Source organism: Trachurus japonicus, chromosome 7 (genome assembly GCF_045865225.1).
Source record: "Trachurus japonicus isolate A0001 chromosome 7, Traja_1.0".
Lineage (NCBI taxonomy): Eukaryota > Metazoa > Chordata > Actinopteri > Carangiformes > Carangidae > Trachurus > Trachurus japonicus.
Window position 1 is genome coordinate 7,983,609 of NC_140913.1, and position 118,980 is coordinate 8,102,588.

The 118,980-nt window shown below is 42.3% G+C and overlaps 5 protein-coding genes across 17 annotated transcripts in view; 3 read left to right on the forward strand and 2 right to left on the reverse strand.

Moving 5' to 3' along the window:
* myt1b (myelin transcription factor 1b) overlaps positions 1–21,708 on the forward strand; it is a 118,949-nt gene extending 97,241 nt beyond the window's left edge. For 5 of the 8 annotated variants that reach the window (XM_085781047.1, XM_085781048.1, XM_085781050.1 and 2 more), the window contains 18 exons: positions 869–1,275; positions 2,255–3,421; positions 5,611–5,745; positions 6,900–6,990; positions 7,234–7,350; positions 9,687–9,901; positions 11,114–11,301; positions 13,708–13,965; positions 14,621–14,772; positions 14,947–15,009; positions 15,448–15,516; positions 16,009–16,071; positions 16,385–16,465; positions 17,096–17,317; positions 18,367–18,458; positions 18,558–18,661; positions 19,235–19,378; positions 19,551–21,708. In XM_085781047.1, the coding sequence (XP_085637173.1) occupies positions 869–1,275; positions 2,255–3,421; positions 5,611–5,745; positions 6,900–6,990; positions 7,234–7,350; positions 9,687–9,901; positions 11,114–11,301; positions 13,708–13,965; positions 14,621–14,772; positions 14,947–15,009; positions 15,448–15,516; positions 16,009–16,071; positions 16,385–16,465; positions 17,096–17,317; positions 18,367–18,458; positions 18,558–18,661; positions 19,235–19,378; positions 19,551–19,694 (3,712 nt within the window). In that variant the 3' untranslated portion in view covers positions 19,695–21,708. The remainder of the gene's footprint in view (positions 1–868; positions 1,276–2,254; positions 3,422–5,610; positions 5,746–6,899; positions 6,991–7,233; positions 7,351–9,686; positions 9,902–11,113; positions 11,302–13,707; positions 13,966–14,620; positions 14,773–14,946; positions 15,010–15,447; positions 15,517–16,008; positions 16,072–16,384; positions 16,466–17,095; positions 17,318–18,366; positions 18,459–18,557; positions 18,662–19,234; positions 19,379–19,550) is intronic. The other 3 variants (XM_085781053.1, XM_085781054.1, XM_085781049.1) reach the window with 2 other exon arrangements.
* Positions 21,709–28,720: 7,012 nt separating this feature from the next.
* pcmtd2b (protein-L-isoaspartate (D-aspartate) O-methyltransferase domain containing 2b) lies at positions 28,721–38,853 on the forward strand. The gene is made up of 7 exons (XM_085781044.1): positions 28,721–28,849; positions 30,782–30,942; positions 31,585–31,735; positions 32,935–33,037; positions 33,116–33,287; positions 34,460–34,583; positions 36,219–38,853. The coding sequence occupies exons 2-7, from the start codon at positions 30,787–30,789 to the stop codon at positions 36,791–36,793; spliced, it is 1,281 nt and encodes a 426-aa protein (XP_085637170.1). The 5' UTR covers positions 28,721–28,849; positions 30,782–30,786; the 3' UTR covers positions 36,794–38,853.
* A 767-nt stretch (positions 38,854–39,620) lies between these two features.
* kif3b (kinesin family member 3B) lies at positions 39,621–50,911 on the reverse strand. Of its 6 annotated transcripts, none has more exons than XM_085781043.1 (9): positions 50,801–50,911; positions 48,565–50,072; positions 48,280–48,381; positions 45,644–45,766; positions 45,209–45,327; positions 44,799–44,915; positions 44,318–44,423; positions 43,849–44,060; positions 39,621–42,459 (listed from the first exon to the last, which is right to left on the reverse strand). In XM_085781043.1, the coding sequence occupies exons 2-9, from the start codon at positions 49,966–49,968 to the stop codon at positions 42,354–42,356; spliced, it is 2,289 nt and encodes a 762-aa protein (XP_085637169.1). In that variant the 5' UTR covers positions 49,969–50,072; positions 50,801–50,911; the 3' UTR covers positions 39,621–42,353. The 6 variants fall into 6 exon arrangements, with proteins under 6 accessions (XP_085637169.1, XP_085637165.1, XP_085637167.1 ...); XM_085781039.1 differs by having other exon boundaries at positions 48,565–50,075; positions 50,683–50,911; XM_085781041.1 differs by having other exon boundaries at positions 50,317–50,911.
* A 301-nt stretch (positions 50,912–51,212) lies between these two features.
* On the reverse strand, positions 51,213–55,403 carry pofut1 (protein O-fucosyltransferase 1). Its single transcript, XM_085781046.1, has 7 exons — positions 55,250–55,403; positions 54,668–54,789; positions 53,791–53,973; positions 53,382–53,494; positions 53,031–53,223; positions 52,458–52,700; positions 51,213–52,293 (listed from the first exon to the last, which is right to left on the reverse strand). Exons 1-7 carry the CDS (start codon positions 55,386–55,388, stop codon positions 52,099–52,101), a joined length of 1,188 nt encoding a protein of 395 aa, XP_085637172.1. The 5' UTR covers positions 55,389–55,403; the 3' UTR covers positions 51,213–52,098.
* Positions 55,404–65,467: 10,064 nt separating this feature from the next.
* plagl2 (pleiomorphic adenoma gene-like 2) lies at positions 65,468–110,304 on the forward strand. The gene is made up of 4 exons (XM_085781056.1): positions 65,468–65,696; positions 105,388–105,564; positions 105,660–106,163; positions 107,020–110,304. Exons 3-4 carry the CDS (start codon positions 105,823–105,825, stop codon positions 108,488–108,490), a joined length of 1,812 nt encoding a protein of 603 aa, XP_085637182.1. The 5' UTR covers positions 65,468–65,696; positions 105,388–105,564; positions 105,660–105,822; the 3' UTR covers positions 108,491–110,304.
* Positions 110,305–118,980: the final 8,676 nt, after the last annotated feature.

Consider the following 118,980-nt stretch of genomic DNA (forward strand, 5'->3'; position numbering starts at 1 on the left):
CTGACCTTGCAAACCCTCCAGTAGATCTTACTCTTTATAGGAGTCTTTTATGTTATTGAATGAAATAAACAGGACATTAGATAAAGAAATACTGCTCAATATGAACCTTTATCCATAATGTAAATATCCTGTGAATAGTTTCAAGGACACAGACCGACCCTAAAGGCTAATCATTTCGAATGCTGGTCAGAGAAGGTGTTTTTGCGATTACACTTAACTCTAAACCTGAACCTTAGAAATAAAGTTTTCAGTGGACAACAGTGAAATGTGATTTCTCCAGGTTGTTATTCCAGCTTCATTCCCTCTCCCTCCCTCGCTCCCTCCCTCCCTTCATTCCTCGTCTGTGTCGCTTGCCCTCAGAGACCCTGTGGGACTCGGGGCAGCTCACTGGTTTGTGACTCCGCTTTTATTGAGGGGCAGATATTAGCTATCTGTTTACATGTGTATTCGTTCAGCAGGCAATTTCAGATGCACTTTGTTTATAGATCGTCCCTCAATCTCCCTCGGCATCTCCCAGGTGAGAGTAAGAGGGAGTTTATTGGATTTCACCCTCCACTGCCTTGCCTGCCCGCCTCTCCATACAAGTTGTTCATTAAACGTTCCAGTCAATTGGCTGAAATTGGTTGTGATGTCTGAGCGAGCGAGCATTGCGCCACCCTCAGGCCACACGTGTTGCTGAAAGAGCAGTGCCATTCTTCGCCACGTCTAAACACAAACACACGCTCTCCGTCATGCTGCTTAAACTCGCTCATGGATGTGATCTGGTGCATGAGGTTTTATTGGACGTGTTTGTGTGTTTGTGATTTCTGATCACAGCTCTGATTGGTATTCATTAATCTGCTCCTTCTTATTTACTTCTCCCCATCAGCGTTCTGGGTTGTCCCGTAGCCAGAAAGCGCCGTCTAGAGGAAGCGGAGGCCGAGCAGGAGCAAGAGCAGGAATCGGAGCGGCCCGCCTCCAAGAGGAAGTCCCACCCCCTGAAACTGGCCATGGACGAGGGCTTCAGCGCAGACAGCGACGCCAGCAGCGAGGCCGAGGGCGAGGCAGAGAAGGATGGAGAAAAAGCAGGAGAGACCAAGGAGGAGGAGGAGGAGGAGAAGGAGAACGAGGCAGCTGTAGAGGAGGAGAAGGAGGAGATGACAGAAGAACTGACGCAGGACGGACTGACAAATGGACAGGAGGTGGAAACGCAGAGTCAACAGAAGGAAGAGGAGGAGAAGACGGAAGAGGAAGACACATATCAGAACGAGGAGAACAAGTTTGCAGCCGATGAAGGTGATTAATAGTCTGACTTACACCACCAGTTAACTCACCCTGGTTCCTAAATGCCCACTCATTTAAAATTCCCATCCACTTTTAAATCCCAACTTTTAAAATAAAAGACGCAAACTTGTTTAAATTAAAGGTATAGTTCAACATTTTGGCAAATTGGCCCATTGCCATAATCCCTATAGTTTTAGGAGTAGGTTTGTTACCTTTAATTGTCGGTGCAAGCTATTTTTAGAACTGCGGAGCAGAGCCGCGAGCTGCTCAGAGCTTTGCTACGGAGGTTAATGGGATTTCTTGGTTTCTAACAACTCCAAAACGCTCTGGTGGACAAGTTGTGACCTGCACATTCACCACGCTATGAGATAATAACGAAACGTGTCCACCAGAGCGTTTTGGAGTTGTGTGTATCCCATTAGCCTCCATAGTAAAGCTCTGAGCAGCTGGCGGCTCTGCTCTGCCGTTCTAAAAACAGCTTGCACGGACAATTAAAGGTAACAAACCTACTGCTAAAACGATAGGGATTATGGCAATGGGCCATTTTGCCCAAATGTTGAACTATCCCTTTAATCTTAATTTAACTTAATTTAACCCTTTTCACTGCCTGAAAAGGCTTCACCTAGGGCACAAAAGAAATCCCTCAATCACACCATTTAATATACAGTTAACAGTTGAGGAGTGTGCAGTACCATAGGCAGTGATTGGCAATGTGAAGTCCACAGAGTTAGAATGATATTGCAGGAAGTGAGTAACCACGCCTCCTAATGGCCACTAAGAGCATTTGGCCTCGTCCTGCACGTACAAGCTGCTTTTCCGGGCGACCCTGTCACAGCAGGTGTTTTTATGTCATTATGAGTTCACTGTGAATGAGTTGGCGGGTTGAAAGTCAGTGATGATAAAGATATTGCTGACAACAGCTTTAGCTCACTGCATGACTCACTCTTGTTTCTGTGTCATCGCTCTGACCTCTTCATCTTCGTCTCCACAGAGGAGGAGTGTGTGATCATCGAGCCCGAGCTGCGAGCAGCGCCGCCTGCTCCCGAGGAGCGCCGGTCTCCCTCTCGGTGCGCCGAGGAGGCGGGCGACTCTCTCCTCCACCTGGGCCCAGTTTCCGACAACAATGATGTGACGGTGGCCGTTCAGCAGCCTGTTGCTATGGAGACTGGGGAGGGTGTCAGCGTGGCAGCCGAATGGGGTGAAGAAGTAAAGGACAAGCAGGAGGGGGACGTGAATGAGGGGGGAGAGGAAGAGGAGAAGGCGGCACACAGAGATCAAGTATCAGAAGAGTCATCTGCTCTGCAGAAGGAGGCAGCTGAAGTGGAGGAAGTGGAGTTGGAGGATGAGCAACAGGAGTGCGAAGACAGGAGCAATTACGTGAGCCAGGAGACCCACCAGTACCTGACCACGGACGTCCACCGCGAACAAATCAAAGATGAAGGGGAGGAGGAAGTGATGGCAGTGCCAGCACAGCAGAGGCAGGACACTTCAGCAGCGCTAGAGGAGGATGAGGAGGACGAGGAGGGAGATGAAGAGGACCACAGGGACCACGTTCTGCCCATTTCTGATGTGCCAACTGCCATCCGCACTATCACCAGCACCGCAGCAGCTCAGGGAACACACATCAAGACTGAAGACCACAGGGCCGCGGCTCTGGAGGACTACAGCTCACACAGGGCAAGTCCCCTTGACAAATGTGACTCTCATAAACCTAGCCCACTTCAGAACTACAAGGCCAGCCCGCCTTTAAGCTACAGCTCCCACAGGGCCAGTCCGCTGGAGGACTACTTCCCCATCCCCAGAGGCGAGAACTATAAAATCCACAAAGCCTCGTCCTCGGCCTCTCCCGACATCATCGAGGTTCGATCGGACAGGTCGGAGGACAAAGACTTCGACGATGTGGACGGGGACGACGAGCGCGACGACGAAGACAGCCTGTCGCAGCGCTCCACGGTGACGGACGAGTCGGAGATGTTCGACATGACCCGAGGGAATCTGGGCCTGCTGGAGCAAGCCATCGCCCTGAAGGCAGAGCAGGTGAAGCCGGCCGGGCCCAGAGAGCTGCTCCGCGCCCCAGATATCCACCACCAGCGATACTTCACCATGGACGACAGGCCCAAGCACCTGGACATCATCCGCAAGAGCTACTTCAGCAAAGGTAAGACAGAATGAGGAAGCAGAGAGCAGAAGGCTGAGCCAACACCTACTCAGATGTGGACGTTGCTCGAAGTAGGCAACATTAATCTACTTTATTTTTAAAGCCACGTTACTATCACATGGGTAGAGCTGCTAAAGGCTGAGTTGTCACCTTGGTGGTCAGTTCAAGGACACTCCAACAACCTCTCATAGTGGAATTATTTCACTTTGTGTTGTGGAAATACCAGAAGACAACAGTTATAAACACAACAGTTATGTTGTCATAAGGATGGGTTGGGGAATTGGCTTGCCTGGCCTTGTACAGAGGTATTTAGTCATTTTCACTCTTTTCAAGAGATACTGTGACAGATACTGTTAATTTGTTAGCTTTAAAAGTATGTAAGAGTAAATGAAATTAGCTGTTTTTTCTTCTTTATAAATTAAGCTAACTGTCTTCTGTATTTAAAGTCACATTTAGCATGAAGATTAATGGATCATTCCCCTTTTTAGCTAAGGTTAAGATGTGAGGAGAGATGCCTGTCTTATATCTATAAATCAATTATCTTAGCTTAGTTTAAAGATTCAGCATTATGTCATTGTACAGTGCAAGTGCAACGAGAATTACAATAACCCTCCATTTGTTAGCTTTAAAAGTGCTCATCAAGCTAGGTGTTTCTCTGTGGCTCCTAAATGAAGCTGGTTACTATAACGGGTGTTTTTGTCTTATGAGCAAACTTCTGGTGAGAAAGCCAATTAAAAAAATGTTGAATTCTTTATTCAGAAATTTCACTGGCAAAGTGAACTCACTAACACAGATTGTTCAAAGCCACAACATGTCAATACTTTGTTTACATGCTATGAAGGTGTCGTATTATGAGAAGTAAAGGTCCAAAATGGCCCCAAACATGCAAAACCACCTGTATTGTATGAAATGATTGGACTGCAAATGTGGTCACGTGTAGGTGGACGTACAGAAAATGTATTATCAAACCAGCACAAAGTGTCATGTGCTTAACTTAATGCCGGAGTGTGCAAATAAACACAGCGTACCAAATAAACAGCAATGAGTCACAGAGCTCGGCGTAGATCCTCCCTCCTCCATTGTAGAGGATGAAGTGGTTCCAGCTGAATAGACTTCCATGAAGAGCAGAGAGGAAGTGCTTGAAGGGAGAGCGAGGAGGGACAACAGGGAGAGAGGGAACACAAGAGAGATGACAACAAGTTGGAGTGACAGGAAAAAAAAAAAACAGAGAGGGAGGGAGAGCAGAGGAGTGCAGGTTGTTCCACCGTCAGCCGTGGAGTGTTTGTTTACCTGCTGCATGTGTTGGGCCTTGTATTTCACAGCTGGCACACTGCCCACTTGTCATGCTCCTCACAGTATAGCAGTAGTGTGATTACATGCCTGGTAGTGCTGCCCTCTCCTTGGCCTCAACTCCCTCCTGTGGTGACGTTCCTGTTCTGCTCAACACTAATTAGGAGATGCATGTCTCGTTAACATTCAATTTGAAGGCCAATAGAGCATCACACCATCCTCTTGCTCCTTTTCCCTCTCTCCAGTGCCACTGATACTGGCTGGCCTACCTCCAATAAGCAGTAGGGAGCAGTAGGTACCTTTAATTATGTGTAAATTATAGTGCTGCGATTTCTTCCTTCCTGATGCGTTTGCAGGTGTTGTTTTGTCCGAGATCTGAATGAGATCCCTAAAAATATCAGACAAGTGTAGCGCTGGGGTGGAAATGATGAAACCATGTGGGATAAGTAGGTCGTTTTTTTTTGTCTGGGTTAACTTTGAAAAAGCTGTAACATTTCGTACATTTGATAGTATTTCATCCTTGAAAGCATTTACAGAAACACACAAATCACATTTAGAGTGATGCATAAAACACCTTGTGCATTTACAGAGATACATAAGACATGAGGAGCAGATACAGATGGTGTTGCCTTTGTACAGTTGTCTGAAATATGTCTGGATTTCATGCTCAGCCAAGCAGACTGTCTGATGGCATTAACCACTTGCTTTTGTCCTCCTTTTCCATCCCACATTCCCCTCTCCTCTGATCTCTCCTTCCTTCTCTCTGTCCCTCATCACTTTGTACCTCCTCTCCTCTCCCCTCCTCTCCTCTCCTCTCCTCTCCTCTCCTCTCCTCTCCTCTCATCCTCTCCTCATCCTCATCCTCCTCTCCTGCTACTGTCCTCTCCTCCTTCATCCAGAGAGCAGCAGGCCAGAGAAGAGGGAGATCAAGTGTCCCACTCCAGGGTGTGATGGGACAGGTCACGTGACCGGCCTTTACCCCCACCACCGCAGCCTGTCAGGCTGTCCGCACAAGGACAGGATTCCCCCGGAGAGTGAGTTTCTTTTCTTTTTTTCCAGCTGCTTAGAAGATGAAAATAAGAAAAATGACAACAAAGGGCACTCTGAAATTGACAGAAGCCCACCACCTCTCCTGGCTGCAGAGTCTCACATCATTTAAGTGCCGTAATGCCAGTTTAGTCAGGGTTTCTTAAGGGTTATCCGGTCTTACCGAGTCAAGGTCACTTTGGCCTCTTATGCATCAGATGCTCCGATCAGCCATGCACTAACAGCTCTGACTCTAGCTTCTCTGCTGAAAGAGGATGCATTCAAACATTTACAGGTCAGAAAAGTCAAAATGACTGGGTTCGGTCCCCGGTTGTGTTAAAAATATGCGGAGAGGAATCTGCGGTGGTCGTATGTTTTTCCTGCTTGACCCCGTAGCTCCATGTGATTGTAGAGATGCTTGCTACATATATATCAGAGCCCATCTTTCTGTAGCCATGACTACAGGTCCATTAAATGTAGTCCAGTTCCCTGCTATTCTCTCATTAAGATTCACTTCATAGTCCTGCTGGTATTTATACTTAGAGTCTGTCCTAAAACTATTAGGAGGAGCAGGGGAGGTCAGAAATGATTGTATTTTTTCTTTTCGCTAATGGCAGGGTAGACTAATTTCATGTGAGTAGGGGATGCTCTTTATATTTGCTCTCGTCTATGCTCATTTAAATTTATTGCAAACAAAAAACAAAGAGAAGCATATCAACAACATAAGTGTATCCGGCATACTCCTCTGTTTCTGTTTCCTCTGGACTTTAACCCTTTACCATAGCTGTGTTTTTAACATTTCACACTGTGTTGTTGTTTGACATGGCTGTGTGGAGGAAACAGTCTCTGTCTGCTTAGGCAGTAATAACCGTTTATTTAGCAGCTCTTTGTTCAAAAATAGAAATGAGCTGAAATATTCAACATTTTATTATGCTGTCATACAGTCAAGAGGAGGAAAGGGTCCAAAGAAAATATGTATAATTTTGGAGATGAGCTAGCTTTTTCTTTTTTTTTAAAAATAAAAAGAAATATAAGATTCAGCACCACATCCACAGCCGTTGTGTTTATACATTATATATGTATGAAACAAGAATGTTGAGTTGTTGAATTTAGTGTATTTTCTCTGATTGTTGTTTCCTGTGTGTGTATTTTGTCTTCTCAGTTCTGGCCATGCATGAGAATGTGCTGAAGTGTCCAACTCCTGGCTGCACCGGTCAGGGCCACGTTAACAGCAACCGCAACACACACCGCAGGTATTCACACATGACTGTAATATAGAACCTGTGTGGATCTGTATTTGTGTTTGGGTGTGTGTATTTCTTGCACTTGAGTGTCATACAGGGTGTACATTTCCCTTTGTGCGTCTGCCAGCTCAGATATTCATGTATGCAAGACAGTGAAGATGTCAGTCGAGATCAGCGTGATGCAGATCTACGTGGTCAGCAACATGCTCTCCGTTTAATATTTATCTTTTCTCTCCTCCTCTGCTCCTCCAGTCTTTCTGGGTGCCCCATCGCTGCCGCAGAGAAGCTGTCCAAGGGCCACGATAAGCCGCATCTCTCTCAGCCAGGCGTAGAGCACCTGAAAGGAAGTCCCAACGACAGAGTGTTAAGGTGGGTGACGAATAAGCGTCATGTGCTTACAGGAAGCTCAAACCTAAACACTCACTTTTCCACCTGGTGACATTAGACATGTACAGTATGGAGTTACAATTCTGTCAAAAGTCAATACAAATTCATCTATGTCAAACATGTAAATATAAGAGTGAGTTGTAATAGAAATAAAGTTTTATAATCAAATGATTTTAAAATTCCCTTTTCCCTTAAAATAAAATCTCCACTATGCTAAATAGCTGTTAACAACCACTACTTTATAGACCGCCTTCCCTATGTGTTAGTCCCATTAACAACCCAGCTTAATGCTGCATGAACAGATGAGGACTCAAATTTTTATATGATATTTTATATTATATTTAATGCCTCCTTGCTCATAATGACAAATGATTTAAAAATATCTCATTTGCATTAGTTAGCTATCTTGGTTAACGTAATTTTTTACGTCTGAAAAACTTTGTACATTACAATGTAGAGCAGTACATTAGACTATATATGGATATTAACATCACAAGTGATAATGTACCTAAATGCTAAGTTAACTTCAGCTAGACAATTGCCAGTTGTAGCCTACTTGAGCTTGCTAACCACCCTGTCATTATTTCGCCCAAAACACAAACAAGCTGAAGATTGTAAATATTTGATGGGAAAATAGGGAATAAAATGAATAAATAAAAACACTTAATTTTAATTATGTAAATGGTAGTATAAATAAATGATATATTATAGTTATGTTTTTGACTTGTGATTCCTGGTTAGTGCTTTTTGTCAGCCGTGGCACTCCATAGATAAAAATGGTGAATGACAACAACTAATAGGCACAGGTGAACCTTTCACCTATATAAAAGCTGTGTCCTCCGGTCCAAGCCACACACAGCTGAGTCCTCCTCAAGGTTAGCTACTTTACCACTGAGCCACATAGAAACGGCACAGACAATCCTGACCTTGGTTACAGCGGCCCCCTCGCGAAGGCACCGTGCCGACCCCCGTGAATGGCTCAATATAACGCCAAAGTCTTGAAGCATTCAGTCTGGCAGTCTAATCATTACTGTCACCTCAAACACTGAGATCTCTCCATCTCTCCATTCATCTCCCCAACAGCCCAGGCATCGTGATCACAGCCAAAAGAATGATAATTAACAAAAACCAGACGCTGGTATTATGCTAAGTCTGTGCTCTTCGACATTGGTATTTTAATTAGTAATGCAGCCGATAAGCTAATTATGCAAGTTATAGGGGCAATGCGGGGGATAGAAAAAAATAATTGCTTTCCTTGAGGAAAACCTCATCAGTGGTCAGACAAAGCATCGTGGATTAAAACACAATAAGGCCTGCTTTGTTTTCCCTCTCACATTGTTATTAAAATTAACTTGGTTGTCTGTTATGTATGGGAGAGAAGAATTCCTCATGCAGTCTGCGGTCTCATGGATTCCACGTTGAATTAATAAAAAATCTGCTGTGATCAGTGGTAGAAAGTTTTTTTTTTTTCTTTTTTTCTACTGTTGTGAAAAAAAGATCCTCCTCTACAAGCGGCTCTGTTGTGAACATGTATTATTAGTGTGCCAGTGTGTGAAGGCCGCCCCACAGCACAGTGGCTACAGGCCGGGTCATGTAGCTTATTAATGAGCGTATGGTTTGGATACCAGAGACTGTGATATGAGCTCCACTGGTACCGGATGCAAAGGAGGTGGGGGTGGTGGTGGTGGGAGGGGGTGCTTGGCCAAAGGGGGCGGAGGGCTCGGAGATAAGGAGTGGCGGCGGCGGCGGCGGTGGTGGTGGTGGTGGGTGAGGAAGGTGACTCCCCACCCCAATCCCTCCTCCCTTCCTATCTCTTTCACCACTCCCTTCTCTGTCTTTCCTCCACTCTTCTCTCCGCCCCCCCCCCTCCCTCCTCTTTCTATTTCTCTCTTGTCCCCCCACCTTTCCGCCTCTCCCCGTTCTATCAGTGGATTTACGCCAACAGGTCTGACAAAAGCCCAGGCTCTCCAGGAAAACGAGAGGGCTTAAAGCTCATAAATTCCATGCTGTACATCATGCAAATGTGCCCTCTGCTGATAAGAGAGCTTTTAATCCTGCCGCACTCCTGCTAAGTACACCGTTGCCCCTATCTTTACTCTTTCTGTGTCACTCTACCTCTCTCTCTCTTTCTCTTATCCTCCTTTTCTCCTCTCTGTTTTTCCCTTTTCGATTGTGTGACTCTTTATTGCATCAATCCTTTTATTTCCCCGTCTCTCCTCGTCTGTTCTGTTTCATTCTCTTCTTTTCTTCCTCCTTTTGTCCTTAACCTCCGGCCTCGCTGTGACACCCTGTCGCCCCTTTTCTCTCCCACCCCGCAGGCCCATGTGCTTCGTGAAGCAGCTGGAGGTGCCCCAGTACGGCAGCTACAGGCCCAACATGGGACCTGCCACTCCCCGCGCCAACCTGGCCAAGGAGCTGGAGAAGTACTCCAAGGTGTCCTTTGATTACGCAAGCTTCGACGCTCAAGTGTTTGGGAATCGCATGCTCGCTCCAAAGATGCTCACCAGTGAAACCTCACCCAAAGCCTTCAAAAGTAAGAGAGGTTTCTGCTTCATCAGTTTTATATCAGGAATATTTTTTTTTTTATTCTTACAGCATACTCTATCGATGGTGTTTTAATAAAGAATAGCTTTTGGGAAAACTTTGGTGTATTCCTGTTTAGCTTGGAGTCATATGAGAAGATTAGCCAGTTAGCTTAGCTTAGCACAAAGGGTAACACTTTACTTGAATAGGTATTCATAAGATTGACATAACACTGTCATAACCATGACATAACAGCTGTCATAAACATCAATGAATACTTATGACAGCTGTCGTTAAGTGTCATTCGGTAAGTTATGTCACTTTTGATGCAAAGTTGACATTGTTTGAGATGTTTTTGTTCTGACAATTTGACATAAAGACAATTTAAACTGTCATAGCAGACCTAATTGCCAAACTTAAAAAAATTATGTCAAATTCTCATAACAAGGAACATCTCAAATAATGTCAACTTTGCATCAAAAGTGACATAACTTACCGAATGACACTTAACGACAGCTGTCATAAGTATTCACTGATGTTTATGACAGCTGTTATGTCATGGTTATGACAGTGTTATGTCAATCTTATGAATACCTATTCAAGTAAAGTGTTACCGCACAAAGACTGGAGACAGAGGGAATCAATAACAAAAAAGATAACAAAACTCACCAACCAGCACCTCTAAAACTCACATATTAACATCTCAGTTATTTTATCTGTTTGAACAACAAGTTGTGGGTTTGTAGCGGGTCATACACTGGATTATTTCTTACCTGGTTGCAGTTCTCCCAGAATAAATGAAGCAGGATGCGACTTGTTAATTACTGACCTTTAGAGGTGCTGGTGCTGGATTTTGTTATCTCTGTTCAGAGTCGGGCCAGTTGTTTTCCCTCGTTTCCAGTCTTTATGCTGAGCTAAATTAATCAGTTGCCGGCTGTAGTTTCATATTTACCGTATAGCCATGAGCGTGTTGTCTACGCTCCTCTCATCTAACTCCAAGCAAGAAAGCAAATAAGTATATTATCCAAAATGTCAAATGATTCCTTCAGAGTTCAGCGAAGCTCTTTTACACCAAATATCACCTCCACCTCTTTGCCTCAGTATTTTCTAGACCTTTTCTTTTAAATCTTAGTATTAACTATTGAACATAGCAAACAGATGTAGGAAACATGCATTAATTCATCCTGTTTCTCCACTCTGTATCCTCTCTGTCCTCCTGCAGCAAAGCCCTCGTTCCCCAAGTCACCATCGCCCAGCCTCAGTCTCCACGGTTACGGAAAGAGCTCCACCTTGGCCTATGACTACTCCCACGACGCCGAGGCTGCTCACATGGCCGCCACTGCCATCCTCAACCTGTCCACACGTTGCTGGGAGAAACCAGAGAACCTCAGCACCAAACCCCAGACCAAGGTAAAAACAGCCACACAAATCCACATACTGTATATATGTATATGTTTGTCATATTAATTCGGCTTTATGAAGGATTGTAATTAAAGATTAACAGTGCAGGAAATAAATCCATCACCACCCAAAAAATCTGCTTGCGGATGATATGAATCAGTCATATGTATCTGCAATTTTATTAAGGTAAAGTGATGCTCTGCTCTTCTCTCCGTAGCACTCAGAGAAAGAGATTATTAGCTGATTGTAGTGCAGATTGAAACATTGCAGGCCACAGCTGGTGAGATGAGAGGGGAAAAGCAGTGGGTGTGCCTCTCCTCCTTTCTCCTCTCTTCTCTTCTCCTCTCCCCTCTTGTCTTTGCTCTTCTCTCTCTCTCTCTCTCCCTCTCCCCATCAACTCTGCATGAATATATCATCAGGAGGCATTGGCTTACAGCAACAGGATGGTGTTGAGATGCAGTTGCATCACCTCTCCCTTCCTCCTTTCATCCTTTCATCCCTCCATCCCACACACTTTTCATGTTGTTATTGAATTTGGCTAGCTGCCAGTTCCCTGGATTACTTTTCCACCAGGTAGCCCTTTTTCATTATCTGCCGGACGGATCTCTCACTCTCTTCCTCCGCCCCCACCACTCTTTCTTTCATTTTCTTTTCACATCTCTCCTTATTTTCTTTTATCTTCCACTCTTCCTCCCCATGCAAGTGTCACTGTGTCTCTCTGCTTCTCTGTCTATACCTCTCTATCTCTCACTCACTCGCTCTTTTCCCTCTCTGTGCACAGGAGGTGTAATTGGAGCACCACTTTCCCCCATATTGTGATTTTTAAAAGCCTTTTTGCCTCACAGAGGAGAGAAAGTGACTGCTTCATCATTTTTCGATTTCCTGACATGGTTTTAGGGAGATAAAAAGTGAAGATTAATGTCTCTGGCAGCACAGCAGAGCAAGGTGTTGTTCAGCAAGGCACCGATCCAAGAGCAGGCCTTAGCAGCACAGTATTACAGTGCAGCGCAACTGGGGACTGATCTGGAATCAGAATCAGAGCCAGTTGAAATCCAATATTGAAACATTGGAACACTGAGCTCATCAACCAGGGACATTTCTGGGAACTGTTCCCGTCTCCTCTCCTCCTCTTCTAACCCTTTGATTTTTCTGGCCCTTGACCAGCCCATACGAGTGCCATTTTAAATGAATGCTGAAAACATGGCTCATCTCACCCCTCTGTTTCTGTTCATCTGCCAGCACTATCACAGAACGCGGAGAGATCAACCGTGGCGCTGGTGCCGCTGGCAAAGTTTTACCGGAGTACATTAGATATCATTACTAACATGCTTAAGCTGTGAAGGTGGTGCTGAACTCAAACATGTAGCACGCCGGAAACAGTGCCTCACACTGCTCTGTAGCTCTCGGTTCAGAACAAGCTTGAGGGCAGGTGAAGGTATGCGAGTCGAAACAGGAGGAAATCAGTCATTTCATCGAACAAAACTTTAGTTTAATCTGAATCTAAATCCATCTCTGAGTACAGCAGTGAAGTTATTATTCAGAAGAAAAGTGTAGCTATGTTAATACATGTATAGCACTGCAACAGAAGCTCAAGAGCTTCTGTTGCAGTGTGATTAAATTAATCACACTCATCATCATCACCATCGTCAACATCATCAGTGATGATATAGGCTACAGCGTACAGAGTTCTTCAGAAGTGTACCAGAGGAATCTGCATTAGTTATTTATATGTGAGAATAGTTGATTACATGCACATGCATTTATTAGTTGTATGTCTGTGTATCATCTTCCTCCTTTTTTTTTCTGTCATAGCCTATATGTTTGGAGACCTACAGTAATGTAAAAATACATTGTCTACATTTACAATTATAATTGTGTATCCTACAGTAAAAACATAAAAACAAAAAATAAAAATAAGTTATTATATTAAATATGGTAAGTTTTAGTTTGGATTGGCACAAGTCTAAATTCTTCAACCTCTCAGCCAACCCTCACCTGACTCTCGTAGCATAATGCTAACAAGTTTAGCAAGCAGACTTGTTTAGCTGGCTACCTAGCGTTAGCAGCAAGCTGGTTCATTGAGTGATACTTCAGATCTTCTTTAGAAAGTGACACAAATCTAAAAAGAAAATAAGACTCTCATGATCTTTGACTTCCTGTCCTTAGCTGCATGAGCTGGTTAATTAGCAATAGCCTGTCAGCCTATCAGGACTCGGGTGAGGACCTTATTATGAAGAAAAATCTGATATCCTAATATAAACCTTTATAATAGATTTTATATACATTTTTTTTTCTTCTTAATTCCATAATGCCTTTCTTAACATAGAGCACTCTCTTTCAGCCCAAGGAGATTAGTTGTATGAGAAGTTGTGGTGTTGTTGCTTCAGTCACAAACTCCCTGCGTTTTCTCTCCAGGAAATGGACATCGAAGTGGATGAGAACGGCACCCTGGACCTGAGCATGAAGAAGCCTTGTAAACGGGAGGGCAGTCTCTCCGCCACCAGTCCCGGAGTCCGCTCCCCAGACCCTTCCTCCTCCTCCTCTTCCTCGCTGCATCACGGCGGAAGTAGCGGGATGACGTCACCCAACCTGCCGGCCTACAAGCAGGAGGACCTGGAGGGACCGCTGGACTACACCAAACCCAACCGCCAAAGGGAGGAGGACATGGACGAGGTCAGTACAACCACACTGAGCAAAAGTAGCAGCTCCAAGAAGGCAGTGTTTCCTGTGATACCAGCCAGAGAGGAAGTATTGCAACATAAATAACAACACACTTAATTCCCCTTGAGCTTTTTGAATAAAAAAAAACTCTTAATTGTTTACCTCACTTTGTCTTTGTCTAATACCCTTGCCTTATTTCCTGTCCCCCTTTCCTCTTTCTATTATTCATTTATTTCACCGAAATGTGAGAGTTACTGTACAGTTAAAACATTGCACTGTGTAACAGAGGTGGTGTGTCAGGTGCATTGCACCATCCGGGCTTTGGCATATGCTAATTTTGTACTCCTTTGAACTTTTTCAAAAGAAATATAAAGGGCCTTGAATGTAAATTTTTTATGAGGACATTCTGCATTTGGAAACATCACTTGTCTACAAAAGAAGAAAAGGGGATCAGATCAGAGACTCGTGTGCACATTGTGGTTTTATAAAGTTTCCATGCTTGTAAACAAATTTGCAAACTGTTGCGAGAGAGCCATCACCCGAAAGAGAAAAAAAAAGTAAATACAACCCAGACAACAACACAGCGACACATGACACATGAACAGTATTTAGATAAGAAAACTGGTGGATTCATATTTTTGGACATGTTTTTCTCTGCGTTGTCCAGATGGAGCACACCGGCCAGTCGTTTGTCTCGTCCGACATGGAGGACTGTGACATGATGCAGGATGTGGAGGACAGGAAGTACCCAGGAGAGGTCACAACCCCGAGCTTCAAGGTCAAGTTTCAACCCAAGGACGCCAAGAAAGAGCTGCTCTCGTAAGTAACAAGACCACAGAGCCACAGCAACTCCTGAAGTTAATCAGGTTTAATGTTAACTTAACAGTAGCTAATTAGTGGCTTAATAGATTTTGCTGGGAATTTGGGCAATTATGTCTAACACCCTCTGACCTTTGTAACTCAAACTCTGTGTCTCTCTCTCACCACCACCAGATGCCCAACACCTGGCTGCGACGGCAGCGGCCACATCACCGGAAACTACGCCTCCCATCGCAGGTATGCACCGCTGCCCACTCATTCGGGGTGATGCACTCTCTCTGTATAAACTCTAATATGAAATGTTAGCTGTGCCCGAGACTCCCGGGTCCACCTGCGTCCCACCACGACTAATTCAAATATTTTTTTTTGATCCTGACATGCCAGAGGCAATAACGTAGCGTGAGCCCGGGAAGCAAAGACGGTCATTGACTTTGATATGCATCAGTAATTTACTTCTTGCCGTCTGTCCTCTTCTTCCTAAATGACCTTGGTATGCCTTGCATTCTTGATTTCCCTTCACTCATGTCCTTTTTTTCCCTCTCTCCTTTTCAATCTGCTCACACTGGCTTTCCTCGCCCCCCCTCCCCGATTTTCATCCTTCTCTCTCTCTCTGCCCGTTCTCCTCCGCTCCTCCTCTTCTTCTTCTTCTTCTTCTTCTTCCTCTCTTTCTCTCAGTCTGTCTGGGTGTCCTCTCGCTGATAAGAGCCTTCGGTCCCTCATGGCGGCCCACACCCCTGAACTCAAGTATGTCTGCTCTTACACCTTCACTGCCTTTTCACTGCCACTTCACTGCACTGCTACTGACACCGTCCAACGCCACAATGCTCCATTCTGCTGACGTTAACTTATCTTTTGTCGCTTGCTGCTGCCTCTGCTGCTGCCGCTGCATCTGTCATGGTGTGTTTTCCTGCAGCTGGCTCGGACTATGCTCGCTCTCACTTCAATCAGTTCATGTAAATGTGAAATGGAACCGTAATTCCATAGTAGATATAGCTCTTTATACCAGAAACGAGGCCCTTTTTTCACGGCTCACTGTAGACAGTCACAATAAACTGCAGAAGAGCCTTTAAAAAGATTGGAAACAAACTTGCAGGAGAGTGAATGAAAAATAAGCAGAATAAAGAAGCGGGCCATTGCTCTCATCTGCATATCGCCATGTCAACAAGACACTCCGCTATGAAATATCTGATTATTTTTCCTATTAAATGCTTAACGTGCACTGTTCTCTTTCCCCAGATGCCCCACTCCGGGATGTGACGGCTCAGGTCACATCACAGGAAACTACGCCTCCCACAGAAGGTAACAAGCAGAAAACACACATGCACAGTGCACACGCACCAAAAACACACACGCACACACAGACACACATGCACACATGTCAGTCAGAGAGGCCTAGTGACAGTTCATGGTAGATTTAGACAGGGACTCACACATTTCCACACACATTTCCATGATCCTACTTTCGGCCATACTAGGCGTTTTTGAGTTGATTTGGTTTGTAATTTGGTGAAATTATTCTTCCTTTTATAATGTTCTCTCCCTTTATCAAGCAATCACTTCACCAGACCTTTTTTCAGCCCTATGTTATCAACTCCATACTTTCTGTTTTCAGTCTCTCTGGGTGCCCGCGTGCCAAGAAAAGTGGAATTAAAACTCCTACCAAGGACAACCAGGAGGACTCCGAGCTTTTAAAGTTCGTACCGCTCAGAAAGCCATAATGTCTGCTTTTAGTGAGACTGACGGTAAAACGTAAAATGCAATAAAAAAAAAAAGGAAAAAGAGAGAGAGAGAAGAAAGTCACTATGAATCATATGCACAGGTAGTGACCTGCCCCCATAACTGAATCAAACAATCAGGCCCTTACTGATGGGAAAATACACTTATTGCAGATACTGACTCTAAATGTAGTTCATGGTAGAGTATCGTAGAAGACATGAACAATACATGAGAAATACAGTACATGGGCTTCATTTTGCATTTGCACACAAAACAGTTAATTGTTGTTAACACTATGTGCTAAATCTGAATAGCTTTTGCATTAGTAATATTATTTTTTTGCATAAATAATATGTCAAACGTAGATGTGAGAAAATGAATTTGGCCCAGTAGAGAAAGTGTATAACTTTGATCTTTACTATAATATTCTGAACTTTCTCTACAGTTTACATTTTTGGATTCTCCTTCGTCTAACCCTCGTGCCTTCTCGCTCTCTTTCTTTCCTCACTGCCTGGCTTCAACACTTCCTCTCTCCTTCTTCCGCTGCACGACTCTCCTCCCTCTGGTCTTTTTCCTTTGTTTCCCTCCTTTCCTCTGCTCCCTGCAGATGCCCCGTGCCCGGCTGCGACAGCCTGGGCCACATCAGCGGGAAGTACGCCACGCACCGCAGCGCCTACGGCTGTCCGCTGGCGGCCCGCAGACAGAAAGAGGGTCTCCTGAACGGCACGCCCTTCAACTGGAAGGCCTTCAAGACAGAGGGGCCGACCTGCCCCACCCCCGGCTGCGACGGCTCGGGACACGCCAACGGGAGCTTCCTCACACACCGCAGGTAAGTCACCGACTGAGGTCACACAGGTTCAGGACGAGTCAGAAAATGGGCGGAGTCAGACACTGCTAGAGTGACAAAGGTGGAGCAGCCCACTCCGAACTTTAAAACCACTCTTCAGAAAACTTTCTAGCTCTCTGGTTTTGATCTTTCTAGTTTCTAACCGTGGCTCCATTGTTAACTGTAAAACAGTTGTTGTCATAGTGGGGGCCGGGGCTCTGTGTTGCCTGTGGACACTAGGGAGTCCTCAACAAACTGCAAGGACGATTAAGAAAAATATGATGCAAAACATGAAATTATTTTTGTTTCATGTACATTTTCTTTTTATTGAGAACAACGTACGGAAAGACAGTAATATAAAAAGACAATACTTTTTGATTTTTCACCGAACATATATACAAATACACCCCAACCATATCCATCCCCCCACCCTACAACATCAGTGCATACCAATCTAAGGAGATTAAATAAGTAAATAAATAAAGGTCATGATCTTAATAGGTAAAGGTATCATTCTACAGGCATGAAGAATTAAACAAAGAGAAAAAAAAAATTAAATAAAAAAGTGGAAGTGTTTTATGTACATTTTTACAAGATATATTTCATATCATGTTAAAATCTTATCATCTTATCCACCATTCTCATCTGCCTTCAGTCAAACATAATTTAATGTTATAAACTAGTGTTGGCCTGGTGGTCTGTGGCTCCAACGAGCTGATCTGTATCTCAAATAACTTGCTTGCTAGCATGTAGCATGCTACTGCACTTTTGCATTAGATTTGCTTTAGATATTGTCAGGAAGTACTGAAAAGAGGTCCCTTACCAGAAGCTAATGCTATACAGGGGGCCTTGCCATTGAAAAGTTTAGTACCCCCTTGTATAAACATAGAAAGCATCTTCAGTCCGACTGTGCCTGAACGCCTCCTGAGTTGAGCATCAGAGCTGCAGCTGCTCACACTGATCCTACATGTAATCAGATGTAATGTCAAAGCCGATAGTTCAGGCCTCAGCGTAATCAATGCAGTGACACCCCCTCCCCCCCATGTCTGCAGCCTTTCAGGATGCCCCAGAGCCTTGTTTGCGAAGAAGAAGGCCAAGTTCCCCACAGAGGACTACCTGAGCACCAAGTTCAGAGCCAGTGATGGTGAGATGAACAAGTCAATATGTATAAGAATCACAACCAGACCAGATGCTGTTGTTTTCTTTTCTTTTCTTATTTTAACTGTTACGACTTCTCCTTTAGTTTTGGACAATGATGAGGACATCAAGCAACTCAACAAAGAGATTAACGACCTCAACGAGTCCAACAATGAAATGGAAGCTGACATGGTCAACCTGCAGACTCAGGTGAGTGTCTCCACTTGTGTAGTAAAAACCAATGTAAAATGAGAATTGAAGTCACTGTGAAGGGAGGTTTGATTGTTCATATACGGTATTATGAAGACAAAGCATTAAAATATTCTGAATTTAAAGATACAAAAGGCAAAATAACTTTGAAATGGCAAGTTTCTCATAAGGATAAGTATCAGTAATGCTTGTAATTTGTGTGTGTATGTGTTCACCATTGGTAGTTATCACTGATAAGACCCAATCAGGGACTGGACAGGGATGTCCAAGTCATTGTTTACAAAAGTCTCACCCTACAAGTTTTCAACTTAAAGCAGGACCTGCAGCGTCTCCAAAAATCTCAACCACAGCAAAAGAAATGTGTTTAAAACATGTAGTAGTGTGTCTGTAGGAACAAGTTGTCAACTTCACTTTACATGAAGGAAACATTTGTAGAAAACATTCATAATTGATTCTTTTCTTTTCATGGAAGCTGAACCAGAACTGTCTTCAAACTTTAATTTGTAGTTAGAGATGAAATCTTTATGCCTAAAGTTGTAGCGCTGGTAGAAACCATGTGGCTGTGTGTTGTAGATCTCCTCCATGGAGAAGAACCTGAAGAGCATCGAGCACGAGAACAAGATGATCGAGGAGCAGAACGAGGCTCTCTTCATGGAGCTGTCTGGTCTCAGCCGCGCCTTGATCCGCAGCCTGGCCAACATCCGCCTACCACACATGGTGAGTTGCTCTAACACACACACACACAGACGCAACACAGACAGACACCGGACCCCCTTTGACACACACACGCACAGCTTCTTTAATGTATTTGTTTTTGAGGTGAATCTCGCGTGTAGGCGTTTGTTTCCCTGCTCTTCTCAGTTGCGATTGGTTGTCGTTTGCACCACAGCAGGAGCCAATCACCGAGCAGAACTTCGACAGCTACGTGAGCACCCTGACCGACATGTACACCAACAAGGACTGCTTCCAGAGCCCCGAGAACAAGGCTCTGCTGGAGAGCATCAACAAAGCTGTGAAGGGCATCAAAGTCTGAGGCTCCACGCGCACGTACACACATACGTACACGCACGCACACACATACATACACACACACACACACACACACACACACATACACACGGAGAAAACGAAACCTGTCCTGAAGCGCAGGAGTGTGAAGGAGGTGAAGTCAGAGGGACGGAGTGATGAAAGAGATGTTGAAATACTCTACAATATATTGAAATATGATTCAAAAACAAAAAGGGAATTCAGGTTATTTAAATAAACGGCAACTTAAAAAAAAAAAATCAACCCAGGGAGCACTCTGTGAGAAGAAAAGTGACGCGGACCAAAATCCACACCATGCTGCTGCTGGGACGAGGAGGAGGAAACGGATCCTTCAGTCAGGATGGATGGAAAAGAAGAATAAATGTTTCCAGAAACTGTATCTGGAGTCGGGGGGGGAGGGGTTAATATGCTGTATGTTTACCTGTTGTCTCTTTTGTGTCCTTAACTGGTTTTGGAGGTGTTTCGCTGTTGCGCGGTTTGATCGTTTTTTTTATTTTATTTTATTTTTTTCCAACACTTTCGACTGAAACGTGCTCGCTCACAGGAGCTTTGGCGACTTGGAAGAGAAGGACACGGATGAGCCAAACATGAAGACTCTCAGTTCTTGTCCCACGTTAAGCCCTCACTGTGGCGAGTGTGTGTGTGTGCGTGCGTTTGCCCCGCTCCCCACCCCGTCCTATTACACACACACACACACACACACACCCCCCAGCAATATGAAGCATGCACTAAACTGAATCTGTGTTTGCTTTATGGCAAAGACGTCAACGACGCAAGGTTGACTCTGTTTAGCGGGAAAATACTTTTTCTTCAAGTTAAGGTCATGAGACAGATCCAGGAAGCGGATATCATGTTTTAAAAAGCAGCAGATGAATCCTTTTTCTTTATTGTTCTGTTTTTTGGTTTTTTTTGTAAACTGAAATAATAGTAATAGTGTGCACACATTTCAAATTCAGTTAGTCATATCAATAGTATTTATCAACATAGGAATTGCACTTCATTTGAATTAATAGTTTTGTGGTACAATAATTATTGTTATATATGAATTATTTAAATTTGAGCATTTAAATTGTAACTTATTGCCATTTATGTTATTGAGGTTTATTTATTTGAAGCAATCTATTTATTATTAACTTGGTTTTGTAACACAAAAAAAATGCATCTTTACTGATTATCATGGTCAAAGCGATTTGCAGATGTCTTACGTCAATATTTTAAGAATCTATATAGATGAGTGACAAGGCATATTTTGTTTTGAGTACTTTTTAAAAAACCTTTTTAAGTGCAGATGTTTTATAACTGATACAATTTTTTGATAATTTTACAAAAGCAAAAGTTATTTTTTTGGGTTGTTCTTGTTTTTTCTCCCTTTTTGTTTCGTTTATGTTCCTTCTGTTACTGCTACGTTCTGAAAACTCACTGCTGAGAAAAAAATGAAAGTATGTATTTATTATTTATTTAAAATGAAAGAAATTGACTGATATGGCTGTATATTTATTTTGTTATTTATGTGCGTGATGATGTGACGGTTGAGTCCGAGTAGTCTTAAAGATCCACTGCTAATATTTAAATAAAGAAGCAAAATCAATACAAATACTGTTTGATTACTTAGGCTTATACCTAGACATACCAGCAGCTGATTGTAAAGACAAAAAATACCCCAACAAAAGCAATCACTGTTCTGTCGCTATCTGGTCTCTGTGTGTTTGCTTTTGTCAGGTGAATGAAAACCAAGAAATGTTAAAAAAAAAAAAAACGACGACAAAAAGAACAAAATCGAAAACAACAAAAAAAAAACCATAGAGTTCAGAAATGTTACCTCTCCCAAGCGCTTTGTAGCGGCCACCACTGGCTCACCCAAAACCTCTGTGATGTACCAGAGATGCTTAAGTAATGCTTTGTTTTATTATTTATTATTTTCATCAGAACAATGGTACATATATAGAGCTCTCTTCCAGCAGTGTTTTAGGCTGGATGTATGAGTCTAAAACACACACACACACACACACACATACACACACACACACAGAGCAACATATCCAACCCTAGAGGATACTTTAGGATGGCCTCCTTTGACAAACTTCTATCAGATAAACATACACACCCTTGTAGCCTTACTCTAGATTTTAATTTTTTGATGCACAAAGTGCCACTGAGACAAAAAGAAAAAAAAAAAGAAGAGAACTCACTTTCTTTCCTGATTCTTCGCATTTCTGCAATGTAACAATGTCTGGTCCCGGGAAGACCACGGCATCAAGAGAGTGGTGATTGTTTCAGATGCCTTTATTTCTCTGCCAAGATGGCCATAAGTACACTATATATACATTCTGTATAAATAGATTTTAAAGATGCTATATATATGAATATAAACATACATATATTTTTCCAGTGTAATTGTTGACTTGCTCTTCTTCTCTCTTTACCTTATCGGAGGATCACTAGCTGTCTAGAAGAGATGCGAGGGGCGTTATCAATGGGAGGCAGTTACACCTTATTTAATATCACTAAGACCTGCTCAACTGTGGCTTTAAACATAACCATTCAGTCAAGCTGAAGGCAAAGTAGGCGTTGTTGATGAAACAGTACAATACTTTGGAAGTGTTTTCATAGGTTTCCTTTGTTTTTCCTTTCCTATATTCGTCTGTCCTTGATCCAGAAGTGTCAGAAACATCTACTGTATGTTGTACTACTGAATCTGAGAAATGACTGTCAAATTTGAAACTTTAGATGGTTGGCTCTTTGTTCCTAAGTGTCATGTGAGTTCATGTATATTAAAAAAAAAAAAGATGACGATGCCTCTGAATAATGTTCTGCACATAGTGTTTGACCACATTGTGCAGTTATTGTATTGTTAATGGTTAAGGCCTGCTCGCCATGAGCCCATTCTCTCTGATGTTAAAACAAGCAAGTAGGAGACTGTAGTGTAACCTGCCTTTGAGTGACCCGTCGCAGCTACTGTGGTGTACAGTATGATACCCTTGTGTAACGCTGATGTCAAAGGCATGTTGTAAATGTGCTTTTAGCCAATGTAGAATGAAAACTCCTTTTGTGCACTTTCTAACTGTTGAAAATGCCAGCATTTGAGTCTTGACTTTGGGAGAACCCCAGTAGATCACAGGCAATAGCAAGTACTCACCCCCCCACCAGCCGGAGGGGGCGCATTACAAAGCATTGTCACACCTGTTTGTTGCTGTTCATATAGAGAAACAACCTGTATGTTATGTCAGATAGAGACATGTCTTTGATGATTCAGGGGGTTCAAAAAAAAAATGTATTTAAAAAAAGAAAAAAGGAAGTGGTACTTTCTTTTCTTTTTTTCCAAACAAAAACCAAAAGAGACTGACAGGAAGCAGAGTTTGGTTCTCAGGTGACCGGGGGAGAGCTGCTAAAGCAGAACAGAACAATGCCATAGGTCAGCCAGTCAGCTGAGGCTAGAGGCGATAGCAGCGGCTGGATCAAGGCCACGTGTGAAATGAGATGAGTGTGTGGGAGTGGGAAATTGATTTGCCAGGCTACACAATCTCCCCCCCCCTCCTCCTCTTCCCCCCTCCCTTGTTTTTCGGGAGGAGGTTGTTTGTTGCATAAATATGTGTCTATCACTCAAAAAGAATGTCAAAGCTTTTTAGGACTTTTAAACCTTCCATCCAACCCCAACCCCCCCCCCCATCCCAACACCCCCCTTCTTCATGTCTTGTGTAACCTTTCCTCAGGAAAGATAGTTTTGACGCATTTGGTTAACAAAGTAGCGTATCCTTCCTCTCTTGAAATGCACGAGAATCCTACCAGAGAGTGTTAAGACTGAATATTCTCCTAAGTTATTTGATATGGCATGACCCCTTTTAAACTGCTTGATGAAATTGTCTACTGAGGTATGTAAATGAATAACACTGAGGCCATGAAAGCATAGCGTTTTCACAAAAAAAAAAAGGAAAAAATGTCAGCTGAGAAAGCAAATGCAGCCTACGGTTGGTTCTGCGCCCACACACTGTATGTTTTCTTATTTACATAAAAGTACCGAGTGATGGATTGAGGAGCTTTATTATTCTAAATAGCAAAGAAAATTAAAAAAAAAAAAAAAAAAAAAGAGAGAGAGGGAGAGAGACAGAAAGAAAGAAAGAAGCAGGGCCCAGTTTCCCTGAAGCACCTGGAATGAAAAAAAAAAAAAGAATTTAACATGATGACACTTTTCAGGGAAACAAGTCCAGACCAAAATCCAGCTGTGCATTTAAAGAGGGGCAGGGGGAGGCACACCTCTGCATCTACGGCTTTCACTTTAGGTTCAGATGTGAGGAGCAGAAAGCGGGCCGCGCGTCAAACTCGCCAGAAAGAAATGTCAAGTTGAGTGGCACTTTTCATCAAGCTGAACAAAACCAAAAGCCCCCCTCCCCTCCCACAACCCCCACCCCCCCACCACCACCACCACCACCACCTCTCCTCCTTCTCCCTGCTGTAGTTATGAGCTGTGTGGTCTTATCATGTGTGCCTTTCTCACTCCACTCATTTCAAGATACGGTATGTTTACACTTGGCAAACCTGGTTCAAATACTGCTGAAAACATTTGGTCTGGATCTAGATCTCTTAGCCAATCCTTTTTTTTTTTTTTGTGGGAACGGGGGGGTTATTATGTATAGGGGAGGGGTATTATTATGTATAGGGAAATGAAATAAATGTGTCTTTTACATGCAGGTAGAGGCCATTTCTTTTTGACAGAGATACAAAACAACAAGCTTCTGTTAGGCTACAGAAAAAACTGTGATCTCGCTCTGTCGATTCAGGTGCCAAACTGCATGGACTGTTTCTGTGAAGGAATCTGAAGAACACCATCACCATCACCCCTAGATAATGCATCAGTGTGCAGGGCATTATTTTGAAACAAGTGGAAGTCTCTGTACATATTTGTATTAAGAAGAAACAGTGTTATTGTTGTTGTATTGAAGACAAGTTAAAAATGGTTTTAAAATAAAAAAGAAGAAAAAAAAAAGAATAGTTTGTGACAAAGAAAAAAAAAATCCACAGCCAAGGGTTGTCCTGCTAGCACATTTTTACAGAGATGAGCTATTTTTACTGGTGATTTTCTAGGCATTGATATTGATATCCTTTTAAGAAAGTACAAAACTTCCAAAATTACAAGCACTTCCACAAGGATAGATTGTAAGGTAATTTTTGTTACTTTTGTAGATGTGGCTGTTCCTTTGCTACTGCACCATTTTGTAAAGTGGGACAGGCCTTGGCTGTGTGTCCTCGGGGTCTCATGTTTTTGTTTTGTTTTTTGTTTTGTTATGGGTTTGTTTTTTTTTATCACAATTATAATTTTTTTTTGTTGGGAAAGTAAAACACTGTAGATGGGCTGAATTTGTGACTGTGTGTTTGTGTACTTGTGTACATGTTCCCCTGTTCCTGTGTCAGTGTTATAAACCAGAGAAGTGATGTCAGTTATTGTGGGGGTATGAACCATTTTAAATGTTCTCTATGAAAAACACAAATAAAGAATCCTAGACAAGATCCACTCTCATGTATCTGCCTGTGTATGTGTGTGTGTGTGTTTGTGTATTAACAATTATGCCCATTTTTGTAAAGTGGGGATATTTTTTTAATAGTCCCCACTTTGCCTATTTATAGGTTTTAGCGTAAGGGTAAGATTAGGTTGGCGTTAGAATTCATCGTGATGCGTAAGGTTAAGGCAAGAGACTAGGGAATGCATTATTTTATACAAGGTCCCCACAAGTACAGCCAGACAAACGTGTGTGTGAAAGAGGGAGAAATTATTAATGAGCACTGGTGTAACACCAGGGCCTGTGAATAAGTGAGGTATAGGTTATATGATATGCACTGACACACCGTATGCATGGCTGGGCAGTCTGATCACACACACACTGCTCTCATGACTGCTGAACAAAATGGGGGACTCCACTGTTTTGTTAATACATAGTTACATGTAGCCTAGTTGTTAGGCTGAGCTGCACTGACATCTGGTGGACCATGTGGTGAACATACATGTTTGTGTGGTTGTGACCCCTGTGACCCAGCAGGCAGGTGTCCTATGGGATTTACATGCTGTTTTTCATTTGTTCCTATTTTTGCATGAGTTCACTGTGTCGTTTTTACTCCCCCTTCATTTCTGAATAGTCTGCAGCTGTAATCAGTGATATTTGTTGTGACTTTTGACTTTTCTCAGTTTTCTGTAATAGCGGGTTCAGTGAGAAATTACATTTAGTTAAACACATCCTCAGTGTCCTCTGTCAAACTGACACAGTTATACATCTGACTGTCCCAACAAGGGAAGACTTTGCAGGATAAATGACGAGTTGATGAGAACAAACTGAGTTTTATAACATTCTTACAAATACAATGTACTACCATTGTTTCCATGCTTTTGATGAGAGGTGTGTTTACTCCTTGCCTCAAAAGAGACACTGTCATCTTCACCCTGAGGCCACATGTCAAAATCTACTTTTCTACCTTTTTTTTCTAGACCTTTGATTTAATTTTGCTCTTTAATGTAACATATCCCTATATCCATGTGTTTCGGTGAGTGAAGTGCACAGTAAACCAATGCCAGGTGTTCACAAGGAAGCTCAGCCCTGCCCCCACATGGTGTCTCTGCAGGTAAATCCAGCCCTGCTAAGCAAGGCCATATCTCTTGTGACCCCTTTGTCACCAGTCACATACAGTATGTCTACGAATCGTGACCAGTTCAGATAAAGGCCCCAAACCATAGACTGTATATAAAAAAGCCCCAAACACTAAAACTTAAAGCAGAAGTAAGCGATCCGGTCGTTTTGGCTATCTTCTTGTCAGCCGATGGAGTTAGCAGCCCCCGCCCTCGTCATGGATCTATTGGTCCTCGTCCCTCCTCCTCATTGGATAAAGCTTGTAGGATACAAGGGAGTATACAAGATGTTTTCTCCTCGGCTTACAGCAGAGCAGAGTGACTGACAGACCCGTGTTTCAGACCAAACACTCTATATAAGTGATTGCCGTCGGAAGATATAACTATTTATTTTATTTATATTAACACAAATATTCCGCTTACTTCTGCTTTAATTACCTGACAAAATATTTAAATCTGATTATTTATTCTAGTTAATAATTCATATAACTTCCACTCATTAATTAACAGTATATAAAGTTAAATAAACATACAAACCAATCAGTGTACTGTGGCATCTTTGTCTACTTGGCAGGTAAGTTCTAAACATCTTGGAGAACCTAACACTGTTCTTCTGTAGTGTCTTTTGTCTCTTCATGTGACCCCAGATCCACAGGGCTCAGTGAGAACAAGACCATCTGCTGTGGGACTGTTCTTCTTGTCTCTGAGGACAGTTCTTTATGAGCCTGGCTGTGTGTCTGGGCTCCTGCGCCTGCTTTAGAGTAAAAACTGGACCAATCAGATGCCTCTCTGGTGTTTAATGTGTGATTTATTCATTAAGAGTCCCACAATGGGCTTTATGCACAGCTCCACTACTTCCTGAAATAAGCCAGCTCCTTTATTTCCTGTCTTACATTATTGGACCAACTGATTAATCCAGGTGTGTCTGACCTCACAACAATGGTCAGGCACACCTGGATTAATCAGTTGGTCCAATAATGTAAGACAGGAAATAAAGGAGCTGGCTTATTTCAGGAAGTAGTGGAGCTGTGCATAAAGCCCATTAAATTAAACATTATAGTTACAAGTGAAAAACAATAATATAAATTCAAAATCCATAGCAAACAAGAAAACAACAGAAACCAACAACAGTAAAAAAAAAGAAAAAGAAAAAGAAAAGAAATACTATAACAACAATAACAAATACTCAGTGGTCCAACAGCAACTTCAAAAACACTAATGCAAAGCACAAACTCTCTAACTAACTCCATCAATTTGACACTGCAAAAACTCACAACACAGAAGTGTTCACAGGGAGGGAAACAAAAAATTGACAGATGGTGGGGCACATTCTTGACTTATATGCTTCAGACTATCTACCTGCTGGTAGTGCTTGAAAATGAGTTACTTTGGTCTAATTATAGGGTTAACTAGACCTATTAGGTCTTTGGCTAGGTCAGTCAGTTTTTTGTCATGTTTTTCTTTTTCTTTCTTTCTATTATTTTGAAAGTAAAATGCTGTAGATGGGCTGAATTTGTGACTGTGTGTTTGTGTTCCCCTGTTTCCTGTGTCAGTGTTATAAACCAGAGGGGAAAAGTTTTTGCAGTGTTCACCTTGTCAATTGATCAAGTTGTTGCAGTGTTTTAGGTTTTTGTGTGCACTGCGCTCCGGAGCCAACTGTCTAAAGACCCACCGGTGCAACACACACAAGCTTATTCAATTACATTATTACATAAAGACCGTTTAAAGGTCCAGTTAGTTTCTTAAGCTACTTAGAGCAGAGGCTGAGCTGACTCGGTGAGGTCACGTGGCCCAGATAACTCCATAACCTGACTCCAGACGTCAGTAACGTGTTGTTGGTGAAGCTTCAGTCAAACTTTTTTTTTTTTTTTTTAATTGACGTGGGATAAGCATAACAGAAATATCCAAGCACATAATGTTGATATTATGCATTATACAAAGAGATAGAGGTGGACAAAGCAGACAGGGGGATAATGAGAAAAGGAAACAAAAATGACAATGACAGTACAAATAATGACATTAAAAATAACTAAAAGAAAAAGAAATAAAATGAAAAATAAACATTGCCAGATTTGGAGGAATCCATTTACCTAGTGAAAAGTTCTTAAAGAGGGGCTATGTTGAATCTTTCAAAAATACAGTTCGTTTTCATAGCTTTTTTATTTTTAATGTCTTTTATTGTAGTTGCATATTGGAGAACTTCTTGTGTGAAATGATCCAGGCTGGGTTTTGATTCTGTCCATCAGTCTTCAGTCAAACGCTGAGCACGTCGCTCTTTCTCCCTACGTGTTCGTTCGGGGCCACATGTGGACCATAGACTGTACCGACCCCGCTCCACAGCTGCCGAATGTAGGCCATCCTCCTCCCCCGGCCGTTACTTTGCGTGCATTACGTCTGACGTCAGCGCGTCAGCTGGCCGAATGTTTACATCCAGCAGTGGAGCCCCGTAACAACAAACGGCGGAGCGCGAGGAGGGAAAAGCCCCGATAAACCGGAGAGAAACCCCGTCACCCCGTCGTGGTTTACACCAGGTAGCTACAGCAATGGCGGCTCGGCCCGGGCTCGGTGCTAGGCTGCTAAGGCTTGTCTGTCTGTTGTTATTGTTGTTGTCTCAGTTCTTCTCCTCCCCCAGGCGAAGACAGACGACCAATGCGGGTTTTATTTCTTTCTGCTCGTGTTGACCTTGCCGCCGCCGCGGGACAGCGTATTAACGGTGGAATGTATTTGTTTCTCGTGTTTACGTGAAGCGTCGGTCGGTCGGTTTCACGAGTGTCGGTTGCGGTGTTTGTGTGTTCACTCGGAGAAAAGTGGAGCACCTGAGTGGCGCAAACAGCGACCGCAGCCAGCAGCCAGCCAGCCCAAAGCCAGCCAGCCCAAAGCCAGCACGCAGGCTGCGGTGAAACGAGTTAACGGGTTAGAGTCACTGCTGCTTAGGAACCGTGCGGATTAAAAACACAAAAAAACAGGAGCACCCTTGTGGGTTTACTCCGTGAATCAGCAGATGAACCGTGAAGCTCAAACGGTGCTGTGTTTTTGCAGGAAGTGTGTACCCTACTAGCCTACTAAACCACTTAGTGTGCGACAGAGTGGCTCACAGCGCCCCCCCCAGGTCACTGGTCTCCCTCCCCACTTGGAGGGTGAAACTAGGGGAATCATTTGATCCCACTACCTACCTGTCAAATTCCTCTTCAGCTCACGTAGGTGCCATCACAAGCAGGAGGTCCATCCAGCGGGTATTGACATGCAACACACCTCTTTGTTCTTTAATGGCCCCCATGGCTGCGGACAGCATTTGGCAGCCAGTGCTTCCCTGTGATCTCTGTCCTCTGGCTTTTGTGTCCCCTGGTGTTGTTTTCGGCACTGCTCTGAAGCTCAGCCACGGTTCACACCTACAGCTGCACTCTGCTGCCAAAACCTTCACTCAGTTTGTTTTCATGTGTGTAGCTACACAACAACATCGCTGGGTATATTTTGAATCAGCAACCACTGACCGGTGCTGTCAGATTGCACAAAAGCTGCACAAGTCACTTTTCGGAGCATGATGTATCCCCTTTTTTATCTCATTGCTTTTATTCATTCTTAACTTGGAGGAAATTTTGCTCTCGGTGTTTTTAATTCTTTTTTAGTTTCATGTTTTTTACTTCTTGTATTTATTTCATGAACTGCAGCACTTTCTGTCGAGCCGAAGCTGTCTCTTGTTTTATGTGTATGTGTTCTTTTTAAATGTCCTGTTTCTGATTTGATTGTTCGTTTTCTGTTGCTTGTTTAACTCTCGACTGCAAAACTAGTTTACCCTTGGGTATCAATAAAGTAACCTGAACCTGAGATTCACAGGCTCTGACTGTCCAGGTTCATCTGAGGTGTTCACAAAGGAAGTTATTACTATAGTTCAGCAGGAATTTGACAGTTGAAGGAGTTACATATAATATAGAGATGTTAGTTGATGATCACTTTTTCAAAGAACTGATTCACTGCTTTTGTCTTGATGTAAAAAATACAATTACAATTTCTCTGCCCAAGGCGACATTGCATGTTTTGTAGAGTCAAAAAATGAATGTTTTCTAGAGGAACTAAAGCCTTGAAACTTGAGACAGCACAACCAATGTCTAGTTAATTAAATGGATGATTGAACAAAAATATAACATGGCAACATTTTTTGTTTGTATGATAGGATACTCTGACATCAGTGAAAACTGTCTACATAACAGCAGCACCTGCTTTTCAGAGAATGATTTTTTTTTTTTAATTGATGAATCGTTTCAAATCTTTTTCTTGGCAGTTGCAATACTGACATGAGGATTCAACTTTTTTCAGACCTTCATTCTTAAGTCTTGTACAGAGTTGGCCTCTTAACCCTGAAATCTAGCATTAATTAAAATGTGTGAGATTCTCTCCCATCTCACAAAGGCACAGAAATACACAAACATACGTTTAACCTGTGGATGGTTTGTGTCTTGCTTCAGTCAGGATGGGTGGAGCTGTGAGTGCCGGTGAGGACAATGATGACCTGATTGACAACCTGAAGGAGGCTTACTACATCCGCTCTGACCTAGTGGAGCGAGCTTTTCGAGCCATTGACCGGGCTGATTATTACCTGGATGAATACCGGGATAACGCCTACAAGGTGAGCAGCATACAACTGGGTCCAGACTGGTAAAACACTGGTTAGTGACAAGTAAGGGTAGGCAAGATGAGCACTTTCGAAATATCTTTAAAAATTGTTGTAAAGCATGAATCAGATTTGTTAAAATGTACATTTTGTATTCATGTTGGTTTTATGCCATTTGAAACGACATTTACTGCCCCAGAAAATGTCAAATGGTGAAACCACAAAAGAATGATAAGTATTAAATATTGTATCCACCTACAGTAGATTTGAGTGTTCTTATAAAGAATATACTTTCTTCTGAAAACAGATTTTTTTTTGCTGTATTTCTTTACTTAAATTTTAATGCATTTTGGCAACACTGAGCAGGACATACCCTAAAATTACCTCTTATTTCTAAATAATGTGACAGATTAAGTAAAATGTGTCAAGAAACACAGTGTTGCATTGCAAAAGTGAATAACATTTATTCCACATTTGAGTCCAGCTTTATTTTCCTGTATATGGTCCAATTCTTATGAAAGAAAAACCTAAACAATCACACCACTTGACACTGGTTTGCTTCACGTCATTGACCCATCAGTTATGTACTCGGTTTTAAAGAACAAAGCCGTAGCAAGTTTAAATTGAAAGATGCTTAAATACTATCTGTCTTGTTAGGACTTGGCTTGGCGGCATGGAAACATCCACCTGTCTGCGCCGTGCATCTACTCAGAGGTGATGGAGGCTCTGGACCTCCACCCCGGCCTCTCCTTCCTCAACCTCGGCAGTGGGACCGGCTACCTCAGCACCATGGTCGGCCTTATACTGGGTACGTTGGCTGAATACGCGCCACATGGTTATTTACTGAGATAAGTGCATCCATACTGGTCGGTATGCTCAGCTAATCAACATTTTAAATTCAATCTTAAATCACTAGTCGGTGTGAGTCCATCTTGCTTCAGTCCAGGGTCGTTACTGCACGTGAATAAATAATCACTGTAATTCACACTTGTGATGTTTTCCCCTCTTATGACAACCTGAAGGGTAGCTCCGCCTCATCCCTCGTCACATTCGTAAACACTGACACCCACTTTGACATGAGGGGGAGGAAGGGTCCTTGCATCATTTGCAGAGCTCTACCTAAATTCCGTAAGCATACAGGCTCACCAAGCTATGAAAGAAAATTATGGCCTCAAGTTTGTATAGCCCATTTTTACAAACAGTTTGTCTCAAAGGGCTTTACACAGCATCATAACAACATCCTCTGACCTCTGACCATCACATCGACTGATGAAAAACTCCTAAGAAAACCCTTAACAGGGAAAAAGCGGAAAGAAACCTCAGGGTTAGGATGGGCAGACGACATGTAATAGATGTTGTCGGACAAGAAAACAGATTACAACATGGAATATGGAAAAACATGGAAATGGGATTGGTCAGTTAACAAGAGCTGATGAAGGCGGCTTCTGGTGGGCAGGCTGGGCCGTATACAGGAACAGCAGGGCAGGGGGAACAGGCCATCTTAATGGGAGTACTGGATGGCAGACTGGTTCGTCAGAAGGGAGTGCAGGCCAATTTTAACAGCGGGAGAAAGGAGGCGATGTTGGTGCAGACTGCAGAGGGATGGAGCTCTGGAGAGATCTGTGGAAACACAGAGAGAGTGTGAGACACCAAGGCCAAACTACAAGAGAGGAATTTATAACCTGGGGGGAGAATGATTGCGATGGATCAGACAATTTAGAGCATTCAGAGCTATTGATAGCCTTGGTTATGCTTGTCAGTAATACATAGTGCTAAATAAGATAAATGAAAGGAAAAAACTTACCAAGTCATGTTTCCTTTGAGCATTAAGTTAACTGACAGGGATGCAGAGCTGTTCCCAGAGCTGGGCCCTTTAACGCAGTAACTCTTTTTCTTAACTCTGCTTTCTGTGCCTACCCGTTCACATCTGTTGAGAGACGAAGAGCACAATGATGCTCTGATCTCACTCTATGTCCATGTCACTGTGCGTCATGTTGTGTGGAACAGGACCATTCGGGGTGAATCACGGCATAGAGCTGCATGCCGACGTGATCGAGTACGCCTACCAGAAGCTCGACTCCTTCATCAAAACCAGCGACAGCTTCGACAAGTAGGTCTCCAGACGTCTCATGTTTTTCTGTTGCTTCCTTGTGGGCACGGCGTGTCAACCCCTGTGTTTCCTGCTCAGGTTTGAGTTCTGTGAGCCGTCCTTCGTTGTGGGCAACTGCCTGGAGATTCCTCCAGAGAGCCGCCAGTACGACAGGGTTTACTGTGGGGCCGGGGTGCAGAAGGAGCATGAGGATTACATGAAGAACCTGCTCAAGGTGGGGGGCATCTTGGTGATGCCTCTCGAGGAAAAGGTTGGTGTTTTCAATATATATTTATCACTTCAATCACCGCATTTGGCATTAATAACTTGGCTCTGTGGTGCAGTGGTTTGGTGTGGCGTTTGCCTGTTGTCCTCGTACCTGTAACCTGTGTGGGTCTGAGATTCAGAGTCTTCTCTCTTCTGATTGGCTCACAGACCTTTTGTTTCCAGGGCTCAGTAAAATCACAAATACAGCTCATTAATTCACACTTCATATAAGACACCAGTAGTGATGTCACAATTACAGATTTTCTTGGTACGATTACTGTCAGAAATAATCACGGTATTACGATTATTATGCAATTCATTTCCCAACACTATGAATGTGTAAGATCAAATACATTCAAAATATATAAATATGAAATATCCAAGTCATAAATTGTCATCCACAACAAATGTTTAAGTTTATTTTAATCATTTTTTGTTTTTTTAAATTACAAATGACACACTAACATTTAAATTCCTACCAATTCAGTGTTACATTAGGTAAATGGACCAGTATCTGTGCATTTACCTTTACTTGGGCGCACATCTGTCCATATGGTTCTGACATAATCTTTTTTGGAAAGTGATGGTATTTAGGAATCTTTACGATAAATTATTGTGGTGTTTAACACCGCGATTGTGAAAACAAGTAATCGTGACAACCCTAGACTGGAAAACTTTCATATATGGGACAGTAAAGGTGTGTGTAGGATCTACTCCTCTTGTAGCTGTGTTTTTATTGGCTTTGTGGTTGTTTTTAGCTCATCAGCTCATTATTATTAGCTTTCATAGTCCATGTTAAATAAATAGTATCAAAAAAATCAAACTACTTTATTGGAAGCTGACTTGCTTCCCAGGATTTCTGAAGCACAGCTCAAGGCTGGACAAGAACGGAAAGACCATGCAAGAGTTATGATTTAAAATATTTTAATTGTACATAACTGAAACAGAAATTAATCTAAAGACAAACACAACAAAACTGTCCGACAGCAGATGAGCTGCAACTCTCTGACAGCCGAACTCCACCCATCAGGCTCCTGCTTAGAGAGACATCCTCTTGTCATGGTCAGAAAAAGCTTTTCCACTGCTGAATATCTCAAAGCAGCTCCTGTGCTATTGATTGACATAACACTGGGCACTGTACACATGCTGATAATATAAATTACGCATTTTCTTTAGTTGACCAAGATCACCCGCACGGGGATGAACAGCTGGGAGACCAAGAAGATCATCTCTGTGTCTTTTGCTCCTCTGGTGCTGCCCAAACACAGCACCAACGGAAAACCCAAGACTGTTCCACTACGTGAGTCTGATGTCAAGCTCAATTCAGATTCAAACCTCCATCTGAACATGAATATTAAAGGAATAGTTCAACATTTTGGCAAATTCGCCTATTGCTGTAATCCCTATAGTCATAGGAGTAGGTTCATTACCTTTAATTATCGGTGCATGTTGTTTTGAAATCAGCGGGGCAGAGACGCTAGCTGCTCAGCGCAACACAATGGAGATTAACGGTACAGGTCCCCTGTCCCTCATCAAACTCATCAAATAGATAACAATCCAACAACTCTGAAACGCCAGAGGTGGTACCTAAGTAGATTTTTCAGGTATCTGTACTTTACTAGTTGAGTATTTATTTTTCTGACGACTTTTTACTTTTACTCCCTACATTTATACGCAAAAATATGTACTTTCTACTCCTTACATTGTAAAAACAGGCTCGTTACTTTTTTTTTTTGACACGACGTAAAAGCACCGGTAAAAGACGAACTAGAGAGGGAAAGAGGGAGAAGAAGAGGGAGGGAAGAGGGGGGGGGGGTAGAGGAAGTTACCAACTTGTACTGTAGCAGCGACATGGAGACAGCTTGCATGCAGGAAGGAAGCGATGGTGGTCGGATATCTATCGCTCTGGGTCGGACTATCCGACGGGGGGGGGGGGGGGGGGGGGGGGTTTGAACACCGTACAATCAGCGTAATACAGCGCATTTACCGTTTACGAGCGGCAAAGCGCAACCACACAGACACGGGCACGCGAGAGAGACGGCAGGTGGACTGACTGGCAGAGATGAGAGGTGATGAAACGCTGTTTAAAAATTATTCTTCTTATTATTATTTTGTGAGAGTCTGTGGCGGCCCAAACGTTGGGAAACACTGTCTCTGGTCAGTTCAATCTTGATTATTCTGTCTGAACTTTTTTTGTTAAACAAAACTATCAAATGATGTAGGTTTCATTAACGGCAAAAATTCATTTTTACTTTTTACTTTTACTTTGAAAGTACATTTCAGAGCCTGTACTTTCTTACTTTTACTTGAGTAAAGGAGTTAAATCAGTACTTCTACTTTTACCAGAGTATTTTTTACACGTGTATCTGTACTTCTACTTAAGTAGGCTACAGAATATGAGTACTTTTGCCACCTCTGTGAAACGCTCTCATGGACAAGCTGTGACCTGCACATTCACCACACTATGAAATAATTCTGTATAATTCACGGAGGGAGAAGTTGAAATATAGGTGATTCCTCTACATTCATTTAGGAGTGGCGGGCCGTTTTTTTTTTTTTTTTCTCAATTGTCGCAAATAGGCTACACCACCGCCGCATGCTCATCCGTCCATTCATCTTCGCATAGTGCTGTTTCTTTTTCAAAAATAATAATACATAATAATAAGAAAAATATTATAAATAAATATTCGAATATTAATGTTAATAAACAAATAATGGGCAAATGTCAAAGTCCTAGTATTTGATGAGTTTGAGGGACAGGAGATCTGTACCATTCACCTCCATTGTGTTCACCTACCCTTATGACTATAGGGATTATGGCAATAGGTGAACTTGTCAAAATGTTGAACTATCCCTTTAATGTGTGTTGTTTTTAATGTCTATGTATTTACAACTCTGTTTTTGTGTGTGTGTTTTTTTTTTTTCAATTTTGCAGCCAAGTACGAGGTGCGGACGTTACAGGAACTGGCTCGTATCTGCATCCGCCACACCCTCAGAGTGACCACAGACGGGGGGGACAGCCAGTCGCGCGGCCGAGGGTCTTCCTTCAGCGTGGGCCGAGGTCTGGCGGTGGCCGGGCTGCACAAGTACGGCCCTCGCTTCAAGCGCCGGCGCGTCCACCGCCGCCACTGCAACGCCCTGGTCCTGGCCACCCACCAGGTGGTGGCCAGCAGCGGCATCGGCTCGGCCTCTCTGGACAGCAACAACAACCAGGGAGGCAGAATGGGGGACGAGGAGGAGGGGGGGGCCGCGGACCGGGAGGTGAGGCGGCAGATGAGGGGGAACAGGCGGTCGGTGAGAGGAGGAGGAGGAGGAGGCGGAGTGGTGGAGGAGGAGGAGACCGTGGAGGAAGAGGATGAAGAGGAGGAGCAGGAGGAGGAGGAGGAGGAGAAGGAGACCGGGGAGCTGCTGCGACCCCAGCCGGCCGTCAACATCCTCAGAGAGAGGATACTGGGCCTGCCGCTGCCCGAGCCCCTCAAGATGTACCTGCTGTTCTACAGGGAGAAATGAGCCTGACGGAGCAGGAGCTGAAGCCTCCGCTACAGCCCCCACCTCCACCTGCACAAGGCAGGACTACATGCCCCTGACTCCCAACCCCCCACCCACCCCCATCCCCCACCCAGCTCCACCATTGGTCTCTTTCTCTCTCTCTCTCACCTCTCTGCATCTTCCTCTCTGTTTCCTTCTCCCTGCCTCTGCTCTGCCTCCACATCGTTCTTTACTTGATTTGTTTCTGACACTGTGAAGTCAGCTCAGTTCAGAGGAAGAAGGGAGTGAGGGAGGAGGAGGAGGAGGGGGGCAGTTCACACCAATGTTTCAAAACAACCAAACAGCCACTGATGTAAACTCTGTGTCTCCTTCGAGGTGCAGAGAAGTAGAAATCGATTTTTAAAAAACCACACAGGTTATTATTGTGCTCCGCGGATCTAACTTACTAATCGAACATTTGCCTAACGAGCAGCTTAAACGGCCCTGCGGCGTCCATGTTTAGCGGACCAGACACCAACAACATAGTTCAAACACTGTAGCAACAAATAGAGACCAGGAGACACGGGGCTCCACCAGCTCCGTCCTCTGTTTACAGCGGGGGGGGCCACAGGTTAGAGAGCATGTGTTCCACCGTGAGGAGCTGCTTTGTCCGCGCGAGGTGAAGGCAGCTGATATCACCCAGACGACGGGAGCGGAAGACACAGAGTCGGCTCAGAGTGTGTGAATTCAAACGTTCAGTGACGTGAGGAGGAGTTTTTGTTTTCCTATGTGATGATTTCATGATATCGTAGCTGCAGGTAGTGAGCGAGGTGGCGCGGCGGTCGTGATTCTTTCCACTGATTTTCCAAATGAAAAGGAGGAGCTCTGCCCCGAGCCCTCAGTCTATTAGATAATTATACACTTTAATTATCTGCTTTCCCGAGGCCGTTGTTTCGCAGAAGGTTGAGTTTTTCCCTTTTTCTATGCATACGTTTCATTTGTAAAAGTCGACATCTCGGAGGTGAAGCCGCTTCACTGTTTCTCTCTACATCCCATCGTGTTCTCTGCTCCAACAGAGAGCGACCGTAAACTATTTCATACTTACTAATATTCCAACTTACATAAATAAACCAGCATGATTAAGACACAATAACTGTTTTTTTTGATGATTTGATAGTGTGGAGGTTTTCTCTCACCTTTTTTTCTTGTAATATCTTGACTTTATTTTGAATTTTCTGAGACTTGAAGTGGTGTGTACATATGAAAAGTGTTGTATGTTTTGTTCTGTGAATCACAAAAAACATGAAGATACTTTGATAAGTAAGTGGAGTATCTCGGAATAGATTTTTCTCTTGTAGTTTCCGGTTTGATGGGGCGTTCTTCTTCATCCTCGTCTTCTTTTTCTATTTTTTTTGCTTTTGTACCAAACTCCCTCCTGCTCCCCTCTGTGCCAAACTTAAGTTGCATGGACTAAATTCTCGAGGAAGCAGCAGATCGACAGACAATTCAGAAGCCTACAGATTTGCTTTATTGTTTCTAAAACAGCTCCACTACCACTGAAATGACGCTTGTGGTTGTTTATGTATCAGTTTTCATCATGTAAAGCCTTAGATTTCTCCCTTTTGAAAGTTTGTATCAGGAGAATGTGTGTGATCTTTGCACAAGGCGATGCAGAAGCACGCTGAATCAGTGAACACGGTTGATTAGATAAATCGTGACTAAGCAGATATTGGCAGCATATCGGTTATATATCCAACACCGAATGGGAGGACCGAGTCCAAAAAGCAGGACCTGATCAGACCAGCAGCCTCAGGTCCGTCTCCGATTTCCTGCAGTGTAACGTCTGGCTTCACTACTGTTCTACTATTTCCACTGCTGCTGGATCTGCCTTCGAGTCCTGTGTAGGTCATTCCTTTGTTCAACATGGGTACCATTCACGTTTGGTTGTTGTGCAGTTGTGATTCTTTGCTGAATGTAAATGATCATGTTTTTTTTTTTCATCTTTTTTTTGCACTTAACATGAAGTTTTGGTGAGAATGACTTGTTTTTAAACTTGAGCTGTATTATTGATGCTGTTAATAAAGTCCATTATATAAAAGAAATGTCAGGTAGTAATGAAATCATTTCAGGAGAATACTTTAACCCTTATGGCCTCTGCGGATTTAAAGGCCCCAAACTGTATCAAGTGATGTCACCTGATGTGACCTGATAAACCTGAGCGGTATGGCTGATGAATGACAATCACATTTAAGATGCTTTTTAAAGGTCTCACAATGTAATAAGACGTACGTCTTTTTTCAATGCCAAGCAGGTCTAGGTTCTATATTAATACTGTGGCCTCAGTCAATTACAAAACTGAGCCTTACAACAAGCCATTACCACTGAAATTAACTATATTTTTATACACTCAGATAACTCTCGACCAATCAGATGAAAGATTCAGTACACCAAGTTCCTAAAACCACAACTAATATCTTTCAGTCAACACTTTGGATGAAACACCAGCAGTAGAATAAGACATGGGACCTTTAGAGCTCTTCTTGCATCTTCCAGTCCAGTTAACTCTCTCACTGGGATTCATATGAAGCGTAATCAATGAGCACTCAAAACTAATAAGCCCTCTCCTCTGGGGCATGGGAATGGAGAGGATGTCTTCCTCGGGACGTAGCTGCTTGAGCCTGAGCACATGACCTGAGTTTGAATTGGCCATCACCCATTACCCAGAGGCCTCAGGGAACATTCTGAGCTCCTATAGCTTGAGACCAAGAGTCAAAGGCACTGACCCTGGGAGTTTTCTGCCTAAAACTAAGGGTTAAATGTGATCCCACATCATTCTTACATACCAGGAAAGAGACGGGACTTGCCAGCATCTTTGTTATCGTTCATATCATGAATTGTCTTTAATAATCAAAAGAAACTAAAAAGACTCAGCCAGCCACAGACAGAAGTGCACCAGCATAATCGTCATTTGGCTATCAAAACAATACCAGCACATAGAAGTTGGTCACAAAGTCTTAAGATAAGGAGTTTGGATCCAGTGATGTAGCTGTGGGATGCAGATGCAAAGTTATTCAATTAAATTAAGACATTCACATTTTGCTTACCAAAGTCCTATGACTGATGAATACTCACAAACGTGTTTACTTGAGCGTGCTAAGATCATGCGGCAGGTATACAGCATTGCAGTGTTAAGATACAACAATCAGGCCTTATTCTAAACGATTAATGTTCTGTGTTTATGTAGATAACTCAACAGCTAATGTGTAAAATACTCAACAGTGATGTGAACCAACAGGCGACTCATCTGTGACATCGACTGACCAACAGAGAGAGAGAGAAAAAAGCCTGTACCTTGCTGAATACAAAAAGGACACAAAGTACGTGTAGCACGCAAAAAAAATAAAATCTCAACGTTAAATTACAAAGCTCAAAAAATAAAACAAGAATCTATTTTAAAGAAAAAACTGAATAAAAAATTATATCTACATCTGTATAAAAAAATGAAAGATTATAAGTTAGATTTTTTTCAATATGGAAACCCATGTTGTAATTATCTTTTTTTTTTTTTACAGCTGCAAAAAGTGACTGAAGATTGCCTATCAACAAGTCTATATTCACTGTTACATATCTAACTACATCATATTACAGGCCCGGGCCAAACAGCAACAGAGCGCCTTTAGGTGTAAGCACTTAGAACGACTGACGATGACGACATATCAAGTATCAAGTGAGGATTTAAATTTGCCCTTTGACCCGGGCCCGTGGAAAAGTCACAGTGGGCTGTAAAAACCCTACACAGTAGCAGCGAGTCGACAGCACCCCCACCCCACCCTCCCCTCACAGTTAGAGCGTGGGGAACAGAGAGCAGCAGAGAGGCCGGCTGAACCATGGAGGTTAAAAACTGCATATTATTCATCCGCAGGCGTTCACATGGAATGGTTTAGTTTGTTCAAGATCCGTCGGGGTCCGTAGTGTATCGACCGAGGTCTGTGAGGAGCTCCACACTCCCTGGGGTTAAAGTGTCCTGTTAAACCGATCAGTTGTTTTCCGCTCAGAACGAAAAGAAGATGAGGTAAAGAATAAGAAATAGACAGGGGTAAAAAAAACAAAAAACAAAAAAAACAGAAGCTAACATGTTGCCTTTCCTTCCTGTGGCCTCACCATTCAATTCAATGAGTGCAGCACCCTGCTTTGACAGGAACGGCAGGAGCATGCTAGAAATGATTCCCTGATGCTGGGATGAATGTGTAGACGATGCTTTAGAAGCATCCCAGAGCAGTGTGACGTGAGCACACTTCCAAATGAGGGCGCAGAGATTAAGGGCACAGGTTAAGGCACCTTGGAACCCTGATGAATCTGAGGCACAGAATCAGAGGACAGTAACTTTGAAGTGACCCAGGGTGTGCAAAGTAATTGATCTCCTGCCAGGAGGACGTCTGGTGGCCGCCTGCTGTGCCGTTCGGCCTGGAGCGTTTCCATGGCAGGTGTTCCGTAGCGTGTCAATGTGTTGAGCTCTCTCTCGTCGTTCCCCACCTCCGCCTCATGTGCCCCAGGAAGAACAGCATCTACTGATTACAGCAACGTGTAGGCCAGTCTGTCGTGTGCTTTACCTTCTGGCCTGTACATTTACAATCATACACAGTTAAAGGAATAGTTTGACATTTTGGGAAATACCCTTTTTTTTGTGTTTCCTTACTGTGTCAGCAGGTGATTGGCTTAGCTTAGCATAAAGGCTTCGTGAAGGAGCCTAACCGGCACAATGACGTCACCAGGAAACCAGTATCACCTCTAGCTTCATGTTTAGTGTAAAGACGAGTGGTACTGATGTCAGCTACCTCTCTGAAACAAAGTATATTTCCCAAAATGCACCTTTAAGACACAAACAACCATGCACAGGAGGTTACAGCTTCGCGCCAACGTTATCAAAAGTCCAACCGTGAAAGAAGACAGCGCAGTTTGACATTAACTGAAAAATTCGACATACGTTAATAGACAATAAGACACATAAACAGATATGTGTCCAGACATACAACACACTGACACACAGTCTGTTAGCGGGAAGTACAGCGGGTCCACCCAACCATACCCCCACTACACCCACAGTTATATATGTAGTAAGAGAGAGGACGACAACACCCAACAGACAACACACATCTGGAAGATATGAAGAATTAGTGCATTGAAGATGCTGTGGTCCATTAAGGTGGGGGCTCTGAGCCCACCTTTCTTGTTTTACCCCCTGTACATTAAGAACATTGTGATGTGAATATAAGACATTGACTGGCATTCTGCCAAATACAGGGTCAGAGAATAGCAGAGCAGAGTGACGTGAGGCTTCATGCGTGGCTGCTGCGCCTGGTGTCAGGATGAGGGGGCCTTAAATCTCCGAATGAAAAGCTCGTGACAACAATTATTAGTGGTGTGGTTACAGTTAAAACCTACAAAGCAGCATTAGTATAAAAGTTTCTCTATCATTTCTGTAGTTTGGACAAAAAAAACAAACAACTTTGACAAAAGCAAACCCATTCTCTCAAAGTTGGGTCCCAAAGTGGAAAAGGTGCACAAGAGAGGTTGGTGGTGGTGGGACTGGAGGCTGGGGCTGTCACTTCGGCACCAGGCCGCGGGATTGTGGATAAAGAGGAGATCCTGGACTGGAGGGGCTGAACGGAGACGTTGGGGTGCTCGATTTCTTTCCTGTTCTTGGTCGACTGAGGGACAGATAGAAATGACAGAGGGTTAAACACACATTTCACAGGTCATAAATGTACACTTTCTGAGCTCAATTAAAGGGATAGTTCAACATTATAGCAAATTCGCCTATTAGCATAATTCCTATAGTAGGTTCATTACCTTCAATTATCAGTGCATGTTGTTTTTAGATCCGCGGGGCAGAGACACGAGCTGCTCAGCTAACACAATGGAGGTGAACGGTACAGGTCCCCTGTCCCTCATCAAACTCATCAAATACACGATCCAACAACTTCAAAATGCTCTTGTGGACCAGTTTGTGACCTGCACATTCACCACGCTATGAGATAATCATGTATAATCATGTAACATTACAACACATGAAACAAATACTCGAACTACTTGCGCTTTTGAAATCACTCCACCAGCAGCCATGTCTGGAATGTAGTCCTGGCTCCATTTGCCTCGAAAACAACTCTGTCTTGTAATGTTACATTATTATTTCATAGCGTGGTGAATGTGCAGGTCACAACTTGTCCACCAGAGTGTTTTGGAGTGTGCTGTATCACTCCGCCTATCAGTTGTTTGGATCAGCAGCGTGTGGAAGAGGTGGAGTGATAAGCGGCTTTTTTCCGACCAGTTGATGAACTGAAAATAATGTGTATAACGTACACGTTTAAAGAGGAACTAAGCAGGATTTTTCCCGTGGCTATGCTACATTTAAAAAAAAAATGTTTTATTAATTAAAAGGCTCCAGAGTAATTGTGATAGTTAACTACATGACTTGTGATTTGTTACGAGTGAGAACCAAGGCTCTCTGCCTTCCACCGGGCGTCTCATGGCTGAAAGCCAACCTTGCAACATCAGTGTAGTGGTGTAGTGTTTGTCTCTGTGCACCGCGACACAAATGCGCTGCGTAACACGCAATCTTTTGTTTATGACAGTTAGGTCATCCACTGCTCCATGTATTGATTTTTCGCCGGCTTCGTTGTAAACAAATGCACATGGCCAGGTGGAGGGTTAGCAACACAGAGGAAAAGCCACCAGACTTACATACAGTAGTTCCTGTCTAAACAGGTGTATTATTTTCTGATGGTACTTCTTGAGTCAAGTAACACTGAGTAACGGCGCATCTTATTGTCAGTAATGGTAACAGCGTTGTAACAGGGGAAACACTTTAATTACCCGTTACTGAAAAAAGTAGCGCCGTTATTCCCATCACTGCCGATAATTAAAGGTAATGAACCTACTCCATGACTATAGGGATTACGTTGAAATATATATGTATATATACAGTATATGTGTGTCAAACTATTGAACTATCCCTTTAACATTTCTGTGGTTTGTTTGCCTAAATGCAGGATTAGCCATTTCAAAATGTATGATCTACAGGTGACAGGGGGTTTTACCCAGACTTTGGTTTCTTGAGACTGCCACTGGCGCTGGTTGGTGGGGTCGGACCAAAACTGCTGTGAAAGCCTGAGGCGTCCACCTGGATCTCATCCTCATCCCGAAGAGCGTCCTCCAGAGCTGCCGCCACCTTTGGGGCGATAACTGGCTCTTGATACTCTTTAGTGGTCCGTGCTGGCATGTCCATGTCGAGTATCAGGATGTTTTCAGCCTGGAGGGGCCGGACAGAGGGACACTCAGGTGAGACAAACAAATCAATCCAGGCACATCTTCACAATCTTACACAGGATTAAATCAAGTACTTAAATCTCCTAAACTGCAGCTTTTGGTTTCGTAATTGTCAGTTCCTTTAAGCTTGAAGCTTTGTGAAACAGGAAGTCTGGTGTTTGGTGCTCAGAGCACTAACTCCCTGGTGTTCACATGTACACACATGTAAACACAAAAAGGTGAAGAGAAAGTGCGGCTTACTTTGTATCTCATGTCGTGCTTCATGATCATGGCCCTGCGAGCGTGTTGGGACAGAGGCCTCCTGTAGCCGACCGCAGACAGAGGCCTGGTCATCATCTGGTGCTCGCTGCAGCAGACACAGAGTGAGACGGTGGATAGAGCATCATGTGTCCGCACAGACACTGAGATTATTGTTCTAAAAACCTGGCACTCAAGTTAAAAGCTTTCTTCTGGCCTCAAAATGTAATGTAGCTGGAACAAAACTGTTGAAATTTTGAACTAAAAAAAAACAAAAACCAACAGTCCCTATCTAGCATTTATATGCTTATTATCATCTACCGTGATTATATTATCGTATAGCACGTGTGAAGACAGATTTTTTCATTACTATTGTAATATTTTGTTGTGCAGTATATACACAAACTTCAGGTTTCACACTGAACTGTGCTTAGCACTTTGCTAAGAAGGAAGTATGCTATGCTCTGAATATTGCGTCACTTACTCCTCTATGCGCGTGATGGGTTTCATTTTCCAGTACTCGTCCTCCTCATCCAAGAAAGCTCTGTTGACTATTTTGTTCTTCTCCTCTAAGGGAATGAAGTTCTCAATGATCAGATGCCTGAAAGACAAACAGACAGTTAGACAGAAGGGAAAATATAGCAACAACCAAATTATATAATACATACAATAAATGAGGTCTGGCTACTTGAAAATGGTTTCTCCCTCCGATCAAATAATTAAGCATCATTATGTCAGTTTGGAGATGTTACAGTATTGTGTTTGTTCCCTCCTCAACAAGGACAGATGTGTTTACAGGTATGTAGTTAACAAAAATTTCACACAGTATCACAACAACATTTATTTATTTACCCACCACCCCACCCCACCCCTTCTTTCCCCCAAACTCCATACTTGAGTTTGAGGTCTCTGGTGAGCTCATTCTGGGTCTGTTCCAGCTCCTGGCGCTCCTTGATGTGGGCCTCCTGGAGGTCTTGGATTTCTGCCTTTACTGCCTGCAGCTTGGCAAAGAGCTGGAGGACAGAGGGGGAGAGAGGAAACCAGGGTTACTGGGATGAAAAGCCTTCCAAGTTGGGCTTTCACACCTTGACTGTCATGATGAGTAAAAGGAATAAACACATCCACCAACGGAGCCAGTGGCAGATTCTTACCTGGTCTAAAATAGTATCTGACCTACTTACTTAAAAAGGCTTTCTATTACCAGGTACATAAATTCTTACGAGAAGAGAACATCGGACTTCCAAAATTAAACAGCCGCAGCCGACCTGAATAGATATGTCAACTGTGGATAGCTGCAAGCAGCAGACCAGTCAGGTTTGGGCCTGCTACCTTTTTCAGCTTCTTGGTTTTGATGTCGACCTCCTGCTGCAGGGAGGTGTAGGTCTCCTTCAGCTCCAGGGTCTCCTCGTCACGACACTCCATCTGCTGCTGCATCTCTCGCTCTCGCCGTTTCTGGGGACAGTCACACAGACAGACGTGACCACGCGTAAACCACAGTGCTGGGTGTATGTGTGAGATCAGGCTGCACAGAGGTCACTGATGGAAAGGGGTGACTGTCATGTAGTGTAATCTCACAGACAATCAAATTAGGGACAGTAAACATGGAGACTAATGGGTTTCTCTCCATAATATTGTAATGCCTTGACTCTGTACAGTGTGTAGTGTTTGTTATCACTCCACTGATAAAATGTAACTTAATCGACCTAAACAGCAAAATAGACAAAACCACAATCACTTTAAAGAAGACAACCAGGGGCCTCATTTATCAAAGAGCGTGTAAAAGTCCTCTTAAATTTTCAGTACGACGGAAAGGCAAAATGTGCGTACGACCAAAAAATATACACTCTTTTCAGATCTATCAAACTCCGCGTACACACGGCTGCACGGTATTTCCCTTGATAGATCACACCGGACCTGAGAAAAGCGTGGATGAGAACACGCCTCATACCCAGCCCCCTAAACGGCCCCACGCAACCATATGTGGTCAATGCAAATCAGTTACGTGCATATTAAGTAGCCATGTGCACTCTGGAAACGTGTGGAATGACGTCAGTGGAAGACGGTGAAGACAACAGACGGACGGAGAGCGGAGAAAGAAGCGGAATTTCTCTGAAAGCGAGATACACGGTAACACAGCAATATTAGTCAGAAACATCATCTTGCATTGAAAGGCTACAATAAAAACAAAAAACTCCCAAATCTAAATGAAACAGAACAGAAAGAAGAAGAATCATATTTATTCTGCCCCTTATTTTAGATTATGTCATAATAATTTAAAGCAGGGTTTCCACTGCCAGTCAGTACTACTTTGCACCCCTTTCCACTAACCCCCAACTTCCGTTCACTGGAAGACTTTGATTTTCATTTGTGCATAGCTATATATTTAAAAAAAAACAAAAAAAACATTTAAGTCCACCAGTCTGTGACTTTTCCTAAAATGATGTTGGGCAGCACCCAGTTTTGTTAAATACAATAAATATTATTCACACAAAAAATATCGATCATGTTTTCTCATTTGCTTTGATTTGCTCCGACATTATTGGGCTTGCTGCTTGCTTGTGTGTGTCCAGTCTGGCTACGTAACACACGCACGTCGCAGAAATTATTTTCCAGACTGGACAGACTGGTTGTGGAAGAGGTGTAGCCTACATGCAGGGGGAAATATCAATATGATATCAAAAGAAAACGAAATTCGTTTTATAAAGCCAGTATTTAGGAGCAAACTAGTGTAAATGCACAGGGGAAAAATCTGAGTCGCTGTGCTTTTCATGTAAAGTGCCGACGTCAACACGTGTGCGGTGGTGGTGGTGGTGGGGGGGGGGGGGGTCATCATCACCACCACTTGCTACTTCAAACAGTGTCCGCGCTCCTCTCTCCCTCGCATACTGCAGTTCTCTGACTCTGCAGCGGTGTCGCCAATTCCTCTTGTTCTTCAAAAAGCGTGTAAATGCCGGTACGCCATGGTCGGACTGGTCGTAAATTTTTGCTCTTACTCCCGACAAGTTTTGGTTTGATAGATCCCAAATTAGGCGGAGAAAAGTGCGTACGCACAAAATGGGGGAAAGAGCGTGTAAAAAAGCGTGTATCCACAATGATAAATGAGGCCCCAGGGCAGTGAGTGAATGATCTGTTACAGTGGCTAATAATTCATATTATTAAGGATCTGGATTAGAGCAAATATAAAATCCCAATTTTCTTCTCTCAAAAAACGATTTTTTTGTGAAATGACAACCTATTTTATGTGTGTGCTGTTAAATGGACCTGGAGTCTAATAATAAAGTCTATCTATCCATCTATTCATCTATCTATCTATACTAAAACATGACATCAATCGACTGCCTTCCACTGATTGGCCAGAGTGGTGTCACCGGAAGACTCGCAAGCACGACGTCCGACACAAGAATCAAACCGCTATTTTTAAAAACACACTGACAGCAGCGACCACTGATCTGTTCGGAGGCTGTTGTTATTCTGTCATCTGAGTTAAATGGCTGCTGTGTGGAAAACCACACTGTGGTCCGTAATCGAGGTACAGACAAGTGAGGATCGAAAAAAGAGAGCGAGACGACGTGGCCCTAGCCGCCGTGATATGACGACCTCGCCCCCGCTGAAGAACTAAGCTGTAAAGGAAAAAAACCTAAACCGAGTCGAGCAGAGCTGTAGTTGTGTAGTGGAGAAGGGCCGTTGGTCTTTTTGGCAACAAAATCCTCGCAACAGTAAAATATCCATTTTACGATTTTACGATTTTAACATCATTCTCACTAAATAATTGCAATTACGATTTTAAAACGATTAATCCAACAGGCCTAATCTGGATAAACAATCAAAATGCCACTAAAGTCAAACACATCTGAAGACTCTGAAACTTCAACTGGTTGAACCTGATGAAATGACATTTTTGTTGACATCTGACCCTCAATTTGTGTAACTGAGAGACATGTCCGTTTTTCTGAGGTTTGGTTTACCTGCTCGGCTATTTCCTGCCTCCTCAGCTCCAGCATTCTCTGTTGCTCGTTGGTGTGGTCCACTATGTTTTTCCCCCCGACCAAAAGCTTACTCTCCATTTCCTGGGAGAAGAAGAGGGAAAAACAGGATGAAAACACATGTCAAATCACATGAGTCGGACAATCCTCTGAGTTGTGTGCACATTTTAGGGATGACAAATCATTTAGTTGAATCTAACAGTCAGAGTCGTGGAGTTCGGACGGTAGCAGATACCATATGGGTGTTACCAAAACAGGGTTGCCTACCTTAACTTTAGCTGAAAGCATCTCTCCGGCCTCCTGCTCTCTCCTCAAGTCCACCATTTTCTTCTCCTTCTCTTTAAGCAGCCGCACTTTGTCGTCGGCCACCAGACTGTGATCCTCCATGATTGCTCTCCTCTCTCTCTCCAGCTTCTCCTGCTGCTCCCGCCAGTAATCCCCTTTGTCTTCTCCATCTTCCTCGTCGTCCTCCGTTTCTCCGTCTTCCAGGTCCTCGCCGTCGCTCCCTTCTCCAGCTCTCCTCCTCTGCCTCCTCTTCTTTTTCTTCCCGGAGCGCTTCTGCAGCTGTTCCTTCAGCCTCGCTATCTCCTCCTGAAACTCCCTGAGCAGGGCGTCCTTCGGGTCCTCGTTGATGCGCGGTTTGTTCTTGATGTTCTTTGCCCTGTTGGAGTAGCGCAGCGTCGTCAAGGTCTCCTCCACGTTGTAGGACGCTGGGCCGATGTTGGCGACCATGACGGTGCGGGCGTTGCCCCCCAGAGAGTCCTGCAGCAGACGGGTGAGCTTTGAATCTCTGTATGGGATGTGGCTGCTCCGACCATCCACCAGAGCCGATATGACATTCCCCAAAGCAGAAAGCGACAGATTGATTTTTGTGGCTTCTTTGAGCCTCTCCCCCTGAGCACCAGTCTTGGCCTGCCTTTCGCTGCCCGCTAAATCCACCAGGTTCAGTTTGCCGACTCTGATGTGGTTCTCCTCATCCACACCCATCTCGCTGCACTCCACAGTGATGACGAAGATGGCGTGAGATCGGGAGCTGTGCTCGTTCATGTTAGTGGAACCCACCGAACGGTTCTGGTTGCCAAAGTTCATGACCTGCTCGATCTCCCGCACGCTCTTGGTGACAAACGACGAAAGGTCTTTGACGTACACACCGGTGTCGCGCCTTTCCCTGAGCTCAAGACGACGTGATTGGTCCTTGGACAGCAAGTCTCTGATCTCCTCTTGGTAAATTTCAAGATACGACGCCCTCACCAGGTACTGCTGATTCTGGGAGCGTGAAATGTGTGTGAAAATGTGTTCGAACGAGTTGGGTATGACCCCTCTCCTCTCCGGATCGTTTCTCACTCCCTCCATTGTGTACGTCTTCCCTGTGCCCGTCTGCCCGTAGGCAAATATGGTCCCGTTGAAACCGAGAAGGACCGAATCCACCAGCGGCCTGAAGGTTTCATCGTACAGATCTATCTGTTTGGAGTTCCAGTCGTACACCGAATCAAAAGTGAAGACTTTGGGGAGCTCGCTGGCCGAAGCTTCCCTGGGGTTCCTGACCATAATTTGGCCCAGTTTCACGTCGACAGAGACCATCCTTTCAAACTTGGCAGCCCGTTCTTTTTCGTTCATGGGGCGACAACGCACCACCACCTTGACCGACTCAGAGCTCTTGCTCTTGGACATGGTGAGGAGCAGCTGCCGGCCCACACTGCTTGGCACTATTTATCCTCTGCCTTCCAAGTGCAGTGTCAGGGAGAGTCCACCAGCAGAGAAGCCCACATCAGAACCTGCTGGAGAAGTATTCAATGATCAATACCATCCTGCAAATGGAGACCTGGACAATACATTTAACACTTGTACAGCTCAATAACACACAGCTATAGACTTATGCAATGACAAATGTATCCTGATGGGAACACCTGTGCTGCAGTTCAGCGTTTACTAAAAGACATCTCCAATTACAAACCTCAAAATGCATTAGACCTGATGAGGTTAAATTTAGTCGGGTCGAAATAATTTATCTCCACGTACTTGTCAGCGGCGAGCAGCATCATTTGCAACCCTGCTCTGATGGTTAGGTAACAACACCGGTGCCTCTACCCCAATTTAGCTAACTAAATTTAGCCCGTTCACCGGCACATTATAAGACCGGTCGATACATCAGGATTATCAGGTAGTAAAGTGACAGCCGTGGGGAGCACTCTGTCAGTCAAAACAGGTCGGTAAACCCCCTCACAGCTGACCGTACCTGCTCAAAAGTGATGATTCGGCAAAGTAGCGGATCGAGCTAATCAACGCTGGGCGATACAAAACGCACCCCGAGAGGAGGAGCGCGACACCGGCCTAGCGATAGCCAAACACACTGGTAACCTTAGCTACAAGTCCGGTTAGCATTACCTGGCTAAAGCTGGCACAGAGCTGACATGTACGTGAATTCCACGGGTCGCCACGCAAAACAAACAAAACAAAAAGCACATTGGACTCACGGAACGAAGGCAACACAAACACAGCTCACCGCCCACACACGCAGAAAATGTAGTTTAACATTTACAAGTGGCGAACGCTAGCTAATCCATAACTCCCAGTCAGCCATTAGCAACTGCTCATCCCCGCAACGAACCCGTGTTGAAGGTTGCCAGGTTGTCTCACTACATCCCCCAAATGAGCAAATGTGAACACACGATATGGCGTACAAATATTGTGTTTATGAAACAAAGCAGTAAGTACGATAAGGTTATAAATATACGACATTAACTTATTTAACTGTGTTTTCAAACCCTCACACGTGCGTCCAGAGGAATAGATTTTCAAGTATTCTGACATATCTGGCAACCAAGCTTTTCCAACATAGCTTAGTATATCAGCTGATTCAACTGTACTCACAGCTAAGCTTCCAGTAAAAGAGGGGAACAGACTGAGACTGTGGGTTCTTTGAAAACTAGTGTGCATACTTTATTGGTGAAAATTACTGTAGAAAATGTGACCTCGACATCGTCTCCTTCACATGAATACCTTGCGACACATCCCCAGTTCCATTTAATCAATTCAACCAGTGCAAATAAACCTCAAAACATTTGTTCCCATTCAACAACCATGTTCAAGCAGCATTCAGACATTTCATCAGTTTTTTGGTCCTGGTAAAGTGAGAGGTGGAAAGACTTGTCTCCCTTTTCCCTCCCTATAATTAGTATGTACAGGAGGATCAGTTACTGTGCTCTCCTTGGAATGGAGGGCAGAGCGGAAAGGAAAGAGTGAGCTGCAAAGAGATGGAGGGGACGGGAAGGTGGTAAAAAAGAGAAGAGGAAGAGGGCAAAAGAGAGAGGGATGACTGCTGACGCTGCAATCAGTCTTTCCCAGGGTTCACTGAGGTCATCAGAGGTCCTGTTAGCATGTCGGGATTGCAAAACATGATTGCAGCAAAAGAATACAGCTGTAGCTAAAGGAAACGTTGGGGAAACCGTGTGTTTCCCTGATGGAGAGGAAAGCTGGCTTTACTGTAGTGAACAACAGCAGGTAGAAGCCAAATCTTGAGGAGGAACATACAAATACTGAATTCTCGAGCAGGGAACAGACACAAAATAGTTTTTTGGTAGCAGCAGCATGTCAAAACATTTCACAAACTTTAATACGAACCGCAGGCTACATCCTGTTTTTAAAACCCCCAGGTCTCTGCCTTCATGTCTTATTTTGCTTTACCTATTAAGAACCACCCCCAAAAATGTAAATATTCTCTGCTTTTCTCATGGGTTCTAGCCCCCTTACAGCAGTCATCCAGCATTAGCATCCAGAAGGCAACCACATGACACTTGGTACTCAGAGTTCCTCTCTCTGATTTGATTTTCCAGGCTTGTCCATGCCAAAGAAGGAGGACGGAAGGCCACGCACGTCCCGCTCCCTCTTTACGAAGGCGGAAAAGGAGGAGACGCAGTTGCCGATGAAGTGGTCAGCCTGGCCTAAAATGTATAGGTCCACCTGGGCCGAGTCTGGCTGGAGATTGACCACTTTCACCTGTACAGGCGAGAATAAAAAAAGCACCAATTAAGAGCCAGATGGGCAAAACGAATACACCAAACGAGAATATGCAAAAGATGATGTAAAAAGTAAAAGAAACACAAGTCCAATTTGCAATGGAGTTGCTTATGACACATTCAAGAGAGGCTTTATACACCCACCTTGCCTTTGAAGAGCTTTTCAATGTCCCTGCTGTGGGATTCAGAGTCAGTGGCAATGAAGATAGAGCGGGCGGAGGTCTTCTTCACCCACAGCTTCACAGCCCTGCGAATCTCTGCCAGGTCAGGAAGGCACATGGTCATGGTGAGAGGTAGGGCTGTCTGGCGGTTGTAGCCGACACACTGAGGAGAGGCCATGAAGTGAGGCCCTGTATCGCCGTCCTTCAGCATCTTGCATGCATTTTGCTGTCAAAGGTAGATGAAGAGAAACATTTAGATGTGACTAAGTTCTGACAGGGTAAGAACCAATTTTAAAGAATAAAAATCAGGTTATCAATGTCAATAAATCCCATTCAAAGACTAAAAATAACAACAAATCTATTACTATCCTAGTAACAAGTATTGCAGATATATCCAAATCCTGGCACTTGCTAAGACAAAGAGATTAATAACTTTCTAAAAGTTGCTCAACACAAAAATAAGTCACAATAGCTGTGAACAGGTGTGGTATGTGAGTGAGACAATTAAAAATACGTGCCTTAAACCCAAGCTCATATGTCGGGAAACTCAGCTTACCCAGTCGATACCTATCCTCAGGTGAATGCCAACATATGGCCTGGTCAGCAAGTTGCTAATGTGCTCCTCTCCATCTTTCACCATGCTGTCTGACCACACTACATATCGCTGCAGGCCCACATGCTCTTCTACCACTGGGAACTGGGCAGGAGCTCCAGGCAGCGCCAGGACAGGATGCTCCGAGGGGGGGAACCTATTCCAGCACAGGAAGCAGGGAGAGAATCTGCCTTTACACAACTTTAATTCAAACTTAATAGAAAATGGAAACTGGTGTTTGAGGCTTTTCCATATTGAGATGTGGTATTTTAAATGTTTTATCAGCTTTAATAATAGTCCTAAACATGTACTCACTTTTTCATCCACTGAGGTTGGTGGTAGGCACTAAAAGAAATCCCACCGAACAATACTGACTTGTCAAATTCCACCCCGACGTACTCCCAGAATGGACCAAATGGGTTCCCGTCCTGAAAATGAATTGGACCCAATGGTCCATGTCAGTGCAATGAAAGAGTATCACTAGCTTCATAAGTGGTGGTGTATCGGCCTCCAGAGGGCAGCATTTCCCCCTCATGGACGCCATCAAATGATTGTGACTGCAACTGAAAAGAAGTGAAATTACTCTCACTCTCTCCTTCTTTACTTTCACCTTCACTTACTGTTTCAAATCTCTCCAGTGAGAAAATCACAAACAATATGAAACAGTATCATCAGATGATAACTTACTAGCTGGCAGTCATCAACGACTCATCTGGACTCTTACCTTCATAGGGCAGCTTTTCTTGTCTGCACTACGCTGTGCAGCACTCTCAAAGCAGTAGGCATTCCTCTGCCCTAAAGGCCAGTATTTGGGGGCCAGCTTCTCCATGAAGTCCTCCAAACTGACAACTCGGTGGTACGCGGATAAGGCCTCTAACTGGAAGAACTCACTATAGGGAACATGGACCTGAGAAGAATGGATAGGAATGGGATTATCCTCAGGACAGCACTGTCCTTGGAGTTTAAAGTAAATGGGCATGATATTGTAAATGTTGTTATTGTAACAGTCTACCTCTTAATAAAAAGTTTTAAAAAAAACCCCAAAACAAACTACTAGTATCAGCTACACTCGCACATTGCCAGTTGCTTCACTCAGTTTAGGTTCACCCGGGTCTTGGTACTGTCAGAGACGTTCTATATTGTACTGTGCATGCAGGCTCACTAGTGTTATTATTGCTGATAACTTCAATTATTCCAGTAGTTAAAACGGAAGTTAGAGGAAGTCATTTCTGACATCTGGACTGTTTGTATGAATAACAATGTCCAGAGACTTCTCTGACCACCTATGTTTATATATTTCATAATAACATGAATTCATCTGTAGCACAATCTCTCAAATACTATCTGGTGCACTATAGATACACAGCATCAATGAATCATACATGCAATGTAGTACAGACTGCACCATTTCTAGTCTATATCCACACTTTCTATTTCATATTTGAATATTAAGTTTATTGATTATTTATTTTTGTTTTTGACCTGTCCACTTTGTTTCTGTTATTTCCCCCATGAGATTCATCAAAGTTTGCACCTATCCATCTATGTCCTCACATTATAAACAGAGTTGTGTGACAATGGCTCATACCAGATGTACTTACGTTGGTGTAGGGGGGTGTGTGGTGGCGGTACACTATCCAGGGAGGGACTGCCAGTGTTCGGTTCAACATCTTTGCAAAGGCCAGAGATCCCAGGAAGTGGTCTGCCTGGTTCCCAAAGCGACCTGAACGACAGGATAGACCACCTGAGTTTAAAGGTCTCACTTCCCGCTGTTACAGTCTTAATGACAAGAGGAAACTTCAAGAACTGAAAGAAAACGTGGGTTATCACGGTTTGTTATGCGATGCATTATAGGTAGTTAGTTGAATAGCTGTCCTAGTATATTAACAACCGTTGTTTTTCTACCTGTTAAAGTTTGTACTAAGATTAGCCAAGTTAGCTGCTAGCTAGCTACTGTAGCGTCTCCACTAGCTTTGTTGTTACATGTTCCCGCCGTTGGTTTCATTTTAACCTTAACAGTATTTCGAGCTGGAAACTGACTCCCGACAGAGTTTAACACAGGTATGGGTTCATATTTAGGGCACTTGCTATGTGTACACTTTGAACTTATGAATGAGTGAAGTTTTGGGGTCGCTAACTCTGCTGCTACAGATCTACGTCAGGAGCCACAGGAGGAGAGTTACCCATGCAGGGGCAGTACAACACGTAGCCTTTCTCATCCCACTTCAGTTCCTCGGCGAAAGTCCGATAGCTTTGGAATAGCAGTGATGAAAGTATAGTAGTCAGTGTGAGAGCATGAACTGCTTGTTGCTTAACCGCCATTGTGCTTCATTTCATATCCCGGCATGCACCGGCTTCTCGTCAGCTGCTACCCAATGACAAAATCATCATACACGGCGTCGCCGCACGGCCGCCATCTTGCGTCGGTCCGTCGCTCCCTCAGAGCACCTATGCATGTTCTAATCATTCAGTTTTTGACCGATTTGCAAACGGTTTGGTTTATTATGAACGTCAGAAATTAAGTTATGATGCCGCATACTTAAAATTACAAATTATTTTAATTAGGTAGCCTATTTTTCTATGAACGAAACACTAAAGTAGCTTAACGTTATGCAAATACCGTAGCTAAAGTAGGCCTAACAGCTACGGTATACACGGACAAAATTTCACAGAGTTATAAATGTTTTTTTTTATTGCAGATGACTGGATCACCCATCTACTGCGGCCAGAGTCAGACGGAGTGGACCGACGCAATATGGCCGCCTGTGAGTTGCGTTTGCGCGCAGTCCAATCCACGCCCTTGTGCTGCGCCGTCGTCTTCTTCTTCTTCCTCTTCAGGTTTGGAAAAGCATTCACACGCCCGCGTGTACATCCACCTGCTGCATCGGGGGTGCTTTGCCCATATTTTACTCAACAGTATTGGTCTCTCACCAGACAGAAACGCACAGCCTAGTCTAAGTAGAGTGGAGTTATGTGAGGCATTTGGTGGGGACATGCTTTTCTAGTTGTTTCTCATCTGTTGCTGTTGTTACTTGTTTCTGAGAGCAAGGTACGCGTGAGTGTGGACTACTATATAGGTAAACATGAAGCAAACATATAAGAAGTTATGAAATTGATCACCTGCTGTAGGCGTGGCTCAGTCTGATTTTACTGCCCCCCCCCCCCAATAAATTCTTTTTCAGTCTGTAATGGATGCAACCCTGCACCTCAATCAATCACTGACAAATCCGAGAAACTGGAGTGAATCAATAGAAACAGAGCAGGCTGATTTTGCAAGACTGATTTTGAATTTAACTAAATTCATTTTTTTGTGCTGAAATTTGTGATAACACATTTTTCTCTCTCTTTAAAGCATAATACAGGAAGTTTCAAATACCCAGAAAAAAGAAAAAAAAAAAATTTTTTAAGGATGTCTAAACTTTCAGTTACTCTGCTGTAAATAACTCAAAATATGACGAAATTTTTTACAGTTAGGGATGCCAAGGAAACATTGCAGCTAAATCCTGAACCTGCTAGAATAAAACTAATAAAAACAATGAAAAATACTAATTACTACAAAAAATCTTCTACAATCGTAACAGTATGTGAGTATTTTTGTGATTTTTCATGAGGGTGGATGAAATGTGAAAAGCTTGACTCCAAACCGAGACATGAACTGTTGAAAACTCGACACAACTCTTGCAGAATGAGGATCTGAGAGCACACGTCAGTTTTTACTGACATAAAGTGTTAATCTATTTTCTGCTACCAGACAGAAGAAAAACAACACTTTACTTTTCGTCTTATTAGCATTCCTTACAACTGAGACATCTGAAAGCATTTAATTAAAGCATTGAAAGCCATGTGTCTACTTTAATACTCATTCACTGGACTTGACAGCTCAAAGTGTAGAAAAAAATGTGCCAATGCCACCCCAAACATAGTTGAAGCTCAGGTTACAGGAGGAGCATTCACTTGAAATGTTGAGCTAACTCAGAGACTTTAAAGGTCCCATGTTGTAAAAAAGTAAGATATGCTTGTCCTTTTTGATTATATAAAAGGTAAAAGTTCTATATTCATACTGTTAGAGGGCCACAGATGAAGTCCTGAACAGAACTGAGCCTTAAAATGAGCCGTCAGGACTGTTGTATCATTGTGACATCACAGTCACGTGCCATGCCCTAAGCCCCGCCCATCAGGACCCACCATCCTACCTGGCAGGATTTGATTTCTCTTAGTGTTTTACCTAAAATCTGCTGTATATTCTTTAGTTCACTCGGAACACAGTCAACCAATCAGAAGAGAGACGTTTATCCTCCTCTCTTCTGATTGGCTTGCTTGGCTGTTGTCAATGGAGCAAAGGGGAGGAGCCAAAGAGAGGAGATGTAAAAATACATTAAGATGGTTTTTGGTTCTTAAAACCACAAATATCTTGGATGGATCACCATTTCAAAATAAACTAACACAAAAGTATTGAACGTAGCAACTTTAAAAAACAAATAACAGTCGCCACCAGCACATGGTGCCGACATACTTAAAGTTTAGGAATTGCATTATCTGACTGACAACCAAAGCGGTCACACAAAGTTCACATTGCAAAGAGAAAAAAAAATCAGAGTGTCCCACTTTGCCTCGGATTCCCTGCTGGAAATCAGATGGAGCCAATCAGTGCTACATCCAATGATAAAGACTCTCGGCGTTTCCAGAGCTCTGTCATTATAGTTTCTGCATAAGATGTTCACATGTGCGCTCAACATGCCCAAAGCCAGTGTGCTGGGTAGGCATGGCAACATGTGGCCTGGGTGCGGTCTCAAACCTTTTGTTACTTTTGTTGAAATGTGCAGAGTCTCTGCCAGCCTGCCCTGTTTGACTGAATCTGCTGATAATTGCTTAAATATGTTGCATTAAAGGGTTCATTATCTGCTGTTGAGAGGCTGAAGTGACACCGCTGATATGATCTGTATGCACGAGATAACTGCATGTGTGCAAATCAATCGTGGTAACAGGTTATTAGGATCTAACAAACACCATAAAGACATTTTATTCATGCAGCCTAACACCAACCCAAAAATACACGTCTTCTTTTTTTTTCTTTTCCAAATTCTTTACAATGAAGAGTTTTGAAAAGTTTTCTGGTCGGGCCTTTGCTTTGAAAGATACTTAATCCCTCCACATCCTCCAGCTCAGCCAACCCAGTCCAACGTATTCTCTCTTTGTGATCACTCTCGTTTTTCTTTTCTCTGATGCTCGACAGCTGGCTGTTCTTTCCCTCTTTTCCTGTGTCGTTCTCTGTGTCTGCTCCTCCCCCATCCCTTGAACACACACTGTTTTTCATTGTTAGAGATGACAGCAATGATAACAATGCAAAGAACCACAACTCACAGCCAGAGCATGAGAGAGAGAGAGCGAGAGAGAGAGCGAAAGAGAGAGAGAGAGAGACTTCCCTCAGGTGAATAACTGATATTCATCACAACAACAACAGCAGCACACCTCACTCTTATTAAATGTTTTTATCAGATATGTACTGAGTCTGACCTGGTATTCATAAATCATTGTGTATGGTTACCATACAGACTGTGGTTGCACATCTTGTTTTTTTTTTTATGTATCTCTGACTCACTGCCCTGTGTTCTCGCAATTTCAATTCCCCATTTGAATCTATAAGTTCCTCTGAAATGTAACGCTTCACGTTGCATTTCATACAAACATGTAAAGATGCATGACACCCCCCACCCCCCCCTGTCTATGTCTTCACTTTTCCGCCTGTCTCTTACTCAGTGCAACAGGCCTACAGCTCTCTGCCAGTGGCCTTTTTAGAGGAGGGAAATGAGGTAGTCAGCCTCAAACAACCCACCTCCTGTTGACCTTTCTGCGTTGTTACTGACAACCTGGCTTTCAGTTCAGCTGGAGGCTGTGACTGTAGCAAGTGTGGTGTGATTTCCCAATTTTTTAGAAGGCAAAAACCAAATACATAAACATCTTGGTTAATGTTAAATATTCTCAATCTACAGCTTTTCTACCAAAAAGACAGAAAAAAAACATCACAACACAAATCTTAAGTTGAAAAAAACCAAACTAACAATGAAAAGTTGTAGACAATTTATTAAAAAACATCCCAAAACTAACCAAACTCTGTTCAGAAAAAAAATTCACTTTAAGGTTTCCCAGGAGTTGTTTGTGTGATTTGGATATTTCCATCTAACAAAAAGTGAATAAAAAACAAACAACAAAATTAACTTTGCTTGTGAAGTTATTTATTTGCATTTGAGTTTTTCCAAAAAGCTAGCCAAAACTCTGTTAACAAAATACCTGTTTTTTGTTTTAGTTTGTCTCTGCAGTGACTTGCTGAAGATTACATCTGCTATTGGAAATGGAAAATTTAGCCTATTTGGATCTAGAAGTTTAAAAAACGAACTAAAATGCCTTCTTTTTTATTTTTTATTTTTCTCTCACCTTTATGATCTAGTACGTGAATAAAGAACAAATCCAACATTAAAGCAACATAATTCGTTTTGTCTCCAAAGATTTATGTCGATTTAAATCTGCTAACACAGATGCAAAACTGTCCGTGAGTTGACAAAAACTTTCTTTTTTAGTTTGAGTTTTCTTCACAGTTGCAATCCCCAGCGATACTGGTGTGTTTTTGTGGTGTGCATACAAATTAAATCTACCAAAAAATTGTTTTACAAAGCAACTAAATTCATTTGGGCTTCGTTTAAAAGCAGCAAAACTCTGTTGACAAAATGCGTGTTTGTTTTCAGTTTCACTTTTCTTTTCAGCAAGGATCCTCTGTCTGACAGCACAGTTCCTTCCTGATGCAGCCTTTATATTAAACCAAGAAGCTGCAACTAAAAGGCCACAAAACTAGTTTGGGCAGGGATCATTTATTGAAGTTAAAAAAAAAAAGAACAGAAAAGAAACAATCTATTAACAAAATGTTTGTTTCATTTTTTAAATTTCTACTCAGCTCTAACTTTGACAGTGACCTGGTTGGAAATTGAATTTGACACAAAACTAAGACACACATTTTCAGCCTTAAACATTTATTTAAATTTAGTCATACCGAGAAAACTGGCAGAACCGTAACTGACAAACGGAAATGGGAAATTCAAAATAAATGTTTTTATTTCTCGTTTTCATGTCCCTCTTTTTCAAAACATGCTTTCATGATTCATAAAAACTGTCAATAACATAAAAGACAAAACAAATGTAAAAACCTTATTATGAACATTTGGTTTTAGTTAAATTCGGAAGTTTTCAGAAAAAAACTAGGCCTATACAAAACTAACTAAACTATGTTTACAAAATAGCTGTTTTAATGTTTAGTCCCCACCTGTCTGCAGTGGGCCTTAGTGATGTGATTAAACAAAATGTAACATGAAGTTAAACTGATATGAGTTGTTATGAAAACCAGCTAAAACAATACAAAACTATTACTAATACTGCTGCTTTCGAAAACTAAAAAAAATGAATGCAAGTAAAGAAACTTGGGCTGTAAAGGTTTAATTAGATTTAGTGTAACTGTATCAAATGAACAAAAGTTTGTTGAGGGGGGAAAAAGGAGCCTCTTTTGTGTTTGGCCTGACCTCTCAGCTCAGATCATGTGTGTGAATAAACTTAAACATATTTTGGCTAGAAAAACTCCTCTACTTCAGCTTTTATTTGTCAGGATCCACTTTCAGCCTTAACATGAATAAACACACAGCAAACATACAAAAAAGCAACTCATTTTTGTTTCTAAAGATTTATTGAGATGAACACTCATTAAGAAGGTTTGCCAAAACTCTGCTGACAGATGTGTATTTCTACAGGGTCCTGCCTTAGTGACTACTGTATAAATAACCAATTTTATTTGTTTCATGTTAAGAAAATGAACCCGAACCCTTCATCATTATTTTTAGGTCTCTCTCAGCTCAGATCTCCTTTGGCCTTGGTGACGTGGACAGTGGATGTGGACAGGACACTCCACCCATCCACCTTATCAACCTGCTGCAGGCCAGCGCTGCGGGCCGCCTGCGACCCGATACCCCCCCATCTCGTGGCAGAGGAGCCGGACCCAGCTGAGATAGACTTCCCCACCTCTTTCGCTGCATGTGCCCGAAGTTATCACGCAGCAGATGCTCAACCGGTTACGTAACGCACACAGGATGTGATCGTGGTGCTATCTCTGAGTGCAGCACCGTCATCTTTGAACAGGTATTACAGGCTGTTGTGTAACAGTTTGTCAATAATAACCCCAAAATATATCCTCACCCCCTCTCAGCCTGTGAACCGAACAGAATGAATTTAGTCTCAACCAGCCTCATTAAAATACACTTTAGACCTAAAGACCTATTTTTACACTGCTGTAATTAAGGAAAAGCCGACAGCCAAAAAAAACTGAGTGAGAAAATAATGTCATGTCCACAACACACGCCTCAGTGCTGTGTGTATGTGTGTGTCTCTCTCCTCTCCTCTCCAGACCCCCCCCCCCCTCCATCCTTTCTAAGCTGTTTATCGCCCATCTCCACTAATGTAAACCGCCCATCTGTTTTAAACAAAACACATAAAAAGACACACATAGTCATTTCCCACCACGCCAGAGCCTGAAAGAAAGGATTGCTGGGTATTTCTGGTGGCAAGGAAATCCACTCCAGATGTGAACAAATTGTCCCTCTTACTAATTGCCATTGTGTTTCGCCGATGCTGATTTTGGATCTCTTGTAGGTTTTGTGTGGATGGGGCCGAGAGCGCTTGCCAGAATTTAATAATTGCATGTGTGTGTATACGGAGGTTCGGGTGTGTGTGATGTGATTATGAGGCTGGCGGTGTTCGGAGAAGAGCTGCGGAGGGCGTTAAGGGGATAGGGAGGTAAATTTGGGATGACACCAGAGGAATAAGTCGGGAGATGTGACTACTGTTATACCCAGCAGGCATAAACACACACAGATGTTTCTGCTCAATGCGCTGATGAAGGCTTTATTTAAGGGAGCCCATTTGCTTTTTCTTCTGTCCTGTCATCATAACTTCTGAAAAGCCTGGCGTCCTCGTCCCCCTTACAGTGCATCTAATCAGGACTGATTAGGTGTGTGGTAGCCAGAGACATGCAGGGGAGTGGTCGCCAGGCGGGTTTTTATGGCACGTGAGAGACGGTCTGGAGAAAGGCAGGCAGAGGAGGGAGGGGGGTATCGGGGTGGGGATGGGGGGGGGTATGGGGTATAGGAGGGGGTAAATCAGAGTCAGTCCGAGCCGCGGCACGACGTGGCGTTTCATAAGACAGTTAAAAATCACTCCACAGCCTCGAAATAACAGACCACCATGCAGACTGCAATCAACCTGACTGTGGTCGCACCAACCACACTCCCATCCAAATAAACAAACAGTGGCATAATGAAGGAAGTCTCTCCCTCTTCGTGCTGGGAAATGGCATCACCTCATCCATCTTCAACATCCCCTGCTTCCTCGCTCGTCTGCTCTGTGGTCCACGTCTCATCTTTAACACGAGGAGCTGCTGCAGCTGCATCAGACTGAGGATCTCCCTGTAAAACTTTGCTCCTGCATTCTTTACGTGGCGTTAAAGCATCATTGACACTGTAACAACCCAGGCTGCAGACCAAAGCCTCTAACTGACTTAACACAGGTGGATCCTCTTTTATTTGCAGTTATTTCATAAAATTCCTCCTATGCGAGTCACCTCCTCCACCATGTGTCCAGGTTACTGTGAAAAGTACATCAAACAAATGCAAACTATTGTTATCCACTGCATTTCTCAATTAATTCCAGCTCTCATCGTTTTTGTTTTTTATAAAACACTGTGTGACACTTTCAACCTGTTAATTTGCTCACCTCTATGTCAGAGCCACAGGAGTTTAAATATGTTAAATAAAAATAGATTCTTAACAGGGAAGATAACTTACAGTTATAATAAACTGTACATTAAAGAATAACCTTCAGCCTAAAGCTGAAAGAGTTGCATCAAATTCATCACATTTGAGTTTGTTCATGTAATTTATATTAAGTCTCATATCTGGATGTAAATGATTTAAATGTGCTGCATTATTTTAATATTTCCACTTCATAATTTAGTTTGAAGTTTTGATATGTTATTTTTTTCAAAATGTTATTTAATCTTTAATTGTTTTAATGATACATGATAAACCTTAAGAATGTGCCTTTAAGATTCACTATACTATTTGCAAATCTGTGATTTCATACAGAGGTTTCACTTCTTTTAAAGATCTATGTATTTGAGAAAGAAAAACCTGCTTAGAGCTTTTATATAAGTTAAATGTACAATGTTAAATGTTTTATATATGTATGTGTGTGTGAATATATATATAATTTTTCACTCAGGATGCTTTAAAAAAAAAAAAAGAATGACATTTTATCTGTGTCCCAACATGGATCTGCTGTGATTTTGATTTCATGCACCTTTAATTCCCCAGAGCCGCAGCTCTTGCAGGGTGTCAGCAGCAGGATGACAGCCGCTCCTCCTCACATTAACTAATTCACATAATTCATTCACAGCTCCGACCTCTGGAGGATCAGAGGAGTCCAGTCTGGAGCTGCGGACTGAAGCTGCAGCCTCTCATCATGTCCTCACATCACAACGTCCATCCTCCTCTGCAGCTGCAGCTCCTCTGAGGGGAAAACATCTCCACACCATGTTGCAGCTACAGGTAGGCCTGCTGTGGCTCTGTAGGCAGCCCCCCCTCCAACACACACGCATACCCTCCGCCCCCCCTCCCTCCTCTGAACAACAGGCATTTTCTACCCCGCTCCTCTGTATTGAACACGCCAAAAGGCTTTTGGTGCATTCAAGTTCAGTCGGAAATGTGGCCACTATGAGAGCGCGATTAATTACCAAATACAAATTATGAATACATGGGCCTTTGAGTAAAGTTGTACAGTTTTGATTATTTTGTGGATAAGCAGAAGCTCATACAGGGTAATAGCCTACAGTTTTTTTTGTTTAAACTTTATCAAATCATCAGCACTGACACAACTAACAAAAAGTAGCCATCATATAGCCTAATCATGTAGCCATGGGTAATTCATTTTATATTATTTTCACTATAAAGATGTATTTTTTATGAGTGTTTATTAAAGTGTTATCTCCATCATGTGCGGATAAATACACAGACAAAAAAAGTTTATTTTTTATTTATTTTTTTAATGTTAAATATGAGCCGACGGGTTGCACTTGAAGGCAGCATTATTGAAGACTCTTGCTCCCCCACCCCCCATACTCACTCTGCACAAACACATTCACCCTGCGGGCTTGGTGGGGCTGTTGGGAGCCTGTGTAGGGGCTGGGAAGAGGTGCTGGGGGGTGAGGAGGGGAGTGGAGGGGAGGGGAGGGGAGAGGGGTGGTTAGGGTGATGAGGAAACGAGTTGATGTGCCCTGGAAGTAATTCTTCCACCCCCCACGGGGAGGAAAAAAACCAAAAACAAGGTGGGAGTAAAGGGACCACCACCACCACCTTTTACACGTGGGGACCGGCGTCGCCCATCCACTTTCCTGCTGATGGATTCAAAGTCCGACTCGTTTTATTCCCGTGTGTTGACACTAAGAAATAAATATATAAATGAATGGCATGAAATTACAGAAGTCACGATTCAATCATTATGTTGTCTGATTATTATTTTAAAGAAGTTTATCATATTTTTTGTTCATTTTGCTTCCATGAAAATAACTTTATGATTAATGGAAACATGTCTTAAATAATCTTAAATAAATGAGAAATCTGAATATTTAGCTAATTATAGTGATGAGGGATGTAAGTGTGTAAAGATGACGTGATTCATTACTGGTGTTTTTTTTTTCCCATTGTTGGATTCAAAATGAGTGAAGTTAAAGTAGTTAAAACACTATAATATTTTTTCCCCCTACATAGCCTGTTTGCTTCATATTGCCGGAATGGGCGATATGAATTAATTATCTCTCATTTCCTATTCGGTTTTATAAGGTGACAAACCAAACAAATAAATATGATCCAATTTTATCATTATTACGTATTTTTTAATGTTTTTCTTACATTAAACTAATGAAATAACCCCCCAAAAATCATCAATAACATTGAAAATATTAAAAAATATTAAACACAACTGCAGGTTACATATAGCCTACCGTATTATAATGTAGACTAATATATTGTGAGTTCATATCCTCTGTCATGTATCAAGCTTTGGCTCCGTTAGAGGCAAATTTATCATATTTGTTTTTACAATATCTTTTTAAATGGCCGAAAAATGTTTATCGATGAGTTGAAAATAGCTGCAGGTGTATGAGCAGAATCTACTGCTGGGGGGGGGGGACTGGGAGAACTGGGTGCAGGCTGCTGAAAAACCAGTAGGCTGCTGCTGTCCCTGCTTGAAAAAAAAAAAAAAAAAAAAAAGTTTGTGAAAGTGGCCTGACGTCACACTCCCACAATGCTTACCGCCCCATAACTCCGCTGCAGCCTGAGGAGAGCCAGACACACTCTCAGGCCCCGAATATAGAAAAAAATATTGAAAAAAATCGGAAAAAATAATAAAAGGACAGATCGAGCGGAGAAAGCAGCGGGGAGCGACGGCGTGGGTTCTCCCACGGCGAGTTTCTGGTCCAGTCCGGGATGGAAGGTTACCGGGGCTCCATGTGAAATTGACTAATGCGGTGCTGGAAACTTTTAGGTGGGTTAACTGCTCGTTTTTTTTCTCTCTCTCTCTCTCCTGCAAGAGCTCATAATGTGGCTGCACGTCCTGATGTGTGCATGTGTGTCCTTTAAACTACTTTTAAACAACTTTACAGCAACTCTCGGCTCGCGCTCACTGACAGATCGATGTGCGCGACACTTGAATTGTTGTGAATGTGTCGTTACCGTCGCGCGATCGGGACTTTTTTTTTTGCGTTCGTTTTTTTTCTTCTCTTTTTTTTTGCCCATTTTCTGCGGCAGCGTGGAGCGACCCGGGTATTTAATTTTTAATTACGCGGTCGCCCTCCTCGGATCCTCGAGGCTGTTTTTTCTGCGGTAAATAATGTTGCAAACGCGGATGAGTGAGGCTGCGAACCGCGGCGCACTCCGTCCAGCGGCCCAGCGCTGTTGACGTTTGATGTTCTTTGCAAGTTTTCGGCCGATGCGGTGAGTTTTCAGCAATTTCCGAAATATTTATCAAGTGTGGCATGAAGCTGCAAGAGGAGAGTAGCCTAGGAGAGGAGGGGGAGAAAGGGAGAAGAGGGGGGTGGGGGGGAGCAGAGGGAGCAGAGGGGTCGTCCCACGGTGTGTGTTTGTTTGCGGGAGGAGAAAACTCCGGTGAAAGTTGCTGTAATGTGGAGGCTGTTTTCTGTTTGTGCATCACACACGGTTTCCTTATTGAAATGATGAGGTTTTTTTTCGGGGGGAATGGGAGGGGGGAGGCAGGAGGGGAAGGGGTTTGATATCCAGGCGACCGTGAAGCCGTCGCTGTTGGCTCCATGTGTGTTGTTTGGCCTCTTCACTGAGTTATCTACAAGGCTTATGTCATGTTGGTCGCTGATCGGATGTTGTGTGTCTGCATAAAAGAGGGATAGAGTGTGTGTGTGTAAGAGAAAGAGAGAGAAAGTGTGTGTGTGTGTGTGTGTGTGTGTCCTTTTCTTTGGAAGCGGGCAAATAACAACCAAGACCCCCACCAACAGAAGAAGGAGAAGGAGGAGGAGGAGGAGGAGGAGGGGTAGTGGTGGTGGTGGTGGTGGTGGTTGGGGTCAGAATGTGGGGGTTCAGTTTATGCACTTGTTATTGATAGCTGACTTGGCTGAAGGTTTCCACTCTTCACACATTTGTTCTCAATCAGGTTTGTGGAGAAGGAGCGAAAACAAAAACAGTGGGGCTGACTGACTAACACCGTGCAGCAGAGGAGCTGTTCACCCCGACACTGCTCCTCTGTGCTCCCAACACAAAGTTCATTACTGTAAAAAAAAAAAACTGCAGTAACGACACACGGAGTACTAATTTACTACAGGGTGGCTGTGCTTTGTGTTCCTGTCGAACGTGGAGGCTGCTCTCTCACAACAGCAGCTTGTGATATTTAGATGTTTTTATTACAGCGGCTGTGACCTATAAGCTACTAGACTGACATCCTGTGCTCTGTAGGAGTTTACATCCATCGCTAAAACAGAGAGTTCACCAAGGCTGGAGGAGCTTTTACTTTTACCTTACTATCAGTTCTCCTCTGCGTTACTGTAATCCTCGTCTCGTGGTCTTTGAACCAAAGTTGACAACTTCAGATCATTAGTTTTGGTCCAATCCAAAACACACAAACTCACAGTGTCAAACAAGTTCTCAAACCTGACAAGTTGACTTTTTATTCCCAAAGATACATCAGCTGGTTTATTTCTTTGTTGATTACCTCATCGATCAATCAAATCAACTGTTTCAGCTCTAACTAGCTGTAAGAGTTTTATAGGTTCCATATCGAAAGCAACTGGACTTAGTTATTGTAACAGTTAGTTACAATAACTAAGTCCAGTTGCTTTCGATTTAACCTCCTTTGAAATACTATGACCTGCATGGGCAAATGAGAATATGCACTGGCTTATAGGTTCCATACCTTTCTGTAATAGTGAATTTATCATTAGCATTACTGTTATTTCTCTGATAGATAGATAGATAGATAGATAGATAGATAGATAGATAGATAGATAGATAGATAGATACTTTATTTGATTTATCTCCGTAGGAAAATTGTTGTATCCAGCAGCTCATACATATGAGGTCATTTTAAGAGATATTAGGTAAGATGTTCTGTAATTAAACAGATATTTGTGTAGAGAAGGAGGTTAATAATCATAAAAGCTAATGAAGAACTAACTAATGACATATCTGAGTACTGACAGGTCTAAATAACCTTAAACATTCCCCAATACCTGCAAAAGATCAGTGATCAGGCTGCAGATGTGTACGTCCAGTTGAAGTGGGAGTTTTCACCCCTGCACATTTTCTGCCGCAGCATTTTCTCATACGAGCGCGCTCCATCCAGGCCTCCAGCTACATAATAAGGAAATGGAAGTGAGTTTGTCACGAGACAATGCCTTTGTTGCTGCCAGTCGAAGTGCAAGTGGAGACCCATGTGTTGATGTTTGCCACCCGCTCGCTACAACAGCGCTGTTGGCGACGCAGTTTGCGGCTTTAGGCCTCAGAAGACTTGATTTCTTCCAGAGAGTTTTCTCACTTGTTATTGCAGTGCACCTGTTTTCAGACGCAGCAACAGATGTGACGCAGTCGGTTGGAAGTGGCACCGATAGTTTTTTAAAGATCAGAGGAGGGATTTCTGAAAATAAAATATCAGTGAAGAAAAATTAAAGGAGTCGGGATTTAGCTCACAACCTTGTTTATGCTACATAGTAAAAAAATCAGAAAGAGTCCCTCCCACTTTTAGTATCCCCCCCTTTTTTTCTCCTCTAAGTCATAAAGTCCTGATGATTCGTGTTATTCTGGTGCTTGAGCATTCTTAGCTGCTCTGCTCTCCAGAATATTTTTTGCGCCAGCGTCCTTGCGCCAGCTTCTTCTCATTAACTTCCATGCATTTCCTTACATTACTTCCATGCCCCTGTGGTTGGAGGCAGCACGTTTCATGTTTGCCTTTGTGATTGAGTGAATGTGTCTGCCTGTGAGAGCTCGCACACATGCCTGTTTCTGAGACGGTGGATGTGTGTGTGTGTGTGTGTGTGTGTGTGTGTGTGTGCGTGCATGTGTGTTTTCGAGGCTAGAAAGAGAGTATAGGGAGAGAGAGAGAGAGAGAGAGTTGTTTTTGAGCTGGAGGGAGGTCTTCTCCACTGAAAATCCCCCACAATTCCTTGCACCTCTGCGGGCAGCGGCAGCGGTGGTGGTAGTGGCAGCAGAGACGGTGGCGGCGGCAGCAACAGCAGGCTGATTTCCATGAGAAAAGAGCATCAGTTGGGTTAATGGGAGGGACAGCCCCTCTGAGGGGACAAATGGTAGTTAATAACCAGGGAAGAATCGGAAAAGCTCTGATCCCTTTCTTTGTACTTCTTCACCTTCTAGAGGCAGGGATGGAGTGGGGTGGGTGGGGGTGCAGAGGAGATGAGTGAGGGAACAAGGGACATTGGGTTCATGCTAGAATGGATGTTGTTCACTAAAGGGCTGCAAGAAGATTGTACTATTTGTTATTTTCTCAAGACGGCAGGAGGAAAAAAAAAGAAAGAAAGAAAAAGAAAAACGGGCAAGCCGAGAGCCTGAGAACCTGAATGAAAAAAAAAAAGGGGGGGGGTGATGCTGAAATTGTGAGCTTTACGTGCGTGTGCATATGCGGAAGGGTTGCAGTTTGTGTATTTGAACTCTTTGTGTACTCACATGGACACTGGAGTGTTTACATGTATGTGTGTGTCCAGTGTCATGGGACAAGAGCGAGGGGAAGGATTTATTTATTTATTTGCGATATGTGAGGTTTCACACACAGTGGCTGCCGGTCATTCAGGTCACTGAGAGGAGGATGGAGTGATGGATGGGAGGAGAGATGCAGGAGATACAGGCTACTGTAGAAGAGTGGGAGTCAGGATTATAGCAACAGCTGGAAGAAATTTCAGCATCTCACATTCATTGAAAATGAGCATCACCTAAGAAGTGATGTGTCTGAATGCTCAGTCAGGTTCATTGTCTATCTCCTGTTTCAACTTTATTTCATATTTTGTAGGGATTTACTATTGTTAATATAGCAGTTTCAGGGTTTATTTCATTATGGCAAGTTGTTGCATAGCTGCTTGTTTGATATTTAAGAATGTGTATATTTCAAAAAGGAGAATATCAACAAAATCTAAAAGGATTTTGATATCGGCGCTGAACCTAAGGTATTGAATATAGGCGAAATAAATTCATGTTATATTTCAAGCTACAGATCTGCAACTTGTTTTGCTTGAGATATTAAAACAGTAATATCTGAAAAACACGTCAGTTCAGTTCACACAGGGAATCTGTCACCACTGACTTACATGATCTGAACAGTTGCTGACGGTGACTCATATATGTTAGGCTAATGTCAGCAAACCTCATATAGGCCTAGATGTTGTCATGTAACTGACATTACAGTCGGTTAGCCCACAGTGCTTTTGGAGGCTAGCCTACTTTGTTTAGATTGAACTCTGTCCCAATATGGACAAACCAAAAGTTGAAATTGATTTATATTAGGCCTACATCTGCTGGTTTATTAATTCATCTTATAGTGTTTGTTACACCACGTTTTATCATCGTACCAACATTGAGATTTGTTGCGGTGGTCAGGTAGGCCTATGGTCTGCTACCATGCAGGCTAAATGCTAACTAATGTGGTCCTGAAGAAAGTCCTGGTTGACTGGTTGTTGTCAGCTTAAGCTGCTATCGACTAGTCGTCACACACTTATGATTTAGGTTTAATATGCGAAATATATGTTGTTGTTTTCAGGAAACGGTGTGAGTCCAGGGCTGAGGCAGAAGGTTCAAAAATGGCATTGCTAACATTGCGCAACAGTGAAATGCAAAACTCAATTATTTAGCCGTTCCTATACATTTTACAAGCATGGCGGTCAAAGCTGTGGTGATTCAAGGTGTTGGAACAAGTAGCAGGGAGAATGTTAGCTAAATGGCTAACGTTAGACTGTGTGCATGTTTCGTATCAACCATGTTGGAGGTAGATGAATGAGAAGTTAAAGGGAATGTCCCTTTTTCTCATAATGCTCCCACACTTTAGATTTCCTGCCTGACACATAGACGCTTTAACTACTGTAGCACACTGTCCTGTGTTTACAAGTTGTTCGATATTTCAGGTAGTGTGTCCCTTCAGAGCCGCCGTACAAGAAGGAATTGTTGTGTTTTGCCTTTTTTTTTAAATTAAAGTTGTTGCTGCGTTCACAGCCCTGTGTCTCTAAGTCCTGTTTATTTTTTCATTACTAAATATGCCCAGTCAGTTGAACCCAAGACGCCTGGTTACATCTCTGTCTCATAACCACAGGGACTGAGCGTGTAAATGATGAATGTCTGTGACTGAGTAACTGAGTCTCGCCACTTCCTGTGGAGTTTGATTTTCTTCCCCCGTGACCAACCGACCAATCAAAACATGGCCGACTGAGACTCTTCTCATCAACTAGCTACGTTCTGGTCGCCTGTTTTGGGGGCAGCCATAGTTTAGTTACCGAATGAGTCGCTGAGTTTATGACTGAGTGTGAAAGCTCATTCATGAGCATTGAAGGTGAGGTTTGACTGAACTCAAGGTCCACTTACAGGTGGAGCTTTTCGTACTGCAAGTCATGGTCTTCATCAGCGCATTGTATATATGGAGTATGGAGGGAATTTGCCGAATTGTTACTTATAGAGGCAAAACGGCTTTTAGTTACATGAAAGTCAGTCCTTGTTCTGATTCATGAGATAAACTTCTAATAATAAACATTTCTCATGTCTCTCATTTACATCAACGTTTTTAAAAAAAAATTATTTCTTTAATTTGAGATAAAATGTGCAGTGTTCACGAAAACATCTGAACCTCCTTTATTGTAAATATACAGCACTCTATACATTTACTACATTCAGTTGGCAACCGTGACAGAGAGAAGAATGATGCTTTGCTGTGTAATAGACTGATTGAAAACAGACATACGAGTGTGTAGCGCAGCACCATGCGCACACACACACACACACACACGCAGATATTTACAAGGCTAATTAAAGTCAAAACGAACCCTCACATTTTCATTTTTATTATTCGTTAATAATACAGACCCACATTCTCGCATTTACCCGCGCTCTGGCTGAGGCTTTTTGGACCCGCGCACATTCTGACGGGTCCTGCAGTATGCTGGTCAGAAATAGTAAGAGGATGCTAGATGCTTGAACCACATACTGCCACTTTTCCTTGTGGATCTTTTTCTAGGAAGAGCGGGGCAGCTGTGGCTTTTCAGAACCTAGATCCATCCATCAACCAGCACCCATGGTTTACACCACACAACATACACACATACACACACACACACACCCTCTTTCCTCTCCCTCTTTTCCCTTCCCTCCTCCCTCCTTTCTCCATTTCCATGTATCTTCATTTCTTGCCGTCCCGTCTTTTCTTTCTCTCTCTCGCGCACTCGCTCTATTCATCCATCCCCTCTCTGTTTTGCCCTTCGTCCATCGTTCTCTCCCAGACTGAGTTTACAGCCCCCAGGCCACTTCCGCCAGGCTGTCTGCTACAGATTTATTAATAGGCTTTTCTCTCTCTGCAGTAAACACAGCGTTGGTTTAGGGAGCTGTCTCTCAGACACTGATAGACTTGTACTTAACCTTAGGCACTGACTGACTTGCGAATAGAGGACAGTCTGTTGGTTTCAAAGATGATCTGCTGCAGATTGAGTCCAAGAGGGGCGGCTGGAAATAAACACAAGCTGGAAACAGACTTGACTTGCAGTAAAAAAAAAAGAGCCAAATACATTTGCGAACTTTGAGATTATTCAACAGCAGTTTTAAGGTGGAGTTTGGCGAGGCCAGGGGACAGGGTGCAGGCGGAAGCAATGTCATGTCACAGAGGTCATTTGGTGGATTTTATTACATGTGTTGAAGACATGCGGTGTGTGTGCACCTCAGCCGGTGCTCCACTGTGACACACAACACAAAAAGTCTCACTGCAAAACATGTGGATGTTTGATGATCTCACAGTTTTCCCTGTTGTCCTGAATTTGTAGATGTTGAATGTTTAAAAAAAAAAAATTCTGAGCAAGAGTTATGGTCTGTGTTGATCGGAAAAAACATCATAAATAAAATAACGGTGAGTGGTGAAATTCAAATCTTCTCTAAGACGGTTGTGACTCACTGATTATTATCAGCGGTAGCTCGCTTGCAAAATAAGCTAACATGAGCTAGTTGGAACTGCAGTCGTCCGGTGACTTTTAAATTCTTAAAGCTAAATTATGTTAATCTAGAACTTTACAAAAAATATCTTAAATTAATGAACTAGATGGCTACATGACTAAAAGACTGAGGGTAAAGCAACATGTCCAAGTCAAACAGCCTGATCCATGAAGAAAACATGGAAATAACCTATGACAAAACAACTGTGCTTTTCACTTTCACTTTGATTTTGACTTTTAATGTTACAAAGAAAGGAAAATGGTTGTAGGATGAGGATATTGAACAGAACAGTGGCACAGTTTCTCAGATCTGTTACTCAGAGCACAGAACTTTGCTATGTGTTATAGCAGCATCCAGCACAGTGGGAAATACACAGATACATGTGCTTCACCTGAAGGGAAGAGAGACCCACAAAATAAATTAGGCTTAAAATGCAAGTATAATGGTTGCTACAGTCAGTAGTTAAATAGTTAGTCCGACTTAGTAAGGAGGTAAACACACAACAGGTCAACAACTGGGAGTGAATTTTAAAGGCAGATATGAGCCGCAAAAAGCACAAGGCCTAACTCTGATGTTAGAATACTGTGTTGCTGTCTTCTTTGTGAAGTAGAGACACTTGAAGTGTGTTGTGCTTCCTGCCTACCCAGGTGTCACGAGGCGCAAGTGAATCCAGAGTTAAAAGAGAATAATATAAGACACAGAGCTGCATCATGATTATGAGTCTTTTACATGCAAATCTTCTGTCAGTGATCCTGAATGGAACAACCAGCAAGGAGAGTGATGAGTCAGTAGGCAGGCTGTTAGTTCTTCATGCTATAGACTACTAGTATGTTTCTAATAATGTTTGAGGTAGATGAATGACAGGTGAACGTGTGTCTGTTGTTATTATCAGGTCACTTTCTTGGGATCATCCTGGAAATGATCTTACAATGTGGATTTGTTCACTCGCTGTTAATACTTCTCTTTATAAAGGCTAAATAGAAAGTGCCTTGCCTCGTTATGGTCGCTAAATTATGACTGGACGTTTCACTTTTGGGGAGAGGGGTTAGTGAACATTTGATTTCTGTGACAAGTGGGCAAAACTCATCTGTTGTCCTGTGGTCAAACACCATTTGATTGGATCAAAAGCTGCAGAATCACGACTGAATGAACTGTTTCACAGGTCACAAGTGATTAGTGAACATTAAAACTGTTTGTTATAGGTAAAAAAACAAAACAAAAAGTGGGATATCTGCACTGTCTCCTCTTGTCCACAGGAATCTCTGATTCAGGTCAGAAACACTTTGAGTTGAGTTGAAAATCAGTTTGAAGTGACTCTGAGCTGTTTGACATGTTAAATTTGTCTGAGCTGTTTAAGACATAGTGGAGTGGCACTGGACCAGCGATCAGGTATCTGCAGACCCACCAAATGAAACCTGACCTGCTGCTCTGCCGGCCTGTCATCCTGCTGGATTCAAGACTTGGAAAAAACCAAGCTGAAATCCTCTTGGTTGTTACAGATGTAGCCCAGTGTTGAAGGGGTTTCTGATCAGTTTTGAACAACATTTTATGCTAAATGTATTTATTTAATTTTATTCATATATAATTTGCTGTGTTTGTAACAGTTGTGTGAAGGTTGGATGCTCTATGTCAGAATGATGTGTTGCCTAGAGCTGCTGCTGCTGCTGCTGCTGAAGTTATGAGGCCAGAAACCTGCTCTGATAAATTCACCTTTATCTTTTCACTGTTGTTTTGTGTCATTTCGAGTCCCTTTTTATGCTTTAGAGTGCTGTGGCGTCAGTGCTTTGATTCTTTAAAAGATGATTTGAATCATCATTTAATCTGTTGATGTTTTTCAATTATTTAAATAACTAAATCATTTTTTGGTCTTTGAACTGTTAGAAATTTTTGAAAAAATACTGAAAAACTAATATCTTTCTACTGTGACATTCAGATTGCTTATTTGTCTGATTAACAGTCCAGAACCTAAGGTTTATAGATTATAGGTAATCAATCTATTAATCAAGAATAGGAGTAAATGCTCACATTGACTGGAAGCAGCAAAAATATTTAGTGCTTTTGCTTGAGAAATGAATTCAACATTCAATTAATTATTGAAATTGTTGATGAGTTGATTTCTGTAAATTGTTCCAGTTCATGTGTATTTCTCTTTTAATGTTGTGGATATTCATTTAATTGATCATGTATTTATTAACTAATTCAGTGGCTCATGGTCAGAGCCACTGTAAGGCTCCAACAATTATTTTCGTTATGGTTTAATCTGCAGATTCTTTTCCTGATAAATCTTTCAGTGTTTGGGCCTTTAACATGTCAGAGAACAGGCAGACATTTCTGGTTTTGTTCAGATATTTTGTTAACTGTCATTAAAATAGAAGAAATCCACTCAACAACCTGTTGCAGAATATTTAGCATTTTAATTGGATAATAACAAATGATCATCAAAATAGTTTCCAATTTATTTTCTAATGATCGACTGATTGATTAATCATTTCAGTTCCAAAAGGCTGTTTGTAGCTGAAATATCTAATTATTTATATCTAATATAATTTCTTTATGTTTAGGGCTGAACTAGAAAATAGTTAATAGTTAAGGTTTTACAGATTAATTTTACAGTGTTAATTGAATACTTTAAATATGTTCACAAGTTTAAACTATAATATGACAACAGAACACCATATAAAATAATTATTTTTGACATTTTGTGCATGTAATAATAAAAAAAAATAACTCCTATGGATGAGAAATAATCATCAATCACTAATAATCCTCATCAGAAACAGCATGAGTGACAGATTTTTCTGCTACGTATGAGTCTTAGCGACATTTGAAGCTCAAATGACAAGGCTGGACTTTACTTCTAATGTTAGAGAAACCAAGAACATGTGTCCCAGCTCTGACAGAGGTGCATTTATGGACCTCAACCATCGGGTTTACCTGTTGCTTTAACCAGAGTCCCTTCAGTCCGTCCCCTGTGACCACCGCGCTGTGTCCAGATTTAGTTTTTAGGTTTTTGTGGAGTGTAAGTCTGAAAATACAAATGTATTCGCGGTCAGCAGCATGCCCAGTATTTGTCTGTCCGCATGTTAAGATGTGACTGGAGCCAAAGTGGAAGTACTGCGGTGCACTGGTATCAAGTGCTGCAGCCGAGGAATGCACCACCACTAGCCGGTCTAGTATGTACATGCAGGGAGAGGACGGATGCATGTCAAAATGCTGTTGAGATTCATGAAGCACGTGACTCAGCGCAGAGTTATGTATGTGTGTGTGTGTGTGTGTGGTTTACCGGCACAGTAATATCTGGAATATGGACCCGGTCTGTTCAGCAGCACAGTCTAGAGATGCCGATTTGTGAGTCAGCGAATGGGCCGAAACCTGATCCATGTGGATAGAGAGAGAGAGAGAGAGGGAGGGAGAGCGTTAACTCCTGACTCACACACTCTCTGACACAGTCACACACACACACAGCTACAGTAGTATAGTGACAGATGATTGTGCTGCTCCTGATTCATAATAAGGAGGGAGGAGATCAGGGGTCTGGGAGAAAAAAACGGGAGAAAGCAGAATGTAGCCACACTGTCTGATGACACATCACATCCCCTCTTACTTCCTCTGAAGTGATTTTTAATAACGCCTCCCTCCACCACCCCGCCCTGCTCAACAATCCCCTTCTCTCTAAATAATGCCAAGCAAAACCTCCGACTCCCTCGGTGGACAAAAGAAAATCCTCCAAAGCTCCAGACGGAAAAGCTGGAGTGAAAATGATCATTTCTCTTGATATTTGAGCTCGAATCTTGATAAACGAGTTGATCAGTATATTTATTGAGTGATCAGCTGATTGATTGATTGGCTGCCACCTTTGCCTTGAAGTAGAAAGTAGCGGAAGTAATGTGAGGAGTGGTGGGAAGACGGTTGCATCATCGGTGGCCTGAGAGGTTTTTGTGGCTTCAAGTTTAAATGTACAGGAGAGCGTGATTGACACTGATGCACTTAGATCTGTACATGCAAATACTCAGAGACTGTTAAATATTCATGTCAGCCATTACTGTATGCATGGTTGGTTTCTTGTTACAGTCCGGCTACACAGTGTAGCATGAACCGACAGATTGTCTGTAATGGAAACCATGGACGTTTCTGAATTTAGCTATATATAGATCAGGTCATTTTAAAGTCCTGTGTCTGTTAGATTTAATTTGATTATAGATTATTCATAAGTTCAGTTGCTCAGGTGGTAGAGCAGGTGGATGATTTGATTGGTCAGCCCCTGAACCCAGGTTGCAAGGCGTTTGGTTTAAAACCTACGTCAAATCAAATATGTAGATGGATGATATGATGACTAATCTACATCTGAATGATTTCCAACTTTTACCATTATAATAATATAATAGTTATATAGTAATATAATAATTTATTTGAAACATTGATCCATAATAATATACTGTATAATTGTGGTTTTAATCACTAAAATAACAGTCTCAGAAGAGTTGTTAGTATCTATTCTGAGTCTCTCTTCTGTCTGTTTTCTGAGTAGAATAGAAATATAGTAAATTTCAGTTACCGTAAGCACTGGTTGTGTGGTAGGTCCAGGTGGACAGGGCTTGGGGACATGACTGAGAGTGTGACTGCTTTGTGACATCACAAAGTTACACAAGTCCTGACAGCTGGTTTTCAGGCTCAGGGTCTTAATACAGGCAGTGTGTATTTCTCTGTGGCCTGAGGCTTTGATAGTCTCACTTTTTGTTAAAATAAAACCTAGGGCTGATTTATAATGGAATCTCACTTTATTCAAGATGGGACCTTTAAAGCTTGTATATTTCTGTGTAATTCTAAATCATTTTAAGCAATATATCGTTTTTTAATTGATATTTGGCTGTGTTAAAGGGATAGTTCACCCTAGAATGATATTTCGCTCATTATCTACTCACCCTCATGTTGACTAAGGGCTGGAAGAATTTTCAGAGTCCACCGTCCCTTCTCTGAGTTACAGGGGGTCTTGGCGTAGCAGTGCATTTCAATGCAACGGTTGCAAAGGGACACCAGAGCTCTTCGTAAAAAAACACACACAAAAAAACATCCAAATACCTCCATGATGCTCGTATGTAATGTCCGTCTTGTGCTGAAGCCCCAAATTGCGTAATTGTTTGTAGCGGAAGCTTCTCGAAGCTCCTCTTCCTGGTCCGTCCAAATCTCGCGTGATTTGCGCCGGCGTCAGTGCGGTTACTGCGAATCACGCGAGATTTGGACAGACCAGGAAGAGGAGCTTCGAGAAGCTTCCGCTACAAACAAGCTTAAAATATAGACTTATTTAATTTTTTTCGGGACAATTACGCAATTTGGGGCTTCAGCACAAGACGGACATTACATACGAGCATCATGGAGGTATTTGGATGTTTTTTTGTGTGTGTTTTTTTAAGAAGAGCTCTGGTGTCCCTTTGCAACCGTTGCATTGAAATGCACTGCTACGCCAAGACCCCCTGTAACTCAGAGAAGGGACGGTGGACTCTGAAAATTCTTCCAGCCCTTAGTCAACATGAGGGTGAGTAGATAATGAGCGAAATATCATTCTAGGGTGAACTATCCCTTTAACTTCACTTAAATTATCTTAAGTTCTTTAGTGTTTGCATTTGACTTTTTTTGTCTCTTACCTGAAACTAAAATGTGTCCAGCCAATGAATGTGACATTTTGGATTTGAGCTGCTCAGGTTGAGGCTCAGTGTTTGCGCTGGTGTCGTCCACATAACCAGCTTCACTTAGAAGGAACGATCGGACCTACATCAGTCAAAGTGGAGTTGATTTTATAACTTATTGGTAGTTTAATTAATAATATTGGTTGATCCTATGTTATGAATGATCACATGTTTTATATCCAGCTATAATCATCAAACAACAAACCGTGGGACGTTACTGGACATTTTGGTTTCATTTGTCCTTGTAAATGATTTGTTGTTTGTTCAGAGAAGTGTATAAAACTCTTAAGAGCCTCTGCAACCAATCCAGACAGCAGCTCATTACAACACACGTGTGTCACCGTTACTTGCAACAACAAACATGACTTTGGTGTTTAGCAGCTGAATGCAGGTGTTTCTGTGTTAACAGAGTTCAGTCCTTTCAGCCAGTGACCCTGAAGCCATGTTGTATTTCAAACTTGAGCCTGCTGTGCCCCAAAAAAGTGCGCTATGAGCCATGTGCTCAAGTTTTTGTACAAGGAGTTATAGGGTTGGTCATGAGTTATTATCATTTACATTGTTGACCAGTTCTGACATAATTTCACATACAGTTATTATTCTGTCAACTAAAAATCCAGTTGTAAAATATACCAAATATATATCATACATATTACATCTATTAAAGGGACAACGAGGAGTTTCTATTTGGTTATAAAAAAGTCTCACGTTAATGTGGATGAATCTACGTTACCCACACTTGTTAATGGCTCCATTTTCGATAAATATATCGTTTTGTCTCTATCGTTATTTTGTTATTTTAATTAATGGTGGAAATGCTGGGCGAGCCGACCAGCGTTTCCTTACTTTAGGTTTCGCGGACGCTCATGAGAATAACGCTGCCCGTATTGCCGTTTATGGTCGGGACTGCGACGGTAACTGAACCTCTTTGAACCTCTGACTTTAATTCTTGATGAATGAAAACATGAGTCTGTCTTGCGCAGGTCGAAGAATTCTACGGTGCGCGTGGAGGCTCATAAATGTAGTGTGTCTCGTTGTCCCTTTAATGTAAACTCACTCAGTTCTGATTGACTCCTTTACTTCCATATATATAATGATTGTAATCAGTTATTTTTAGATAGAACAGGAGAAGTTCCAGCTGCTTTCGTTCTAATCAACCTTGGTCTATAAGTCAAGTCAGAAAGTTTGACCTGAAATTAACAATTGATGAAAACAGTAGTGTGTGCACTGCAGGTATGATCCAGTGTGTGTTTGTTAACATGCAGGTATCTCTGGAAAGTGCAGGCCAATTACAAGATCATTTTTAGTGAATGAATTGATGATATCAATTGACTGCCCCTTATGTGCATTTTAGTGGGTTTATTACGTGTAATTCACGTGTACTAGTTATTGACAGGCAGGTGTTAAAGTGTAAATATGTGTTGTGGTTCAGGCCTGGACCACATGACTGCACACAGCATCCACCACTCAGTGCCAGTCCATGTCTCTCTGCCTGTGTTTCCTGTCGGTGCCGCTTCCCACTGACGACTGTCAAAATAAAGGCAGGATGCCAAACAAAACAGAAGAAAATAAAAGCACACAGACACACACACAAAACAAACAGCTTTCATCTCCGTTTTATGACTTTCCTGTCCACAAGGAGTGATTTGTTTTGTGGTCTCTAAGATTTTAATGTAAATATAGTATATTCAGAATTATTTATACTTTATATAATCAGGACAATTACTAAATATACATAACTATATAATATAAAATATAATAATGCAAGAAAGAAGCAGAAACTTAGGAGTTCCAGATGTTGATCAATACATTAATGAATGCTTTATACATTACAGTGCACTGTAATGAGTTATTAATTGTTAATGTACTAATTACAGATCCTCAGTGACTCATTTTCTCATCTGATCCCAGTACAGCTTTATGTGCATCACTTCAGTCTCCTATGCCACCGCGCTCGTCTTTCTCTCGTTCTTCTTCACCTGTCGGCTTCTTCTCCTCTCCCGTCCTCCTCCTCTAAACTTGTTGATCAGCCTTTGCGTCCTCCTCTTCCTCCTCCTCCTCCTCCTCCTCCTCCTCCTCCCCTCCTTAGCCCCTCCGTGTTTTGATCAGTTGCCGTGCTGCCTCTCTTCTCCCCATCGCGGCGCATTTCCCCGTCTCCCTCCTCCTTTCTCAAGCGTACTTCTCCCTCTCATTATTTCCTTCGAGTGTACTCCTCCGTGTCATTCTCCTCTCAGCTTTGAATTTTCCCCCTCTTCCTCTCTCTCTTTTTCTCTCTCTCTTTTCTTACTACTCCCCCCCCCCACCCTTCCCGACGACCACTTACCAAATTTAACCCCTCACCCACTCATATGCATTCCACCAGCTTCATAAACACACACATGCTACCAAACATGTAACGGTACTCAAGAGGGATTTCCTCCTCCTCCTCCTCCTCCTCCTCCTTCTCTCTCCTCACATCTCTCCATCTATTCTCTCCCCCTCTTTCTCTCTCCTCTCCCCTCTCTCTCTTTTCCGCTCAAAGTCTTGGTGAACAACAACAACAAGTAGGAAAAATGAAAGTGGGGTGACAACTGCGAGTCCCCTTTCTGCGTCCCCTCCAGGGCCAGTGTGAAGTTTTCAGTTTGATTGAAGGCCTCTTTTCTGTGGTGTGCGGTGTGAAAGCTGTCCTAATTGAATGATAAAGTGCCCCGAGATGGAGTCCAGTGAATAGCCAACAATGGCCAGCCTGTGTGTGGTAGAGGGATTTTGGTTCACATCCAGCCTCTGCCTCTCTACTCCGAGAGGGGGCCTATTATAACACTCTCTGCTGGACTCGGTCACGTGACGCTGCCTCGCTCTCTGCTGCTCCCTCCCCCCTTGCCCCATCTCCTCCCCTGCCCTCCCTGTTCGTCCTCCCTCCTCCCCGCTCTCCTCCTCTCTCTTGCCCCCCCTCCACCCTCCACCCCTACCCCTACCCCTACCCCCTCCGCTCCAATCCGGTCACATCATTGGCCTCCTCTTCTCTCTGCTGGTTTGGTTGGATGGTCTCATTTTGCCAGCAAGTGACTTTCAGTAGCAGTTGTGCATGTGTATGTGTGTGAGTGTGTGTGTGTGTGTGTGTGTGTGTGTGTTAAGTCACAGTGCTCTGTAAGTCCATCCACTGCTCCTATAGGACACTAGTGTGACAAAGAGGGAAACTGTAAGAAAATGAAGTTTAGTGAAGTTCCACAAGTGAAGGGAATGCCCAGAAATCCTAATCAAATTTCAAGTTTCTCTTTGACTTTTCATCATGTGACCTGTTTAAAAAAAAAAGGAAATATCCTCTCACAGACCCCGGTTACGACTAATGGCCAGTCTGTGAACACGAGTTGTTGTGTTTCTTTTTTTCTAAGTTTGTTTTTGGGCCAAAGGAAGTGAGGATTTTGCAAAGAAAAACAAAAACATGACAAAAAATTAGAGAAGAAAACATAAGAGGATATTTACTCTTCTAGGGACTAGGGATGCTTTAGTCAGTGAGCTGTCAAAATGTGTTGGCACAGAGAGGCTTTGTGCCAGTCATTTAGAAGGAAGGTGACACTGCTGATCACTGGAGTCATGCAAAGTTCATCAGTTCTTGTTGCGTTTGTTTCTCTTCCTACGTGCAACAACAGGGAAGAAGAGCAGCTACTGTATCTGCTGCATCTGATTCATTCAGTTCTCTTATTCAAGACATCAGAAATGACAGCACATAAGAGTGTCAGGAAACAAAAACACTATGGAATAAAAAGAAAAAAAAGCCTAAAGAAATAGAACAAAAATAAAAGCCACACAACATGACAAATAAACAAAAACATTGACAATAATTAATAATTTAAAATATTAAAGAAAAGTTGGACGCATCAACTTCGACAGGAACATCTGGAAGTAAAGTGTGATATCATTAAAGATTTGAGGTGTCCTAAGAATAAATGTGAATAAAGTTTTAGACCATTCTCCAAGTAGTTTTTATGTTGCAGCGGCACAATTAGACTATAAGAAGGAAAAATGCCAATAAGAACTTTATAACACATAAACATTTCCTAGCTTGCTACTAGCTACAAGCTTTTCCACCGAGCTGGTTCCAGTGCTGGTTCGGAGCAATGGGACTAGTGTGAAGATATACAGAGACGTTATCGATACCGTATTAAATGTGTTTATCATGTTTATTATGTAATCAATACAAACACATTTGAAGCTAAGTATAGAGCTTCTTGGCTAACAACAGCTAATGCTAATATCAAAGCATATCGCAGTTAAAACGTAGTTGTTGCGGCGATTTCTTTTTTTTTTTTTTTTTTCCAGCCGGGTTCAGGCTGAGAATTATCGCCAATTAGACGGACCACGTCAGGTCCGGGTTTTAATTCTCTGGTCCGTTTATAACTGTAGCTGGGGAGCTCCTGTATGTGGAGCGTGGCTCTGACGTAGCTCCTGCCCAGCTGAACAGTGGAGTGATAACGTCTATAAAAAGTCCCAGTGCTGTTATACTGTATATCAGCACTCATGGAACGTCTCTTGTCCAATCAAATTACTTGGTCGAAACTAACTGTTGTATAAATGAATTTAACCCAGAGGCTTTCACCAAACCGTGGCACAGAGTGATGTCTGCTGTAATACATCAGCACTTCAGACTGAGAGGGAAAGCGTATCTGTGTGAAAAGCAGGTGTAAACATTGCCAAAGGAGGACAGACACACAAAGTAAAAGATGCATTACAAAGTTATTTTACTGAAGCGCTCTGTGTTCTATTAATAAAATAAATGAATAATGTTAAATGTTTTTGCTGACACATGCTGCTCACTGTCACATCCTATGCAGCTGCTTCTTATGCAGGTCACATGAGCTTCGACTGGGCTCATTCACTTCTTTTCAGCCTCTGACCATGACTTGTAAAAGGTTTAGTAACATAAAGACTGAGACATGTAGGCGACTGTATAGTGTTTCTTTCATATCCCTTTGTCAGTCATATGACCCCTTAATCATGTCTCAGGACCCCTTGACAGGGAAACCCACCACTGTAATGAAGTTATGTAAACTTTACATTAGATAGTTAAGTCCTGATGTCGCAAATTTAGACATTAAAGGGATAGTTCAACATTTTGGCAGATTGGCCCATTGCCATAATCCCTATAGTTTTAGCAGTATAGGTTCGTTACCTTTAATTGTCGGTGCAAGCTATTTTTAGATCGGCGGAGCAGAGCAGAGCTACACTACAGAGGCTAATGGGATTTCTTGGTTTCCCTCATCAAACTCATCAAATACACAATCCAACAACTCCAAAACGCTCTGGTGGACAAGTTGTGACCTGCACATTCACCACGCTATGAGATAATAACGGAACGTTATGAGACGGAGTTGTTTTTGAGGCAAATCAGAGACTGCTTGCCGAAAAACTGCCCCCGACGGGAATGCGCATCAGCGGTTTTGCATGACTTTACCTCGAAAACAACTCCATCTTGTAACGTTTGTATTGTGTATATTAGATGAGCTTGATGAGGGAAACCAAGAAATCCCATTAGCCTCCGTAGCGTAGCTCTGAGCAGCTCACGGCTCTGCTCCGCCGTTCTAAAAACAGCTTGCACTGACAATTAAAGGTAACGAACCTACTCCTAAAACTATAGGGATTATGGCAATGGGCCAATTTGCCAAAATGTTGAACTATCCCTTTAATACATAAATATTCATTAAACATTGATTAGCAGGAAAAGTAAAGTGAGATTCAGATTATGTTTTGCTGTCTCAGTTATCCAGGCCTGTTTGAGGTGTTTCACCTGTGTGTGTGTGTGGCTGTGACGGCTGCTGCTTCATCTCCCTTCATCCTCAGTTAGATGGCAGCATGGCTACCAAGAACCCAATCGATACCTGTGCCGATCTGATCAGTTTGATCTGATATTTAGATGTAGCAGTGAGCGGCCGACAGTGAGAGGTGGCAGCCGGCACAGAGGGGCTGAGGATGGGCGTGTGCACCAAAGAGCCACGGTGCGGATGCTGGGCAATCTGTTAACTATTTTACTCTCCCATCTGAAACCTAAACCTTTCTCAGAGAAAGACAGAGCTTCTCAGAGCTCCTTACATCCCCCACACTCACTCACTCACTCACTCACACACACACACACACACACACACACACACACGAAAAGTGTTAGAGAGGTAGTGAGGTGGAAGACCACCCTCTGGCATCCCAGTCATTCAAATGAAGGAGAAGGAAAGTGCTGTGTTAAAAAGTGTAAATGAAAAGCTCCGTGCGCTCAGAGATCTCACTAAAGGACCCTCGTTACGCCGCCTTCACTTGTTTACACTTAACGAATCAAAGCCGTCATGAAGTTGTTCAGACATGAGGCGGAGGTGACGAGTAGCGCCGTCCTGTACGTACAGATCCAGCTCTTCGTCTAAAGTTAGAACAACTACAACAACAACAACCCCCTCCTTCCATGTTCATACCGTTTATACACAACGATGAGGTGGAATAAAGGAGCAACATTCCTGCTGTGAAAAGGGGCTACGCAGACCCCCTGTCAGCTTTCTTTCTTTTCTTTCTTTCTTTCTTTCTTTCTTTCTTTCTTTCTTTCTTTCTTTCTTTCTTTCTTTCTTTCTTTCTTTCTTTCTTTCTTTCTTTCTTTCTTTCTTTCTTTATTTCTTTCCCTCTGAAGTAAACACCATGAGTTCGATGGTGCTGTCAAATGTTTAACAACTTACAACCACATTCAGCTCTGGATTAGACTTCACCTATGTGTGTTAGTGTGTCAGTGTGTGTAGTTGTGTATATCAGAAGGTGTAGTTGTGTGAATTCAGTATATGTGGTTGTGTATATATATCTGTATTTGTTTGTATTGGTATATGTAGCTGTTTGCAATTATATGTATAGTTATGTGTAGTTGTGTGTAGTACCATGTTGTGTGTAGAAGTATGTGCAGTTATGTGTGGTTGTGTGTAGTAGTGATGTGTAGCTGTCCTCCTGCTGACATCACGGTGACATCATCAGTGTAAAGCAGCTCCTCCACCATGTTTGACAGCTTCAGCTTCATCTTCTCCTCTCTGTGGTTCAGGCCGATCTTTGTCTAATCTGACGTTTGCCACTTTGTCCACAGAGCTGCAGGTTGTGTGTGTTTGCTCATTGTGGAGAACCCACGGAGCTGCTCAGGTTCTTCATCAGTCCCTGAAGGGACCGTTGTCAGCTTTAGTCTTTACAGTTTGCACTATACAGCTCCATCAGCACAATGCTGCTCCCCACAGTGTCTCACTGTGTACAACTGATAAGCCACCACCAGAAACCAACACACCATTTTCTAAACTCCAACTTAGGGTGAGACACTACAGACAAAAACACTGCTTTTTCATGCACTGATCAATTTTGAGATTTTGTTTTTGTTTTACTTCATTTTGTCTCTTTCGTCCGTAGATTTATCCTAAATTCACCAAAAGTTAGCATGCTCCTGTGACATACTGTGCTGTGTCCTCAGTATCCACAACCAATCGTAAAAGTACGATTAACATTAACAATCTATGGAATTTTACAGTCCTTAAAGGGACAACGAGGAGTTTCTAATCGGTTATAAAAAAGTCTCACGTTAATGTGGATGAATCTCCGCTACCCACACTTGTTAATGGGCCCATTTTCGATAAATATATCATTCTGTCTCTATCGTTATTTTGTTATTATTAGTGGTGGCGGAGATGCTGGTCGAGCCGACCAGCGTTTCTTTACTTTCAGTTTCGCAACGAGTCATGAGAATAAGGTAGCTGAATCGCCGTTTATGGTCGGAACTACGGTGGTATCTGAACCTCTTTGAACCTCTGACTTTAATTATTGATGAATGAAAACATGAGTCCGTCTTGCGCCGGTCAAAAGAATTTTACGGTGCGCGCGGAGGCTCATAAAGGTAGTGTGAAAACGCTTCGCTTTTCCAAAACTCCTCGTTGTCCCTTTAAAGACCGTTTTCTCAAAATGAGTTTTTCCTCATACTCTGGGTGCGAAATCTCCACTTCAGCAGCACCTACAGACACCAAACCTTCCAGTTTGATTCCTGTCTATATTCTGAAGGTTTTTACAGAGGGGATTGTTGATATATCATTCAAAGACTGATTTATACAACATTTTATTCCTAAAAACAGGGCGAAATTAGATTCTTTTTTAGGGCTGGTGACAGTATTTTCTCATTTACAGAGTGATGAAAAGAGATATCCAAAATCCCCTCTGTAAAAACATCTCTCAACAAAATAAATCAAGAAGAAATTTGAAAGGGGCTTTGTCCATTGTTCAGATTTCAGTTCTGGAAATGTATGCAAATTAGCGCATATTTCATTAGATATTGCCTCTTTTACATATTTAAACATAACATTTGATTTGAATTAATGTAAGTGATAAACTTGGGAAGTTTCATGGTGATATCTGATTTTTACCCTAATCACCCCTTAGATGTTGCAAAGTTGTAGTTGATGTATAAGTTCTTATTAATAGAAACCAGAGCAGAACCCGACTGCGCTCCTCTGATACCTCAGCTGTGTGGACCACGGTCTTCAAGATCACTTTTTATAATAAGGTCACATGAGGTCAGAGCTTCTGTGGCCTGTAACTGTGCAGGGCAAGGCTTGACGAAATCTTGGAAGTTTAACATTGTTGAAGTGACTGACTTTGTTTTTGGCTGCTGCAGCAGATGCTTTTGCGCAGGTGGTTAGGAGTTATGAACTGTTCTGAGAACTGCAGTAAGAGCGGTGAGAACGATGCGTCTGATGTGTGAATCGCATCGAAGTGAGTGGAGGCAGAAATGTCAAACATGCTGCTTTTTGTTTTTCATGAATTCTATTCAAGATTTGAATCTGCATCTTGAGCTCTGCAGTGTATTTACACCAACGCCGCTTTCTGACATTTTACGGGAAAAAAAACAAAACAACAAATCACAAAGAAAATTCATGTGTCGACGGCGGCGACAAGTCATCATGTGGATAGTCAGTCGCAGCTCTGACAGACACCTGGAGAGCTGCTTCACCGGTTTGCAGTATGTGCTGTAGCCTCCTCTGCCCCTGTGTCCCAGCCTGACTCTGATCGGTTACCCAATAGCTGCTGTTGTGTTTCAACACAAACACTCCTCTGTGAGAGCAGACTCACTCCTCATGTCTGCAGAGCAGCAGCAGATGAAGGTGGATATGGGTGGATATGTGTCGTGTGAATCTAGTGTAATGAGTTACTGTAAATTAAAAAAAAGAAAGAAAGAAAGAAAGAAAGAAAGAAAAAAGCAGATTTCTGTCTCACAAAATGTCAGGCTGCTGTTTGGAAGTGCAACACCCCCACAGCAGCTGCTGTTTTCAACATCTACATCTATGTTATCTGCTCTTGTTTTCCTTCACTCCGGCATCTTTCTCATGTCTTTTCATCTCATTCTTGTTCTGTTGTTATCTTCTCCTCTCTCTCTCTCTCTCTCTCTCTCTCTCTCTCTCGCCTGTGTGTGTGTGTGTGTCTCTCTCTCTCTCTCCCCCTTCCCTTCTGCTTGCTTGTCGCATGGCTGTCATCTGCTGAAGGTGCCTGCGGCCTCCGATCCTTCGGAACGTGATCAAGTTTCAAAAAAAAAATGCCAGGAATGCGAGCTGCCCACTGCCCATTTTTCAAGGCCCTGTTTATGCAAGAATGTTATTTTTACAAGTCTCTACCTTTAAACCCCCACCCCCCCACCACCTCTAACCGCAACACCTCACACACACACTACTTTTCTGCTTTTCCCTCCCATAACCCTGAACACATCCTTTAAAAATACACATGCAGAGTGGGTGAAAGAGGAGTGGGCTTAGACATGTGTGTGAGTTGGTTTGGAGAGGGGGGGGGTGGAGGTGGGGTGGGTGGCAATCAGCAAATAAGAAGCCAAACAGAGGAGAATTAGCAGCAGAACGGGAACGATAAGGAAAGCAAAAGAGTGGGAAAAGCTGCAGGGTCCATTGAAACCTGTAGATTTCTGTAAACAAAAGCCAGCTGAACAATGCCTGTTGTTTTAAGCTGAGCTGACGTTGCCAAACTTAGAGATTGTTTGTTGCTGACCCCATCTGAATCAGAGAGAGCCAGTGGCAGCCCAGGGAAACAAAAGTGTCAGAGTCCCATGCAGCGGCTGGATGGAGCGGCTCAGACCACAGGCTCCATGCGTTTCAATCACAGCTACTAAATCATCAGTGTGTGCAAGTCTGTGTGTTTGTTGTCTGTGTGTGTGAGCATAGGAGTATTTGTTAAATATGATGATGGTACTTCACCTCAGTATACAATATCTCTGTTTGAGTGTAGCAACTGTAGAAAATGTTAAAGATGTTCAGCAATTACCTAGTGAATGCTATAAAATGACCGACTGACTGTGTTCAAACCTGTGAAGATTTACTAAAATAACAAATACATAAAAAAACATTTCCTAAATGAATTTGCATTAGTCTCAGTGTAGGAAATAACAAATAATGTAATGCTGCTCATGAGGAAACTTTCCCGAGGTCAAGAACAAATTACACACTAATCACTGCAAAACAGTCACATGTACTTTGTAAACATATTTATAATATGCGCAACAGAAAACTAGATCACAAGAACAAAAACTTTTTTTTTTTTTTACTTTAGAAATAAAATATTTGGCCTATTCATAGTGAGATGATAAGGCAGCCAGCAGCCTTTACAGGAGAATCACAGGAGCAATCCACATATAGCATGCAAATGGACTCTTGTTTAGATACTTAAAGGGATAGTTCAACATGTTGGCAAATTGGCCCATTGCCATAATCCCTATAGTAGGTTCGTTACCTTCAATTGTCGGTGCAAGCTATTTTTAAAACGGCGGAGCAGAGCCACGAGCTGCTCAGAGCTACGCTACGGAGGCTAATGGGATTTCTTGATTTCCCTACTGTTATGACTATAGGGATTATGACAGTTGGCCAATTTTCCAAAATGTTGAACTATCCCTTTAAATATTGACAGCAGACGGACGCACAGTAAAGCATTTAGTTGAGTTGAGTTGAGTTGAGATTACTTTATTTATCCCATAGGGCAATTCTGTTTCTACAACTGACCGCCAAAAAATCTGCGGTGCAGCTGTAGTGCAGTAGCAGCAACAACAGCCAGATATTCCCCTCAGGAGCCGGAGGAGACCAAACACAGAGCTAAAACAGAGCGAATATTGGACAATGTACAAGCCTCTGTTTGCTAATATGTTCGGCCATCAATTTAATAAGGTGATAATATCATGTCTAATGTGCCATCTAAATATTGTTAAAGTGTTTGTTCATGCCACATACAGTATAATTTTGTTTTCTGGTGAATGGATTGATTAGATGTTAAAAAAATGCTTTTCTGATTTCACACAGTGCTGCGTATTGAAATATGTGCTGTTTTTACAGTAGGTGGGAAAGTGGAAAAGCAGTGCATGTTTGTAGTGTCTGTAAAAAACCTCTGCTCTTTAAATATGACGGAGGGAGAAAGAGAGAGAGTGAGGGAGAGAGAGAGGAGGGAGGGAGGGCGATTGGCGTGACGCCCACTGGCACCGTGCCCACATCTCCGGCTGCTGTGGAGCTCCGTGTCACGGTCAGGACTCCCTGCCAGAAGGGCTTTCCCCAGAATCACCTCTGCACACACACACACACACACACACACATAGAGTCCTTCACACACATGCACGCACACACATACACACACACACACACACACACACACACACACACACACACACACACACACACACACACACACACACACACACAAAGTCCGTCACACACATGCACGCACATGCCTTATACTCAGTCATGCTGCCCATGTGTTTAGTGTCAACATTTTGATAAAGCTTTCCCAAGCAAACAGTGTATTCTGTGCTAATGGTCAGGCTTTTTTTTTTTTTTTTACTGCTTACCAATAAAGAGGACAACGTTTGCTTAAACCGGTGTCAATGTAAACAACATAAATATCATCTGTTATTTTTGTCTACATGAAAAGGCTATGACCCATATTTGTACAAGTGTCGTTTCAAATGTTAGACTTCACTGTATTTTTCTTTTTTACATTTTGAATGGAGGAGTACTTCTTAAACTTAGGTAAAGAATCTCACAACTTTGCATAGAGTAAAAACATATTACACGTGGCCTGAAACACTGGCTGAAAAACGCAGTATTGATGAAATAAAAAACATGACCAATGCCACTGAAATCATGATATTTTCAATATCTTGTATATAGTTCAGCTGTAGCCGCTACTGCACATTCATTCAAAAGATCATTTTACAAATGGGCTGAAACAGACTCATTAATAGCTGGGTCCTTACTGACCTTACTCAGGTTGGTACTACTATTTATCAATATTAAAGATCCCATATACTGTATATAGTCAGATTTCAATGCCTATCTTCATTATAAAACAAGTCAGGCTCTATATTAATACTGTGAAAGTATCAAACCCTCAGCCCACAAAGAAATGCACACAGTCTGTATTCAGAAACTGAGCATTAAAACCAGCAATCAGGGTTTCTGTAATGTTGTGATGTCACAACAAAGCAGCTCCCAGCATTGCCCCAAGCCCCGCCCACCTGGACCCACAATCCAACCTTGCAGGATTTAGTATGATTTCTTGTATACTTGTATTTAGTCAATCAGAAAACAGACAGAGTATATTCTCAGAGCCTCCTCTCTACTGATTGGCTCACTGACCTGTTGTTACTATGGTTTTTGGAGTTTAAAATTGCAAATATATCTTGTAATGTATCAAAATTTCAGATAAATAAAAATAAACACAGGCTTAGCTGATTGTTGCCTACTTACCAACAGTTTTATTTGAATAAAGTTCTTGAAGGCTTTTGAGTTTCATATTTGGTTTTTATATGTTAAAAATCAACACATTATAACACGTTGTAACAGTCTCAATTTTGAAGCCCCTCGCACAGAAGAACCAGTGAATATACTGGATGTGTAGCGTATGAGATAATGATACAAGATTTAGCGTGGTAACACACTTGCACACACACATACACATACACACACTGTATAATTTGTGTCCACAGCCTCAACATGTTGATGATGATAGCGGTCGGTTAGAGATTTATCTGAAAACAAGCACCCCCCAACAATTAGCCTCAGGAGAAAGAGACGCCCTGTTGATCTTTGTTTGCGGAGCCAGTAAATTTTCTAATTAGTCTCCGCCAAACCCCAACCATCGTTAAAGGAAGGACGTGTGTTCCCCAGATGTGTCTGTCCCAAACCGATGGTACAAGAGAGAAGACGAAAGACAGAGCTGAGGATGATACTGAGGATAATAAAGTCAGCCATGGTGATGATGATGATGAAACTATTTTGCCTTCATGCTAACATGACATGACACTTTGATGTGGTTCATGTTTGTGGGAGATGTCCCACAGTGTGTGCCAGCATTTACACACACACATACACACTGGAAGACTTGAAACTAGACTGCTTATTTTGATAGGTGCCTCCCAAACGCGTGCCGTCTGTGGCGACCACAGTAGGAGAGTGAGGAAGGGAAGCAGCCAGAGAAAAAGAGGGAAAGATGAGGCTCCTAATGAGCACAGGCTGATTTCTCAGTGTTTGAACTGGCACATGGGACGAGAGAAGAAAAAGGAGAAGGAGAAGGAGAAGGGGTGAGGAGATGAGAGAGGCAGCAGAAGCGCTGGAAGGGAGGAGCAGGGTGATGGATGGAAGAAGCAGAGGAATAAAAAGAGTGAAAGAGTCTGTGAAGCAAAGGGAAGATGAAGGTGTGTGTATGTTTGGGTGGCGGTCCCAGTTGACCTCATGTTCTGAGCTTATTTAAACAGCAATTAATGGGCCCTGAGGCAATTTGTTGAATCAGCGTTTCATCTTTGATCGACTGAACTTTGAATTTTTCCAATTTTATTTGCGTAAAACTGCAGTTATGACTAATATTCTTCAATATCTGTGTTGGACAGCAACAGCAGCCTTGTTATGACTGACTGACATAGTTCCACCATTGGTTGGCTGAACCTCACGTCGTTGATCCTGGTGTAAACAAAGTGTTATCATTTTAGATTTGAACTGCTGCTGGATTTAGAGACTTGGAGACTCAGAAGAACCAGCAGTCCTGCCCTCTCTCTGTGTGAACAACAAAGACTTTCTGTCTCTTCTAACTCTAAGTGATGAAATAATGAGGTATATCTGAAATCACAGCGCAGTCTTTGTCTCTAACTGGTGTGTTTGGTCATTTTATTGTGGTTACTAAAAAGAAATCTGGATTTTAGCAGCAGCTTTGAAATGGTTTGAAAGTTAACATGAAGTCTAAGGTCTCATATCGGTCACAACTTGATATTGTTCTGTTTGTTTCTGTTTCTGTTTGTGTTGTGAGGCTATATAAATAGAAAAACGTGTGAATATAACAGCTTTACTACAGCACTGTAAGTACATGTGTATTCTATAAAGAAGAGGGGTCTAGCTAGATACCTGTTACCTTGTGATTTTAAGTCATCAAATGAGTAACACTGGGGCTGGCAAACTTATTCTGGCTATAACAAAAGACTGTGGTTTAGGGTATGCAATGTTACATGTGTGTATGTTCTTATATATTAAATATTTCATTTGGTTGGAGTGGAGATTTGCAGGCCTGTGGATCATGTGGGAAAGTAAAGGCTAGGTCTTATTTACACGTGTATGTTTGTGTGTGTGTGTGGCCTGCAGTCTCACTAACAAGAGTCATCCAGTTTCCCAGTGTCAAATAGGCAGAGTGGACTCAGTGTCACCTCCAACAACCTGACTGACCCTGCTTCCTTCTCAGCAGCTCAACACACACATAACATAACACACACACACACACACACACTGAGTCCAACAAGTAATGCTTGTTCAAATGTATTTGTAGTGTTACTTAATCTCTTACCGTCATACTGTGTGTTTTTGTCTTACAGAACAAACATTTGTGTGTTGACAGTTTTACAAGATTAACTAGTGATACCATGGCGGATGCCTTTGGCTACACCATCAATGTGTTCCTCTGTTGTGCTGCAGATGGATGACTGATGCTTATTGGCTGTCACTGTAGAATCTCAGTAGATGGTTTTGTTTTCGAAGAAGTTCGTAGACAGCCCTTGAGCATATTGCGGATGTGTGTCTCTTTCTAGTTGAGCTGTTGTGTCATAGGTTCATTTTAATGTATTTGAATGATGTGGTTGGTTAGAGATCAGCATCTGTTACTCTGGATTCTTTTTACTTCTCTTCATGAAATTCACTCGGTGAGGCTGGTTTTATTTTTTCTGCGGTCAAATGCATTTTTGACATCATGTCAGGTTCTCAGTGGACGTTGTTATACATAACGTCATGTCCAGCCCAATGTTTTAAATCCCAAAACATGATTGCAGTAGTCCAACATTTATGTAAGTGACATCAGGTCATTTTTCAGTTTGTAAACCTGTGATTGATAAATGCTGGATTATTTGAACATGTGTATTCTTCAGCCTGGACCTTCATCCAGTTGCTCTCTGGATTGAGAGACGTATTCAATGTAACACTTGTAAACCCTGTCTGTGTTTGGAGAAGATTTGACTGAGCCGATTGGCTGTCATTAGTAAAATATTATGCAGACTCTGCTTTTACTCTACCATAAAGACTTTTTTTTTCTGTTATCGGCTTTTGGAAATGCAGGGATGTGTCCATGAAAGTTTGTACAAATGCAGAGACTGCTTGCCGAAAAACTGCCCCTGAAGGCAGCGAGCATCAGTGGTTTCACATGAATTTACCTCGAAAACAACTCTGTCTCATAACGTTCTGTTATTATCTCATAGCGTGGTGAATGTGCAGGTTACAACTTGTCCACCAGAGCGTTTTGGAGTTGTTGGATTGTGTATTTGATGAGTTTGATGAGGAAAACCAAGAAATCCCATTAGCCTCCATAGCGTAGCTCTGAGCAGCTCGCGGCTCTGCTCTGCCGTTCTAAAAATAGCTTGCACCGACAATTAAAGGTAATGAACCTACTGCTAAAACTATAGGCATTATGGCAATAAGCCAATTTGCCAAAATGTTGAACTATCCCTTTAATCTCACTTCTCATCATCTGGTGAGAATTGTAATTTGTTCATTAATAATAATACTTGCAGAATGAATTCCCATCAGCCTCAGCTGTACTTTGTGTGTAATGCTCAGCAATGGGCAGATGTTAGCATGCTAACAAGCTACAGATAGTGAACCTGGTAAATGTTACCTATTGACAATTGACATGTAAGCATGTTTTTATGTGCATTTACAATTTGCACATGTAGACCTGTGTTTATGTTTATAGACCTGTGATGAAAAAGTTCAGAAATATTGTTAAAAGTGTCTCAGAGAAAATCTTGGTGGAATCTGAACAAAGGTGGAGTTATATGGGCCATTTGGGAGAGAGTCGCTCTACTCATATCGTCTGGTCTCATATTTATGTATGATGTTTGGAGGTTCCAGTCCCATTTTAACATAACATTGTTTCTCTTTCTGGAAATGTCAGAAATTCTTATCGTGCTGTGTGCGTTTTGATCAAACCTTTTGAGTATGTGGTTGTTAAATCGAATTGCGGTCCTGCGTAATCGGCTGGAAAATGTACATTTAGATTTGTAAAACAGTGGCCGTTAAAGGAAACGTGGAGGAAATTCTTCTCAGGGTGTTCGCAGCAGGACAGAGTCAGGAGAAGTGTAGGCAGTGCAGTGGTGAAGGTGTTCCTCGGTGACAGTTAGATGAGCCCTGCCTTCTTCCCCCACAGACAGACCACAGCCTGGGCTATCTTTAGCCAGGACACCAGGGCAGTGGTGCTGGGTTTTTGGCCACATCCCGGCCCCGATGTGCCTGGGACTAACTGCCGGGATGGGTGATGGTTTGGCATGGCAGAGCTCGACAGGCTGGGGGGAGGGGGAGTGTGGCGGTGGCGGTGTGGACTCTTCCTCTCTTCCTCCACCCCCCCTTTCTATGCATTGAGCTTCACCCTGGGTCAGAAAATACAAGCAGGAGAGGAACTGAAACCTGGGGGGGAGGAGGAGGAGGAGGAGGGAGGAAGGATGGAGTGAATGAGAGAGGGGGGGGGCACTGTTGAAATAGAGGAGGGCTTTGAGCTGTGTTGGTACTACAGACTCAGGGGCTGATTTACTAAAGGTTTGCGTGTGTAAAAAACATGTGCAAACTCGACTGCACGCACAAACACATGTTGAAGCTGATCTACTAACCTGCTGCACCGAGGATTGCGTCTCTCAAACGGGCAAAATAACACGCGCAATCCATTTAGCACGTTTGTCTTGATAAACATGCAAACATGGGCGTTGGAGCCAGAACTAGGGGTGTAACGGTACACAAAAGTCACGGTTCGGTACGTACCTCGGTTTGGGGGTCACGGTTCGGTACGGTTTCGGTACAACAGACACTAATTGAATAGAAATAAATAGAATATGAAATAAAACAAGTGCATTAGAAGTGTTATAATACCATTCATTCATTCTAAAGGAAAAAAACTTGCACTTGACAACTGGAAACTAATATAAAAAAAAAAAAAACAAGAAACTAACATCACTGTTAGTTTACACAGTTAATTTACCTGCCAGTTGCTTTGGTGATGTTTTTGGTCCTGTCATGTCAAGAGGTTTAAAAGCAGCAGGATAAGTTACACACAACTTGTCTTCTTCCTCGCACCAGTGATTGACATATCACGGTGATGCCGTCTTAGTATATGTGTTAACGTGTTTGATGCGTTTCGCAGCGACGCAGCGCGCATCCGTGAAATATTGCTGACAGACTTTGTCCGGTGGACCAGTTGCAAGCTGCTACAGTGTATGGTCGCGAGCCGTCACCATCGCCATCGCCGTTATGTTTCACTGAGAAACCACACGGGGACATAAATGAAGCAGGCAGCTCTCCTCCTCTAACTTCACGCTCATCACTTCTCTTCTTCGTCTGTTATGGCGGTTGTGGCAGCTTCGAGGCTCATTACCACCACCTAGATTGGAGTAGATGCAAATAGATTTATTTAGCGCACACAATGTGATTAACCAAACCTGAAACAGATTGCGGTGGCAGTTTCTGTGTCTTTATTTAGCACATTTGAAAGGCAAGTCTTAACTGGCACAGCTTTGCGCAAATGTTTGCAGTTATTGATTTAATACCTGCCAGGGCAAAAGTTCTTCTATCTCTATTCCTCATGTCTGGGTCATTCTAGCAAACTGTAGCAGTTTTTCAGGTGTGTTAAAAGTTCTTTAAGCGCTGTTATGCACGATTCTTCTCCAGGTCGCTCCTCTGCTCTCCTCTCCTCCCTCTCCAGTACCTGGCTGCTCGGCTCTGGGATCAGGACTGAGGGACGTCACCGCTGCCTTCACCCCGTTTTTGATCCCTCTGGTCAGAACGTTTAGATCCGAGTGTGGCCTGAGTGTCCCACCTGAGTTCTCTATTAATCCATCTGGTCAAATTTCATTCTGTCTTTGCAGCCATCCAGCTACTAGTCCACATAACGCATTGCTCTGCAATTCACCACCATGCCGCTTTAGGGGGGTGTGGCTGTGTATTTTTGTGGTTCATGCATTCAGCGACCTCCAGCCCCGTGTTCTTGGAGATTTCTTGCCAGGAGTTATTTGCCATTTGCCAGTCTTTGTAGCGCTTCGAGTTGTACAGATGGTCGTACTTCCTGACCTCTTCGATAATTCGCTCTTCTACTTGGTCTATTGTTGTACAAAAACGCTCGTACCGCTCCAAAAAAACTTTTAAAATGGCGATGTGGCAGGAAGAAGGACCGGAGTAAGCAACTGCCGGAAATTACGTTCTGAGCAGACCAATCACAGCCCTTGCAGTTTGTGTCACTGCAACGCGTAGTTAGGATGTTTTGGAGGTGCACGTACAGCGTAGGGGTCCATGTCCACGGTGTCGGTACACCATCAACATGACACGAAACCATAAACTACCCTTTACTTTTAGTAGATCACCTGTTTTGCCAGCGCTAACCAAACACGTAAAGTTTTACCAAAATGCAAAATTTAGCGCCCCTTATCTGAGATCTTAGTAAATCAGGCCCTCAGAGCACAACTGTCTGTCAGCCTGCTGCATTTCCTACGTTAAAGATAATGAAATCATCCTGTCACTTTAATCATGGAGCCTTCGTTCCTTCACCCTGTTGCTAAGATCAAATTATTGCACCTGGACATATTTGCGTTGAGTTTGTAAAGATAGTCTGCTTTAATAAAATGAAGTTCAGGATTTTGAAACTATATGCGTACAGTACAAACAGTTCTAATTCATTGATTAGTTGTTTGTTTGGCGTAAAATTATGTTTAAAAACGCTTAATATTCTTCTTTCCTTCATCTCTTTTTTTCTATGTAGCACCATAGTTTATTTGGCACCGGGTTTAGATCTGTTGATTGAACAAAACAAGAAATGCAAAGGGCCTTTTTTTTTCTTAGTCTTTTAGTATTTGATTTATCATTTACCACAAAGAGTTGCATCCCTATTTGACAGTTAATAATAAGAGCATGCAACCAATTAAAAAGCTCCTTTAATGGACAATCCTGTTTATTTGCAGGTTGGTCTTTCCTGCAGTCACATCTGAGTTTCCAGACCCATAATTTTGAAATATGAAAGAAAACAGAGAAAAGCATGAAATCCTCACATTTGAGAAACGACATTTTTCATTTGAACAATCAAACTTGTAGTTTTAAACAATAACTTATTTTAACTTCCCTGTAAATGCTCTGTACCCAGTGAAGAAATGGTTATGATTCATTCTGTTAATATGCTGCCATTTTATTTGTTAATTATCAATTGTCACCAGTGTGTATTTTGTTTGTGTTTAAAAAGATGATTTATTGTTCAATTAACTAGTTTTCCATCAAAAATACGAACAAACATTTGAGGAAATTTTGATTTAGCGTTTTCTAGCGGATAACTAATGTTCATTATTCATCGATAAGGAAAAGATGTCAGCTGCAGCCCTTTTAGAAAATGTATTCATTATTTTTGTTTCATTATTTATTTAATGTTATTATTTGTACTCTCCACGTCATATTTTGTCTTTGTTGCCATAGTGACCTGGTATAAGATGTAATGTCCTACAATCTCAGTCCGACTGAAAACACCAAAGAAGTTGATGAAATTAGTTGGAAATGTTTTTGGACTCTGAAGTCAGTTGATGGCGGCCATGCTGCCTTCATCTGCCACGGCTTCCAGTTCTGGTCAATGTGTTTAGTAAAGCATGACCTGCCCCTCCTCACCCCCACCCCCACCCCCACCCCCACCCGCCCTCATCTCTCTCTGGAGTCACTTGACTGGTGCAGAGACCCCAGACTCCACCACTGCAAATGACTCCTGTTTTCCCTCCCTTTTCCCCCCTCTTCCCTTTATCCTTCTCTCGTTTGTTTTGCCTCTTCTTTTGCCCTTGAGGTTGAAAAAAGGTGGAAATCTGAGCAGGTTTCATAGCGACCATGTGTTTCATCTTCATTGTCAGGCGTTATATTTATCAACCTCGATTCAACCTGTATTGTAAATCTCTGTTTCAAGATAGGCTGCACTAACAGTGAATCACAGATACAAGACAGAAATCCAAACCAAGCAGAAAAAAGTGTATAAAATCAAAAATATAAGTTCTTAAGAACAATTTAAATGTTACATGAAAGCAGCCCCAAAAGGGTCTACAACTATAAGAACACCATTGATGAAAAAAAGTATTCAGTACAGTGATATAATTTAATAAAACCAAGAAATAAATAATAGCCAGATGTTTTATACCATCATGTAGTAACATGTGCACTACGGACAAATCTGGACTCACAATGTGTTTACATTAAAACATGTATCAGGATTTTGACATTAATGATCCAGGTTGTTTGTTGTTCACACACAACACTACTGCACATGTGTCGTGTCATCAATAATCACTTTTTATGGTTTAGTTCAAATGTTTATGCGACATGTTTGTGCGCCTCCCCACACTGCTTCGCCCCCCGCCCCGTGACTGCGGCTGTTGTCACCTAAGCTCCGGACGATGAACTCACCGTCTATATTTAGTTTGTTCATATAGTTAAAGTCAAGAAGCTTTTGTAGCCTCAGCGTGCTGCCATGCTTCGGCCCAGCAGCGTTGTGCCGTCAGCCGCCAACGGAGAATCTGACAAACCCCGAAAAAAAACAACAACCCCTTTTCACATGTTCCTGTGTGTGTGTGTGTGTGTGTGTGTGTGGCTGCGGCAGGCAGTGAAGGGGTTAATACCAGTCACTCAGCATGCGGGCAGGCAGGCAGTGCAGAGGCTGACCTCTGACCTCTCAGGAAAGGAATGTGGAAGCTCTTTCATCCAGGACAGAAACCAAAGACACCCGGGCGGTTGGAAAGTGGCGGTTCAATTCTGCTTTCAACGTTTTTGATTAGGGGAAGTAAGCAGAGGTTCCATGTGAATGTGCTGTGGAGTGTTTGTGTCGTACAGCGGCATCTGCCATTTTGGAGCGAAGTTCCATCCTGCAGCAGAGTGTTTGGTACTTTGTGATCACTGCAGTGAGGGTGAAGTGTGATTAGTGGTTGGAAATGGCTGCAGTTGTGCTGTTTGTGCTGGCGGAAAACCTCGGTTATGAGGGCGCACTGTGTGCTCTGACCCGCAGCCTAACTACCTGTACGATGTGTTTGTAGTTATGTAACAGATAGGATGGTCATTACATATTTACATTATTATTTTCATTAGCAATTTCTAGATAACTTAATCCTTCTAAAAAAAATAGCGGAAAACACTTTCAAAGTTCCCAGAGTTGCTTAATTTCCAGATAAACTATTAAACAGACAGAATTATCACATCTGTCACATCAGACAAAGTTGTTTATTCTCACTTTGTAGGTCGAAGGCTGAGATGTGAAACTTGTCGGACCGACCACCGATCAATTAATCACTAATTGTTTCACATCTACGGACTTTACTTTCCCCATAATCAGATCATAATTGACCAAAGTGCACAACTCCATTACCCGAGTCACACCGTAGATACTCCTGGTCAAATGTTACTCCAGTACAGGTAAAAGTCCAATTTTTGCTTTTTAAAAGCTGAAGTACTGCACTTGCTTTTAAAAAAAAAAAAAGTTAATAATTCGTTTTATGTTTCAGAATTGTTGTATTGGGCCACATTTACAAAATCTAATAATTGAATTAATTGGCTTTTTAATCTAGACAACCGGCAGATTAAACAACCTGTACAATATAATACCAAGACTAGAGACAGCCATAAAAATAATAAGCAAATCAACAAAAGGAGCCAAAGTACTTATATTTTTTTAAGCAATGATTAAGTTAAGTTGTGATGAACAAAAATGTAATTTCTTTATTTCTAAAATACTGAAAAAAATATACTAAAGTGTACAACTCTGTTAATCGTTAGATAATATTTAGTATGTTTACATGATCTCTAGCACTGACATTCTTACTTGTGTCATTAATGCATTTTCTTATTGAAGTTTTGAGCTAATCTGAACTGAGCTATCTGTCATTGTTTTATATGTTAAATCTCAGAATGAGGAAACTGTGGCTTTGTTTAATGCCTAGAGTTGGACAGTAAAACAAATAGAGGTGTATGATCTAACAGGATTATGTGTGATGACTTTGATGATGTGTTTGTCTTTAACTTGTTTAAAAAAAAAATCTTGTGCATCCTCTCGGCTTTTATAGGACAAAACCTGGCTCATAACCTGACACATAAATGCAACATTTTCAGGAAACAGGAAGCACTGATTGTCCTGTATCACCTGATTGGCACAGAAATTCCAAGTGTGCGTCGCTGTCATCTGATCGCTGTTCTTCCTCTACTGCTTCAGACAGACAGCACCGTGGCTCCCCTTGGTCTATCCAAAAAACAAGAAAATTATCTAAACGAGTATTATTCTAAATATCATTATTGTTGTTGTTATTACTATTATTATCTACATGCTCCCTTGTTTGCTGCTGTGAGACCAGTGTTTACATCTGGAGAAGTTCATACTCCAACTAATGGCAGCTGCAGACTGATGGTGATGGAATAACTGTACAAACAGTGGGGGAACTGAGGGGTTTGTGTGTGTGTGTGTGTGTGTGTGTGTGTGTGTGTGGTGTGTGTGTGTGTGTGTGTGGTGTGTGTGTGTGTGTGTGTGTGTGTGTGTGTGTGTGTGTGTGTGTGTGTGTGTGTGTGTGTGTGTGTGGATGGGGGTGGGGGCATATGAGAGAAACTTCAGCTGCAGTTTCATGGGTTCATTTATACATAATAAGGGACACAGTAGCGTGTGAAGTGAACTGCAGTGACACATGCAACAAAGATGCTGGAAAGACATGTAATGATGAGATGTGTAAGTTGTAGCTGATAGAAGATCAAAACCTTCCTGGCTGGTCCGATGAACACTTTTAATGTTTTGTTTTTTTGTTTAGCCTCTGTCTTAGTGTCTGTCCCACATTCATCACCTGTGTGTGTTTATCTGAGGTGTTTAAAAGCTTAAGAAGATATATTTGTGTGTACATTTGAGCTCCGATTGGCTGGAAGTCTGAGTGATTGATTACATATAGATTTCAGGTGAACACTTACACCTGACTAAATACATGCTCTTTGATTAGATGGTGGGTCCATGTATGGCTGAGAGTGTCAACTGCTTTGTTGTGACATCACAAAGTTACACAAGTCCTGACGGCTCGTTTTAAGGCTCAGTTTCTGAATATAGGCTGTGTGCAGTTCTCAGTGGGCTGAAGCTTTGATACTTTCACAGTGGTAATATACAACTTAGACCTGTTTTATCATTTTAAAAAAAGACACGAAAATCTCACTTTGTAGGCTACGTTATGGGATCTTTAATATACTTCTTTTTTTAGAATAACTATACGGCACTTTATCTGTTATCTGTGTACGTTTTAGCCCTGTGTAAACATACTGATGTCGCATTGGTCAGAATGAGTCACATGGGTCAGTTCAGGCCTGTGTGAAGTTGCCGCTCCACATGGTCTGTCATGTCTCCTTTGTGTTCAACCTCCATTTGGTTTATTTCTGTAACTTGACTGTGTTGATTCTTTTCATTGTACTGTATCTGCCTGTCTGTGTGCGTGCCTTTGTGTGTGTGTTTGAGCATGCCGGCTTGGGGGGGGAGTGTGTGTGTGTGTGTGTGTGTGTGTGTAAATGATGTTGCATTCGGCGTGACCAGAACTCTGTGTGTTGTATGTGCTGTTGTGTGCGGAGGAGAGAGGCAGGGGCAACACGGCATGGTTCAGGCCAGGAATGTGCGATGTGGGTAGGCTGTACAATAGAGCCGGGCTCCCTGAGGGTGGTCAATGGGACGGGTGTCACCCCCCTGTACCCTCCCCGCTGGGTGATGACCACCACACAACGCTACAGCTGTCAGGTCCTCTTAACCACCACTAAATACACATACATTATGAGAACAAAGACACACGTATGCACATGTACACACCGAGACGTACGTGAGCTCGGAGGCGCACATGTGATAGAGCGGAGAAGAAATTACATGACCACACACACACACACACACACACACAAACTCTCATGCTTTAGCCATTTTCACCAACCTGTTGATCCTGCGTGTGTGCGTTAGGGGTGGGAATCTTTTACTATCTCACGATTGGATTTGATTCAGATTTTTGGGGCTACGATTCAATTCAAAATCGATTTCCGATTCAAAACGATTTGATTCATAATGATTTCTGCTTCAGTCTATCGGTGTGCAACGGATCCTCATGATCTACTCCAGTCTGCTTTGCAAGACAGAATGACTAAAGTGTCTTTTTTCACATTTATTGAGTTTTAAACATTTATCCATGCTTAGACGGAATTATTGAAACTGTTGCATAAAAGCAATATCACATATTGCTTAAGGAACAAAATTAAAGGTGCCTCTTTATTTTAAAAAAATAGTGCAGTTAAACATGCTGCCTTTTCAATTCTAAGGAAATGGAAGCCGACAGCCAGCAGATTTGTTTAATTTTTTTCTTTTTTTAAAATCGATTTTGGGACATTGTATATCGATTCTGAATCGTATTAAATGAGAATTGTGATTCTTGTGTGAATCGATGTTTTGGCACACCCCTAGTGTGCGTGTGTGTGTGCACCTACCGAACCTCTACGTAAACATGTAAAAATTAGAAGCATCTGCAAAAACAATCAGAGCAGATTCCGGCATGTTTGCTGTTTCTCTTAACTCATTGACCTCTCACACAGAAAGGATGCCATTACATTCGGTGAGTTTATGTATGTGCATGTGTGTCCGTGTGTGTGTGTCCGTGTGTGTGTGTGCATTCTGTCACATATGCCCACATGTGTTTACGGTGCTCATTTCACGTGACCGATGCTCTGAGTGCGGCTGACATTGCGATCAGTGTTGTGTCCGCTCAACCTTGGACTTAGCTGGTATGTTAGCCTGCAGGGGTCACGGGGGTCACTGAGGGTAAATAAGGGAATGCAGAGGGAGTTCAGCCGCTCGCCCAGAAAGAAACACAAGTTCAAATGGGTTGTGGTGGTTTATTTGAAATAAACAACTGCAAGCTACCAACTCTTGTGGTGAAGTTGCGTGTCCTTTCCCTGCGTTTGTCACAGTTTTCGCAGTTGTTGTCATTATTGTTATTGTTGAAGTGTGTGCAGTTGGGGTTGACGGGTGTAACTGGTTCTTGGAAGTGCGAGTTTTTGGCATCAAACTGCCCACCCCCGTCACCCCACACCCACCCACCCACCCCTCTCTCTCTCTCTCCCTCCCCTGGGGGTTGTGTGTGTTTCTGTGTTTTCCCAAGGATTACAGGAGCCTTATCCAGTTTCATAACAAGTACATACATGTACACAACGTACACACACACCCATAGACAGACACAAAGCTGGCTTTGTGCACCGCACTGTCATCTGAAGACACACATGATGAGAGATCAGCCTGTGTAATTACGTTCAGCCCTCACGTCTAGTTGTACAAGTAAAGGTATTGTGCGGCGACTGTGATTAAAAGAATCATCATTCACAAAACAGTTTTTTTGCTAATCGCCTGTAGTTCCTGTCACGTCGTCCGTCAGACTTGTCATTCAGCTCCCCCTAGTGAGCTCAGAGGAAACAGGCCTTTCAGGTTCACTTTGCAAATGGGTCATTACCATTCAAGTCAAGCTTGTTGCATTCTGTGAAGGGAGAGGTTTCACTTTTTGCTTTGAATTTAGAGTTCAAAGTATCTTTATTCATTCTTAAAGATAGACTGATTTGCAGTAGAATATAGAAAAAAGGTGATATCAAATATTAAAACATGGGAATTGACTCAAGGGCTCATAAAGACAAAAACAAAATGTCTCTGTTGAACTTTTTTTTGTTGTTGTTGTGCAAGCATCATGAGAGTCAAAACACAGTTTGATGTCAAGTCTAAAACCCAAGTATTTATACTTTGGTCAGCACAGTGGAGCAAAGTGGACTCTTTATACCGCTAATTATCATGATTCAATTCTGAGGTTTTGTTATTAAAGGGATAGTTCAACATTTTGGCAAATTGGCCCATTGCCATAATCCCTATAGTCATAGCAGTAGGTTCGTTACCTTTATTTGTTGGTGCAAGCTGTTTTTAGAACGGCGGAGCAGAGCGGCGAGCTGCTCAAAGCTACGCTATGTGCAGGTCACAACTTGTCCACGAGAGCGTTTTGGAGTTGTTGGATTGTGTATTTGATGAGTTTGATGAGGGAAACAAAGAAATCCCATTAGCCTCTGTCGCATAGCTCTGAGCAGCTTGGCTCAGCCGTTCTAAAAATAGCTTGCACCGACAAATAAAGGTAACAAACCTACTGCTTTGACTATAGGGATGTTGGCAATGGGCCAATTTGACAAGATGTTGAACTATCCCTTTAACATTAATATATTTTCTCAGAGCTTTTTCAATAAGAGACTGGAATTGCGTTTTAACAGTGTGTTTGTCGTGTTTGCTCTCTCCTTACAGGACAGTAAAGATGCAGAGCAGTATTTCCCACTCACCGCCAACCATAGCTGTTGGGACTGGGTGAGGAGGAGAGACCATAAGAGAGAAGGAGAGGAGAGACCGAAGCAGAGAGAGAGAGAGTTGGAGAGAGAGAAGGAAAGTGAAGAGACAAAAGAAGTTCTAGTAGGATTTTAACAGGTAAAAACGAGGCTGTTGAGCACCAGTGTGATCAATATGTTGGCCACAAACTTTAAAACAGTCTGTGTTAAAGTGTGTGCCTTCTACCACTACAGATTTTGGCGTACCTCCATGTCAGTGCTGGATCATCGGCCCTTCCTGTGAACCCCTCAGTTGCCTTCTTTCTCCATAAACCAAACCCTGCAACTTCCCACGTTGAGCCTGCAAGGCAGGGGAGCCACAAGTGAATTTTCATGGCAGCGGCACTCTAGGGCTGCCATGGCAGCTACTGCCGCCGATGCCTCACACCGTATTACCGCACTGACGCCGGAGGAAGAGGGACGACGGACTGCCGCCAAGCTGTTTGGGAGCGCCGCCCCGCTGCCACGGACAGAGAGAGAGAGAGAGCGAGAGAGGGGGAAAGAGAGAGAGAGAGAGAGGGAGGAGGAAGGAGGGGAGGTAGGGAGAGCGAGCGGGAACGAGTGTTTGGTGTGCGGGGCTCTTTTCGCCTCTCAGGAGAAGCTGCGGGTCCACGCCTTGAGTCACACAGGAGAGAAACCCTTCCACTGCTCACAGCCACACTGCCCCAAGGCCTTCAGCTCCAAATACAAGCTCTTCAGGTAGAAAGACGTGATAACTGTCACATCCTTTACATAAGCTGTGATGCTTTCTCAGATTCTCCAATGAGCCACTTTAGAAAGAATTTTAGGAAAAGGAAAGGATCTTAAGAAAGCAATAACTGATTGAATCTGTCTTTAAATGTCCTATGCTGTATGAAGGTAGATGTCCATGTCTTTTTTATATAAAGCAGGTCTGAGTTCTTTATTAATACTGTGAAATGATACTGTAAAATGAGACTGCAGCACTTCTGTAACTTTGTGATGTCATAGTGAAATACCCCAGGCCCGAGCTCGCTGAGAGTCTCTTTTCTTCTGATTGGCTTACTGAAGCCTTAAAGTGACAGATGTTTTTTGGCTCCTAAAATCAGATATTTAACTTTGATATATATCTTCTTTTTCCTTTCCAGCATTACACTTAACAAGGGGCCGAGAACACGGCTCCAACTGAACAATGATAATGTTGTTCAGTAGCTTCCCGCTGTGCAAATTAGCCAGTGTAGCTTGTTTACATTTGTCATATCAGATTTATCTTGTGAAAAGATATAAGTGTTCCCAGCTAGTTTGCTCTAAGTGGCTCTAAATTCAATCAGTGCAGGTCGTAAACTCATCAACATACAAGGATGTCTGGAATCTGGTGAGTCATAGGAAGTGGTTTTCGAAATCCATTTTGGGTCCTGACCACTGTGACTCATTTATGTATATGGACACAAAGGAATTCATGCCTCACTTTAGCATACACACTTCTGGCAGACTGAATAACGAACGTGCCAGAAACACAGGGAATGTCACTCCCCTAAGTCGCGCCTACAGTACTATTCATAATCTGTCTTTTTCCGTCTTCTCTTTCTCCCTGCAGGCATATGGCCACACACTCTCCACAGAAGACCCATCAGTGCTCATTCTGTGAGAAAATGTTCCACCGCAAAGATCACCTAAAAAACCACCTGCAGACCCATGACCCCAACAAGGAGGCCTTCAAGTGTGAAGAGTGTGGGAAGCACTACAACACCAAGCTGGGATACAAGCGTCATGTGGCCATGCACTCTGCCACGGCCGGCGATCTCACCTGTAAAGTGTGCATGCAGAGCTACGAGAGCACACCCATTCTCCTGGAGCACCTCAAGAGCCACTCCGGGAAGTCTTCGGGCGGCACCAAGGAGAAGAAGCACCCGTGCGACCACTGTGACCGACGTTTCTACACGCGGAAGGATGTGAGACGACACATGGTGGTCCACACGGGCCGAAAGGACTTCCTGTGCCAGTACTGCGCCCAGCGCTTCGGCAGGAAGGACCACCTGACGCGCCACGTGAAGAAGAGCCACTCCCAGGAGCTGCTGAAGATCAAGACGGAGCCTCCGGACATGTTGGGTCTTCTCGCCTCAGGATCCCCGCCTTGCTCTGTGAAGGAGGAGCTCAGCCCCATGATGTGCGGCATGGGTCCCAACAAAGACCCTATGATGGGCAAACCGTTCCCCAGTGGGGCCCCCTTTCCAATGGGCATGTACAACCCCCACCATCTCCAGGCCATGTCCAATACTGGGGTGGGTCACCCGCACCCGTCCCTGATGCCCAGCCCCTTGTCTGCAGCTATGGGCATGGGCTGTCACATGGAAACCCCTGGACCTCTTCACCCACACTCCCACCACCACCACCACCATCACCACCATCACCACCACCACCATTCCCCTCCACTGCCCCCCCACCACCAGCCACCGGCTCCCCAGCAGCAGCACCAGCCCCAGCCAGCCCCCAAATACCAGCTGGGATCTACCTCATACCTGCTGGACAAGCCCTTGAAAGTGGAGATGGAGAGCTTCCTCATGGATCTGCAGAGCGGCTTGCCAGGCCCGGTTCCCTCTGCAGAGCCCCACGCTGCTGCCTCGCCCCCCAAGGACGGACTGGAGCCCACCTCGGGCTTGACGGACGAGCTTTGCGGGGATCCCCTCCTGTCCAAGAGCCCTGCGGTGATCGCGGAGTCTCTGTGCGCTGCTAACATGGACTTCTCCCACCTGCTGGGCTTCCTGCCCCTCAACCTGCCCCCCTACAGCGCCCCCATGAGCACGGGAGGGCTGGTGATGGGCTACACCTCATCCGCAACCTCCTCCTCCTCCTCCTCCTCTTCCTCCTCATCTCTGCACGCTGCCGAGCCCCACGCCGCAGCAGCTGCGGTCGCCACGGCACCTCTTACCTCTTTGCAACCGCAACCTCAGGAGCAGCAGTGCTCCGGCGGGGGTCTGGGCCTCGGACCCCTGCACCCCCTCCCCCCGGTGTTCAGCTCCAGCCTTAGTACCACCACACTGCCTCGCTTCCACCAGGCCTTCCAGTGAGAGGGCCGGCCCCGGGCCCCAGGCCAGCCCAGCCAAGACAGCCTCCAAGCCAGCCTCAGCTCAGCATGGATACTTTTCGGGCTGTGGTTCTTTACAGAGCCTGATCAAAAAAAAAAAAAGTTGGAGAATTTAAAATAAATAAACACTTAGAAGCCTTAAATGAAAGCGCACAAAAGCTTTTGATTGAGCCTTAAAAGGAAATTAAACCCCTTTGAGCTAAAAGGAAAAGGTGAGAAAAGAAGTTGAAGCAGCTTTTATTTGGGCTTTTTCCTATCCTATAGTTATAATGATGTATTAACCCTTTTTTTTTTAAATTTCCATTTACTTCCCCTTTTATCCCCCTTCCATCCCCTATTTAGTAGTATAGAGGGCAGGATCAGTAGGCCAAAAGGCGTGGTACTGCGTACTTTCTAATGTAATAATTTAAAAAAGAAAAAAAATCAAATATAATTTTTAGTGAAGATTGTCTGTCTTGTTGTGACCCAGAAAAAATATAGTTTGAAGTGGATATTTTGTTTTTACTTTATTTTTATTTTCCAAATGTAAGAACATGGTAGAACGTGTCTCATCTTGAGTTTTGAACCACCCAACCGAATAACCTAAACTGCTATGAGTAGTCTGGAGAGGCGACAGATCAGTGAAGGAACAAAGAGAGATGAACCTTAACTCTAAATACCTCCTCATTAACAGCAAGGCTAGAGCCACAAAAGCGACCCTGCCTTAAAAAAAAGTGCTTTTGATTAAGAAAAACAAAAATAGATATAAGTCCCAGTTATTTTCTTTCAAGTGTAACTGATTTGCTCCTAGAGTTTTAATGAAAATGGCTCACTTAATGAAAAAAAACAAAAAACAGAGGCCTACGTCACCTCCGTTTACTGCCAAACACAAAGACCAGTCACACACAATGGCCACATATATTTTTAAAGAAAAGAAACAAAAGTGAAAGTGTATGAGTTGGTTGACAATTATGTATTAACATGCTGGCTTTTTTTTATTTTACTTTTCCTCAAGAGAAGCACTTTTTTGTAGCAGAAGGCACTTCATCTGTAGGAATCTCCTTCCTCGTGACTTCTAGAGGTTTTTACTGCCTGAGAAAGAGGCGTCCCAATTCAAGGGCAGCAACCTTCAGAGGACTTGGTCTATCTACGAAGGCGTGGCCCAGACTGAAACAAGAACGTCTGAGCTCCACAGGATTTTCGCTTTGCGTTATTAGTTGTTCTCGTCCTTACCACTGCGTCGCAAAGTGTAGCTTCTGTCACCTAGCAGCCTTGACAACGCATAACTTTCAGTCCTACGGCCCGTGGTTGTAACAGTTAAACTGCGCTGAAACCAATACTTACATCTAAGAAGTGTAGGTATTCATCCAACATGTTGTCGGTGTTGTTTGCTTTTGTTACTGGATCTTGGGATAAGTTGAACGACGGAAGATCCCGATCCTTTGAATCGGAACGGCCCAGTTGCCCCGCTGTGGCGCGATTGGTCTTCAAACGCGGCCTTTCGAAGGGCACCGCCCCTGAATTGGGACGCAGCTAGAGAGACTTTCTCCTCACTTGTAGTTCCTCACAAGTCCCAGAATCCACCTGGCTTCTCTTGTGGGGACTCCTCCTCTTCCTTGCTAACAGTTACCTTTAAAAGTGCCCATGATATTGACGTATCGCGGCTGTTACGTCAGCTGCCCGACATATCTAAAACATAGGCTCTATTTTTGGAATATAATACAGACACATCATCATTATGGTAATGATGAACCCCTGACATATGTGAATGGCAAAAAACAAAACAAAAAAATAACAAAAAAAAAACAAGAATTACAGTGACAGATGAGGAAAAATGTGTTAAAGAATGTTATTGCAGTGTACGAAATATCTCAAAAATGAATATTATAATTGCTTTTATCTCAGTAAGGTGTATTTTAGGTAGATGTATTAAAACTAAGTGATGATGTTTTTGATGTCTGGCAGGTTTACATTTGTGTGTATCTTGCATTTTTTTTTTTTTTTTTTTTTTGATCAAACAAATGGATGAAGTATTAGCTTTTTCCCTTAAGCTTTCTCTGTCATATCCAATCTTTACCTTACATGTACTTGAGTTAGTATAGTGGAATCAGAACTGTGGATGGGAAATATCTATAGAAGGCTGTTTAGTGGCTTAATAATCACGTAGGATTTGAACTAGATAGATTGTGTCATAGGGGATGCTGACATGGATAGCTTATGAATTTATGACAGTCTTCATCCAATGGAGTATGTACAGTAACCCCTTCGCTAGCCGGTTTCACTCCGAGCTCAGTGATTTTGGATGCCTTGGAGTGTAGAGCCTTTCTAACCATTCACCACCAGCCTATAAAAACCTGAGCCCAAAGTTAACCTAAGCCTCAAAGTGAAATAGGTGCTCGTTATCTAATGTTGTCTGTGGCATGACCAACAAACCTGGCAAAAATCCGTAACTTCACACGGGGCTGAGCTCGAGCATCGCACATCTGCGATAAGTTTGTGCGTAAATGTCGTTCCAGTCGTACAAGAAGACCTGTTCAACTTGGGGTTTTTAGCGATTATCATGTCACGAGCGAGCCCTTACCCACCATAAAATGTTGTGTAAAAAAAAAAAAAAAAAAAAATCGAACAAAGAAAAGAAAAGAAAAAACAGGAAAAACACAGCACATAAAAAATAAAAATAAAATACATATTGCTGCTTTTAGCTACGGTTGCTGATGGACGACAACTGTAGACCACTAGAACATTTCTTCTTTTTTTTTTTTTGTGTTTGTTTTGCAAGATGGACAGCGAGCTGAAAACATGCACAAACAGAACCGACAAAGTGTTCATCACCCCCCCACCCCCCACCGGCCCCAAACCCCCACCTGTACTCCCAGCTGCTTCTGTAGAGTCAAAGGAAAAGGGTCTGAAAATATGGCGATATCTGGAAGAACGCAGTCGCTGAATTCCCAGGCTTTGACATTCAAAGCACAGGGGGACACATGACTGACTGCACGACTTGGGGTATTGCTTTTAGTCATATATTTGTTTTGTTTGTTGTCATATGATATATTATTTTCTGTTTGTATAAAACAGGACCTCGAAAAACAACACAACACATCACCTCATTTTTATTTGTTTTATTTTTCTTACCAAAACCTGGGGAGAAGAAACTACATTTTTGCACAATGGCTTGTTACAAAATGCTACAAGTGTAATCCGATTTTTTATTTTATTTTATACTGTATGAATCCCCGATGATGAGCAGCTGTTAGCCCCTGTGTAAGACAGGTGAATACTCCCTTTGGAAGGCAGGAGCAGCTGAATATTCAGAATCAGCTAGCACTGATGTTGATAAAAAGCTTCCCCACAGTCTGACTGTTTAATCACAACCTCATAGCTAAAATCGTAGATTTTCTATTCTAAGTTCTGAACTAATTTGAAAGTTAATTTACACGTATTAGTCTGCCCCCTGGAAGGTCATTATTTCGATGATGACTCTTGGATAATGATCAAAAGTTTCATTGATCCTAAACAAATTAGCTTTTTGGCACCTTTCTGACAAGATATATTAAAAAAAAGAAACAAGAAACATGATTCAAATTTGATTTTTATTATGAACTTAAAAGAGTAGTTTTTAAGAAAAATCTCTTGGCTTAAGCCAGATTTGTAGCAATCAAATTGAGCATTTATATTTTTGTAACAAATATTCATTTAGCCCTAAAGAGAAAAAAAAGAGTTAAGAAAAAGCTTTTGGCGTGTATTAAGTTTGTCCTCCCTGGGTTTCTGTGAGCTAATCTGAATTCTAGCACTTTCAACCTTTAAAAAAAGAGTATTTTTTCTTTTAAAATTTCAGCTTATATGTCATGTTTTTAATTTTGTATTGATCCTGTACATGTATGTGCCATTAGTTTGATGTGTAGACTTTATCAACCTTTGTGTATTTCTCTTCTCCAAAAGAATAACAGTATTTTTGATAGACTTTTCACTAATATCCTTAAGAGCCCTCTGCCCCTTCTCCTTTGAAACTTTTTTTTTGTTTTTGGGTAACCAGCTTTGCCTTCTTTCTCATAAATTTATCTAATCAAACTCTACAGCCAAGTGCTTGAAGGGAACAGCAACAACATATCTGTTCCTCAAAGACAAGGGAAACAAATGTCAGCAGAGTATCAAGGCCACAATGGGCCAAAACTCAAGAATCCAGAGATGTTGTTGCAAGAATCACAATCATATCTTGATATTTTTTGGAGCTTGGAACATGTCCAATCCAGATTTCATAATATATGGTGATTGTAGTTTGAAATATCTTGGCAACTTCATCTCTGGATCCTGGGGTACTTTGCGCTGTGCAACCTGACCACAACCTGCCAATGAGATGTGGTCGCAACAAAGATCCACCTCCAGACCATTTTTAGACGATGTAACCGAACAAAAATGAAGCCAGGAGTGACTAAAATATAGCACTTAAAGCAGAACACAGCCATTGTCACTGGTTGTTTCTGCTAACAAGAGCCATTTCCAGCTATGATCACTGTGTGGATAATTCTGATGTGAGTAGGCACAGCTTTAAATTCATGTGGTGAAACGTAAATGCATCAAGTAGGCCCAAAATAAATAAATAAAATAAAATAAGAATATTTAAATGATGTGAAGATGTGAAAACTGGGGTATATCCATACCTGAAAAACACATACCCCTTTATTATGGAAGCCCATTAGAGGAAAAAAAAAAAGGTTCGGCTTACGTAATTGTGAAAAAATCAAGCCAGGATTATCAGATATCTAATCAAAATTATCACTCATTAAGACAATATTGTGAAATTCAAAGTGAAAATTCTTAATTTGGATTATTAACATGCCTTAAAAAAACATTGACATAGTATCAAAATGTGTCATTTTTGCACAAATTTCCATCAATTATTTTTCTTTTTCTTGGCAGAAATGATCTTCTGCACAGCTAGCTTAGATGAAAAGCTGAATCCTCCTCTCTGACCTCTGACAGTGATGTTGTTCTGTTCCTCGACTTGGCTGTAGATCCATTACCTCGACCTGCACCTACTAGGGATGCACTTATCCTCACCTTTTCCTCTTTACTAGTAGGTGCAGAACACAAAAAATTTAAGGGAATTTGTTCATCAGTTTAAGCCTGAAAAAACTGATTTGATGCTCTCTTTCTCCCTCTTTTTTTTTTTTTTTTTTGCTTTTAGTAAAAGAAAAACTGGGTACTGTCTGATGCAGGCAACATCCACATGTAGTTTTATATATTTCTAGCTTAATGTAAGTCTTGCATTCCAACCTCTTTGTGTATCTCGTTTAGTGACATAGCCCTTTATTTTTTATCACTTGCTATTACAGCCACCTCTGGAATAAAAAAGGTGAAAAAAGGTGAAAGAAAATAGAATATTTGCATTCACTTACACTATTTTATATAGCATGGAGTTTATCAACTACAGGGAGAATTATATAAATGATGTGCTTCGGGAGAAAGAAAGAAAATGAGAAGTCTTGCTTTTTTTTGTTACATATCTCACATGCAATCAGTTGCTGCAATGTAAAAGTGACAGATTTGTATATTGGTTGATCCAAAGAGATGATGAACACAACAACAGAACTATTGACTTATTGTACAGTACAGTGTATCTTTGAGTTGTCATGTGTTATGTTGAAATGATTAAAAGACAAACCAGCGGTTTCATACCCTCTTTTGTTCTTTTTCTTTTTATGTTTAGGACCTCAAAAATGTTAAATTCCTCTATAAAAGAACAGTTTAGAAACAAAAGTCATTCAGCCAACATCATTTAAACTATTAAAACACCATACACGGCCTATTTTCAATAGAATTTACAAACATTACAGTACAATCTGTTTATATAACTGCAGTTGACACTCTTAGCATTCAGAGATTTTAAATTCCCGTCCTATAGGGAGGCCAATGTATTTCCGTAATTTTGGAGTGTTACACTTTGGAGAGTGGTTGGACTGTCTTCTGGTATGATTGAACTTTGAGAAAAATGTTGACTCATTTTTCCAGACTATTTTTTATACTTCTCTCTCAAATTTGGCATTTTGAACCTAATTTGCACCACTGAATATAACTACAATGGTTACAATCAGTAGTTTTATGAAATAAAATTCACAGAAAGTCCTCTTTTTAGTTGTGATTATGATTAAAAAAAAAAAAAAAAAAAAGTATTTTACAAATGTCTTTACACCCTTTTGCAAGAAATCTTACAGACAAACTATTCAATATAGAATGTAATAGCTTTTGATTTTGCTGGTAAAAAGAACAAAATTTCAATTTCAAATTCATATACTTTTTGGCCTTGACATTTGCAAAATTTCACTATTTTCTTTCAAAATGCAAATTAGCACCGATGCAGTCTGATGTCATCAGGTCATGGGATTAAGGACGTAGCCTACGTACGGTAATCATTTAGTTAGCATTACCAGTAGCTGGTTACTTTCTAGTATATAGTTTGGCATCAAACGTCCTGCCCTTCCTCGTCAAGAGGTGGAAACCACCAAAAATGTTAACTCTTGTTTTCTATCTCCCTGGTCTGAGCATCTTGTCACTTTTCAATACTGAGTCACTGTAGCATCCAGTTAGTGGTGAAGATATAGCTGCTCAGAGAAAGTATTTCAACCTCTTGTAAATGCAACAATGGCTGAATTCAGCTGCTCATGCTTACGTTGGCTATGTAGCAATGGCAAAACTTACGAATGGCCCCTTTTTCAGCCATGCTAATCAGATGAAGAATCAAAGGATCATGACAAATATAAATGTTGTTACAAAATTTCACAGCGCTCATTGAGATATTTCACCAAGAACCAAATCACTCCTGGCTTTGTAATATCCTATAGCCCTGTTAAATTAAATGTTGGTGATTTGCTTCAAATTGCAATAACCAGTTAATCCAAAATTGATGTAATTGGGGAATGATAGCTGAAGTAGTGGACACTGGACAGGAGGGATGTTTTTCCTTCATCCATCTCATTCAGTTTAGGAAATGTTTGTTCCTTCTAGAGTTGAACTGTTGAGCAGACGTGAGATCAGATGTTCTCTCTTTATGAGCGGTCACCACATGACAGGACAGATGATTATAAATGTGCTCTGAATGACACCCAGTGATAAAATGAGTAGGTTACTATTCTATACATCAGTATGTCTGAATGACCAAATCTCTGCAATTGTCATTATTTGAAAAAAAAAAAAAAAAGTTTACAATGCCATCCCAGAATATCTCAGGCCTATCTGACTAGTGGCTTGTGTCCCACAATGTGTCTAACCCTCATGTTGAACCAGGGTCTGGATTATGTCTCAGAGCTGCACCAGTAAGCCTGCATGCATAGCTGAGTGTCAAGACTACCCTAATTATAGTACGATGGAGCAAAACCTATACTTACATCAACTGAGCTGACTCTCACATATACACTTATGGGATGCCAACTGTGCCATAACTCAAGAATAGAAACTCTTATGGTTTAGTAGAATTTTCTCAGGAGGAACCTGGAGTGCTCGTAAACAGGATTTGAAAGGACCGAAACACCACAACACGGACGTTGTAATCTGATCATGGCTTTTCTTACGCTGAACGTTTCAGAAACACAGATGGACAAACCAGGAATTAACACCTCAACACACACACACGCAGACAGACATCTCATTTTGAGGAGCGCTTCAGTGTCGTACTGCATATCCACAAAGTTGGAGGAGTTTCATCAGACACTTCAACTGAAGTGTCAGTCAGCAGATCTCTAGATTTCTGCTCAACTAGCATCTTTACTCAGCTATGAATTTACGCCAGATTTTTTGGCGCTCCTTTTATGTGCTAGTTTAATATACAATATACAATATCTACTTAATATGGAAAATGCAAAAAGACATAATATCATGAAAGTATCATGGCATTTAAATAGAACTATGGAATGGTAATTTTTTGTCAATAAGTTGTCATGTAACCAAAGGACGTCCACTTCTCTGTCATTCTGACAACATCCCATCATCTGAAAGACATGTCCAGGTGCTGCTGATGGATTGTTAGGTGTGGTCTTGTGACGTGTCATGATGTCAGAATGTGAACAGCACGATAAAGACAACTGTATCTTTTCTCTTTCTTTAACCTTAGATCTGGAGGGCCGCTGAGGGTAAACCCTCGAGAACACATCAAATCAAAACAGCAGTCAAATAACAGTCGCATAAAACACAATCATACAAATCAAAACAGCATTCACATGAGAGCACACACTGTAGTGTGCAGTGATGGGTGGAATAACTGGACTCGCTGATAAATCTGAGAGCAGAATGGTATATTGAGTCAATACACAAACTGTCATTGAACCAGAACATTTAGTGGACGATTCATGGATCAGACACTTGTTGTGATGTATTTCTGTTGCAGGTGTCAAAGTATGGCATTCACAAAGCAAGGAATTGAAAATTTGTACAAGTATGTCTCAGTTTAAGAAAATGTTTAAAAAAGAAAAGATAAGTATCTACAAAAAAGAAGGAGAAAGAGAAAAAGAAGGGAAAAAAAGAAAAAAGATAGATAGATGAGTGGTGTTTACCGTTATTTCTTTTTAAATTTTTTGTCATTACTATGTTTCATCATCTTTAATATTTTGAAACAGAGAATAATACTGGTGTTGAAGTAAGCCAATGAAATTTGTAACAACAGAGAGGGGCATGTATTATAAGTTTTTTCTTCATCCTGCTCCTTTTCATTCATGGTGAAAATGTGTACACAATGTATATGTGAAACTATGTGAGAATGTACATACCATGAATGAAATAAATCAAAAATGAAATGAAATGTGTATAGTTAATCACCTTGTTATGTGAACTGAAGCACTGAGAGTCAAATTAAGTTAGTATAGTGCATTTTAGGTACATTCTGACATTTCAACAATGTCAGCTCATCCAATAGTTGAGATATTTCAGGTTGGACCAAATTAAGTTGTTGTCTCTCATAAAAAAAAAACTCTGCATGTTAAATAATGAAATAGACTTGTTTATACTGTAGCATGAGCATAATTTAGGTCCGAGACTGAAGTGCATGTGTGTAATAATTGAAGCACCCCTGAAGAGTATTTCAGAAACCACAATGGAGGTTGATTCTCATATTCAACTTATCATCACTTTATTGTTTTGTCATTGTACATTTTTGTAATTGGACATTCTGTAAAAGAAACCAAAGAGAGGAAAATAAAACAGAAACAAGTTCCTTTGAAAGTCATCATGAGCGTCATGCTTCTGGCTAAAACGATGACGGGAATCATAGAGAGCGCCACAAACAGCGAAACGCAACAAATACAAAGCTGTTTTCTTTTATTTACATTGTAAACCCCTCCATCATACATACACATGCATGACTCGGGCCAATTAAAAGTCCATCTGTAAAAAATCTCTCCCTGGCGTGTGCACGTCGACAGCAGGAGAGGAGTGTCTCTGTCTCTATGTAAGACAGCAGCCGAGTGTCAGAGCTCAGTAACTCTTCGACATAATACCGAGGGCAGAGGGTGGTGCAGTGAGTTGGGATGGAAATAAATGAAATGATGTAACGATTACTACAGGAGTACACTCGTTTGGACTGAGGCTGCCTCTGATGCTCTGCTGAGCAAGTCCTGTCCCATAGCAGGGGTGGGGGGAGGGGGGGGCACAGGGGGGCAAGTCGTTCATTCATTAGTTTTTTGCCCCTGGAGAATCAGGGTTGATCGAGGCACCTGTCCCTTCCCCACCTGTCCAGCCATGCACTGACAAATCACATCAAAAAAAAGAGAAAAAAAAAAGCCTTCTGCTACCGTTGGTTAAAAAAAAAAGAAGAGAGAAGCACTTTAATTATTTACTAGCATCAGTTTCATGGTAACCACAACGACTGCGATAAATACACCTCCAATAAATGTTGTTGATCTTGGTTACCCTTCCATTTAAATATGTTTTTATTTAGGAGCTTTGCAATTTTTTGATATAAATGTGTATTTTTCTGGTCTTTCAATCTTCAATCAGTAACAACCACCATTACCTACAGTAGCAGCAGAGACACAGTAGAATTTGCCTGTATTGTCTCAATAGGATTAACGACATTCTCAGAAATGCACTTATTTGTGTTCTTGCCAAAGGCCAGACGAAGACGGACACAGTTCTTATGACTGAATGTTAAATATCGAGCTAGCACATAGCTTGACATAAAGACTGAAAATAGGAGAAGCAGCTAGCCTAGTCCCATACACAGTGTCATAAAAAATGTGACTAGTAGCGCCTTAACATCTGTCTAACTAGTCCAAACACATCAGTCAAGACATGGTGGTATATGGTGAGCTTAATCAAATGAGATACTGTGATCATTAGTGAGTTTTAAAGGTGCTAGTAGGTGGATATTTTGACCCATGGACGCTGCGGTTAGTTGTTTTCATCCATTTCCAGTCTTTAGGGCTAAGCTAACTGACTACTGATGGTAGTTTCATATCAAACACAAGGTTAGAAAGACCAGTCATCTCATCTGACTCTTGACAAGACAGT

What these genes read in the sequence shown, in the direction of transcription:
- pcmtd2b (XM_085781044.1), top strand. Translation starts at nt 30,787, where the DNA reads ATGGGTGGAGCTGTGAGTGCCGGTGAGGACAATGATGACCTGATTGAC. An exon ending in ACCGGGATAACGCCTACAAG is followed by an intron (nt 30,943 to 31,584) that starts GTGAGCAGCATA and finishes CTGTCTTGTTAG; the next exon opens with GACTTGGCTTGGCGGCATGG. An exon ending in TGATGCCTCTCGAGGAAAAG is followed by an intron (nt 33,288 to 34,459) that starts GTTGGTGTTTTC and finishes CATTTTCTTTAG; the next exon opens with TTGACCAAGATCACCCGCAC.
- kif3b (XM_085781043.1), bottom strand. Translation starts at nt 49,968, where the DNA reads ATGTCCAAGAGCAAGAGCTCTGAGTCGGTCAAGGTGGTGGTGCGTTGT. An exon ending in GGCAGGAAATAGCCGAGCAG is followed by an intron (nt 45,767 to 48,279) that starts GTAAACCAAACC and finishes GACTGTCCCCAG; the next exon opens with AAACGGCGAGAGCGAGAGAT. An exon ending in CCCATCACGCGCATAGAGGA is followed by an intron (nt 44,424 to 44,798) that starts GTAAGTGACGCA and finishes TGTCTGCTGCAG; the next exon opens with CGAGCACCAGATGATGACCA.
- pofut1 (XM_085781046.1), bottom strand. Translation starts at nt 55,388, where the DNA reads ATGGCGGTTAAGCAACAAGCAGTTCATGCTCTCACACTGACTACTATA. An exon ending in AGAAAAGCTGCCCTATGAAG is followed by an intron (nt 53,495 to 53,790) that starts GTAAGAGTCCAG and finishes ATTCATTTTCAG; the next exon opens with GACGGGAACCCATTTGGTCC. An exon ending in AAAAGCTCTTCAAAGGCAAG is followed by an intron (nt 52,294 to 52,457) that starts GTGGGTGTATAA and finishes TCGCCTGTACAG; the next exon opens with GTGAAAGTGGTCAATCTCCA.
- plagl2 (XM_085781056.1), top strand. Translation starts at nt 105,823, where the DNA reads ATGGCAGCTACTGCCGCCGATGCCTCACACCGTATTACCGCACTGACG. An exon ending in TCCAAATACAAGCTCTTCAG is followed by an intron (nt 106,164 to 107,019) that starts GTAGAAAGACGT and finishes TTCTCCCTGCAG; the next exon opens with GCATATGGCCACACACTCTC.